Source organism: Phyllostomus hastatus, unplaced genomic scaffold (assembly GCF_019186645.2).
Source record: "Phyllostomus hastatus isolate PE091 unplaced genomic scaffold, TTU_PhHast_1.1 phas_scaffold_46, whole genome shotgun sequence".
Lineage (NCBI taxonomy): Eukaryota > Metazoa > Chordata > Mammalia > Chiroptera > Phyllostomidae > Phyllostomus > Phyllostomus hastatus.
In genome coordinates this window covers 37,553,044-37,674,051 of record NW_025334032.1, presented here as the reverse complement: position 1 = coordinate 37,674,051, position 121,008 = coordinate 37,553,044, and the positions used below count along the sequence as shown (strand labels likewise).

Sequence of the window (121,008 nt, the reverse complement as noted above, 5' to 3'; positions counted from 1 at the left end):
GAGGGCCGGGAACACGCCGTGGCCCGGTTGCTGGGAACGCCCACCTCGTGCACAGCGCAGCTGCGGCTGATAAACTCGTACTCCAGGTGGGAGAACGGCCAGCCGACTCCTCCGTCTCTAAGATAAATTCTCGTGTCAGATACCCACTCCGAGGGCTGCTCAGACCTGTGACTGGTCGCTCTGTCGCACAGGAAGGACAGCGCCTTGTTTGGCACTGACTAGGGAGCAAGCAGACGGGCAGGGAATGGAGATCGGCTGCAAAGGAAGCGTGTAGCAAGCAGTGCAGGCACAGCCACTCCAACCTGTGTTTCGATGGCAGGTAGAAAAGCGTGTTCTTTACTTTGGAAGAAGAAAGACAGCAAATCTATTAAATGTGCCATTAAAGCCAACATGCACTGCTTCATTGCATCACTGTGTGGACATCCTTAAAGAGAGGGCTCCGGACCCGGGCTGAGTGTCGGGAGAGAACACTCGTGACGGTGGACCTTCGGGTGGCGGAAGGAGAGTTACACGAGTGGTAGAGGACAAGAGCGAGGCACGCGGGCCTGTGGCGTGGAAAGGGATAAAACCTTAGATACTATAAAATCTTGTAATTGCTTGAGATATTGAAACGTGTTGCCGGAAGAGAGGAGAGGGCCTTCAGTAGAGATTTCCAAAGAAAACTGATTTTCAAGGATGGTTTAAATGTATACTTTTTAGGAGATTTAAGGGAGAAAAGCATAGGACCAGTTGAGGGAATGTCACAGAAAATCCTTTCGACATTTTCTTCCTTTTCTATAAGGACAGAATGAAGTTCAAGTAATGCAGACAAGCCAGAACACGAAACAAAGGCGAGGTCATTTTCTGCCCCGAGATACCTGGTAATAACTGGCTCCTCCTACACAGTGTCGGCGCCTCCCCAGCTAAGACGGGACCTCATGGAAACCCAAGGTCCTTCAGAAAGGACGGTTGTGGTTTTCAAAATAAAGCAACGGTAGCTCAGCATGTTTCCAGAGAAGATATTCAGGCATCTTTAAGACGTGTCCTTTTCCCTAGTTCTGTGTCACAGACGGCTGCCCCTGCCGTCGTACGCACATGAAGTCTGTTTTCCTGCCCTCTTCGGTGAAGCCATTACTACCAGGAAAACCTTCTGCTAACTTAGTTTTTAACCGTATTTAGTTCTGTATGGATTCCATGGAGATTTTTTTTTCACATTTTATCTTGCTTCGAAGTACATCTAGGTTTTTTAACATGGAGACAATGAAGCACAAAGAAGACGTCTAGCTTGAACTGATGGTCTTCTCAGGAATGTAGCCGTTGTTTCATTAACTCAAGTTAGTTAAGGGAAGATGTGGAGGGACACGGTTGTAAGCAACTTCTTAAACCCGCTGTTTTTAAAGTTGGTCATAAATCAGCCAGTTTAACTATTTATAACAATCTCTTTTGCGAATACAAGACATCCCAGGAGATCTAGCGCCGTCTTAGCTGTAACAACTTCAGAAGCATAAATGCTACACAAATTTATTTTAAAAATTACTTGTAAATTCCATCCAAAAACTTTTTGTGAATTTTAAATTTAAACATTTAAATAACAGGTTAAAATGACACAATTTATTTCATGTATAGAATATCTTACACATGGTAGCATTTATACTTCTGAAGCCCTTCAACCAAAGGTCACACCAGGTCTTTTGGGGCGCTGCATTTGAAGACGGGGAGCAGAGTACGGTGTGGTTTTCAGGGTCTGGTGCGGTCTAGGCCTGTCGGCAGGCGGAGGGAGGGCTGGGTTTCTGAGCGGTTGCCCGGCCGTTTGATCCTGTAGCTGCGTTTCAAGTTGTGAATTACAGACTACAAACCCAAGAGTGAAAGGTAATGTGTCATCGGTAAAAAACCCAAACTATGTAACTTGAGAGGTAGAAAATAAGCAGACATAGCTGTTGTAAAAATACACATTTTAAAGGTGTCAGGGTGGACGATCTTTGTTGAAATGCACGACGGTCTAAATTCTTTGACGAATAAGTAAAGAGTGAAGTTCATCTGCCAGAGCGGGGTTCAGACGACAGGCCTTAAAGAGCAAAGGCAAAGAGTCAGTTATTTAAATATATTTTGAATTGTGGGGTCTTCTTACCTTTTAATAATTTGTGGTTTGTGTTTAAGAATAGTAAATATAATGAATTTCAAGGGAGTTTTCTTAATTAAGATACACATCTATTCTGATTTTTTAATTAGAGAAGTTCAAATTAGCCTATGCAAAAAAGATCATAGTAGAAATATCCATGCTGTTATCAGTTGGAAGAGAAAATTTTATCAGTGTCACAAATAGAGGAAATGGAGGCACTGATGACAGCGTGCCTAGGACACGAATTATTAAAACAAATAATATGGAAAGCAGCAAATTTTGGCTTTAAACTTGTTATCTCATGTGAATAGCAGCATCTCATAATAATCTTACTTTGAAGGATATAATTTCATTGTGACTAAACAATGATACATAACAGTTCGTAACTTCACAGAATGTCAAGAACCACGCCCAACTTCTCTCCGCGCAGAAACTGTCCCTTCAGTGCCCATGACAGCTGGTCACTGGATATTTGCTCGGTCGCTTCTAGTGGCAAGAAGTCACCAGGTTACGGGAAAAGCTTTTCTTACCAAATATTTCCTGAACAGTTGTATTAGCAGATTCTTCTTCATATTAAGCTAAAAACTCTCTCCATGTCCTTCAGAATCATTAGAGGGTCCTAAGAGAACATCTAAAGCTGGTTTCCTAGAAACCCTGAGAGGCCAAGTCGTTGGCAGCCACCCAGCCAGATGGAGGCAGACTCTGGGCCCTGGTCTCTGCGCCATCCACCGCCTTCCCCTTTCCCATAATGCACCGCTGGTGACTCTTAATTCTGTCTCCCTCCCCCCCACAGTCCCTTTTCTATAGCACAGCTGTCCAGTCTGGTGAAGACCACTGTCAGGACCCCCTCACCTTCAGTTTCTCTTATTATGCCTTATGTCACAGGATTCACTGGCTTACAACATGTGGATTTTCTTAATTTTAAAAGCATCTCCCATAAAATACAATGGCCAAAACTGAGTAATGGGGCCCTTATCTCCAACCATATGGAAACTGTTCTAAGATTGAAAATTATTTTGCTGTTTTACTTAGGATGAACACATACCACAATCCAGGATATTTCTAACCCAGAGTTTTCCCTGCTTCTGCTTATTTAGAAAAGGTACTAAGGATAGGATGCAATCTGAACTTGGCTTGGTTTGGAAACTGGTATAATACACAGAACATTTAGGTTTTTAAAAAGTTAGAGACAACTATTAGTCGTACTAATAGAAAGGTACAGTGATATATAGCTGTACTTGTACACTGTGATTCTGTATAATTTAGGGTTCCCAAACTTGTCTGCCAAGATTCCCAACACATGGGGATCCCCAGGATTCAGTGAGTGTGCTTGCGTCTCAGTCCCCGAGACCGAGCCTGAACTGTGCCGACTCTCTGGGGGTTCTGAGAGATCCCCGAGTGACGCTAACACACAGACCACGCCGGGGACCACCGCAGTCACGGCAGACTCCGGCGAGGGGTCTCGGAAGTCTCCCCTTGACTTGTGCACCTGCTCGAGCTGACTGGTTCTCGTACACCACGAACTGCTTTATAAATCTCACGATGATGTCATTCTAACTGGGACGTCCTGGCTGTCACGGAACTAAGGTGTGCGCAGTATTTCTTGTGTTTCCTGTTTCTGAAGTAGTGCTCGCATGCAGTTACTCTTCACGGTGATCCCCCTCTCCCACCCCTCCCCGCTTTAAACAGTGGGTTTTCATTATATTGTTATTTATTAACTTTAGAGAGGGGGGGAGGCACACTGATTTGTTGTTCCACTTATCTGTGCATTCAGTGGTCAGTCCTATGTGCCCAGCTGGGGGTCAAGCCTGCAACCTCGGTGCATCTGGACGATGTTCTTGCCAACTGAGCCACCCAGCCAGGGCCACCAGTTGTTTGATTTTTAGATGTGAAATTTGTTTGGGGTTTTAATAAGTTAACCACGTGGGGTCGAACATGAACAGGCCTGTTCTAACTGGTTATCTCAAACTCATGAATATCCCTCCTCCGCGTGGTAGACGTCTTGCACACGAAACTTTTTAAAAGCTGCGTTTCATTAAGGTGCTGCAGTGAGGATACAGGCCCACACTTTCTCTGGGTGAAAGAAGGCATGAACACTCTGGCTTTCGGGTCTGGGGGCCGGGCCTGAGCCTGCAGGTAGCAGCAGAGAGAGAGCGAGAATAATGCAGGACTGTTAATTATGCTAATCAGAACCAGACAGCTGTCTGCAAAACAACCCGCATGTCTGACAGCCTCTCCGAAGGCAGCGGTTACCTGGCAGTAATTAAGGAGAAAAAGGCACGAATCCATAAAGACAGTTGAGTGCCAACGGAAAAAAGCCCAGAGATCTCTGAGCCAGTCGATGCTTGTTGCCAGCCCACTTACTTTGGAATAGTAGTGCTTCGCGGCCGCCTCGTCCTTTGAGATCCCCAGGCCGAGCTGGAGGCAGCGCGCGTGGTAGAAGGACGCCATGGCCATGCCCCTGCAGATGAACTCCGGCAGACAGTCCGTGACCTTGGCTATCATGGGGATGTCGTGAGCCTCGTCGTAGTCGGCGATCCTGGTGCAGTGGGGAATTGGGGAGTGAGGAGGGCACCGGTTATGGCTTTCGTTTTCACAGGGAACGTGTGCAGAAATTGTCCCGAGTGGCGCCCCGAGTGGTCCCCTCATCTCTGCCTGTGGGAGTGCTAGCAGAGCTGTGGGGTGAAGGGCGGGTGTGACAGAGCTAGTACTGGGCGGGGGGGCGGCTGCTCCATCGCTTCCCTGTGACTGTATGCGTCAGGCTTCACAGCCACTGGGAGGTAACGGAAAGGTGGTTTTCTTGCAGTATGAGTATTTTAACTTAATATCACTGCAGAGTTCAACAACGGGGAAAAAATGTTTTTTCTGTTTCCTTGGACTGTTTACTTAAACATCAACCTTAGGTTTGGATGTTAGTCACACGAGACCAAAAAACACATTTAACAACTTGCACATCTATCTTTGTTTAAACGTGGGCAATAAGAAGAGCTCATCCTGTATAACCCAGGCCCAAGCATGGAGAACTGTGGGAAAAGGAGACCTAGTCACATCCCGTTAACCCTAATGTTACGGGGAGTCGGAGTGTGGGCAACAATGGAACGTCTCAAAGGCTGTGAGAAATTTGAAAGTCTTAGCTTCAGTCAAATGGGCATTTGGGGCGTTGGAGGTGGCCCGCTGCCTGGAGGCCGGGACGCTGGGGAGGAGAGGGCAGAGGCAGCTGGTCTGTCCTCCAGGCCGCCTCCCAGGGCTGGGGTGGGGAGCCCGCAGGCTCTGTGGGAGGGAGGGCGCCACTGGCCGGGACATGCACAGCAGCCCAGGCTCGCGGCCGCCCGGACGGCCACGGTGGCCCTTCCCAGCATGTTGCTTCTGCACAGCGGGGGTAGGCAGATGCAGAAAGGCACATAGGCTCAGGGAAAAGGCATGTCCCTGTTGTATGAAAATTTCCAAATGTTTTATGAGATGTTGGTGTTGGAGTCTTTTAACCATCATTCTCATTTCACAGTTCTCATCAAGCTGTACTGAAATTATGTACTTAAAGGACCCGTGGCTAAGGATGCAGGAAGCAATGAATTTAATACTTAATACACATCTCTGATGTGCCCAGCTACGTTAAGTACTGTATATACACTATTTTTATAACCCTGCAGTAAAAGTATGTTCTTATTAATAAAGCAAGTCATGTCTCCCAACGTTAAAAAAAACTTCCTTAAGCTCACTCAGCGGGTACGCAGAAGGGACAGCACTGAAGACTAACGTTGCAGACTCGTAAGATCTGGTACGGTAGCCGCCAGCCAGCCGCACGTGGCTGCTGAAATTAATTGAAACCCAGACGTAAAGGCTCCGCCCCCAGGGGCACGGGCCACGTGTCGGGTGCAGGCGCTCACCAGCCCTCACGTGCAGTCTTGTTGCATCTTCTGTGAACGCACCCGGCACGGCACGTCCAGCGCCCGTTCCCGTAAGTACTTTCCTTCCGCCCACTCACCTCTTGGAGAAGGCCACGCACTTGGTGAAGAACTTCATGTTGTAGTAATACTCCACCAGGTGCCCCTGCGCGCACACGTTCCCACGCTCCGCCGCCTCCCGCAGGCAGTGCAGGGCAGCCTCGGTGTCCTGGCGGATGCCCTGTCCGTACAGGTACATGAGCCCCAGTGCCCCCTGGGACTCCAGGTTTCCGTTGCCGCAGGCTTCTGAATGCCAGTAGAACGCCTTCAATAAAGCACAGGTTCGTCTCGTTACAAGGTGGAACGACAAGAGATAGCAGAAAGAGAAAGAGTCTCTAATGATATGGTAGTATCGTTGATTCGGCTCTAGGAAATAGTTCTGGTCCCTTGAAGGTACTTCAGGCTTGGGTCCATGTCCCAGGCCTTAAGGAGAGAGTGTGAGGTGAGACCCCTGTTGTCTACCCCGCGGTGCCGGTGAGGTCACTGCCTAGAGTTCCGCTGTCTCTCTCAGCTTTCAGGACTTTCAGGTTTTCCACACCAACGACCCGCAAGGTGGGAAACAGGGACAAAGCTCTGCGTGGCTGTGGGCTGCCCCTGCTACCAGGCACGGCGCAGAGGGGAGGAAGCCCAGGGGAGGCGCAGCTCCAGGTGGGTCTCAGAGAGGGCGCTTTCAAGATCAAAGGCGAGCAAGGATAAAAGCCACCTGGAGGCCCAGGTGCATTCGCTTAATACTCAGCTACCTGAATGGGAATGAGCTCGGAAAGTTACTTCCAGGTGCAGTGCCCTTGTCCCAGGAGGGTCTTAAATTGTTAGGCGGCTCTTACAAGTAGAACTCAGCCCTGCAATGCCTCTCCCCGCTCAGATTTCTTGGAAAATAGTTCAGTCACTGATGATGAACGAGATTATAATTCTGTAAAACTCTTAAATGGATTTAATTTTCAGTTAGTGCTTGGTATATCTTACTTATTAGTGTCACAGAGACTTCATCAAACATGATACTGTATTCACACAGGATTTGGGCTTCATTTCAGGACTCTCCCTCCTAGAACGTTCATGGAATATATTTTGTATGGGTGACTTTTTTCCATACACAATGCTCTCACGGTCGTGGTCTCCTTTGGCAGATGCAAGGGAGGTAGCATTCATAGATGATTACAGGAGGAAACGGGCTCTGAGGTCTTAAAATTTTTACATTTTAAAGAAATAAAGACATTCAAAACCACTCACCCTCTCCTCATCACCCTTTTAAAAAGGGAACAGTGACACAAATAACCTAAATATAATGCTAACATAAAGAAACAGCTCGATGATACCTTTTCTAACTCTTTGGGCTCTTTCGTTGAGTAATACAGTCCGAGGATACTCTGGGCCTTCACACTGGCTTTTGGATTCCCATTGTCCGCAGCAAAAAGCCACAGCCTGAAAGAGAAAGACAGGGCAAGTTGCTATTTGTGTCCGCGTTTGATTAAAGCGAGAACTCATTCCCAGGTGAGGTTACCTTTCAGCTTCCTCATTGGATCGTTTCACACCTTTGCCTTCGTAATAAGCTCGTCCGAGGTTGTAAGCAGCTGCAAACTGTAGGTGTCTCGCTTTGGGACATGGAGAATCAATTATTTTGTTCATATATTCCACTCCTTTTTCCTTCCACAAGGAAAAGAACAAACAGAAAACCCTAGTTGTTAGTTTTACCCAAACTGATTTCTTTCTCCCCATAAGGTCGTAAAGCATTCCCCCGCGCCCACAGGATGCAATTCCTGCTCCATGCCCAAGCTGTCTGTTGTCCTGGGGGGGCATTCCTAGGAGCGCCCAGGCATGAGGCACGCCCCTCATTATACAGCTTCCCGAGTGGCATTGTAACATCTCCATGGAGTTTCCTTTTTCCCTCTCCTCCCCTCCAGCTCCTAGGCCCTATTCTGAATCAGCACAGTTCTTGGAATTGCTGGAAGTGCCAAAATAGCTGTGACTTCTTTCACATTTATAATTCTCGCAGTACATCTGTGAGCCCCAAACAAATGCTGTCTTCTCTCTTCAAGCCTGCTTCTCACCAAGTGTGCTCGGCAACAATGTGCACGCAGTGTGCTCATCTTCATCTGACATCTCCATGGTCACGGAGCGTGCCCAGAAGACGTGCTAACCACGCCCTCCAGAAACCCAGCAGACACAGCCCTGGAAACACTCCAAGGAAAATAACACTTAACAACCAAATGCAGGCGTGTGTGCTGCAACCCCCCCTCGCTGCCCCCCCGGAGTGCCGTTGTTGGCTACTTCCCACACTAACAGACAAGAAAATGAAGGCGGTTTACTTTTCATGAGCCCCAGGTTCCGTGGATTTATTTCTGTGAAGGTTACGTGGTAGGTGACAGCCAGTGTTCCCCCAACCGGCTGTCAGAACTTAGTGGTAGTCGTGCGGAGTGGTGTGTAAGCCCTCTTGCTGGTCGCCTCCTGGACATGGAGGCTCCTCCTTGATGCTCAGTTGCTAGTTCAAGTGCCAGGTACAAGGGTGGGGTCCCAGAGCCAGGCTGCAGACTCACGTTAGGGGCATGGCCAGCGACCAGGAGACGGATAGAACTAGGAAAGCAGCACCTTGGCATGAAGTTAAAAGTAGGGACTTGGTGCCCAGGGTGGGAAGCGAACCAGGGAAGGGAGGGATGCCGGCTCCACCTCTGAGCACTGTGGCATGTTGGGGTGTTGGAGGGGAAGCTCCCCCTCCCCCCCACCGTGGGGGCCTCAGCCGTGGGGGACTCTGCCAGCTGGACGGCAGCGGTGGGAGAGGGGGAGGAGCCACAAAGCAATGCGGCGTCCAGACGCCGTGAGAAGACAGATGGCCAGAGAGGCGCACATCTTGTGTGGTGGCCAGTGCGGAGCTGTGAAGCTTGGTGGGACCGGGTGAGGTCAAGGTTCAACATGGAATTCTGGTGTCAAGTTCAGACAGAGTCAAAGCGGTGTGGCCTTGGGACGCCTAGGGAAGCCCCACTGATGGCAACAGCCAGGCAGATAGCAACCTCGGGCCTGGGGGAGGCTCTGGAATGGCAGTTACTGGTTTGGAAACCAAAGACTTGGCCACGTGAATGGCCAGCTGGCTGGCCACCTGTGGGAGCAGTCCCAGTCACACCCCTGTCTTCTGATCTTCACCACGGAAGTCTTTGTAAAAGCTTTTAAAGATGGACGGGCCACGGTCCGATGAGAGTCTGGAAAAGATGGCTTCGGTGGCTGGCTGAGCGAATGAGGGGGGGCAGCAAAGTCAGAGGGTCACTGTGTCGTGGCCCAGCTCAGGGTGCTGCGGGCCTGGGGTGCGGCGGAGGGAAAGGGAAGAGAGGACTGGAGACAAACTTGGGTGAAATTCGGGAGACGCGAGAGCAGGTCGGTGGGAGCAGTGGGGAAACACTGTTTCTGCTCGTGCAAGGACAACCTTGAGCTGGCTCCGCCTCAAGTTTAAGGAAACACTTCCTAGTATGTTCTCTACTTCTTAAGATTTTTATTATGAATAAGTATTGAGTTGTATGAAGCTTTCAGCACATACTGAAACCACCATCTCGTTTCTCTTATTTGGGCTATCAAAGTGGTGGTATATTTTATTCATAGATTTCCTTGTGTTGAATTATTAAATTTCTGGGCTAAATCTTACTTGGTTACCATATTTTATTCCTTTAACGGGTTACTGGTTTTGTCTGTAATGAGGCCAAATGTTTTATTATCCTACCAGCTGCCGCCACAGTTTCTCTTAGAGGGATGTGACCTTTCTCCAGGAGAGGCATTGGACAAGCCCCTTGAGGAGATGCCCCGGTAACGGCATTGCCGGCCCCCGCTGCAGGCCCGCCGGGGGGCAGGCACTGTGCTGGGTTCCTGGGGGGTTGGGCAGGGAAGAAGCGAGTCAAAACCCGCTAATTTTGTGGAGCGTACATTCCAACTAGGGAGCAGCCACAAATATCTGAGACAGTCACTACGTCTGTGAAAGAGATAAAGGGGGCCGTTTGGGTACCACGGTCCTGGAACACCTTCCAGGGGAAAGTTGAGCTGGGGCCCGACAGGAAGGAGGGCAGATGAAGAGGCGACCGAACCACGTGGTGTGGGAAAACGGGATGAGTTTGTTTTTCTCAGTGGAGGGGAGGATACAGCGGCAAGACACAGAAAAGGGGAAGGGGTGGGGCAGGAAGAGGCCTGGGCACGTTTGTGACGAATCACGGGAGGCCGTGCCGCCGGTGAGAAGTCCTCACCAGAGGGCACCTGCAGTGGCGGATGATCAAGTTCAAGTTGTTCACCGCGTGGGATCCGGTTGGTCCTCTCTGAGACCCTTCCATTTTAGCAGAAGCCACGCTGCCAGCAAAATCCCTGCTTTATGAGATCAGGAAAGACAGCAGGCTGTGCCCTGTGCCAGGGCAGAGGGAGAAAGATACAGCCACAAAATGAAGAGTACAGAGAAAAAGGTGGCAAGAAGAAAAGCAGGGGTGGTTGGGAGAACATAAACCACCTGGATATTTTAATTTCAAAGCTCTATTTATTTTTTAAAAGATTTTATCTATTTTTAGAGAGAGGGGAAGGGAGGGAGAAAGAGGGAAAGGAACATCAACATGTGGTTGCCTCTTGTGCAACCCCTACTGGGGACCTGGCCCACAACCCAGCCCTGTGCCCTGACTGGGAATCGAACTAACAACCCTTTGGTTCACAGGCTGGCACTCAATCCACTGAGCCACACCAGCCAGGGCAAACTCTTTGACTGTTTATGTCTTAAGGAATGAATAGAGTTGTCACACAACTTATTTGGGGAGGGGAAGCATTTATTATAATTTTCTTTGTGCTCAAACATATACATCTAGTATATGCTCAATTTTGGTATCTCAACCAGGGAGACTTAAGATTTCATGTTGGGAATATTATTGTGTGGATGCTGCATAGTTTATTTAAACGTATCTACTATATACTGAATATTATCTATCATAGCCAGAAATTAAAATTAAATTGAACGTTTTATCAATTTATTTTTTTGCACATTTCCTTTATGTAGTTCGATGCTGTGATGTTGGCACATACAGGCTCTGTATTATGTTCTTCATATTAAACAGAGTTTTTTTACTGTAGAATTGTCATTTCTTCATGAAGTTTCACTGTGTTCCTATGCTTCTTTGAACATATTTGTTGATCCATTAAAAATTTTTACTTCATTTATTAAGTGCATATTTACTGTCTTTTAACAGGGTAATTTAGACAAATCACATTTGTCCAGTGGCTGCTTTAATTATTCTTTTGTGTTTTTTCTCTTCTCATAAAATGTTTCAAACATACAGGAAAGTAGAAAGACTATGCAATAAACATCTACATCACCATGTAAATTTTGTTTTGCTATATTCACCTCATCTGTTATTTCACTAACTTGTTTCCAGTCACTGGAGGATATGTAAAAACCAGCCCAGTTCGCAGACACATATCTGCGTGAGGGTCACAGGAGAGGTGGTTCTTCTGCACAGACACCGTGTTGCCATTTCAGTAAAGCTGTATGTATATAAGTTGTTTTTGCATGGGGCAGTGCATGGAAGAATATACTTTAAAATAACAACAATGTTCCTATTTGACAGAATTGGAACAATCCTATTTTTTGCTTATTTTCCAGCTTTTCTCCATGTTTGTGAAATTTCAGAACAACGTAGAAAAATACGGAAAAGCACATTAAAAAATTACATCTAATGGTAGCAAGGAGAAGGGGCAAAAAGAAATTTCATTGCTCACACAAATGTCCAAATGACTACGGCTATCCCTTGAATGCTCAAAGGTTAGAGACTGCTGAACCGTAAGGAGGGAGACATTACAATACAAGTAACGTGAATGTCTCGGCTAACCCATCAACAGGGAAATCTCAGGCGCCGCGGAGGCAAGAGTGACTCACAGCGTTCGCAGCTGTGCCCAGCCCGTCGTAGTACATCACTCCCAGCTGGTACATCGCTTGATGGTCCTTCTCCTTGATTTCTTCAAACTGCTCCAAGGCTTCTTCATACCATCCCTGCACGCTCCCAGGAAATACGGAATTACTGTTATTGTCTTAAAGCAATCCCGATTGTTTAACGCCCACCTACATCTAGCGAATAGCAGCATATGAGACAATAAAGGACGGTGACAAATGCACAGAATTTGCAAGTTAGTCATCGACAACAATCAACACACAACGAAGTCAATCAAATGGACACGAACTCTTGGCTCAAATCGCCAGTCCTCTCTCGGAATGAGAGCCCGGCCGTCTGCTCCATGTAGCCCGGCCCCTCGCCCGCCACTCCTGAGGTTTCAGAGGTTCCAGAGCTGTGACCGAAGCCTCCAAGAAATTGGGAACATCGGGACATTTGCTGCTATTAAATCCTGTCACCGAGGCTCACGCCATGGGTTCAAACCTCCTCAGCAGGGAGACCATCTGGTAACGAGTATGCTGAGGTGTGAGGGGCTGATGGTGTTACCTCCTAGTCCACCGTGCAAAGGCCTCCCGCCAAAGACGGGATCATTTGTAACAGTGGAGGGTGAGCCTCCTACCCAACTGGAAGGTCATTATTAGGAAGAGCAGGCCAGAGAAAAGCAGCTTTCGGAAAACACAAAAATGACTGAAATCCTCTTTTCATAAAATAATAATTAACAAATTAATAAAAATTAACAAAAACTCCCAGTCAGGTCACATGCCTGGGTTGCAGGCCATGGCCCCCAGCAACCGCACATTGATGTTTCTCTCTCTCTCTCTCTAAAAATAAATAAATTAAAATTTTTTTTTTTAAATTTAACAAAAACTGCAGCAACATCCCAACAAATACTTATTCAAAGAACACATCACCATGAGCAAATGCCTGCGTTGTTAAGGCTCATTTTCCTTTCTGGCTAATAATGTCTGGCTTCAATGTGTGGCTGGAAAAGTCAGAAAACACAGAGGAATAGTAAGAAAGTTCTTCTGGTTTTTGTGATTTTAACTACCATATACCTGCTGGGAGACCTCACATATAGCCCTTCAGCCCAAACTTCTCCTTGGAGAACATGTAAGTTTTTACTCTGGAACCTGTCTACTTGGGTGACTCATGGGCATCTCAGACATAACATGCCCCCAAACTGAACTCTTGCTCATCACCGCAAAACTCACTCTTCCCCCACGTCTCTGCTCTTCAGTCCAGGGGCCATTGTTTGTGTCTCCAAAACACCCAGCTCCACTGCTTCAGCTCTGGGCTGGGCCACCATCGTCTCCTGCCTGAGCTCATGTAATTTCACCCCAAAGTGGTCTTGGTTCTGTGCTTGCCTTCTAGTCCATTCATCACAGACTCAGACTTCAGCGGCCTCTTACTGCGTTTCAGAGCTCATCGAGAGCCATCCCCTGCCCTGCGTATCACCACGCGGGTCTCTTTTTAGGTCCCAGCGCTCACCACGCTCGTCCTCACCTCCGAGTCGGCCCCTCTGTCCTCCCCGCTACCTGGAATGCGCTTCCCCTTGGCTGCTTGCATCGCCTGTTCCCCTTTCTGCAAATCTCAGTTTCAGCAACATGTCTTTCCGCCCTGTCCCTAAGTTATTCTCCGTCATGGTGTGCCCTGAATTCCTTTCACAGCACTTTTTCTTATTTTTCATTATACGCATTTGAATCTATTTTCTGCCCTTACTCGACTGTAAACTTTATGAAATGGGGGGCCCTTCTGATTCCCTCTTCCCTGAATAGTTAGTGCCCAGCACAATAACCGTCAACAGTTACAAAGCACTTTTTAGGTAGGTGCCAGGCCCTATTTTACAGTGAATACATCCTCACATTAGCTCCATGAGACACACACTACCCCTCCCCTTTTACAGATGAGGAAACTGAGGCCCTGAGAGGCACAGTACGTGTGCCCAGGGATGAACAGTTAACAAGCAGCAGAACCATAGGTGCACCTATGCCCAAAGCTGAGCAGGGCACCTCAGTGTGATCGGGGTGGAGGCACGTCCCCTCCTTCCTCCACAGGGGAACACCTGGACTACCTTCAAGTACGAGATAAGAACCAGGGTCTCAACGACTATTAACAGGAAAATATTTTGAGTGACATCAACTATTTGGGGCAAAAATATAACAATTAGATTTTTAGTTTACAGTCTAAGAATGGGTTTTATACCCAAATGTCTCCTATAAATGACTTCCACTAGGATGACTTCTATGGAGAAAGGTCAGATGCCTCCTTAAGGTGATACCAATGTATCAGGCTTGAAGCTACAACCATGATCTACGGCACGGACAGAATCCCCCTGACATTACAATGCGAGGAACTGCAGGAGAAATTTTGCAGTGAGGGCCTCACAGCGTTGTGTGAAGTGAAAATGAATAGACAATGATACCTCTTCAAAATAGAGTTGGCCTCGTAGGAAATAGGCCACGGCATCGCCTCTTCTTATTCTTTCCTTCAAGAGCTGCAGTGCCTTATCCACCAAGTTTGCGTGGCTGTAGTGGTCTGGGGAAGACAAAGAAGTGCACGTTTAACCGCCCAACATGGAGCTGCTCTCCTCCAGGAACCCATTACTCACTGTGTGACACCGTGCATCCTAGTTTCCCTCCTAGTTCTCACTCCCGGCCTCCTCAGTACCACAGGACCCGACACCACGCCTTGTCTGATCCAGAAACATCTGTGAACTGGGTTTCAAAGTAACCTGGTTTGCTGCTAGGCAGGAGCTCTAGCAGTGCGGTCTATGTCCAATTCTTTAGGCAAAGCCATCCTATGTGTGAGTAAGATTTTATACACATATAATTGATTGGAGAGGGAGAGAGACATCGATTGGTTGTTCCACTTATTTATGCATTCACTGGTTGGTTCTTGTGCGTGCGCTGGCTGACCAGGAATCGAACCTGCAACTGTGGCATATCATCGGGAGGATGCTCCAACCGACTGAGCCACCTGGCCAGGGCCGAAATTCTTTGTTTGAGGCTTCATTAGAAATATTCTAACCAAATGGGCTAAGCATCCCCAATTTAAATTTTTTAAGACTAGAGAAGATAGTGGTAGCTTTAAGACTAGGGAAGATAATGGTAGCTGGAAAGGCCAATTTCAAGTCAAGTACGGCATTGTTCTCCTTAAGAGAAGAGACATCTGGCTTCCCTTTTCCAGAAGGGTGTCCTAACCCTTCTGTCGCGCATTCTTACAGGAAAGCTGGGAAGGGCTGGAGAGCAGGAGAGCTAGACTGCCACGTTAGCCACTTCCTCAACAGCAGTAGGACTCTCTTTTTCTCTGGTGTGAGGACTAACTGTGAGTGACAGTGTTACCGGGACTTGTACCGGACTTCTCCTTCCTCCCCTGGGAGAACGACTGGTTCTTGGCGGCATACTGGGACAGAGAGCTATAAACGGGGTCCTTGGGCAACTCCTCACTGGTCAGCTTCATCCTGTTTCCACAATGTGTGTTCTGTAAGCAAACACAAAGAGTAAGACAGACCCGTCTCCCTGCGAAAACAGACCCCATGCCCCCCGTGACTGCCCCCCGTTGTCCGGGGCCCGGGCGCCCAAGTGCCGGCTCCGGGTGGTGAATGTTTCTTCTTCGCAAACCAGGGCCACTTACAGCCACGAGAAGCAGCACAACCGTCTTCCTGTCCATCCCCACAGCCTGGGCTGAATGACCAGAGCTCTCTGCAAACCCTCTCGGTGGGTTCGCATGCTGCAAGGGGTCTCGTTACTCACAACAGCCGCTGCCACTGGTAGGGTGTGGGGACAGCACCCACAGACGTAGTTCTTATGCACTGGTACCTCCCCATGGCCCTCTCTCTGAATCTCATCCGACTAATCATCCATGTCGCATCAAAGCATTTGCCTCCTTTACCTGGGAATACACTTTATTTTAGCTGTGTTGTTCAGTTTCATCCTCCGGTCTGCACTGGATTGCCATGTTGTAAGATGGATCCCGGCGGAATGAAAAATCAGAGCCTTCATATACAATGTAGAGGCCACCTCATTGGAGATGAAGGAGTCCAGGTTGGCCTAGGTCGTGGGTCGGGAGACAGCAAGCTCAGCTGTTGCTATGCTTTTTTGTTTAGTGCTCCGCATTCCACTGTTGCAGCTAGCTCTCACCAATCAGGAACAAGCCTGCAGTAAAGGTTCCTGATTGGTGGGGGAGAGAGCAGCCCTTTGGTGTGATTGGAAAGCTCCATTGACACAATTATATGACACTATTTCGGATAATAAATTGCTTCGTTAAAGAGAATGAAGTGCCTAAAAGAGAGAGAATTCAGTATAATGGGGGGGCGGAATCAGTGAAGTGTCTATAATTTTGGAAGAGTCAATACTTTTAAGAGTCAATTTCCTCATCTGTACTTTGGATTGTAAGTATTTTGAACTAGAGAATTTCAAAACGTCTGTTCCTAGCTATGGAAGGTTCCTTGATTATATGATTTCCCAAACACTGTGGTTGCATTAGTGAGTGAAAAGTTTCCGATGAGCTTTAGGGTGAAGAAGCAGTGTCAGGTAAAGTGTTTAGGAGGAAAACAATCCAAAAATCGGTGATTGGAAGTTTTTACACTATCTCAGGGTGCTACTGCACCCCAAAATGAGACCCTTGGCACGCGCAGGAAGGTCACGGGAAATGAAATGAGTCAGACAGTGACGCCATATCTCCTCGGAACCCGGGGTGTCTTCTGCGGGAACAGTGCTGCACGTGGTTTGGTTGCTGGGGTTTACAAGGACAGTCGGAGGGCGTCTAGAAAGCATATACAAAGACTGACTGAGCTCTTCCTAAATGCCAGGTACTGTTCTTTGTTAAGCACTTTATAGGCACTAACTCGTACAAAACTTCACGAAATGGGCACTAGTAGGAGGCCCCTTTAACGTGTGTGGGGGCTGAGGCACAGTGAAGGAGCTAAGTAACTCGCCTCGGGTGCAGGGCTGGGACAGCTGGCATGTCCGGCACCTGTGCGCGGCGGCGTCATCACCGTCTCCTGTTCTCCGAAAGGCAAAGCTCCTGTGAGCTTTTAAAATGGCAGAACTCCTGCAAGGGGATGTGCCAAGATTTAGTACTTTTTAAGAAAAGGAGAACTAAGAGGTTTTTTAAAAGTAAGAGTATGTGTTTATTTCTGCCAAATCTTGGCATTAGATATAAAATCATCATTTTAAAACTCGACCACCGTTCGCATTGTATGCAGTCAATTTATAAAATTATGCACTATACATGGTAGACACGGATGATAAAAAACCTGCGATTTCAAAGGAAGGGGCAGGCGGAGTGGACACTGATGGAGCCGTCCCACATCCTCTGTCCGCCGCGGGCCCGTCCCCTGTGACTGGGAAATCGCACGGTGCTCAGCGACCACCGGTCTCTGATTCGGAACTTTCCGTCACTCTAAAAAGAGCCTTGTGGGCCTTCCCAGTCGCTCCCAGTCTGTCCCTCCCTTCAGCCCCCGGCAAGCACTGATCTGCTTTCTGTCTCTCTAGGTTTGCCTGTTCTGGGTGGCTCCTGTCAATGGGGTCACACAATGTGGGGTCTTTTGGGTCTGGCTCCTGTCACGTAGCATGCCGTTGACAAGGTTCACACGTGTTGTGGTGTGTTCCGGTACTTCATTTCCTTTTGTGGCCAAAAAGTATTTCATCATACGGATACCTCACGTTAAAAAAATCTGTTCATCATTTGATGAGCATGCGGGGTGTTTCCAGCTTCTGGCCATGATGAACAATGCCGGTGGTTTTCAGGTGCTCGAGTTTGTGTAGGTGTGAGGTTTCGTTCTCTCGGGTGTGTGCTTGGGAGCGAACTGCTGGGTTAGGTGGTGATTGTTTCCGATTTTGAGAGATTGCCGAATTGTTCTTCAAAGTGGCCACACATTGTACATTCCCACCAGCCATGTACTGGGGGTCTATCTCCTCAGGAACACCTGCACTGTTGTTCAGGTTTTTGAGAATAGCCACCCTAGTGGATGTGAAGTCGTATCTTGGGGTTTTGACATGCATTTCTTTAATGAGAAATGGTGTCGAGCATCTTTTCATGTACTTATTGTCCATTTTTAAGTTTTCTTTGGAGAAATGTCAATTCAAATCCTTTGCCCATTTGTAGTTGGGTTATTGGCCTTTTTGTCGTTGAGTTATAGGAGTTCTTTATATACTCCAGATGTTAGATTCTTATTAGATATATAATTTGCAAATAGTCTCTCCCATTCTATACAGTCTTTTCACTTTCTCGACAGTTTCTTTTGACCTCTCAATTTTTTTTATTTTGATGAAGTCCATTTAAAAATATTCTCAAGTGTTTTATTATAATTTAAAAAGCCCCACTTTATCACGGCGTGACTGACATATAGAAAAGCTGCACATACTTAAGGTGTACAAAGGGTTAAGCTGAAGATAAAGACACACCCACGAAACTGTCATCACAATCACCGCCTGAGTGTGGTCATCACCTGCAAAGGTCTCCTCCCACGTGTCTATCTCATCTGTAAGAACACCGAACATATAACCTACCCTCCTAGCGAATCTTTAAGTATACACTACAACAGTGTTAACTGCTGGTGCTATACTGTACAGTAGATCTCTGGGACTTACTCATCCTGCGTAACTGAAACTTCACACCTTCCGTCTGGCACCTCCCCAGCACCTCCCCATGTCCCCTCCCCCAGCCCCCGGTAACCACCACGCGACTCTCTTGCTCCTACGAGCTTGTCTATTTCAGATTCCTCGTTTACATGGGATCGTGTTATATTTGTTCTTCTGTGCCTGGCCTATTTCACTTAGCATAACGCCCTCCAGATTCGTTCACGTTACCGCAAATGGCAGGTCTGCCTTCCTTTGACAGCCTGAATGATATGCCGTTTGTGCAAACACCACAAGTTCTTTATGGATCCATCGATGAGCATCCAGGTTGCTCCCACGTCTGGGTGAAACTGAGAGAAAGGCCTAATGGGGCACAGCTTCCGGGAGAGGCCCCCTTCTTGCCTGAAGACGGGTGCTACTTGGACGTGCAAACGGAATCCCCTGGGCAGTTCCAGCGCAACCGTAGTGCAGGAGGAATTTGCCCCATCTCTCACAGTCAATGTACCCTCATCTGCTTTGAGAGCATTTTTCTGAGTGACTCGATGAGTGCGAAAGTGTTCGATTTCGTTTTCTTAAAAATTACAGCGGTCACTTCTCACTCATATTTCGCCAGTTACATAATGTTTAATTATATTACATATTATAATAACCCTTACAGGTGTGGAAAAAATTTAAACTGATGTAAGCCCAAGTCGCCGAGCATTCGAGAGAAGAGACCGAGGAGCCCTCCCAGTGATCGACGTGGTGGGAGGCATGTTTGTTTGCCAGGTGTGTGCCAGGGGGACTGTGGTTAATCAGACCCCCAAATTAGGTACAGACTGGTTGTGAGAGCTTTATGAGATGTTGCTCCCTGTCTGATTAAAACTAGCTTCACACGGGAAGCTTAGTTTTAGCTTCTGTCATTATTATTTTGGAAAGAGAGTTTACCTAAAAGTGAAACTAAACATCTGAACAAACAGAGACTTCTTTAGTAGCTATGGCCTACAGAAAGAAACATAATACATCATAATTTAAAGTGACCTCAAGTCTTTTTTAGAATAAACATTATGTTTTAGGATAACCGGAGATTGACGGAAAAGCTGAAAATAAAGCACAGTTTCCCCTTTTTGTCAATGTCATGTAATTATGGCACATTAATCACAGCTGAGAAACCAAAATGGGTACCTCGCTGTGACCTAAACCCTGCACTTCATTTGGAGTTCGAGAGTGTTTCCACCAATGTCCTCTTTTTGTTCCAGGATCCCATCCAAGTTTCCAGAATCACTTAGTCATCAGGTCTCCCAGCCTGTTCTCTGCTCTGTGACTGTTCCCCAGATTTTCCTGGTTTTTACAACATTGACTGTGTCGAGGAGTACTGGCCAGACGTCCTGTGAAATGTCCCCCCGTCTGGACTTATTTGCTATTTTACTCATGGGGACACCTGGTTATGGGCTTTAGGGAAGTGTAGCAAGAGGTGACGTGATCTTCTCACCATGTCACATCAGGGGTGCACGCTGTCGGCATGACTTATCACCGGTGATGTAAACAATGACCTGGCCAAGGCCAGGTGTCTCCACTCTAAAATCACTCCCCCCGCCCCAACCCTTCCCACACTCCACTCCTTGGAAGCCAGCGCCTGTGTGTTACCCACACTCAAGAGAACAGGGTTGGGGGAGGATTCGTCTCCATTTCCTGGAGCAGGGAGTATGTACCGGGGTGTCCAGGCTTTTGGCATCTCTGGGCCATGCTGGAAGAAGAAGAGTTGTCTTGGTCCACACATTAAATACATTGCAACATGTAGTCACAAAAAAATCTGATAAAGTTTTAAGCAAATGTACGATTTTGTGTTGGGCCCCATTCACAGCCATCCTGGGCTGCATGAGGCCCATGGGCTGCAGGTTGGACACCTGTGGATGTGACGTGTTTGGGATTCCTTTGTAAGGGATAATTGTCTTTTCTCTCTCATTTCTCCAGTCATTTGTATCAGCCTGTCCCTATGGACTTCTACTTCATGAATTACAACCCAGCAGTCCATCGTTGTGTCGTTCAAGTCGCTTTGGCCCTTGGGGGCTCTTCCAGGGTGACGTCTGTGTCTCTTTGGCGTTCCTGGACTACCTAGCAAACATTTGGTCTCTAAGACTCCGCCCACACCTCTTTCATTCACTTGGTCACTTAGTCATCATTCAACATAGTTTTGAACTCTCTAAATGGCATCCGTGCTCTGGGAGGATATTTGCCGGCAAGTAAAGTGGAACCACTGCTGCTTGAAGAGGGCCTGCTGAGTGTTCATCCGAGACCATCTTCCTCTGCAGAAAACCGGCCCCAGTGGCTACGTGTTTATAACAACTCCAGTTACTTGCCAACCACATAGTCTCCTCCAAATGTACTGGTTCTGTGTGTTTTTGTGTTCTGCCAGCTTGTTCAGTTTTTAGAAAGCTTTCAGGCCCATTACTAAGGGTAAGCCAGACTCCCAGATAAGACAAAGATTTCTCTTCAAACGGTGTGAGAAATGGACACGTACAGCGCGATTAAAGGGGGGAGGGGAGGCTTTAAAAACCACTCAGAAAACGCCCTTTCCTTGTGGGACTTCCATATGGAACAGGAAGTTAATAATTACCTGACTTAACGCATCCTAAGTAGAATCTTGTGTTAAAGGAAAAGGAGGCCACAGGGAGGCACCTTCGTCACACAAATATCCCATTACGTACGTTAACTACAGTGCACATGTTTAGGACTCTGAAGAACTTCTCTGAGAATGCCTTGCGTGAGTTAGGAGTTCCCGAAAATGAACATCTGTGCAACCCTTTAAAAAAATAGTGCTAACCTAATAGATCGACGTGGGAGAAGGCAGATTGGCAACATGGATACGGGTTCTCACGTAACAGCATTTTTGCAGTGCATTCTTTAAACATCATAAAAAAATATTGTGAGTCACTTACATATAAAAATACAGAACAAAAGCATGGTTCTATATTGGTGTCTGAACATAAATGTCCATATTTATGTTCAAGTATGCATATAAATAAAAATGTCTAAAACTACCCATGGGGTCAGTACCTCACTCTAGTAATATAAATTTATTATTGTAAAAATGTACGGCTCTCATTACAAAATAATGTACTGTAACCAGAATTACAACTCAAAGGTCACTTATCTTGACAGAACAACGAGCTTGTCCTGTAGAAGCATTGCAATGAACGTTTCTATTTTTCAGCCCTGCTCTCAAGGGGAGCCGCAGCTAGAAGGGACACACCCAAGGCTTTTTTAGGGAAAAGAAAAATATGGCTGGAGCTTTAGTGTTGAGCTAGGTTAATGTGAAAAAAAAAAAAGCGCTTAGAAAAGGATAGTCAAGAGATTACACATGTGTTCAGTGGCTACAATTGGAGGTTAGGAAGTCCGTTTCTCGAGCTTTAGGAAAAGGAATGATACAGCTCCACCGTGGAAAGAGCTCCAGGAGGGCCATTTCCCCTGAGCGGCTCCGAGGTGCGTCAGCGCTGCCTGTAGGGAAGAGCCCTCTGTCATAAACATAAACATCCAGGGCCCGGTCCCTTCGTTTATCCGTGAACTGTCCCCGAGTGTCAGGACAAACACGTTTCCCCCTTCCTTCTGTCCCCCATCCCCTCAACCTCGCCGGTCTCAGCAAGCTCAAGTTTAATGGATTGGACTCTCAACACTTCCCCAGGGACCAGGGCAGCGGCGCGCCTTAAGGGGTCTCCAGGAGGGGACATATTACAAGGGTGGGTTTATTTTACAGGAATTCCCAGTGTAGGCAAAAGGGTCAGGTTTGATAAATCACTTAATTTTGGGGGTGGGGTAGTCCTCTGGTAAGCCGACCCTCTTAGCTCACATTACGCCCCACCCCCTTTTCCTTCCAGCCTTGGGTGTTGGGGGACAGAGGCGAGCCTGGGGTGATTTGAACTTGAAGGCAGAAGACACTCTCATTCCTTCCTCCGGAGACGGGGGGTGGGGGACGCGGCGGCGGCACCACGTGGGGCGGCTTCCAAAAGTGGTCCCGCAGGGCTGCTTAAAGCTCCCTCGTTTCCTGGTTACGTGCGTGCTCGCAGAATCCGAAACCTCCTCCCGCGACTCCCCCTTCCCCACAGGGATTAAAGGGCTGGGAAGGCCAGTGAGACGTGCCAAACTCGGCGCGCTTTAGGGATGCCGCAGAAGCCGGACTGCGCAGACGCCGGCCCGTCCCTGCGCCCGCGCACTGGGGCTCCGTTGGGTGGCCTTGGGCCCCGCCCCTATGTGGGCGGGCCCGGCGCCTCCAGCTGCCCAATCGGCTGACCGGGCCGCACCACGTCCTCCTCCCTCCTTCCTGACAGCTGCACCGGGTTCTGGGTTACACGTGTCAGTGTTTGCGTACGTGCGGCAGCCGCGGGGCTGAGAAGGGTGGTTCAGCCAAGGGTTAGGCTGCTGGGGCGCGGCCAGAGCTGGGGCGCAGGGGTGACGGGCGGGCCCGGTAGCCCCGGCGGTCTTTAAATTCTGCAGCACTTGGGCGGCGGGTGCACTCTTACCTGCTAGTCTGCAGCGAGTGCCCCAACGCTCTGCACGCTCAAGGACTCCTGTCCTCCGCTTTAGGCGGGAAATGCTGTTGCTTGATGGCAACCTAGAGGTGAGACTCGGTCCCCTTTTGTCCCACAGGCTTAAGCTTCCAAAAGTTTGTCCTGTCGGAAGCGCTAGCGAAGGTGACAGTGGACTAACCACTGGGCGCTGCCGAGTCAAGCCTCTTCAGCGTTGGAAGGTTTTCAGCCCCAGGAGGGCTGGGGCTGCACGGAGGCAAGGGGATGCTGAAGCTTTTCTCTTCCCGCAGGTGGATAGTCTGAAGCATCTGCTGGAGGCCGGGGCCTCGGTGAACGCACCTCCGGATCCCTGCGAGCAGTCGCCTGTCCACTTGGCCGCAGGTGGCGGCCGTGCCTGCTTTCTTCTCTGGCAGCTGCAGACCGGCGCGGACCTTAACCAGCAGGTAACTAGGTAACTGTTACTGTGTACAACCCTCCTCTCCACCTCAAATCCGCATAAACATTTCTTAGACGCCAGAATATTCAGTTCAGTTGTTAGAAACGTGATAGCAGCGATGTCTAAGAGAAATGTGTGAGACACGCATGTAATGAAAGTTTTTGAAACATGAAATTAGTGAAGTAAAATGAAACATGAAATTTGTTTTATAATTTAAGCCAATTTGTCCAAAAATTGTCATTTCAATATGTGCTCAGTATAAAACATTACTGGTAGATATTTTACATTTCCTTTTTGTATGTTTTCTCAGTCCGGTGTGTATTTTATGTTTACAGCACATTTCAGTTCAGACTGGCCACATTTTAAGTGCTGGTGAGCCGTGTATGTGCCTGCTGGCTGCTACACTGGGCCGCACATACAGGTCTACAATTTCCAAAGGAACAATTACGTTATCAAATTAGAAGTCTAGTATGGCAATTAAAATATTTGTGAGGCATGCTCACAACCATTATTGTTTCCTAGAGCACTTTTTTTTTATGGAAGTCTGCATCTTCCATTGAATATTAAAGTATGGTGAATTTTAAATTGTGATTTTTTTTTACTTTCATAGAACTCTATTTTGCTTTTATTCACTTTAGTTTTAATGTATATATGACTGTGACTGCACGTTTTTGTTAATGAAAGCTTTGTATTTAATAACATACCAAGTGAATCTTATAAGGAAAAAAAAGAACAATCTTGAATTAAAAGTCAGCCCTGCCTTGGCTGATGTCATTTAGTTGGTTGGAGCATCGCCTGTAAACTGAAAGGTCCTGGGTTCAATTCCCAGTTGGAGCACATGCCTGGGTTGCTCGGGTTAGGTCCTGGGAGGCAACTGATTGATGTTTCTCTCCCTCCCTTCCCCTCACTCTAAAACCAATAAGCATATCCTAGGTGAGGATTAAAAAAAATTTTTCCGCCCAGTACAATGCAGGTCTAACTAGCTTCCTCAAACAATAGACTGCATGCACCAAGGGCCACGAGAAAGTGTTTTGGAGAGAGACTAAAATGTGTCTTATATTTAAGGATGTGTTTGGAGAAGCTCCAATCCACAAGGCAGCAAAAGTTGGAAGCCTGGAATGCCTTAGCCTGCTTGTGGCCAGTGATGCCCAAATTGAGTAAGTTTTAAACTCAGTGCCTTTAATTTGGATCATATTAATCAGACTCCCACAGCTTACTGTTTTTTTTTGTTTGTTTGTTTTTTGCCATGTATAGTGCGCTCCTGTGTATAGTGCGCGCCCACGTTTTTGGCCCAAACTTTCAGGAAAAAAAAGATTTCATTTTAATTTTTTGATTCAATTATTTATTTATATTTAGAAACAAAACCGATTATTGTATTTCAGGGTATTATTTTGCATACAGATATCATTATTGCTTTCTAGAGTTACACTTTTAATGCATAAGCATAAACAAAAGAATTAAAAGCATTTATATACATCCAGAATTAGTACTACCCATGTATAATGTGCATTCTTATTCCCCTCAAAAATTTGGGCAAAAAAGTGCACATTATACACAGCAAAATATGGTAATGGCATGTGCTTTTAAAAAGAATGCTTGCCCAAGACTATACTTTCAGGGAGCAGTTCTACAGTTCATTAAAAAGAAGGCTTGCCTAATTGATAATTTAGTGATATCATTTAAAGGTTAGGCTATTATATCTGATGTTATTCAAGTTGAGTAAGTAAATAAGCAGTGAGCAGTGAGGTGCAACTGTTCATCTATTATGGTGGTGTTATACCTTAGTTTCCGTTCAGGAGAATCCGTGCTGTAGTAGTTCTCGTTGACTTTCTTGGGTACTTATTTATTGCATTGAGTACGTTTATTCAGAACTGATATGCCCACTCTGGCTGGACTTTGCCAGCCACTGAGCAAACATGGAATTCTCTGCGCTTCCTTTCCCTCTTCTAGTCCGCAGCCACCTGTGCGAGCTCTAAGCTCTTTTGTTAGGGAGGTATATAAAGGCTAAACGATTGCCAATTTTTATTTAACTCGATTTTTATTTTAAATTCAGTTTATGTAATAAGAACGGGCAAACAGCTGAAGATCTGGCTTGGTCATATGGATTTCCAGAATGTGCCAAGTTTCTTACAGCAGTGAAATGCATGCAGACAAAAAAATCAGGCAAACCATCCAGCAGAGACCAGGGTGTTCCGACGCTCAGGCAGAAGCGGAGTTTTGGAAGCGCAGAAAACACAAGTGGCAAAAGGAAGTGCTGGTGGGTCAGAGTTTCTTCTTCCTCCCTCCCTCAAGCATCTCTTAGTTAGCACAGAATTTGTTGTTTTACTTAAATCTTGGCAGTCTTATTTCTAATATACCTTTTTGATTCTCATTAACAACATTTTAAGACTGGTTCTAGTAACTATTAGTAGATTCTAGAAACCAAAAATTGTCCTGCAGGGTGGAAGGTTGGGGAGATAACCTTTTAAAAATAGTTTTTAAAACTTTTACTGTTTTAAAAACATTAACTGTTGTTAATGTTCTTTAACAACAGACGCCTTGTTGGTTAAGAAGCGGTGTGAAGAGGCCTTCACTTCATGCAAACCTGCTGCTCAGCTACAGGCCGTGGCGTCTGGCTCACTGGGTGTGTCTAAACTCCTTCCAAGAAGGAGGAAACTTTCTTCTAAGAGAAGATAACATTTATGAATGCGTGCATTTATATGCCTGTAATATTTTGGTTGTGCCTGCTATGCCTTTTAAGTTATTAAAGGAATGTCTAAAGAATAAAGTCTTTTCTGTGTGTAGTATTTACACCTTTAGAAAAAATCAAGGTTAAACCATCAGACTACATCTAGGATTTAATTGGAAAATTAAACTTATTTTTTTATTAACACATTTATAATAAACTCTACTGCAGTCTTTGAGTCCAAGACATTTTAAATAACATTCGGTCGCTGAGGAAGACATAGATTATAGTAAGCATCCTTGTTCCAGAAGTCCGGGCCCTTCCATCCACACCAGCCCTAGATTTGGGGAAAGAGAAAGGAAAACATTTTACAAAGTCACAGGACGACAGGATCGGAATCGTAACATTTTACCATCCTGCTCTGTCCGCAGGATCTTGGAGTAAGATTCCAGTGGCATGGGACCGTTTAACTGGCTCTGTTTTTCTTGGTAAAACATAAAAGACTGACGCGTGTTCCAGGAAGAGGCATGTTTGCCATGTGGGAACACGGTCGTGAGAACCTGAGCTTGCCCCCCCGAGTGGCCTCCACGCCCTTCGCCCCCCTCAGGCTGCAGTCACCACCACCGCCCCCCCCCCCCCTTCACGCCAGTGTCCATCCTCTTCCCCAGCAGAGAAGGTCACTTCCAAACAAAACCTCACTGTGCACGTGAAAGTTTACACATGTCCTCCAGGGCCACCGATTCATTTTCTGAAGGCCCCGGCTAACAGCGGGCCTGTGTTGTGTGATTCCGAAATGAGACGCTCTGGGTGCTGCACCCGGCAGTGAGGGGGGTGGAGGAGGTGGCACTCTGCACCCCGACTGACCCCGACTGACTCGGGGCTGCGGGGCGTTGCCGGGGGCCTAGAGGCAGAGGTCAGAGTGCCTCCACAGGACAGCCTGTTAGCTCCAGTTTTGGGTGTGGGGGCTGGAGGGTTGAGTAGAGATGCTTTTAGTTTTTTCTTTCTCTCATTGCAAAAATAAGATACACATTGTAGAAGTTCAAATGAGATAAAAGTAATAAAGTAAGAAAACTACTGTTTTTACTGCCCCTGCTCCCAGCTGTTAAGGTAAATTTGGTTTGTGTTTGTATACACAAAGAAGCTTCTTTATATTATCTGCTATTTTCCGAAAAACTCTCTCTAAAAAGTTTAATGTCCTAAAATCCTTTTTTTAATGATGAATAGAAAAAAAGGCTTATACTATCTGTTTAATCTTTCTGTGATCCTTTTACACCTGTAGGCCCTCTCCAGCTAACCAGACTCAATCTTCTTTTTTAAGGACGCGGGTAGGGAGGGGCCCAGACCAGAAGCTGGTGGCAGCAGACAGGGAGACCGCGCTGCCTCCCTCGGAGGCGACTGGCCTGGGATGTCGGGCAGGACAGCCCCGCAGGACGGAGAGAGGCAGAGGCGGCCTGCCCTCGGGCCTCTGCTGGGCACTGAGTGTTTGTGTCCCTTCGAAGGCCAGAGGTTGAAACCTAATGCCCAGTGTGAGGGTGCCGGAGGTGGGGGCCTTTGGGAGGTGACCAGACTGTGGGGGGGGAGCCCTCCCGGATGGGAGCAGCGGCCTCATTAAGAGGCCGCAGCAAGGCCCCCCATCCCTCCTACCGCGTGAACACACGGCGCAGGGGAAAGGCGGCTGCCCAGGACCCAGGAAGTGGGCCTCCCCAGGGAGCGGGGCAGCCGGTGCCCCGGTCTGGGACTCCCGCCCCCAGAACTGAGAGCAATGAGTGTCTTGTTCATAAGTCGCCTGGTCTATGGCGTTGTTAGAGCAGCCTGAACTGATTAAAACAGCGCCTTAGCTTCCAGAGTCAAGTAAGAGTTAATAGTTCCTACTGATGGCCAGGCTTTTCATGGGGTCTTATACGCACTAATAGAGCAAATCTATTATTGTGTTCAAATCCTTTGTAGAATGAGATTGAGTGAATGTAAATAACTTACAAGTAGTCAAGCCTCCATAATGCCCAGCATACTGCTTAGGTATTTTTGGTTAATTCTAAAGTTATAAAGGCTATATACTCCACTCTCCTACTTCCAGGCATCGATAAACCTCAGTATACTTGTTTATGCAGAGCTGTAATCTCCAGAGAAATATATTTATGAGCTCTGTGCTCCATTATTAAGCTTAATAACTGAGAAAATCTTTATAAATCTACATTTTGTCTCTGGCGATTTACTGTATTTCCCTCCCATCCTCTGTCTAGAGCGAGACTGGACCCATCGCGGCCTCCGCTGCTGCCCTCAGCCTGTAATCCGTCCTGTTCACAGCCAGTTCACTACCCTCTGTTCTGGCTTCTTTGCATTCTATTGAAATTTGTGTGTTACCTTTTCCAAAATAACCTGCAGATCCTCAGCGCCTGTATAATGGGGATCTAAAATCAGAAATTTTATCTGCCCTGTATTCTCATTCCAGGCAACGCCCAGGATAGTGTGGGCCAGGACTCCGCCCCCTGGAGAAGACAAAATAGGGAATGTCAGAGGGCATGCGCTAATCTCCACCCCTATTCAGTTTCAGTTTAAAAAGGTTATTTGCCTACTAATTGCTCTAACAGCGTTAAAATGGACTAACCTACCTTGTAAAAGACCACAATGTCAAATGTACTCTAAAAAGATAAAATTGCATCTTAAAGACAGAAAAGATACAGTCCTGTCTCTAATCACATCGGTTTATGTTTCGTGGCCACATCCATGGAGTGACCTAACCTGGAGTTAGAAGGGGCCGCAGAGGGCCCGGCCCCTCCCACCAGAGCTCGGGTCACCACTGTGTCGCTCTCTCTGCCCTCGGCACCCCCCGGAGACAGCCCCACCTCGGTCCTTTCCTCCTGATACCCTGCCGAAATCTGCCTCCCTCCGTTCCTTACACACCCCGTTTCGCCTTCCCTGTGGCATCACAGGGTACGTCTTGCTCCTCATAGAGTCCCGAGTCTTTAGGTCAGCGAATCCAGTCCTTTTATTTTACACATAAAGCCGAGAGAGAGAGAGGGCGGCGTGCAGTGACGGAGCACCGCGGCCGCGTTCGTGCCAGAGCCCCGACTGCTGACGCTCGGGCGAGTGGCCGTCGCCCCCTCTCCATTCTGCCTCGGACTCTTTAAATACGTGTGCACAGTCATCATTTCTCCTCCTAGCCTTTCCTTCTGGTTGCTGTAATCTCTATAACTCTCCTTCTGCCTTGCACATTTGAAAACGAATACCCAGAGGTCAGTCTGTGTGGTGTAAAAGCCGATTTTAAAACGGCCGATCGCGTGTGGCATTAAGTGTTTACACGAACGGTGAGTTGCACACGCCCGCCACCCCCCCAGAGGGCCCGGACGCCCGGGAGCCGTACCGATCATCACGGGGGTGCCTTCACTCTCGAAGTGCCGAGCCAGCTCCCGTCCTTGGGCGGCCATGTCGGAGCCTTGGCTAGGAAGAGACCGCTTTCCATTAGAGGGATTACTTCCAACATGAAGGTCATATAAACGAGCTTAGGGACCAATGTGTTATACACTTCTTTTCCGTGTGGTTAAAAAGGAGAAACAATTTGGAAGGACACATAGACAGGACCAAAGGGGGGTAGGATCAGGGGTGGGAAGTGGGGATGGCGGGGGTTGCTGGGGGAGTGAAAACAAACAAACAAACAAACAATATGAATTTAAATACAATGAAGTGGTAGGGAACTGCCTGAGAGCAAGTTAAAGCAATGGAAACTTTCTAAACATTTAAGGCCACTGGAACTGCATGGAGAAAGTCTTGGATTTTTAACCCGAGGTTAAAAGCAGTCACCTTGCTATCCAGGGAGTCCTTGTGGACAGATTTAACTTCAGAAGAGCCCCTTTCCAGTCCTGCGTTCTTGTCTTCCTGCTGCCAGACCCTGAGTCCGTACTTCCTCACCTTTACACCGGGCCCCGCGGCCCCTGCCCTGTCTGCGCGACGGGGGAGCCCAGCACTAACACGGACGGCGTCTGTGAAGCCCATGGGAAAAGTACAAACTGCTTTCAACTGCACCATTACTTTTGGGGAAGGTTTCACTGTGCCGTGCAATTCCAACGGTTGAGGAGACAAAGGAAGATGGACAGATGGAGATGCTTTTCTAGAACGGAGGTGCCGGGTGGCGTTAAACCTTAGCTCGTGCACGGTAAGGAATGCACGGTGTTTTCATGCGCTGAAACTCTTTAGTCAGCACACACTTCACTGTTCGATCTGCCCTTCGTTCGCTGGCACTGATTCCCACGGCCCGTCCAGACTGCAGCGGTGAAACCAGGTGTATTGAAGTGCGTGGCCAAATAAGGGTGATGTTACTATGTTTATCGAGGTTGTCATAATAGAAGAAGTATTTAAAACATAAGTTCATAAAAGGAGGAAGCTAGTTATGATCCCAGAAATCAACCTTATTTAATTTAGATTTGCTCGTATCGTAATATTGGCATTATGGCTGAGCTATATTGGGAAAAATGAAATGAATATGCTATTTGGACACGTGATTAGTTCGTTAACATCTTAAGAAGAGACAGTGTAGGTGGTAAATGAAAAGGTCAGTCAGAAGCCAACATTTGATTTTCTCCTTTCAAGACTTTTTGAAGACTTAAGCATAAAAAACCTTGATTTTTCTTTACACCTGAAGTTGACATATTTCCAAGTTTTTCTCTTGGCTAAAAAGAGGCCTCAACCATATAAGTATGTATTACAGAGTTTACTCATAAACCCCAAAATCTTCTAACAATTAACTAAAAACAATTTAGGGTGAAAAAATGAGATTTATAAAGCACTGAGGCAACGAGGGAAGAAGAGAGGGCAGTGAAAACAAGTGTGGGGGAAGGATAGGATTTTTCTCCCATTTTAATCAAACGGGAGGCTCACTGTGAAGTGGCTTCCCCTCCCCCCAGTGTCCTCACCTGACGAACAGTATCTTGGAGGTCACACCCATGAGGTGGTTCAGGGCCAGCTGCACCTCGATGGAGCCAATCCACTGCCGAGACCCCACAAAGGTGGCTGGCTTATCCCCGGCGTCCACCAGAGCCTTTTTGTATGTAAAGTACAGACAAGCAAACAAATAAACAAACAACCCCATGCGGAAGACAGCTATTAAAAATGACACATGGGGCATTTTCCCTGATTATCAGAATATTTTTTTCCTTCAAATCAAGCAAGCCTGTACTATGAGGCAGTAATGATTATTAATAGCCTTGGTATACTGAGGTCGTAGTGTGAAGCGGCTTGCCCTGTACCTGCTGGATCTCTCTGTGCGTGGGGACGGGCTTTTCGGTGTAGCCCTGGTGTCTGAACCAGGAGCAGATGGTCTGCAGGGAGCGGTAGGCGCAGCCCCAGCCGCTGTCATCTGTGCGGTCCTGCATGTAATGGTGGTAGCCATACACGCCCTGGACCAGGTAAACCTGCAAAGAAGGAAGGAGTGCAGTCAGACATTGACCTAAGATAGAGGCACGCATTACACACATGTTCCTGCGTCAAGTTTCCTGTCCTCAGAACTAGACCGTTGCTTTGTTTCCTATAAAAGTGCCTGCACGGAGCTACAGCTGAATGTTAGACTCGCCTGGCTTTTTATGAACTGCCCGAAGTCCTCATCGAGGGCTGTAAGTTTGGCAAGTCCTGCCTGCTGCTTTCTCCCCAACTTGACCTCCTGCTGCTTTCCCCTGTGGCTCGCCCTGCTTCAAGTTCAGATAGGCCAGGGGCAGCCTGACATCAGAGCCTCATGGTTCTCTCTGCCCGGAATGCTCTTTTCCCAGATCATTTAGAGCTTGCACCTTTACCTCTCTCGGGTCTCCGTTCGGATGTCAGAGGCATCCCCAATCATCCAACCCTACAAATGGCAGGCTTGCTCCCTTGCCGCCCACCCTTGCTCTGGCGGCCACTCTCTGTCCTGCTTGATTCCTCTGTTGAGACAGCACTCCTTGACACACCACTCACTAGTTTTTTAAAAAGCTGCCTACCCGCACTAGTATTTGAGTTCAACAGGGGCATGCAGTGTGTCCTATTTACTTCTGAGCCCAAGATTCTACAATGAACTTGGCAAACAGTTAGCAAGTGCTTGTTGAATAAATGATGAAGGAAGGAAGGAAGGAATGATGAAGGGTCCATATAACAGGATCTAATAGGTGTTTCTGAAATTTTGTAAGCCTGCCCATGATTATAACCCAGGTATGCTATTTAAGGATCCTTAAATAAGGACCAATATCTTATAAATTCTTGTCATGTCATGCTAAAAATACACATATTTTTTGATAAACTGGCATTTTTAAAAAATTAGATAAGAAGAGTGATAGACAAATATAGAATCCTCACTGAATAATGAGCAGATATACATTCAGGCACATGTAGAAGATTTCTAACTAGACCATTGTGGTAGGCTGAAAAATGGTCCCCAAAAGATATCTATATCCTAATCCCTGGAACCTACAGATGCTATCTTAGTTTTTACAGATGTGATTACATATAAGGCTCTTAAGATGGGGAGATTTTCCAGGTGGGCCCTAAAGGCAACCATAAGCATCCTTGTGAGAGAGAGACAGAAGGAAATGCGACAGAGGAAAAGGCACCGAGACCACCGAGGCAGACATCAGAGTGATGCGGCCGCAGGCCAAGGGGAGCTGGCGGCCGCTAGACTCTGGAAGAGTCGAGGGGGTTCCCCTCGAGAACCTCTGGAAGAACCCTGATTTCGGCCCAGCGACACTGATGCTGACTTCTGGCCTCCAGAAATGAGAACGAACACACTTTTATAGTTTTAAGCCATCGAATTTGTGGTTGTTATAGCATCCATAGGAAATAAATGTAAGGATCAATATATTTTAGAGTCTGTATTGTGTAGAAATTATTTCTGACCAGTAGGCAAGTATCAGGAATCAGTAAAAATATCCATGTAACTAACTAAATAGATAAATAAATTCTGATAGATTTGGATGTTAAAAAACACTTCTAAATAACACATGGGTTAAAAAACCCATAAAGATACTTGCAAATGAATAAAACTAAAATATGGCAAATTAAAACCTGTGAAAGCAATGTTTACACTGAAATTTAAAACCTTAAATTAGAAAATAAGGAAGACTGACAATAAGCTAGGTGGCCAACTCAAGAATTTAGAAGAAGAAAAACAGCATTGATCAAAGAAAATAAAGGAAGAAGAAAATACACAGTGAAAATTAGTGAACTAGAATACAAAAATTGCAATAAAGGGGGTCAAAAAGCCAAAACTTTTTAAAAAAAGGCATAAAAATGAAATGATTGAAAAAGAAAACATTATGACTACAACAAAGACTAAAACTTAGGTAAATATAACTTACAAAAGTGAAAAAGCTCTATAACCATTAACAAAATTAAATGCTATTAAAATCTTCCCGCAGAAAAGCTCAGCCCAGATTGTTTTATAGGTGAGTTTTGCCAAATGATCAAGAGAAGATCATGCCAATCTTATATAAACTCCTCCAGAAAGTTAAAAAAAGAAAGAACACTCTGGCTGGCGTAGCTCAGTGGATTGAGCGCGGGCTGCGAACCAAAGTGTTACAGGTTCGATTCCCAGTCAGGGCACATGCCTGGGTTGCAGGCCATGACCCCCAGTAACTGCACATTGATGTTTCTCTCTCTCTCTCCCCCTCCCTTCCCTCTCTAAAAATAAATAAATAAAATCTTTAAAAAAAAAGAAAGAACACTACCCAACTCTTTCAATTTGCTGGTATATTGATAAAAAATATTAAGAACAGTATGAGAAAAAAATTAACAAGGGGGAACCCCCACAAAAAAAAATAGAATTATTTTCTGGAGGGTGGGCTGGCTGAGTGAGTATTCTGGGAACCCATCTGGATCAGTGTGCCAGCTGGTGTTGTTGTGAGAGGCTGCGTTTGGCTTCAGTAGCTTTGAAGACTCTTTCAATGTCTTTGCCCATTTCATGACAGGGTGGTTTATGAGCGCACACCCACACTGTGCTGAGTGCTCAGCAGTTTTTGACCAAAAATGACATGACCCCCAGGACCTACCTATTCCCCTAACCTTGCCCCAAGCAACTGTTTCTTTGTTTCCCCAAAAAGTCCTCAAAGGGAAACATTTTGCCGATGTGGAAGAGGTGAAATGAAAAATGGCAGAAGCACTAAAGGGCATCAAAATTGACAAGTTCAAAAACTGTTCTGAGCAGTGAAATAAAAACATCTCAAAAGGTATACGGCATCAAATGCGGAGTACTTTGAAAATGACTTAAGTTTAAACATGTAAGAATAAATAAATAATTTTTCATAAATAAAGTCTGTTGTTTTTGGATCCCCCCTCGTATAAGCCAGCATCATTCATGAACTTAGATGCAAACATCTTAACAAAACTATCAGCAAACTAAATCCAGCAGAAAATAAAAAATAATAATCATAAACAAACTAGGTTCATCCCATGGATGCAAATCTACTATTGTCTGGAGGTCTGTGCTGCAGTTCGTAGGGTAAATGGCAGGCTGTCTGCAATTTTCTTTGAAATGACTCAAGGGGAGAAAAAGAGAGAAATGAAGTAAGTTAAGTAAATGCTGACAATTATCGAACATATGTAACAAGAAACGTGACCAGGACCGACGGCAGCAGGGCTGTCCGAGCAGCGAACAGCCCGGGGAACATCGCACGGAGGCGCCCTGTGCAGCACTAAGGATGGCTGAGACCGACACACGGCCACGGGCACATCTGAGACACTGAGCGCGGAGTGAAAAAGCAGGCTGCAGAAGACCACAGACACAGTGGCGCTTTTAATAAGACCTCACCAGGAAGCAAAACGAAGAGCTACGTTGTTGAGGAAACACAGACGCATATGGCAGAACTGTTAGAAGAGAAGAAGGGGATGACTGATGGACACATAACTCGGCAGGACAGTTCCTCTGGGGGGCAGGGAAGGAGCACACAGACCGGTCACGTGCTGCTTCTGAAATCCCGTAGGGGGCGCTCCAGCGTTCATTTCCTCACTGCGCTTTACAACTTACACGTATGTTACAGACACATATCCAATGTTGTATCACACATATTTAAAAATAGACAAATGCTTCTTGTGTCTCTCTAATAGAAACAGTAAACCCATTTCACTGTAAAAAATCAATCAGCGTTTATCCAGTACCTTCTGAGTAGCTGGCACTTTATAAGAAACTATTAGGAATTAAATCAATATATGATAACAATATCTACCCTAGAGGAGTTCCGAATATAGCCTGAGAAAGCATTTGTGTAATGATCTGCTAGAAAACCATCAAGAGTTATACTGTTTGAGACTCTAACTTTTGTATTTCCTACTCCGGGATTCTGTGATTCTGTGACTGACAGCAAGATTTTCAGCCAGAAACACTGTGGGTCTCGCAAGCAAACGGACTGGAACCGTGTGGCATCACTGAAACACTGACCAAAGACGCACTTGCGCGCAGCAGCAACGCGAGTGTCCAGCCAGGTCTTCCTGCGGGGAGCCGCTCCGCCCAGACGGCCCTGCCGTCCGACGCCCTCTGGCAGCCAGGACCGCGTGGGCCTCTGACTCCCCTGGGCTACGCTCTGCATCATGTATTCATTTTTACTTAAGATTTCCTTACAAAGCACCCCGAGACCCAGCAGGCACTGAGCAACTGCCACGACAAGATGGCCAGTTGAGTTTGCGGCCCTGGGAGTTTGAGGGTGCAGACTGAGGGGCAGAAAGGGGCGGGGCGCGAGGCAGAAACAGCGAGGACACAGAAGCACGAGGCTGAGGAAAGACAGAGGGAAGGGAAGGAACGGGCCAGCCAGGATCGAAAGCAGACAGAGCAGCAGAAGGGCCGCCCAAGCGCCAACAAAGACCCGAGCCTGAGGCAGCCTGAGGCAGCGGCAGCTGCTTTGTTCTGGGGGCCCAGCTGTGCAAACACTCTTCTGATTCTCTCTTTGATGTCACATGATCCTTTCTCACTGGCCTGCACGGGTCCATCCCGGAGCCCTTCCCCATGCCCCTTAGTTCTTAGCAACTTGAGTGAAGATCACCCTTGCAACCAGGTATGTGCGGCGCAGAAAACACTCTGTAGTACCTTGTCAGACTCCTGCTACAGTGTGAGTGGGCAGAATATGCCCTTAATTAGCACGATTTCTCAGCTACAGAATGGAAGTAAAACGGGACACGCCTCTAGAGAGAACAGGGAATGGAATTTTAGCACGGCAAATGTGGTGCATACTATCTACAGGGACCTTTTTGGACCACCGTCAGTTACTGCTATCTTAGGCAACTGATTATTAAAAGAAATGGATGGTGAATTATGTTTTAGGGATGACATACATTATGAATCAACTCTTAACAAATCCCACTGGTGCAAACAAGAAACCGATGACGTTAATGATTAATCGACTCCCAGAAATAATGATTAAACTCACCATACCAGCCTCTAGGTTAGGTGGGTTGAGATACACGTGTGGATTTCTAATGTAACCGTCTTTGTGCGGCTCATCTGCAAAGCGGTGGGCATTAGGCCTTCTGAAATAAGGCCTGTCGTGCGGCAGGTTGAAGAGATCGTGTAGTTCCTAGATGAAGTCAGAATCGATAGGATAGAACAGGAAACAAATGAAATGATTTACATTTCTATCTAGTAAATAAACTCAAACTAAAGATATAAAACAGAAAATCAACTACGTATCGGTTATAAAAGTTATCAAACACACTTATGGTTTAATTCGCTCAAGTCAAAGAGGGCGAGCATAAACTAAAACCAAACAGATTTATTTTTGCTTATCTGTGTGTACGGGCAGAAACTGGAAGGGAACATGGAAAAATGAAAATAATTTGATAAGCGTGAGAGCACTAAGATAATTTAAAATAAAATTAATTACCTATTATAACACAGTCCGTGACAATATGCCCAGGATAACGACTGGTTTTGAAACAGCCCTGTAAATGAGTAAATTATGAATAACACTCACATAGTTATTTTAAAGTGTTTTGAAAAGCCATGCTCTCCCTGGCCGGGAAGCTCGGTTGCTTAGGGCGTCACTCCCGCTACGCCAAGCTTGTGGGTTTGACCCCCGGTCAGGGCGCAGACAAGCATCGACCAATGACGTGTGAACACGTGGAACAGCCGATCGATGTCTCTCTCTCCCCTCTCTCTAAAATCAAGTTAAAAACAATCATGCTTACAGTGCTTAACAAGTATAAGGGGCGGTGATTAAATTTCAGAGTAGAAATTGGTGTTGTACGGTGTTTCTCTTTCACTGACTGGCTTATTCCACTTAGCGTAACATTGTCCAGTTCCAGCCACGGTGCTGCAAAGAGCAGGAGTGCCATACGACCTCCCCTCTAAGAGGAGTCTCGTGAACAAAATAAACTAAAGAAGACAGAACCACAGGCACGGAAACATGGGGCAGACTGACAGTGACCAGAGGGGAGCAGAAAGGTGGGAAGAAGGGGGAGGGACTAGTCAAAGACCACGCATGAATCCCCCACGGACCTGGGCAACCGTGTGGGAACTGGCTGTGGGAGTGGGGGGTGGGATGGGCAGTGGAGGGTGGGATGGGCAGAGGGGGGCAAAGGCGGAAAAGATTGGGAAGAAAAAGAAGCTACGGAATGAAGCTGTACATGTGGTTGTATATTTGAGAGATTCTGGGAGTTTCTGAGCCCTTGTTTTCTCTCAGCAATCAGAGCTTTGTAAGCACACATTTTTTGGGCTATTTGTGAATTTACATAATCAACTACTAAAGCTATGGCCAGTCAGAATTTCTGCTCCCAATAAAAATGAGCCATTTTTGGGGGGAAAAAGACACTGGTATTATGACACCAATCAATATAGCACTGAAATAAACCCGTGTTGAAAATGTGTAAGTATTCCCAACTGTATAAAAATATGTAGGAGTTACTCTGAAAATTTTGAAATGTTCTTCTTCAAATCTCCTGTGTACTCTGGCAGTTGGAGGGGCCATCAGCTCGTGCAGCCGACGCCTGCACCTATCAGCTCGCCCAGCACAGAGCCGTGCAGGGGTCACAACGCCGCAGCTCTTCCCCGGTTCAGAGACCGAGGAGGTGCGCCCCTGGAACACCCTAAAGGGTGCCGGCTGAGGCCACATGTCCAAAATATGCTCCGAAACCGTCATTATGCCAGTGAGTCTCCTTTCTTTGAGTGTGATCACGCTTTCTTTAAATGCCTCTAATAAAACCCTGGGAAATGGGGGAGGGATGGGGTGTTATATAAATCCTAACTAGAATTAGCGTAAATTCTAATTTCCCCGTCCCTGACTGCAATCTTGTCTTTTTCACAAATCTGAAAAGTAGTGAAAGGGAAAAGAAATTGTGTTAACACTGATCAGCTTCTCTAGCTACGGAAGCACCTTTCAATTCTTTATGTTCTTACAGAGAAATAATAAATTTCACAGAACACACGAGCCACACTGAACATATAAAATTAAAATGTTACATATGGGTTTACGTGTTTTTTCATTCATAGAGAAATTAAGTAATACATAAAACAAATAGCCTGTTTCCACCCTGTAAAAGTAATTTCCACTTATTACAAATACACAATCCAATATAAAATGAGTGATGGTCGCACTTTTTCTGAGAAGAATGAACTGGCCTTACCCTTCTGTAGGCCTGCAGCTGCCCGTCTGGGACCCCTGATGGGTACGAAACTGTCACAAGGCTCCTTTCCCCTGGTAGTAAAAAGTGCAGTGGCTCAGGGACCACGATGGAGGTTCCTTTCATGTATTTCAGAATGCACTTTTCCATGTCGGTGAGCTGACTATGAATTGCATCAACTAGAAGCTTGCGAACTCTGTGGGGGGACACACACGAGTGCATTGACAACAGTGATAGTGCCTATGATAAATGATAAATGAAAACGTGTGCAGTTAACAGATCCCTAATGTAGTATTAAAAGAAACTTGATTGGACCAGGATTACTCAAGGAAGTCTAAATTATGAAAAGTTCAATAAACGCTGTGTTTCCTCTGTGTGGATAAAGGCGTTGCCCTACTTCCTCCAAATAAACATTTAATCACTAGATGACAGTGAAAAACAGGGAGTAAATCATACTAAAAACCACACCCACCGCCCTGGATGTGTCTCAGTGGTCCTTAAAGGTGGACTCCGGCTACTGGGGGGCAGGGCGCTCACGGAAGTGTGGTGGCCATGCGGTGCGTAAAGTACCTACTTTCCCCATTCTTCCTCGGGGGCCACCGACACGACCGCGTCCACGGGCAGCGTCATCGTGACGTAGTGGTGTCCTGCGCTCTCTCTTTCGATGACGGGGGTCACGGCTGCCAGAGAGGTTGACATTTCCAGCATAAGATCTATATTCACTATTTGATTCTACAAAGATAAACAGTCAACTTATAGCACATTGAATATGAAAGCGTTAGTCGAAGGACTTTTTAAGGGCCAAAGCTATATTACAGTAAATTGTTTAAAAGCCCAAATCTTATCTTATTTTTAACAAAAATCCCTCTCTGCTTCAGAATAGTCTGAGGAGAGGTGGGCAGTGAGTGGGGCAAGAAGATGAAATCAGGCTGACTGTGTATTGATAAACATTAGAGCTGGTTCACCAGGATTCATTATGCTGTTTTCTTGACTTTTGTATAGACTTAAATTTTTTTAAAAAAATCAAACAAACAAGATACAGTAAACAACACTAAAGGAACTTTTAAACTATATCTGTCAATACTGCAGCTGTAAAGACATAAAGAACTATAAACAAATATTGAATTTGATTAGTAAGGATTGATTTTGACAGTGGCGTGAAACAAGAATTCTGAAAACACTCTTTGTGTGTTGGACACATGTTGCGCGATCTGAGGACGCTGGAGGCAGGGTTTCCTGCCAGGAAAAGGGTAGGCAGTGTGTGAGGCCAAAATGGAGTGGGGGTATAAAGTGACTGCATAGGTAAGTGTGTGTGCGTGTGTGTATGTGTGTGAATAGTATGGATTCACTCATCCATGAGGATGCTCCTTGGAGAAACGGCTCACTCCTGTGTTGGAACAGGGACAGTACAGGAAGCGCCTGCCAGAGCTTGTGCAGGAAGCGAGGGAGTACTGGAAACACAGTGTTAGCAGAACACTGGAGCTAGCCTGCAGAAGCTTCCATGGGCCGAATCTCGGACAATGAGAGCCTCGGCATAACTAAGAATAGCAACAGATTATAACTCACTGCATAAAACAAGAATCCATGCTTCTGTGCAGAAACTACATAAACAAGGACAAGGAAGAGCTTTCAATGGTATCTAACGAATAAGGAAGGAAATGGTAGAAAAATCACCACTTTGCAACTGTCAGATTACTGTTGGATTCTGGCAAGAATTATCAATTGATGCTAAAAGTGGTATGTAAAAATTTGATGAGGAACAGAGTATACACGTAGTCTCGAAGTATCTTTCCATGAGACTCCTCCTGACCAAAGGGAAAGCACGGTACCCTCCCAGTGGAGAGAAGGGGCAGACACGCGAAGCGGTCGAAGTTACCGTCACCGGCCCTAGGAGCAAACCGGTGACATGCGTCTCTGTACCACGATGTGCTCGGGAGAACACAACCTGACCTCCGTGGTGTTCCCACCGACCATGCATGACCCGAGCCTGTTCACGAGGAAGAATAGCACAAACCCGCACCGAGGGACATTCTACAGAATAACTGGCCTGCGCTCCTTAGAATGCCAAGCTGCAAATATGGGCAATTCCCAAACAATGACTTACAGCTCGTAATCTCTGTGCGCACCCCAGACTGGTAAGACAGCTCATGTGGACACCTCACTGGTGTCTCAAACATAACCCGAGCCCAACCGACCCCCATGCCTCCCCCAACTTCCGTTTTCACTCCAGCAGGAAACTGGTCACCCCGCGTCCCACTGGTTTCCGGGCGCCATGCGTTGTGTCCCCTCAGGACCTCTTGTCTCCTTTCCCTCCTCTCTGTCCCCACAGCTGCTAGTTTAGTTCGGCTTCTCCTGACGTGTCCTCCCCGTTGTCCCCTCCCGGCCTGGAAATCCACTACTGTCACATTCCTTTTGTATCACTACCCGCCTCGAAGAAGTAGCCCCAGTTTTCCTCTCCAGTATTGGGCAGAGCCCGCAGCACATGGCAGGCAGGCTCTCAACAGTCCGGGTTTGAAAGTCAACAGAAGCCAGAACAGTGGGAAGAAAAGTAAATCATTTTTATTGACGATGTCACATAGCACAGTATGCACTGCATGTTTCAGAATGATTCCTATTTATTTAATTTTAAATAATTTGTAAATGTGTTCAAGCTGTTTTTGTGGGAATGAAGAAAGCGTTCAGAAATTTTTAAGCTACGTGTTATAATGGGACAGGAGTTTAGAAATGGAAAGAAATATGTAACTTCTGGAAAATCATTTATCTTTCTGGACCTCAATGATCTGATCTGTAAAAACTAAGAGAGGTGGATGAAATAATTTCTAAGATCTCAACTCCAAATTCAAGGATTTAAAATTTTTACCACTAAGAAGACAGGTGATTAGCTTACCATGTTGGATAACTTTTTGTCTTTCTTTTTCATGAATTTTCGTTTTGTATCTTCTTCCTGTTCAAATCTAAATGTTGAATACACAAAGATGTTTATCATATGCAATTACACATTGAAAACATTGATGGCGATCTTCAAAGGCACTCACTGGATAAAGCGCATGATGGTCTTACAAGCAGAACCATCAGTCAGTTCTCCTGGCACCGTGTTTTGGTCACTGTTCGGCCACACGTACACTGAGCTGTGGCGAACTCTGAGCACCAGTGCGTCCGAAGCAAGCCTGGTGGACAGGTCACTCAACACATGATTGAGTGCTTTCTTGATAAAAACTTCTAAATTAAAAGAATATAAATAGAATTAGAAAAATTTTAAACTTTTCAATACAAATGCTTCTAAATACCCAAAAGTAGGAGTAAAATTGGCTCCTAGATATCCATTCCCCAGATTCCATAATTATTAAAAATTTTTTGCCTTTCTTGTTTAAACATTGAGATACATTTCAGAGACCATAAAATTCATTCTTTTAACAAGTACAATTCAGTTGATTTTAGTGTATTCATGAGGCTGTACAATCATTACTCTCTAATTCCAGAACAGTTCCAACACCCCAAAAGACACCGTATCTATCAGTGGTCTTTCCCTATTCCCCCGACACTTACCAACAGCAACTGCTAATCTTTTTGTCTTGATAAATTTGTCTAATTGGGACATAGCTCCCATTCAGTTTCGTTTGCAGATTGGTGAGAATGTCAGTACAGTTCATTATGAATTTTATAATAAAGAGAGTTTTCTGGCAGACCTACCATTAGCAGCAGCCAGCTGGAAGGCTAGATCAAGGCCTCCCCTTATTCTGAAGAGTATATCCGTGGTGTCTGAAGTCACCTAAGACACATAAAACCAAAGTTCCACTGTGGAGCCAAACAAGCTCATCCTCATGTACATTACAGTCTACCCGAGTTTAGGCTACGGCATTAAGTTCAAGACAAATTTAGCTTCAACACTGTCCACTTACCATACTCTTGTTCATCATAGCAACCCCTCCCCCACAAAAAAACCACCTAAATAGCTACCACTAAGAGGTTGGTAAAACAGAGAACAATACTACCATACAATATAGTAGGCACCCATTTGAGTGGAAAACATTTGATGGCAATGAGAGATCCTGAAGAAGATACAAGTTAAAAAGACATGTCAAGAGCCTTGGTGACTTACTGTACGCTTTTGCACAATTTAACTAATGACTGAAGTCTCCTGTACTCTTCAGTAAAACTGGAAAAATGCACAACCTCATAGGATGGTTGTGCAGATTCCATAAAAGATCTCATGTAAAAGCACTAGGCGCCCCCTAGACTTGCCCAGCAGTAATAATATTTAAGCTGAGATCTGAGGGGTGGGCAGGCACAAGTACGACAATTCCAAAGGAAAGGTGGGGCTGGGTCCGTGCGAGCGCATTCCGGGCCCGCTGAAAGGACCACGGAAGAGCCTGCGCAGAAGGCTAGATGCTGGTGGCGAGCACTAGGATGGTAAGAGCACAGAGAGGGAGAATTTACGGCCACTTCGAAGTGGACGCTGCAGGACTTGATCACTGGTCAGATGCTCAGAAGCCGAGGAGACGAAGATGTCAAGGATGACACCCAGGGTTTTGATGCACAAGAGGGTGGATGCGGGCACGGTTAAGTGAGATGGGATCACTGGAGGAAGAGCAGGGGTGGGATGAGAGGAGGTGGAAATGATGAGTCGGTTTTGACCTTGCTGAGCCGGAAATACCCGTGAACGATCCCGCTGCAGGGACAGCCAGTGGATAGGCCGATCTGGGGCTCAAAACAGAGATCTGAGCTGGAGACACGAATTTGGGAGAAGGCACAAGGTGTAAAGAAAAGTGTCCCTGAAGAACACCACGGCGTGCAGGGTAGGGATTGGATGGAGGACCTGGCCCAGCAATTGCAAGGGAAACCGGAAGTGTGACATCAATGGAATTGAGGGAACAGAGTATTTGAAGGAAGTTATTCGCCTTTCCCAGGTCCAATACTTCTTCAAACCTTCAAAAGCACCGAGTGTTCCCTCGTCCTCAAAATGCATTCACGCGCAGGAGGAGGCGCGTGGCCAAATGCGGAGGAGCTGGGGATCAACGCGGTGCGGGGCAGTGTCCCCTCCGGCCCGAGCGGGGAGGCCGACCACAGGGCAGGCCAGGCCGTGGGGTTCGCGGCTGCCATCGGGGGCCCCGGGAGGACCAGCTCCTTTCAAGGGCTCTGGAGCCGTAGTCGTGGCGGTTACTGAAGTCCGCGGGGAAACGCAGGGGTCGGTGGCTAGCGCAGGTACTCACCATGCCTGCGACGTGGCGGTCACAGAGGCGCTGACGTCCGCCCCACCTGCTCGGGAGGCTGGTCTAGAAGTGTCGTCATCCGGGGGGCGGGGCCTGGGAAGGCCGACTACAACTCCCAGCATGCCCTGCAGTGACGCCACGGGAGTGCCACACTCCAGCTCTCCGCGGGTGAAGGGGCAGAAAGAAGTCTTGTAATTAACATAAAAATAAATTTCATTAAAATTTACAAGTAAATTTATTGGTGGAATCACTCGTATCCCGCTCCACTCATGTGGAGTCCACTCATGAGGACTCTGTGGTCCTCGTGGCGAGTTCGAAACCTCCATGGGCCCCCTGTAGCGTCCTTGGAATGGAGTCTCCCGTACCCGAGGCATCGGTCACAACAAACACCCGCGGAGCGGCGGAGGTGCGGTGGCCCATCCCGGCCGGTCCCTGCGCGGGAAGCGCTAGCGCAGGGCTTGCTCGCAGCCCTCTGCGCTCCCGCCGCTGAGTTAACCTGCCCCGGAGCTGAGACGACCTGAGATCGGTCGTCGGATTGAGTGCCCTTCTGGGAGGGGACTTGGTCCTCGTGGCCGCCAGGTGTTGTCCTTTGTATACACCTACCCACTCCGAGCTTCAGTTTTCCTAGTGGGAAATCGCTTTCCTCATCAGGTTAGCCAGGAGTTTTCTGCCGCTCGTGTGCCCTCCCCCCAACACCTGTTTTATCCCCGTCCCAGGAGTGTTATACTTAACTATGAACTTCTCTACTAGAGTGAGTATAAACTCTCTGAGGGCAACATCCATGCTTTTTAAAATCTCAGTTTTCTCAGCGAGCCTTACCCAGGGGAGGGGTTTGCAAAGATTCTGCTAAATACACGAATGAATGATTTTGTAGATGTTGCTCAAGTTGAGTTAAAGAGTGGGAAAACTTCCCACGCTCTGCTGCTGCGCCCGGTGCTGCGCAGACGCGGGGAGTATAGTGCGGAGAACCAGACTCAATCCTCGTTCCTGCCTTTGTGGAGCCAACAATTGAGTGTGTGTGTGTGGGCGGGGGGGGGGGGGGCGGGATGGGGCAGAGCTGTTAATGTGGATGTAAGATGATAACCCATAATCGTGAGGACACGGAAAGAGAAGCACGTGCGGCTGTGATAGAGGGAATTAAAGCAATGATGAATAAACCAAAGAATACGAAGGCTCAGTGTTCATTGAGGGAACGGAAGGGTGTGGCACAGTGAAGTCCTGCCTAAAGTGACAGAGAGTGTGTCCTGGTCCTGGGACAGGGGAGGGCTCAACCTGAGAGCTGAAGGAAGGCAAGTGCAGCAGCCCAGGGAGCAGGGTCCCCATGGCGACACATGAGGGTGATAGCGGCCTTGGGAGCCCCTGTAACAGCACAGGGAGCTTGGTGGGTGGGCAGTGGGCATGGAGCTTTGCTTTGAAATACCGCGCAAATCGAAGTAGTGCACTCCAGGGGGCTGACCACTAGCCTTTAAAAAAACGTATGAACTTCTCTACTACTTCCGACCAGAGGAAGAAGGAGGATGAGGGGAAGGGCTTGTATTTCCTTCGTTTTAGTTTAACTGGACTCTTCACGTGCCCCTTTGATATTACACATTAGCAGTGATTCATCCTGAGACGAGCCTCAGTTCCAAATAGACAAGTTTAGTGTCATTGACAACTTCCTGTATATTGAAGGCACAAGTCAGTGCTTGATTTTTTCACTAATGGATGCCCAGTGCCTAGATCACGTTGGTGCTTCAGAAACGCTATGTAAGAGGAAACGGAGGCAAGTATTCCTATCTCGTTGGTTCTCTTTTTTTAGAACAAGCCTAAGTAAAAAATTAATATCTAAGTAAATCGTTGCACATTCAATGCGATATTTCAAAAGGTAATCACAGTTACAGTCTACCCTTTTACAGATACTTTGAATTCATTGCAGATTTTTGTTGGTATTGTTCTTTGTTTTTATCTTGTCTAGACGATTGTTCTCTCTCCCCTTAAACTTGAAAAAACTCAAGAACTGTAGGGTTTTACCTGTATGTGTTGTGCATTCTGAAAAGCTAAGTTTAATTTTCAGTATGAGGGACAATGCAGTATGTTGAAGTCATTTGCTCTAAACTGAAAATGCCTGCCTTAGTTCATTATGACTTTTAATTCTAAGTGGAACTCAAAGGGTGCTGTTTGCACAGTCTCTGTGCCTCAGTCAACAGTAATAACCTTATCATTTACAACAGTTGGACGGCAGTGCGACAATGCTGTCACACACACTTAGTAATTTCTGGATATTTTACCTGGAAAGCGAAGAGGAGGGCTCATGGTGATAATTTTGAATCTCATTATTCCCCCCTCAGCCCCCAGAGTAGAGTCTTTCCCCACATAGTTTGGGACTATTGCTTTTTAGAGAATGTTAACTTTTCAGACGAAAAGTGATTTAGGCTGAAATTTATTAATCACCATCTTTCTAAACGTTCTTTCTGTGCTTTTCCTTGTAAGGTAGATTGGGGCTGTAGCAGAAGTAGCCCGAAGGGACCCTTTGCAGGTGTGGACGTAGAGAGCACGGGCCCGGGAAGCAGCCATGCCTGCGGAAGGAGGGAAGACGGACATGGAGAGGATCGGCCTCTTCAGTGAGATGAGCTATGTCACCGTCGGCGACAAATACGAGTCTCCATTTAATCGTAAGTGTGGTTTTCTTTGCAGCCCAGTAGTAGACATTTCCTGTATGAAAGTTTGCGTTCAATATTTAAGTTAAATGATAATTTTAATGGTCCATATTTTAAAGTATTAGTACTGTAGTGGAATAAAGCTGTGTAATTTCCATAGCATTAAGAGACTATCATTTCCTAAGAGCAGGAAGCTCATTTCATTGGGCTACCCTACCCTTATAACTCTACTTATGGGTAATTTTACTGCTTTCCAAGGTTTCATGGCAGTTTTCTCCCAGAATACTCTTTTTTAGCTTCTTTTCTCTTAAATGGCACACTTTAGTAGGCAAATAGCCTTTATATTTGCACCTGAAAAGGCCATCCACCATCCCTTCTTGAAAAATGAAAAATGCTAAATGAATAGCTGAGGAATTTTTAGGAGAGTCAGAAATAGTAAAAGCTAAAGTCAACAAACCTTTCCAAAGTCTTAGTTAAATTTTTGGCTATTCGATGACTTCTATTTAACAGTAAGAAAGAATATACTGATACCAAATACCTCCAAGATATGTTATTAAAAAAATTAAGTTGCAGAATGGTATATATAGTATGCTGAGCATTAAAAATAGAGAAGAATATGAAAATATTTATTGGAACATGCCTCAACATTCTTTGGGAAACAAGTTAATACCATGATTGCCTATTTTACAATAAACATTTTATTGTAAAAATGTTTATACTGTTGCATTCTGAACCATGTGAATGTATTACTTTTAAAACATCTAAGTGAAAAAATCAATTATACAACTTCTCACTTAAATAGCCAGTTGATTGAAAGATTGTTTGCACTTCAAAAAATGATTTACATTACTGAGGACTTGCCAAACTGATCCAAATTATAAAAGAAGTTCTAAATATTCATGGAAACAGACTTTAAACATTTTTAGGGCTACTATTATTAGATTGGCCAAAAAGCCCATTTAGTTTTTTTCATAAAATGAAGGATACACTTTTCATTTTCACCAATATCTTTATTGATTTGGGCATTTTGAGTATGTCAGCTATCTCCTGATATTGGCTTCTAGTGGGTAGAGGCCAGGGGTGCTGCTAAATATCTTCCAATGCATCAGACAGCCCCACAGCAGAGAATTATTTGGGTAAAAGAGCAATAGTACCAAGGAACTTTGCAAACCACTTTTGACATGTTTGATCAGTTACAGCATCTTCTCCATACACTGCACAAAACTTTCTTTTTGCATTTCAGTTGCATTTTCACCTTTCCTGAAATAGTAAGGTATAATACGCCAAAAATATTGAATGTTTTCTTCTATCTTCAATATTAAAATGGCTGCACAAAAATTCACCAATTTTGATTTTTTTAAATGCACACTGATGTGACGGCTGTCGCAACCCAAGCCAATAGCATGGTTTCGAATGAAGTTGAAGACAACTGAGCGCTACTAGAGCCATCGTGTGGAAAAAAGTAAACGAACTTTTTGGCCATGGCCAATCCAATATTTCATTGTATACATATACCACAATTTATTTATCTGTTCTCCTGATGATGGGCATTTGAACTGTTTCTTGTTTTTGGTGATAAGGAATAACCTTACTATGAACATTCTTATTCATGTCTTTTAGTGGACAGTGGCACTCATGTGTATGTATATATATACCCGGGAGGGAAACCGTTTCAGTCTGAGTGTGGAACACCCTCTCTTCAGCCTGTACACACACACACACACACACACACACACACACACACACCTCTCACACAAACAGTGTTTCCCAGTATGCAAGATGGACAAGCATTGGATTAGGTAACCTCTAAGGTCTCTTCCACCTCTGAAATTCACAGTCTACAACCAGGACCTTAATCTAATTATTCATATCTTTTAATGCAACCCTCTTAGGTCTTATTGTCAACCCGGCCTTTCATGCAGAGCGTTCAAGTGAACATTTTGAAACAGGTTTTAGGTCCCAAAACTCAGTGGCCCACGTCCTATTTTGAAACTTTTCTAAGTTATTTTTCATGTTCTTTAATTACTGGTGAGCTCAGAATTCTGACATTCCTAACTTGTCTTTAAAGGACCCTTCAATGAAGCTGCCAGCAGGAAAAGGCAGATGCTGCCCGGGGGGTCGAAAGTAATGTCCAGTCTCCAGGCTGGCTATTTTGATCCCCATTTTGTGAGGGTTTTTGAGGGTGAAGGCTACGTCAGTCTGAATCAAGTGCGGAGACGGAACATGATGGAAGAAGCCAAAAAAAATCTAGGCAAAGCCTTCCTGCCTAGTAACGGAGATAAGAAACCGTGAGTGTCGGGGAGGAAAGTCTCACCCCTGCAGCTGTTTCGCCTCTAGCCTAATTAAAGTGTTTTTCCACGGGACTCAATTATATAGGATTTACATCTTTTAAAGTGTGATCCTTTGGTTATTTTGTCTTAGTTGGGGACAATTATATTGAAAGATTTAGGCTGACAGGTAATTTTGATTAAATTGATTCTCCTTATCACATTAAATTTTGGTTTATCTATGTCACGGTTCTCTATTAGTTTATATAATAAAGGCTGACTGAATAATGAATATAAATTCAGCCAATAACCTGGCAGTAGTCAGGATGGGGAAAATATCCTTGGGTCATCATATCTGTGCCCTGGACTGTTTTGTCTGCTTTAAAAAAATCTTACATGAGGCATTAATAAAAACATGAAATTAGGAAAAGCCTTCTTTTTTGAGAAAGGAGATAATTTACCAAAGATACGTTATGTAAAGATCATCGTGCACGTACATGCATGGGGTTTAACAACATTTTAGTTGTGACAGTTGTCACGAGGAAGGTTCATTTTTTCCCAGCAGAAACCACGCTTTCTACTTCATTGCAATGTTCGGGTTTCTGGCGCCTCACCTCCCCACCCCTACTTGGGGGCAAGACTCAGTTTTTTTCCTTTACTTCAGATCATTAAACAAAACAATCATATAGCTTACACTATATCATACTATGTAGCTGAGTTTTATAATATGTTAATTTACACTCAATAATGTTACTCAATGTATAATTTATGATAGACGAGGATTGGTTGAAGGCTAATTTTGTGCTTATTTGTGGTATTTGCTTGAGATTAGTAAAGCTTCAGTCTTTTAAGTCAAAATGACTAAGTTTTTATTAAGACTGGGGAATTTTTTTTCCCTGTTATTATAGTTCAATCTTTTTTCTTCCTTTTCACACTTTGGATAGGTGGTTTGAAATATTTATTTTTACTATTGTTACTTTTTCTTTGTCTTCTTCATTTTCTCCTTGGATACTGCATTTTTTCAGTTACTACTTCGTTTCTTTTGCATGTAACCTAGGTATTTTACCCTTTGAATAACCTTTTCTTATTTTCCAGTATCTCCCATGAACTTTGACCCCATGTGGTAATAATTGGGAATTGCCGTCTTGATACATTAGATCATAATAGCGGTTTTCAACCTTTTTCATCTCGTGGCACACATCAACTAATGCTAAAATTCTGTGGCACACCAAAAAATGTAGTTTTTTGCCAATCTGACAAAAAATAGGTATAATTTCAATTTATTCACATTAAACAGTTATTACTGTGTTGGCTGTTTTCCTTCTTTTTGACAACCTAAGGAAAAAGGGGTCAATGCCCCTGACTAAGATAGTTAGGTAGGTATTGGATGTTTTAAAAATTTTTGTGGCACACTGGTTGAAAATCACTAATTATAATCTACTTTTAGGTTCATTTGTCAGCCAGAAATAATAACAGTTTTGTAGTTAGACTAATTTTCCTTTCTCTATAAATCTCGCAAATATGTGAAAAAATCTGTAATTTAGTAGGATACAGAAAGTATTTCGAAAAAGAGAGATTGATAGTAGAAGTAAGAAGCCTTCTATACTGGTGCTTATTTACCACCTAATTATGGAACCATAGATACTTAGTACATTTTAAATGTACCAATATTTATTGCTTGTGTTAAATTACATTCTTCTTAGGTTATGCCTGTGCGTAACTGACCTTTTATCTGTGATGTCATTGCTTTATCTCCTTATTATATTTTATTTTATGGCTTATATTCATAAATAGCAATGAATGAAAATGAGTATCTTCTCCTAATGGAACCTTATTTAAAGTTATTTAAAGGGTAAAATACCTATTTGTAGGCCAGAGGTAAGAAATAATCGATGTCGATGTCTGCCTAGTTTTTAAACATTTTAATTCAAATGTATAAACAGTGTCAAGCTTCGATGATAATAAGGTTTCATGGGTCTTGGATGCCATTTTCTGATTATTAAAATTTACTTTATTGATTACTTGGAAATTGGAGACTATGACTGTTACTAACATTAGCTACCCTTTTTATTATGAATTTCAAAGATAAAATTTGCTAAAATAAAGTGCTAGGTGGTAAATGGTTTAATGATTCAATATGTATACTGTGGGCCCAGAAAATTTAACATTAAAATAAAAAATATTTGGTTAATTTTTTTCTACAGTAGTAAGTATAAACCACAAAGGAGAAAAATCAGCAAAATTCCATGAGATTCGTTTTGCCATCAGCAGTAGAAAAAATATTTATATGTTTTAAAAGTGTAATTTCTAATGAGTGGATGGTCAGAAGTAATTAGCCATTTATTAGCTAATTTTCCATAAAGTATCTGGATATTTATCTAAAAAAACCACAAAAGGGTCTGTTTATTGTCATAGTTAACTGAATTAATGGGAGCAATTTAACTTCCTAGAGATTACAAAGTTTTGTTCATACAAACATTTAAAATAAGCATAAAAAATTAAAAACTCACCTCAAAATTTGTCTTTGAAACATGGGGAAAATTGAATTAAAAACTAACAAAAATGATTTTTTTCTTACCAAAACTGAGCAAGTCCATGCCATTGCCTATATTCTTCTCTTTTTTCAATCATTTTTAGATAAATTGTGGTAAAATGTATGTAACACAGAAGTGGCCACTTTAACCTGCTCTTTTTGATTTGTCTGAACGGTAAGATGTGGCGTGGGGAGCTACTACGGAACCATAGGGGGTCCGGTCCCCTTCTTCAGCGCGCAGGCCAGGCCCAGAGAGAAGTACGAGGTGCCCGGGAAGAATCTATACACAAACCCGGGGAAGAAAGGCACCGGATATGGGTAGGATATGTTTACCGCTTTTACATCGTTTGTTTTGAACGGAAAACAATGAAATCTAACGTTTCTGAACCCCAAAGTCACCATCACTTATTCTCTTTCCTTAGCTATGCCAATGTCACGATAGGGAAACAGCCCTCACACTCGGCTGATTTCTACGATGCAGCAAAACAAAATTTTAAGGTAAAAGTATGTTTTAACTTTTTTCAACTTTTCTCATTTAGTTAGAGAATTCACTCGTGATCATGTTTTGCTTTAATCAGGCGATGCTTTGTTTTGCTTTACATATTTGTATTTCTAGGTGAGTGGCAGCCCAATGTTTGTGAATTGTGGTAATTTTATATATTTCTTTGATATTAGAGCTACACATCTTGCTATAGATCTTCTCAGCTCTTCCCAGGATGAGCTTCTATGTGGTGCTGTGGTTTACTGCATCTGGCTTTCATCTGTCTAAACTGGCTGCCATTAACTCGGCCTGATCTACTACCCTTTACTTTGAGTACAAGAGTAGAAGAGTCATATCCTAACACTTGGTCATGTAATCCCAACACCCTAATACCTTGTGCCTAGCAAAGCAGGGGGAGTACTGTGGAGCGGACCAAGCCATTATAATGTGTGAATGGCGTGCAGGAGGGATGGGGAAAAGCGAGAAAGTAGAAACAGAATGGATGAATGCCCACAGAGGAGAGAGGGAAAGGATGGAAAACTGCTCGCTCACTTCACTAAGTGGCAGGATTAAGAACTGACACGTACCCGCGTAGGCCTTTTACTCTTTGCATTGCTGGTAGTTTTTAGTTGGATGTTGGGCCTTGCCAATTTTACCTTATTGGTTGCTAAACATTTTTGTATTCTTATACGTATTCTTGAGCTTTGCTCTGGGGTGCAGTTAAATTAGGTGTAAACAGTTGGATTTTTTTCAGGTCTTCTTTTAAGATTCTTTTGGTGGGATGGAAGGAGTGCTAGGTCTAGGGCTATTCTTCCTTATTTCGGAAGCAAGACCTTTCTGTGTGCCCCACTCCCGGCCCTGGGAGTCGTGGTTTCTAGCACAGTGGGTGCGTCAGGGCCGGGTGCTGTTACCTCTGATCCTTTCAGGTGGCACCTTTGGCCTTGAGCAGTTTTCTTGAAGATATGTGCATACCGATCAGCACTCAACTGGATACTCAAGGGCAGGGGTCGGTGAAACCGATAAGACATTCAGATCCTTAAAGCATTGCCTTATGGATACCCTGTGTCAGAATCGCTGGGGTGGCTGTTAACACTGCAGGTTAATGGGCCCTGCAGTAGAGCAATCAGAAGTCAAAATTAGATAAACACTTCCCAAAAGGAAAAGTGGAACGGTTAGTTTATCAGTGCCATTGTGGCGTGGGAGAGAGGAGAGATCGCCAAGAAGGGGTAAAATTCCTACAGGCAGGAGAGAGGGTAAGGACAAGCAAAAGCAAGAGAAAAATCCAAGAAGAGCAAAAAATTCTGATGGTGTTACAGCGTTGTTCTTAGGAATGAAAACCTGGATTAACTTGTCTTCCCTGGATTAATGGTTTTAGATTCCAGTTACCAAATGTTTTCAGTTTTCTGTTGAATGATGAAATACCAAATGTCACATTGGAAAAAACTGAGAAAATTCTATCAATATTCACTTGACAGTTTTCTTTTTGAGTCTATATTTTGTATCATGAAATTTTTTTTTTCTACTTTATTAACAGCAATTTTTGCCCTTAGTGTTGTCCCACAGAGGAGATTGCAGTGCAGGAGGGAAACAATGGACTCTTGTATTGCTCGAGTACTAGGTAGCTAAAAATACTGCCATACAAAAATGGTAGGGAGTAAAAAGCGGGTACTCCTCCTTCTCAGAAGTAAAAACTGACGTTTATGACAGGCCTACCACGTGTCAAGTACTTTACACACAGGATCGGGACGCTGGGGTGCAGACCAATCTCCTTCCAGGTCTGAGAGCACGTGACACCGCACGCCCGGGTCCCCGGAAGTGCCGAAAGGCAGGGGAGTGTGAGGGTTTCAGCTAAAGGCACATCTTTCTTTTCTTTCTCCTTTTTCTTTTTTTCCCCTACGTTATATTACCGAGATAGTTAATATAGATTTGTCCAGGTGATAAATCGATTTCTGTACTGCAAATAAATTTATATCCAAAATTAACGATCATAGTTGTGCTTGTTCAGAAGTAAGCATATCTTTGTAGCATGAAAACAGAACACAGCAAAGGCATGTTTTAAAAATCTGTGAACCTGGCAGTATATATTTAACAACCTATGTGCTTATATTAAAATTTAAAAGAGCCCTGGATGGGTGGCTTGGTTGGAGCGTCATTCTGTTGCTGGTTCGGTCCTTGCTCAGGGCACATACCTGGGTTGCAGGTTCGGTCCCCAGTTGGGGCGTGCACAGGAGCCAGCTGATCAGTGTTTCTCAGTCTTTTTCTCCCCCATCACCGCCTCCCTGCACTTCCTCTTTCTCTACAATAAATGAATATATCTTCAGGTGAGGAGTTAAAAGTAAGTAAGTAAGTAAATAAGTAAATGAAAGGGAAAAGAAGATTCGACTCAGCACTATTATTAATTTGAGTAACTCATGCAATATAATTGCAAACTCTACAGAAACAGAATGAAGAGCATCATCATCTACTTAAAGGGGCGCCTTTCAAGCTGAATCTTTACCCGAGAGAATATTTTGATACCAATCCTTACTTTTTGGAGAAGCCTCTGCCACCGATTAAGAAGGCAGAGACGAAAGCAGCACCCGGGGGCCCTTTTAAACCCCCTTCTCCTGGTAAAAAGGTAAGTTAAACATTTGAGAATGAAAAAATATTAAGCATTTTAAAGAAATGGTGCCTCTTGCTGTCAAATTATTTTGTTGCCCGTGTAAATAAACTTTTGCCCATATTCACGTCAAGAATCGCGAAACCAGTTTTTATAAAATTATGAAAAGGCCCAAAGTATGGCTAGCGTATGGGAATAAGGAAACTCTTATGAAGTAATTATTAATCAGTTCAAATATATTTGAATTTGCGATAGATTTTTCTAAGTGCCTCTCTATCTTAGGTATAGTTTTTCTCAAAACCATAAAGAGCCAGACCGTCTTTTAGTTTTTGAAATGATTAAAATAAACTGTCTCACTTTGCTGAAGTTTACAAGTTTGAATAAAAATGAAAATGCTTCTCATAGTTTACAAACCTTGGTTTATCTATATATTTTCTTCTGTAATTGCCTGTTTATTTTCCCTGCAGATTTTCTGTTAGGATATTTGTATTTTTTCATATTGATTTATAAGATCTTTTTATATGTTAAGGATATTGTTCTTTTGTCATCTTTGTGGAAAATAATTCTTTTAGTCTGTTAATTCTGACTTTATGGAATTTTGTGCTGTTCAGAAATTTAGTGATTTGATGTAGTCCAATTTATCCTTTGCACTGAGTTTTATGATATCATAACCTCGCCATCAATATTAGAATAATATACATTCTTGATTTCTTCTATTAGTCGTCTTCTTTTGCATGGAAATCTTCATCTGAAATAGACAGGGGTGGGCAAAAGTTGGTTGACAGGCGTTCATATGGAAAATAATACAGTGAACAATCAATAATAGTACAGGAGAGTAAACTCTGTGTTTCACGTGCTCACAGCTGTACACCTACTTTTGCTTACTCCAGTAACCGACGCGAAGAGTGCGGTAAGGACCCAGCTTCCATCTTTTTCAAAATCCAGTTTCTGGGGCAGAAGGAAACTCTGGGGGAGGGCACGTTCTGTACCTCGACTGCGCTTGTGGTCTGAAGGGTGTGTGTCTGCACAGCTCAGAGCGCTGCAGACTTCCAGTGGGCGCAGTGTGTTGTGTGTGAATTAGATTTCGGTAAAACTGCTATTTTTTAAAAGCCAATTTGAAAAATATTACTGGTTCCCAATATTACTGGTAGAATAATTTTTTAAAAAATTTATTTATTTTGCAATAGGGAGAGGGGAAGGGAGGAACAAAGAGAGGGAGACAAACATTAATGTGTGGTTGCCTCTCACGCACCCTCTATGGGGACCTGGCCTGAAACCCAGGCATGTGCCCTGACTGGGAATCGAACCAGTGACCCTTGGTGCACAGGTGGGCACTCAGTCCACTGAGCTACACTAGCTAGGGCTAGCAGAATAATTTTTAGTACCACTCCTTTGGAATACCACTCATCAAATCAAAATTCCCATTTTTTTGAGGATTTTGTTTTCTAAATGGAATATCCATTCTATTTGATATTTGTTTATGTCTACCAGTTCCAACCTGCTTTTCATTATTACTATTACATTTCAGTTTGGGGTAGTCTGTTCTCTCCTTGTTTTTCTTTAAAAAAGTTATGTTGGCTGCTGCCCTCTACATATTCTCTGGAACTTTGGAATTACTTTGTAAAGTTCTGGAGGAAAAAGACCTTTGGTATTTTGCTATAAAGTTAAATCTTTAGATTTTAAGATTTATTTGGATATTCATGACTGGAGTCTTCTGACCCAGAAATAAACAAAATAAAAACCTTCATTTCCCTGGCAGCATATTATATTTTACTTCACATAGGCTTACATATCTCAGATTTATTCTCATGTATTTCAAGGCCAGGGTCAGTAGTTTTTTCTTCCCATCACATTTCTCCTCATGTTATTTGTCCTTGTAAAACATTTGATTTAAAAAATATTCCTGGCTGCTTCATTACACTTCCTTATATTCTAACGGGTACTGTGTTGATTCTTTGTGGAGTTTCAGTTATATGATGGTATTATCTGCGTAATAACTTTGCTCCCTGCTTCCCAGTACCTACCTCTCTCATGTCATGCCCTCGTCCAGCTGCTTAGGCCACAATAGTGGCTGTCCTCGCCCGAATCATGAGTTGAATGAGGGTACCTCTGGTGTTTCATCTTTAGAGATGCCGACGATAGGGATGAATCGGGAATGTATGGAGAATTATGTGACCGCTTTGGTGTAATCTATTTGTACCGTCTCTTTTCCTCCCTCTGACTTGTTATTAGATGAATGACAACAAATTTCTGGAAGTGAATCCTACTCGGCTGTGCTGTGTTATTCTTTAAGTGTTATACTTTTTCATTTGTGAATATTTTATTAAGTATCTTTGCATCAGTGATTTTAAGTGTGACTGTCCTTTTTTTTTGTATACCTTGTTCTATTTTGGGATAAGTAGATGCTAGCATCTTAAAATAATCAGGGAGACTTCCTCCTTTATGTTCTATACCAATTTAAACAGCACCAGAAATACCTGTTCTTGCAAGCTTGAAGGAATTATCATAGGAAGTGTTGTGGCCTTAATTTTTTGCGTGGTGCCCGTCTGTTTTCTATAGGTTTTCTATCTCTATTTAAGTCAATTTTGACACTTACATTTTCTTTGAAAATCACTTTTTTCATTCAGGTTTTCAAGTTGATTAACGTAGAGGTTTACTGAAACAGTATTTCAGTATTCTGTATATGTGTGGGTTTGCTCCACTCCTTAATTTCAATATGGATTTATCTATTTAATTTACTTTCAAATGCTTCATTTGGTAGGTTGGTATGTTTACCATATACCAATTTATACCAATCTATACCAATCTATATTTTATTATTTTTAATCTATCCACTTACTTTTATATTTTTTGAATCTATTTTACATTTCGTAAGTTTTCTTATTATTTTTTGCTATTCAAGGTAATCTGTTTTTAATCTAGAAAATTTGAAAATTACAACCATGTCTTTCAAATGAATTAAATTTTCACATATATTTATTTGGCTTAGATACTATAAGAGAAAAAATGCCTAAATAAGTGGGTTATTATGATTCTATAGCATTTTCTTAGTAACTATATATAATATAAGGATTAAAGTCATGGTAAATCAGTTTAAAAAGCTGAAGCAAATATTTATCTGTTTCATGTGTAGATGAAAAATATTTTTATGGACCTCCCTTAATAGATTATAAATAAATATAAAATAGATTATGTTTTCTTCTCAACTTCTATTTCTATGCGCTATTCCCTTTTTTAAAAAAAATTATCTTTCTCACCCTGGCCGGCGTAGCTCAGTGGATTGAGCACAGGCTGCAAAGCAGGCATCACAGGTTCGATTTCCTGTCAGGACACATGCCTAGGTTGCAGGCCACAGCCCCCAGCAACTGCACATTGATGTTTCTCTCTCTCTCTCTTTCTCCTTCCCTTCCCTCTCTAAAAATAAATAAAAAAATAAAATAAATAAAAATTATCTTTCTCGTCATTGACTGATGTTTAGTAAACTCATGTTCTGCCAGGCCTCCTGTTGGGTGAACCTTGCCCTTGGCCTCTTCCCCCCCACTTCGCTTCTAAGTCCCAACTTCTTTCTTGTCAAAATATATGTGACCCAGGTCTCATTCCCTCAGTGGTGGGCTGACCCCCTAACTACATGATAGCCTGGTGTGATAAACTCTCACTCAAATTTTAATGCTTGGCAGTAATTTAGACTATTATTTTCCCGTGAACATTTGTATTTTAATAGAGACTTTTAGAATGACAGTGTCTTAACCCCATAAAATTGATGGTAGGGAGACTCTTTGCTGGTACTTGAATTAAACAGAATAGATACCTTTCTTTAAATGTAAAACCAACTCCACAGACAGTACACGAATGTGTATGAACTTTTTCAAAATCTAATTTTTTAGAAGCATTTTATAAAACCCCATACGATTGTGTGATTTTCACTTGTAGGCTGGTGGAATGAAGGCAGGCACATTTGACCCTTACCCTTCACATTCTGCTGACCCTTACGCGGCTAAGCTGACAAAGCAGACTTTGGGCCAAGGCGCTAAGATTTTCCACCCACCGGGTGGACCAAAGAGCAGGCCGATTCAAAGCATAATGACTTTGAATGTCAAAAAGTAAGTAATATGTTTCATGTAGTTCCTATACTGAGAGAAATTGTTTTAGACTTTTAGATTCCTTCAAAATGATGTTTTTTTATTTGTGCATGCTTGTTTAAGCAACAAATTGGGGTGATTTGAGAAACCCTTCCGTATACCTGCTCTCCCTTGTCGGAGCTCTTTCCCATCTTCTGAAATTTGCAATTGGAAAAAGCCTAATTGATCTGTACGAAACTCTTCTGTCCATAATTTTTAAAGCAAACCTGTGGCGTCTCCTGAGTCGTTGGAGACTCATCGGATGTTCCTAGTTCAGCTAGCTGGGCACGCTGACGAGACACGTGAGGCTCTGCTCTTAGCTTTGAAACGGCCTTGTGTGTAAACAGGACATACTCTTGTTCATTAAAATGCTGTTAACGTCACTTTGTAATACTTCGAGGAGAAGTATGTATTAAAGTATCTTAACACTTCAATTTTACCCAGCTTTTGAGTACTCTTAAAACTGAGAAGGTCTCAGGAGCTCAGAACATAAATTAGAGAAGGACAATCTATCATTTCGTGTCTGTGTGTGCAAGATCAGAAATCAGTGAGAGAACGCATTTCTATCTAGTCATTGAAAACATTTTAATGTCAATTAAACTGATGAACCTATTTATAACTTCAGTGTAATCCTACAATGGATTACATAAAGGACACCAAATTCACATTTTCTTTTATAAAAACACTAGTGCAGCCTATCACTGGTCGATAGTGATTATAACACCAGCATTATCATTACATCACAAAATAAGACTGCCCTTCAATATTATGTAATTCAACTGTTGTCTGCAGGAATAATATTCTGGGGCAGTTTTCTGTGAGGTTTTTTTTCTATCCAGAGAACAGAAAGCTCTGTGGTGCCCTAGTGTATGTGTTTGGACAGAAAAGAGTAACTGATTATTTAAAACTGGTCCCGTAAACCAATTTTTCATTCTTAAATTACATCCTTAAAATATATCTGATTTATATAAAGTGAAGCTTTTTAGTTTGGTGAGGAAATTGGTTTGGGATTGTTAATTTTTTATTGCAAAACATTTTTATAAGAACTTGTAGATATATTAGCTACACCTATAAAATTAAATGGACATTTATTTTCTAATTTTAGGGCACTAAATATGAAGAACTACAAGACTGCTTCAGTTCAGTCCTATTAGCATCTGGAAGACAAAGAGCTTTCTAGATCCTGACTACCAGTAACTCTTTATCAAGTGCTAACTATTTGGAAAAAATATAAGATGTTGCGGGACAGAGAGCTCAAGCATTTATGACAAATTTAATCCTCCTACTCGAATACTCTTCTTTTAGTACTACTGAATAAATAGTATTTGCTAAGGATTTAATGTGTGATTGCTGATCTGTGTTAAGAGCTGTGTTTCTGAGAATATGATGTTTAGAAGTTCTATAAAATCTCGCCTTGCCGTATCTTGATTGAGAGCATGGACTCCCAATGTTAAAAAGCTGCAGGGCTGTAGAGCAGAGGTGGATACGAGGGCTGGAGGGGCGGAGCGTACAGAGTCAACCCTTAACTTGCTGTTTCTTCTCGGAGTTGAATATTGGATGGCTCGCCCCCGCCCCCGCCCCCCCCCCCAGGGTCATAGCCTCTGTGGTCAGTCAAGTGTCTCACTTTCTGAGGTCCCATGCCTTCACTGACGGCCTCTGTAAAGCGCCAAGTCCGGCAGTGCAGCCCCAGGACAAGTGGGGGGAAGGGAGAATGGGGGATGCACTTTTACCTCATTATCTTACAGAAACTCACAGAGTTACCAGGCGGGTGAACTTGTCTTTGCTGTCCCCCTGGCCCTCTGTGGCTGTCCAAAGCTGCCTCTCACAGACCATCCCCTAGGCCTCCCCTTCTGGTTCCCAGGTTCTCTTTGCTTCACTCGCCCTCCCACTTATAAAACTATCTGCTGTGCCCTGGCTGGCATAGCTCAGTGGATTGAGCTCAGCCTACGAACCAAAGCATTGCAGGTTCGATTCCCAGTCAGGGCACATGCCTGTGTTGCAGGCCACGGCCCCCAGCAACCGTACATTGATGTTTCTCTCTCTTCCTCCCTTCCCTCTCTAAAAATAAATAAAATCTTAAAAAAAACTATCTGCTGTTGAAAGATACAATTTAAATGCATTGCTATAATTCATGAGGAGGTCTGTATCAATAGTCCTCATTCATTCGAGGGTGGTGGTGGTGTTTGTATTGAAAAGACATTTACAGTGTCTATTAATATAGTGTCATGGGGAAGGTATTGTTGACTCATGGTGCTGCCCTAGGACTTGCCGCTCCACCACCCTGGGCGTCTCCGAGCTGGGAGTCAGACTGCACCCATGCTGCAGCTCTCCTCCTCCGGCCCCGTTTTCCCCGACGGGGCGGGGACCTGTGCCAGCCCAGATACACATCTGGCTTTTAAAGAGATTGCAGGCGGCACAGTGAATTTTTACTATTGTCAAATACATATATTTTATTCCATGCCTCATAACTATTTACTTTCTTCTGAAAGTGTTTAAAATTCTTATTTCCCATGCAAAGGATCATGTGGAGTGAACATCTTAAAGGCTTTATCAAGGATCTAATGTGACTCAAAGGCGAACTCATGTGTCTTCAGGAGTGGCTTGACCAGGTGCACGTAACAGCATAAAATTCAGATAGTCACACGTCGATGTTACCAAACGGCTTTGCATACACATTCCTTTGAGATGAGAGGCTTAGAATTTCAGATTTCATCAAGATCTCAGTGCTTGTTTTTCCCACTGCCTTTTGTGAGCCGTAGTTTTTATGAATGCGCCTCTCCCAGCGATGCGCCCCCCAGGTGACGTTCGTAGGGGGTAGTGTGCTCTAATGCTGGACCGAAGGGTGCAAGCAGTGCTGTGACGGTTGGGGCTTACCCACAGTTTGCATCCACGTGTCCCGTCGGTTTACGGGAAAGGGAACGCAGAAACCAGCAACGGGGACAGGGGAGCATGTGGAAAAGGAGCGATCGCTTCCAAATGATAGAGGGACACACACACACGTACACTTTGATTTGAGGGGTGCCGTATTTATGGTGACCGTTCATTTTTTAAATCATCATCGACTCTTTCTTTAAGTTTGAAAATACAGCACAACATTGGGTGGTTTCCTGTGGAACGACTTTTCCCCCTGAACTCGGACGTGAGGAGTGGAGGGTTAGTGGACACTGGCCTCCCATCTTGTGACAGCTCTGGCATCTAGGTGTCTCCTGTCCCCTGACGGTGCCTGGATGACTCGAGTGGTTTCCTGCATCCGCTGTGAGCGGACGCTGGAAGAAATAAGCTAGCTCAGCGGCCACTAGTGTCTGCTGGGAGTCATCTAGCCACACCTCTGTAAGGCCCCACATGGAAACAAAGGCTGGGGGTGCTGGCCTGCTCAGGGAGGGAAGGCTGAACTTCGAGAGAGACCTGGACCAACAGGAAGCTCTCACCAGGACCGGAGGGGAAGTTCAGCAGCAGCATATCATCTGTGTTAGGGGTCTCTCCTTGCTGCTGTAGGGGCTGATTTTTGAACAAAGCAATACCAGTGATTCAACCCTACCAAGACTGATAAAAAGGAGAAACCCCAATGGACCGATGGCCAAAATCAATGATGGGGCGTCATCACAGGTCCTCTGGATATTACGAAGATAGCAAGGAGCATCATGGACAACTTCCTGCCAATGCACTCGAGAACTTACACAAAGTGTACACATTTCTCAGAACGTGCAGATGATCACAACGGACTCAAGAATGGATAGAAAATCTGGTGACCACATCTACTCATGAAATGGATGTTGCAGTGCAAAACCTTCCCATCTGGAAGACTCTAGGCCATTGGTGAATTCTATTATGTATTTAAGGAAGAGCTCATGATAATGCCAATCCTTTTGTGCATCCTTCCAGAAAACAGAGGGTGAGGAAACACTTCCCCACACAATTTATGAGGCCAGATTTTCCCGGTGCCAAAACCAAACGAAGACATTGAGAGAAAATAATATTGAGACCAATATCTTTCTGAACATAGAAGAAACCCTTAACCAAACATTATCAAATTGAACCCAGGAGTGTATATTGAGAGGGTACTACACGACCTTTTGGAATTTATTCCAGCAATGCAAGGCTGGTACAATGTTTCAAAATTAATCATTGTGATGACCAAAGTAACAGACGAAAGGGGAAAGCACATCTCAGTAAATGCAGAGAAAGCCTTTGGTATACAGCTCAACAAGTTTGTACAGTACGCAGCCTTGGAAGCCAGAGCTAGCGTCTCCTCCGGAGCAAGGGCGGACGTGCTGACGTCCTCTGTGCCCAAGGGAATGCTGCCACCTGGAGCCACAGCAGGCGTGCTCACTCACGGTTGGACAGACTGGGGCTCCCCAGCCTCAGAGCTCTCTCCTGTGGCATCACTGACTGTGGCCCTTTGCATGTTGTCTACAGGAATGGGGGCTGGGAGAGCCAATGCAAAAAAAAAAAAAGCTAATATTCTGGCCACTGCTGTGGCCATAACAGACCATCCTTTGCCTCTGACCCTGATATCTCCTGCCTTCCATTGGAACTCATACAACTGGCTAACGTACGCAGTAGCTTACGAGTGTGGTGAGATCTCACACTGCTGACAGTTCTTGATTATATACATTAGTTTTTTAATTACAGTTCTTGACTATATATAGTCAAGACCATATATATATACACATATAAAATAAGTTTTTTAGTTAGAAATTGGAATTAAGTATACATACCTAATCTCTAAATTAAAAAACTAATCTATTCTGTTACAGAGTAATTGTAATCATATGTAAAGGCAAACTTCAAATTATTTTGTAGGAAAAAAAGTCCTTGGACAAAGGAGTTTGAAACATTGATTTTAGAAATTTATTTACACATCTTGGATGGAAGCAATTGATACAGTTTACTTGGGATGCCTGGGGAAAGAGAAAGAATTTGTTGTAAGGTGGGAGTGTCGAGCATACTTCAGAAAAATAGTAATTAACCCCCCCCCGCTCGCTCCCCAAGTTGCTTTGTGCATATTCAATGTACAGAAGTAATTATCAAGAAAATAACATGAATTCTATTAAAAGAGCAAAACCTCTAAATCTACTACAAAATAAACTGGATGCAAATCTTGCAAAATGTATTGTATCCATCTTAAAAGTTCCCATCTTATTACTGTTCTCTGACTAGTGCCCAGCAGGCTAAAGAGAGCTCACAAACTTGCTATCAACCCACCCAGAGTGTACATACCTTTCCCATCAGCAGCTGAAGGCCTGTACCTGGGCCTAGAGGTGTCTTCGTAAGTGTCGTAGCTGTCGAAATGGAATTTCTCTCTTCTTGAAATGCGACCCATTTCCGACAGGTCCCCACGCTGGCCACAGATTTTCTCACTGAGGTTCAAGTATTCTCTTCGAAGATTGCGCATCTCAAATTCCAAGGTATCTCGTTCGTTCTCTATGCTTCTCACGTAGTTCTCCAAGAGGATTTTGTCTTCCGTGAGCCTACTGATGCTGTTTTCAAAGTTCGCGTTTTCCTGGCTGTGTTTTTTCAGTTCTTCCTTTAGAATCTGATTATCTGCTTTAATTTCCATGACCATTTTTGACAACATTTCACATTCATTGCTCATGTCTGATAGACTGTTCTTATAGATACTTGCTTCGGACTTGGCGTTTTTTATTTCATTCAGAAAATTCTCTTCTGCCGTAGATCGGTACGTTTGAATGTTCTCGATTTCTCTTTCCATCATTTGTCTCGCAGCGGTAGATTCTTGTAATGTTGTTTCAAGATCAAGTTTATCGTTTTTAACCGTTTCTATTATTTGGAGAAGCGTCTCTTGTTCGGTTTTCGCCAGTCTTTCTTTCTCCTTTAGCTGCATTATCTCGAGCTGGTTTTCTTTGAGTTCATTTTCAAGGGAGCTTTTTTCCTTGACGAGCTCATATGTTTTCTTCTCTAGCACGTCCTTTTCATCTTGTATCACTAGAATATTTGTTTTCATTGCTTCCATTTCTAGGCTCATCCGCTTATTTTCATTACGGACAACGGCCATATCATTTTGAGTTTTCTGTTCTTTACTTTTCAGCTGATCTAATGTTTCAATCATTTGCTGCTTCTCCAGAGAAAGTTGGCCATTTTTTTCCTCTAGAGTTTTATTTTGTTCTTCGAGAACATTGTATTTACTGATTATTTTTTTCAGTTCTTTAAGACATTCTTTGCCATCTTCCTCTGTTTTAATTAATTTGGATTGAAGGGTGTTCTTTTCGTGAAAGAAATTCTTCAGTTGCTTTTCGTATATTTCAATTTTCTGTATCAGAGACTGTGTGGTGAAGACAAGAGATTTCATTTTGGTCTTCAGGGTTAGATTTTCATTGTCTAGTTCTGTTACTTTTTTCTGTATCTGCATAGATTCTTTTAGGTAATTCTGTAAGTACTGAATTTTTGCAACACACTGCTCTGTCACAGAGTGGACTTTGGATGTTTTCTCATTTTCAAATAATGAGCCTCGTTTTGCTGCAAATGGTTGGCTCTCTTTGTCTTTCATTTCATACTTCGTTGGGTCAAAGAACGACAGTGTGTGTTTTGGAAGTCTGGAGTGGAATTTTAAATCCATAGTATTCTTGCTAGCGATAGGAATTTCTTTATTGTTTTTCTCACTCCTTTTTCCCCTGTGTATTTCACTCTTAGATAATTTTTTACATTTCCTACAAAAAGTCAAATGCAGTTTTGACACTGTTCCCCTGAGCGGGAGTAATTTGTTTACTAATGCCTCTAATTCTAAAATTCTCTTTGATTTCATATCTTCATTTAAGTTACTTTTTGTATTTTCTTCCTTAATAAAGTTACTATTTTCCTTGTGAATGGGGGACAGGTCACATGTCGTATTACCTTGAAAATTTGTATCCATTTTTAAAGTTTGAATTTCATTTGTAAGTGCCAGTTCCTTGTCCTGTGACTGCTGAAGCTCTTCCTTCATTTGCTTGATGGAATGGCAAATATCGTCTAAATTTTCACAAAATCCATGCTTGAGGAAAGGCACAGTAATTTTGGACTTATCCAGAATTACTGTATCAGCTTGAGACACGACATTTTGAGGCGCATTAGGTAGAAAACTATAAAGGTTATTATAATTCTTGAACACATCAGAATTTTCTGAAGAGCTCATAGTTACGTTTGAAGCTGAATTATCTGTTGAAGTTCTCAGAGTTAGTATGTCCTTGGAATGTATCTGGGGCGGGAGATGTAGACCCTGAGAGAGACCGTTCGCACTATTGCTGCTGAATTTTTCTTCCACTGAATGAAGAGTCCTCGAATCCTCAAAATGATGAATTTTCTCCATGGAAAGGATTTCTTCTTGATTCTCTGTAGGCTAGTAACAATAAAAAGCACACGATAAATGTATTGTCATTTGCCACATGACCAAACACAGATAATGTTTTGTGGAGAATTTATATTTGCAAGCAAACAAACAAACAAACAAGTGAACGAACATTTAATCATTTCTACAGCAAAGAAGCCTAACAGGTGTGATCGATTTTCTCCGGGCAATCGAACAACAGTTGAGATCTACAACTCTGGTCTTAGCAATATGCTTAGAAGTTGTACTTATTTCCTTAGCAGGTGAGATCCATGGATCAACCCCTCAATTTCAGAAATAGACGTTTGGCATCTCTCAGGAGACCATCCTTGATAGACTGGAAAGATAGGAGCCATAGGACAAATGGAAATTTAAGGAGAATGAATATTTCCGCCACTGGGCTATCCGTGCGCCTTGGCTTGCGGTCCGAGTTTCAGATGATTCGAGGGTTGTGACTGTCCTGGAGAATGTGGGTTCTAATCATACAGACACGGGGACGGTGGTTTGGGCCTGCCCCAAGGAATCACTCTGGGTCTGGGTTGGTCCTAAAGTAGAAAAACTCAATCAAAAGTGGACAGATGGGCTATTAAACGGCCTCGTGTTTCAGTTATATGGGGATCTGTTGGTGTCTGGACTGAGTTAAATACTCCTTCTACATTTTCCTGAGGGCAATGGGGTGCCGCAGAAGTGTGGGGGTAAATGCACGTCTTTTAGGGTTTTCAAGGACAGGAATTTCCCTATTTTCATCTCTGGAGGCAAGGGAAAATGTAAAGTTGAAGGTAAACTGGTGGCAGTAACATTTTTGAAATTCCTAAATATAGAATGATTTTGTATAGAATAACGTACCTTTTCAATGTGTGTGTTGAATATTAGATTTCTTTCAGAGCTAAACTGTGGGTTTTCTACTTCAATAATACTTTTGTTCAATATTTCACTGATTTCAGACTGTACCTTTAAAAGATAAATTGAGAATGTTAGGATTTAATTTCAAGTTTATAAACATGTATGAAGGTACAGGAGTAATAGATATTATATTAAAAGATACCTTTTAATTTCCTGCACATAAAAATTCTTTCCCATCCCATATCATATAAAATAAATTTAATTTATTATAATCTCTATAATTAAAGATATCAAATTGTACCTTCATGATGTGATTATAAAATTAGAAAGACTCAACTTAGGAAAACAATAAAATCTCCAGCAATTCAGATAATTCTATATGCTTGATTTTTACATTGTTGAACCAATCAGAGACCTTTGATCTGTGATATCAGAATGGAACCCACTCTGTCACCCTCAGGAATGTATCTTCTTTCCCCATTCCCCTGCAATTGCTTTAAATGCAAGAATATTGGGGGGAAGCTTACATGGGGTCTTCAGTGAATACGTGCTGGGTTCTGCACCCCCAGTGTTCATGCCCTAACCTTCTCTTAACAACACCCAGTATTTCTTCTGGAGAAAGTCCCTGTGCCTGGGGTGGTGCTGATCCCACTCCCATCTCCAGCGTGGTGGGTGGCTCCGTGCCAGCCGGGCCCAGCGGTGGCCCCCTTCGCACAGGGACTGATCCAGGCATCCTGTAGGACCCGGTCTGGGCAACCAGAAGCAGGCCAAGAAACTCAGTGTAAACTGGTGAGAGAGACAAGCACGGCCCTTCTGTCTGCCCAGAATCTGGAGGGATGTAGGCAAAGCAAGTCAGGGTGTGGCTGTTTCCTTGATGACATGAGTCCCAATCACATGGATGCAGCCATCCCCATGTGAAAATCCCTAGGATTTTCAGTTACCTGAGCTAATGCACGTTTTCCCTTGGTTTGGGTTAGATTTTAGGTCACTTTTAACCAGAGTCCCTACTGGCAGTCCCTACTGGTAGTCCCTATTGGTAGCACTTTTAAACATGTTTTTAAAAATCCGCGAGTGCTGCTTCTTTTTGTCTTAAATCCAAATGTAACAGAATATTGCTTTCTCCAGATTTTGAGCCTAGAAAATGTTGCGACCCCTGTCCAGTAATCAGTGGGTCGGTGAGAAATGTGGGTGGTGTCTTAGGTTTGGGTATCTCCTGCGTGCGGGTTAGCTGAAACATACCATGCTGACGTTCTGCAGAGTCTGTATCCGGAGAGCCTGAAACGATTCCAGTTGATGCTGAAGGGCCTTTAACGAGATGAAACGGGGCGTGAGACAGTGCTTTTGCGTAAGTGAACACGTACTTGAACTGTTACATACTTTTTTATATCCCAGAGTTGCCATTTGCCAGAAAGGACCACGTGAGGGTCAGGTGACTCCCATTCTTGGTCGTTCTTGCTAACTCTCCAAGGCATTTTCATGAAGGTTTTTTTTTTTTTATTTTGGTGGATAACCCAAATGCATTTAGGAAGTATTTACTCTGAAAAACATCAGCCTTGACACAAATATTTGGAGAAAATAAAATGAAATATACTCACTTTTAATGCTGATTGTGGTTGAAGTTGATTTTCTGATTCTGATACGCAGCCAAATTCTAAAGAGAACATTTCGACAACCAGGTGATTTAATTCCGAAGTTTGGTTTTTAAACAACTGCCATGGAAAGTGGTCTCCTAACTTTTGGGGACGGCGGGGAGAAGAGCTGATGAGAATCCGAGGTTCCCTTTAGGAAGAACCTGATGCTACTCACATGATACGTTTAAGAAACAATTATTTTCACTCAAAATATCTAGTTGAGGTTGTCATAGTGGTTTTATCTTTAGAACTGTGAACTTGTAACACCAAACCTGAAACTCTCAACAATTCAAATATCTCTGTTTGTTTCTGGGATACAGACTTTTTTTTTTTTTGTAAAACTACCGCTAATCCTTGTGCCGTGGAGACCCTGGGCAAACTACTGTATAGGTCGTCGTGTCTATGAAACGACCAGGTCGTGTTTTTTCTCCTTACCCTGAAAACAAGTTGGATCGACGGAGCACCATTTCTCTCGTGCTCTTAAAGTGGTACACACACCCACCCATGCACGTGGTCCCCCCTAGGCAGTCGACTGCAGACCTCCATGGGGAGAGGCGACAGCAATTGGTGGACTCACAGCCCTCCCTGTTCAAACGTGTGGCTGCTTGCTTTGTGAACTTTTATTCAAGAATTTAAAAAAAAATAGCATGCAGCGTCCTGAAGGAAATGGAGGTTAGGGTAGAATGTGTCCCTGGGCTGACTACTTCCGCCCTGAGCGGAGGTTTTGAAGTCGGTCGGCGCGTCGTCTTCTTCGTCTTCTTCGGGATGGCGGTCTGCCAGATCTTACAGACGACAACGGAGGCAAAGAATGACACGCCCCGCCCACCTCCCCACCCACCTCCCCTCCCTGCCCTCTGGCCCGGCCCGCACCACCCAGAGGCCAACTCCAGTTCAGGGCCTGGGGCCGTGGAGCCCGTTGGAGGACCCCACCTCCGTCGGAGGGCAGGGAGGGACAGCCCGGGCACTTGGGTGTTGCTCAGCTTCGCCCCTCCCCGGGGAAAAACGGGCGTCTGAAGCGTCTATGCCAGAGGGAGCGAGGGGAACCCCCGTGAGCTCAAAGCTGGGCAGACTGTAAACGACCTCTGCTGATGAACTCCCACAGCTCAAAATGCAAATCAGAACGAGCGGGTCATCCCACGGCCCAGAACGAACTGTTGTTCGTTTCCAGTCCGCGCCCTCCCCGTGCGCAAATGTGGGGAAAACAGAATGATTTTGGAACAGTGGGGTCATATCACTCACGCTGCTTTTAAACAAATTCGATGTACTCAATAGAATAAATGCTGCAAATTCATGCTGTATTCAGATTTGTTTCCTCTACATGAGAGATTACTTCCTGTGAGGTCACTCTAAACTAATGGAAATATATCATGAACAGGATTACGAGGCTGGAATTTTAACGTTTTTTAGTAACAGACATTTCTGTCGCAGCCAGTGTGGTTCTGCTCGCTGCCGAGCAAGGGAGCGAGTTAGGAGAGGTCAGCACCCCACTGCCTCCACAGCGCCTTTCCCCGCTCGCTCTTCAGGATACTTGCTAGTTTTACACTGTTTTCACGCTGCGAGGTTTTGTGATGTCCAATTTTCTTCTGTCACCGTAACTCCCACAAAGCTATGTTAACACCGCGATGGGCCATTGTCACCGTAAACAGTTGCAGCCCCACTCTGCTCCGAACCGATCTGCTGTCCAGAATCCCGGCTCCTCCCTGCACCTGCAGCCTCAGCCTCCCGTCTCCGCGTCTCCTCACGGACCTCCTGGCTCCTCAGGAGGACTTGCAAGTAAGTTCAAGGCTCAAAGCAGGGTTTCTTTTGCGGAAAACCAAAGTAAGAAATACGGGGCCAAAAGAAATGCAGAGACGCAGTCAGCGAATACAGGAGAGGACAGACTGTGAAGGCAGAAGAGGGAGTTTTCATCCTGGCTTAGGTTTCCTGTGGCTTGTACCCCAGACCCTCCCCCTGCCCCCCCTTTCTCGACCTCCAGGGGCTGTTTGCACAGTTACCGGGCTGCTGCCGTCACAGGGCTCGTGGCCGCCCGAGCGCCTGAGCTCAGCGTGTCTGTCATCTTGTCGTCCTCCCCGAGTCCCTCTGGTCTCAGGAGCCACTGTGCTTTCCTTTGGGTTTTTCTGTGGCCTCACTGGTGGGTGGGGGCACCTGGGGGGAGGGGAGATGCTCTGGAGGCTGTGACGTCTTCGTGGGAGGACGTGACCTCTGTGGTCCTGGGGTGGTTCCCCCAGACTTTGGTTAGAAATCTAGTGGGCGGTGTATCCTGTTTCCATGGGGACGCGCTCTGTTGATGGGGATCCGTACAGTTCGCGGAGTCCGCGGCCGGGGTTGCCCCGCGCGGTTGTACAGGTTGTTCACGGCACCTGGCGCCCGGCCAGGAGGGCGGGCGAGGGCTGGGTTCACCCCGTGCTCCGCTCTGACGGGCTAACCGCACCTGCGAGGGTTTACCACCAGCGGGAGGAGGGTGCGCCTTTCCCCGCACCCCACAGCGGCCCCTCCACGGGCTGGTGGGGGCCTCTCCAGAGCGTTTCCTCCCCTCCCAGCCAACTGAGCGCCCGTGGATGAGCCTCTAGCTGTTCCCATCCGCTCCAGCAGCAGCTCCTCTCCACCACCCAAACGCCGGTGCGCAGAAACACGGCACTTCCCCCTCCTTCTGTATGCACGTCGGCAGGGGTGCGGCGGGGGGGGAGGGGGGCACTCGTGAGTATTTCACTTGCTTGGTTGCTCCTGAAGGTCAAGGCGGAGGGAGGGGCCAGGCTGTAGTTTGCTCAGCCACGATCTTCTGTTCTGATCTCCGGCTTCCACTTTCTAATGGTACGTCCCGGGCAGGTGCCCCTTCCTTCTCAGTTGCTGCTGGTGATGTTTTTATGAGTTTTCCAGCTTTTTAAAAAAAATTTGTTTGGTGGTTGTTCATTTCATTTCGGTTCTAGGGGAGGGAGGCCCGGGATCTTGCGTGGCTCTAGAATCTCTACGTGAAAGCGTAGAAAAATGTTTATGAGTTCATGACTTAGCCTGAAGTCATGTTTCACGTTTGAGTGGTTTTGTGTGGTTCTAAAAGTCTCATCGTGAAAGCGCAGGGACGTTTTTAGGAGTTGACGGTTTAGCCTTAAGTCGGCTTTCCCGTTTCAGTGGGCCACTCCCTCACACTCGGGTGCCCGCTCTGCCGGGGGCCCTGCTGTGGGTCTGCAGGCAGGCAGGGCACGCGAGAGCACGGCCCCTGCGCTCACGGTGCCCCCGTTCTGGCGGAGCAGACGGGGAAAACGCAGACAAAGAAGCGAACCTGATAACCCGATACTTGCCAACAGCGGTAAGTGACACAGGGAAAACGAGCTAATGGGACCGTGAGTGAGGCTGGTTAGGCAAGGCCTGTCTGCTCATCCGACTCCTGCGTCCTAAGGAGGGACCAGCTGTGCGAACAGCTGTGGGCAAAGACTGGGAGCAGAGGGAGCGGCCAGGTCCTGAAGCAGAACAGGCTTCTGTTTGCAGAGCAGAAGGAGAGCCCACCGGCGCCACTTACCCAGCAGATGGGAGCTCGGTGAGGTCAGAGGTCAGGGAGAGCTGGCCCAGGTCACGTGGGGCCTCAAGGGCCAGCTGGAGGGGTCTGGCTTTGATTTTCAGGGGAGGGGAAGCATCGGGTGTCTCAGCCACGAGGATGATTTGATCTGACGCTCTGGGCGTGGTGGTAACGGGTGGTGAGGTGGCTGCTGTAGGGCCACTGCGAAGATCCAAGTGAGAGACAGGGTGGCTGGGGCTAGAACGGGCTGGGGGAGGAGGGGAAAACAGGCGGATTCATACTGTGCTTTGGGGATGCAAGCAGCGGCATTGCTGGAGGGTTAGACGTGGCCAGGGGACTGGAATGAAGGAGGACCCTCCGGGTTCTGGTGAGAGCAGGTGGATGGATGATGACGTCATTTGCCGACGAGAGAGAACGGAGTAAGGACGTGGGTTAGGGAAGACACTTTTAGAGACACTGAGGTTAGTTTTTCTGTGAGATACCCGAGTGGCGATGCCAACAGGCCATGGGCTGTTCCGGTCCCTGGTTCTGGCGAGTGGCTTGAACACCGTATTGGGCAGCAGAGACATCCCTGCTGGCCCGGGCCAGGGCAGTTCCTGTGTGGCGACAGGGACAGAGCCCAGATGAGGTGTCTTGAGAGGAGACTGCACCGTGATGGTTGGTTCGGCATCGGCACAGGCAACTCTGTCAGTTTTACTGTGGAAGGTGATACGGTGCCTAATGGGACAGGGGACGTGCTGGGCGAGGTGTAAGATGGAGAAGGGCCTTCCAACCGTGGGAGACTCCAGCATGCCTGCTTGCTGCTGGAATCCTATGGTGGAACGGAGGAGGAGGAGAAGCATTCTGGAGAAGGAGGGAGGCGAATCGCAGAAGCCGAGGACTTGAGAGTGCCAAGAGAGATGGGATCTGGATGCAGTGACCTTGGAGGTCGCAGTGACCTTGGAGGTGGGCGCCCGGGTCGGCGGGAGAGCTGGAACAGCAGGTGTGAAGGCAGAGAGAGGGTGAGGGGGTTTGGGTCGGCGGCTTCTATTTTTTTTTCCTGTGGTAGGAGATCAGGTCACATGTTGAGAGGCAGAGGCAAGAGGTGTCGACACGAGAAGAGTGAAATAGTATCTTGGAGAGGGTTTGGAGAAGCATTTTCTGGGAAATAAAGTAAGTTTTCCAGCTAGCACTGAGATCCATGGCGTGACTCAGAAGGGCGTGCTTCTCCCGGCAATGTTCAGATGATTCAGGGAAGACACGGAGTGGGCAGAGAGGCGGACTTTTCTACTTTTAAAAGCTACTAAAATCATATTTTGTTTTTCTTAAGAGTTTCCTATGACTGCTGCTGATGCTGAAAGGAACGACGATTTTAAGATTTAGCAATACTTACTTAAGAAACCATGCAGAGTCATGGGACTCCCGAACAGGAAGAGAGATGGTCAGAGAATCATGGGGGAGAGAACACAGCCACTGCGGCCATTCGCTATGACCCTGGTCCGTGGACAGTGCTGGGGGCGCTACAGACTCAGGAGAAGATTAGGTCCCAGCCCTGGAGAAGCTTATACTCTTGGGAAGGCAAGAAATACTATTCATGTCACATGAGTCTTCACTTCTCTGTTTCACACTGAAGTGTCAGAAGTGAAAAACAAAATAATCGCCACGGGAGTGACTTCTGAGTCAGGTAAGTGAAGGTATGGGGGGATTCATTCGGAAGCTGACAGGAGGTTATGGCGTATTCGGGGTACACAGAAGCCATCAAGTGCGTACATGTAGCTAACGGATGGGTTTTATACGCGCTGAAGACGCCCTGTAGCCAAAGTCTTGTCATTCTTGGGTTCAGATACCGAGTTTTGCTGTGACAACTCTGATGCATTCCTAGAAGGAGCTGTTCTGCAAAGCCTTGGGCGGTGGGGTGGCACCTGCCCCAGGCCTTGCTGTGGGAGCCTCGGGCTGGAATCACACGTGCCGTGAGGGGCAGTTCTAGGCAGTGTCCAGTCTGCAGGTACGCCCCTGGGCACGGTGCTTGGTGCACAGTCCATGCTCAAACAACGTTTCACCATCACTCAGAGGCAAGCGCGTTATCAGTACGATGATGATTCCCTACATTTACAATTTCCACTCGTGATGGAGAAGGGGATGGCTGCTCAGAGCTCTCAGAGGCACCCCGTTTTGGTCCGAATAAAACCCCAAATCCTCACGTGGAACCGCCGAGCCCCTCCCCAAGAGTTTGCTCTCTGAACTCTCCTCCTGCCCCCTCCTGTCTGCTCTGCTCTGGACCCTTGGCTGTTCCCAGATGAGCCGGGCAGGCCGCTGCCCCAGGGCCTTCGCAGCTGCCTCCTTCTGCCTGGAATGCCCTCACCCGGGACATCTGCCTTGAATCCTCCTTCCTCTCTTCGCCTCTCGGCTCAGAAGTCCCCTGTTCAGTGAGGTCTGCCCCTGCCCTACTTGAAATAGAATTGCATACTCCCCACCCACCTCTGGGTCCCCTACCCCCCTCCTTGCCTTCCTTTCCTGGTAGGATTTACTTCCATCTCACACATAATACCCTTTGTCACCCCCACGAGGAGGCACGCTTCAAGTGCCCGGGGATCGTGTGTGTGTGTTCTGTTCACTGTTGGATCTCCAGCACCTAGGACAGCGCCTGCTCACAAATACGTGTTGGCTGAAGGAATGACCGACCGCCCAGAGGGGCGCAGGGTGCTCGGAACCACGCACGGGGCACCCTGGAGTTTGGAAGTCTCTCTCACATCCCCATCCAATACATCGAGGCTGATTCCTCGATGAACCAGGCTAATTCCTGGTTCTTCCACTTTTATTTATTTATTTTTATGATGCAGGTTTTATTTATTTTTTGTCCTTTTAAAATCAAAGAGACTTAGCCCTGGCTGGTGTAGCTCAGTGGATTGAGCACAGGCTGTGAGCCAGGCATCGCAGGTTCGATTCCCAGTGAGGGCACATGCCTGGGTTGCAGGCCATGACCCCCAGCAACTGCATGTTGATGTTTCTCTCTCTCTCTTTCTCCCTCCCTTCCCTCTTTAAAAGTAAATAAATAAATAAAATCTTAGAAAGAAGAGTCCTTTTCTTAAAAAAAAATCAAAGAGACTTCAGAAATACTACACGAGCTCTTGTAACTCAGCTTTATGTATGCAAACCAGGCCAGTAGTCTGTAGTACTCAGGACATGGATCCTTGGTGACAGTGAAGCATAAATAGAAAAACAGATTGGGGAGGGACAAAGTCTCCCCTGCTGATCTGGTCCTTAGGGCACTGGCATCCTGAATCCCCATGCCTCAGTCTTCCCTGGCACATCTCACTGAGCACCGGGCGCTTCTGAGAGCTGTGCAGCCCGCGGCTTCTGTCCGCAAGGGGAGACTCTGAGGTTCTCAGTTCCCCTGGCTGGGTCTGTACACTCACTTTATCCATGGTTCACGTGCGGCTCGAAAAACTGGAGCTTTTTGGTCATTTCCAACACCCTCCCCACTGAACACCCTGTAGTCCACACTGTTTACTATAGAAAGCATTAACTTTTGGAAAAAGTATATTATCTTTGTAGTGTCTTGAAAAAGTCAACAGCTCTTACTTGGTATTGAGAGACCCAGTGTCATCCAGGGTGTTGTTGAATACCTACCCCGCTGAATACCAGGCTCTCTCACTTGCTGCCTGTGTGACCTTGGGGAGTTCGTTAACCTCTCTGTGCCTCAGTTTCCTCACTTGTAATATGGGGATAATGGTAGTAACTACTTCATAGCGTTGCTGTGAGATTAAATGAGTTGGTACATTTAAATGCGTTGAGTGATATCCGACATCAAGCAATGTGCCGTTTTTGCTATGATTAGTACCATATAATTGTGACCTGAAGTGTGTATGTGTTGGAAGGACCCCAGTCGGGCGAGTGGATTGTGGCATTTACCCGATGCCTGCAGTGAAAGGGCGGACCGTTTCTCACCGCCCTCGGAGCTTTGGTCCTGGAGCTCTTACCTGTTTCACTGCCACCGCTTTCCTTTATGCACTCAGAGGAATTGAGGATCTTGGATGCGGAAAGGAGGACGCAGTCAACTTCATCCTTGTCCTGATGATGCTTTTCTGTAACGGAACCAGACACAGCTTTTGGTTTTGTTGGGAGAAGGGAGGCGAGGCGTGAGGATTCGGGACGCCGACGCCCCAAGCGGCCACGGGAGGGCGCGCTGGGGCCACGCAGCGGCGGCTGGACCCGGTGACTGGTGGCTGGGAGCTACCGCAGGGCGCAGGGCTGGAGGCGGCACTTTTCTCGGGGTGAGTCAAGAAAATCACACTCCAGACTGGACCCGTTTAGGGGATGTAGGGGCCAGTCCGGAGGAGGCGGCACCCTCCGCCACTCGTCCACCGTCCACGGGTCCCCATCAGGGGCCGGCACCCTGTCCCGGCTCTTACCGGGGCTCATTGCTGCTGCTCAAGCTCTCTTTTCGTCCCAACTGCCTCCCCCCACACATTCCGCTCAGTTGCTTCGCGCTGGGGCAGCCCGTTGCCTGGTAACGGGGTGGCCTGGATGCACGCGCGCACACGGGCACGAGCCTGGGTGGGGGTAGGGGGAGGAGGAAGGTGCGCGCTTGGATGGGGGTCCTGCGTCTGGGATGCCCCGCCGGAGCCGCTTCGGGCACAGCTGCATGGTGAGAAGGTCCCAGCGTTTGCCGTGCTCTCCAGAACCCAGGGACAATCTCACTGGGGCGCATTCCTACTCACCACGCCCTCCCTGCTGACCCACAACTTGTAGGACCAACGCTGTGTCGGGAAGGGACTGTTTGGAGACAACCGAACACCTGGGAACTTTTTGCCTTCTTTCTTATCACAACTTCATGGTTTGTTTCACCGTTTCCGCCCTCCAATTTCAAACCACCCATCAGAGCAGTAAAGGACTTCTGTTTGCCATGGTGAAAAGAAGACCCCATTACCAGTAATGAACTTAAAATCACAATGTATTAACATACGCACGTGACAGCTGCCCCAGAGGCGCCGGCCCTCCTCTGTCCAAGCGCCCTGATTCGCCGGTACCTGGGGAAACCCCTCGCTGAAGAGGGATGTCGGCGTTGGTGTTGGCGTTGGCGTTGGCGTTGGCGCTGGCGCTGGCGCTGGGTCCGCTAAGGCCTGGTCGGTGGCAGCGCGTCTGTGCCGCTGAGAAAATGGTGCTCTTCAAGGAAACATTTGAAATGAGTAAATATTCATTTTGTAATAACAACCACTACAGATTTCGAAGGGAAAATGTAGACAAAACAAAACAGAACTGCTACACAGTGTCTCATTGCTCCTGGATACACATTAAGGTGTCTTTTATAAAAAGACACTCTTCGGCATGGGCAGGACACCGCCATTAATATTTGGAGATTAGCACTGATACAGTAATCCCATCTAACCCTCAGACCCCACTGAAGCTTCCCCCGTCCTCCCAGTGATGTCCTTTGTTAACACAAAAGGATCCAGCCCAGAATCCCGCACGCGTGTGGCTGTTGTGCCGGGTCTCTTCGCTCAGCTCGTGGGCTCAGCACTTCCTGTCTTACTCAGTGGGTCAGAGTGGGTGATCTTCTGTCGTGGACGTGATTTCTGTGGCCGCCCACATCCCCCTAACTGGGGCCGTGGGGTTCCTTGAGCTGGCTTCTGTGTGCTTTCGACACCTGGCCTTTGCTGCCGGAGCACGTGTTCCGTTCCTTGGCGTGCCCAGCCGCCCCAGGCCCCTCCCGCACTCTGCCAGCCCCAGCCTGCACACTGGCCGTTTCTCCAAGGAGCCTGTGTTTGTTTCAGGGGAGGAGGGCTTGTAGCAGCCAGGGTGTGAGTGCCAGGCGTGCCTGTTGCCCTCCGGGTGTAGCTGCCCTCAGACCACCTCAGCGGGGAGCTGGGGAATGTCTGTGTGTGTGTGTCTGCGTGTGTGTGTGTGTGTACATCACACACACAGGCACACATGCGCACCCTTATTATTTCTGTATCTGTTTATCTACGTTGAGTGCCATGAGTTCGCGATGCCTCCAGTTCCCATCTGACATCACCGCGTTGTTTCCCGTCTGATCGTCCCCGTGGGTGTGGTTTCCCCTGCCAACGGTGAGAAAGTTGACTCTCATTGTCCTTTATCTATTTACTTACGTGGGCAATGCCAGGCCCTCACCCTAGATCCACGAGGAGCCCCGGGCCCTCCCCTTTAGGTTCCAGTACCCTGCACACTCCCTCCCCCGCCTTCAGACTCTGGACCCCGTGTTGGGCCTCCCCTCCTCCCAGACACACTCCCCACCCCCCTTGAGCTCTGTCACCCGCTGTGGGCCTCCTCTCTGCGGAGAAGACCCGCACGTCCTCCCTGGGCTCTGAAACCACACAGCAGCCAGCGCCCCGCAGGGCCTCGCTCCACACCCCGCTCTGCTCTGCCCTCTGGTTTCCGCGCTCCCCACCCGTGGGCGCTCTCCTTTCCCTCCCTGGGACTGGACACCAACGTCTGTCCTTGCGAGGCCAGGAGATGGTTCTCCCGTGCTTTATTATAAGCGCTGAATTGTTTCACCATCATGTCTAGATTCACTGTTCATCCGGAGTTGATTTTCATAGAGCCTGAGGCGGGTGTCAGTGTCCATTTTTTATGGGTATCCTCTTGACCCCCCATTTATTGTGAAGGACATAGTTTCCCACACCAGCTGTCTACTTGAAGACGTTGTAAGATATGTTGTTCTTACGGGTGCCCTCCTTCTACCTCCTTGACCCTGAAGTTCCTCATTGCCAAGTTGCTCAAGTCGAGGAAGATGATTATTTGCTTGCTAAGAACATACATTAGAATTAGACAAAGGGAGGAATGTAGGGAAAGTTTCTTCAGATTCCAGGATGGAGAAAACTGCATTCTCCCGAGTGAGACCGCGGGGCAGCCCGGGGCCTCTGCGACCCTCCCAGGCTCTTTGCCTGCCGTGGGGCACTCGGCATCTTCGACAGCACGCAGGTGTTTGACGCATGGAAAGGACGGGTCGCTGGTGTTCAGAGAAGTCTGGCAAAATGTGCACTGCGCTTGCTGGGGCCGCCTGTGCCTGCTCCCGCTCCCACTTCAAACCAGTAGACAAAGTTTAGAATCCAGGCGCTCTCTCTGGGGGATGTTAAATTTCCTCCACTTCTGCCGTAATTAGGATCCCAGTGTTTGAGCTTTTGGTGAAATATTCTTGCTTACATTGCCCAGAGTTGCGTTGGGGAAAACCGCCGCGTGGGAAGGTTGGGAACTTTCCAAACCCTCCGTAAACTGGGCAGTGCTGGCTTCCTGATTCTGAGACCCTGGTTCTGCCCAGACCAGTTTGTTTTAATGCCCCCCCCCCCCGCCCCCGCAATGAATTACAGTTTTAGGTGATAGGACAGCATTTCATCTAAGTTTTACAAGAGTAAGGAGGTAAACACAATGAATGCTAGAGCTGAAAGTTCCTGTTTCCCGATGTGACCTCACGCTTGGCCAGCACGGCGTTCTCAGCGCGGAGCGGCTGCTGCCCGTCCGCTCGGCCTCGGAGCAGACGGACCGTCGTGGGCTGCGCCTTGGCCGGCCACATGCGTCAGCCGTCCCACCGCTGCCCTGACAGTGTCTCAGTTTTCCTTGATTGTGAAGTTCATTGCTAAAGGACAGAATTTAATGAAGGCTGTGCTGCCCGTGAAAAAACATCTCTGAGTCACGCGGTGTCCGAATCTTCGAACGGTAGCTGCTCGCGGAGAATGCGTCTTCACCTGCTGACCGACAGCTGCGGGGCCGAGGCTCTGCACGCGGTGCGTGAGCCCTGCACCCAAACAAGCTGGGCGAGGCTATTCTTAGCCGCGTGTCGGCCGACTAGAATGCTTCTGGGTTTTTTAGCTGCAGAAGGTCTTGAATCCTGAGATGGCAAGGCTCTCCTTAATCACAGCTGAGATCTGTAGTATATGCAAAAATAACCAAACCACTCCTGGGATGTAACAAATTGGGGCATTTGTCCTAAGGCTAGCGCTTTGGTTGCGGGGGCGGGGGCGAGGGGGGAGCCGTATGTGCTGGCGACAGAAAGTCTTGGGTGGGTCGTGGGCCACCGGCTGCTCAAGGACCTGACCTCCACACCCAGCCTTCTGTAAGTGTCCTCTAGGGGTCGCTGTCACCCGCTCATGTCTGTGCAGGGGAATCCGCCCACCGCTCACCAAGGGCAGCCAGCAGCTTTGGCCCTCAAGGCGCTGAATGCCACTGTAAGAAGGCTTATTAATAGCAGCGTGGTGGGGATACTGAGAGAGTCGAGCTGGTCTAACTCTTAAGTCCTTGGGTGTGCTGAAGGGATCACCATAGAGAAATAGGAGGGAGCCTGAGCAGGCACAGGTGTTCGAGGGAGAGATATTCTTAGCACGGTTAGAGTTTCTGAGCATGTCTGCACGCTGAGGGGAGGGAGTCAGAGAGAGAGAGAGGCTGAGTGGGAAAAACAAGCTGGGAAGGGGACGTGAAGAGCAGGGCAGTGGGCACGGCTCGGCCCAGGCCGCCAGGGGATTAACAGTCTCCCCGACTTGCGGAGGTTTGGCATCCTGCGCAGACGACCCAGAGCCGCCCTTGGCCGCGACAGACCGAAGCCCTGGGGATGCCCTTGCTCCCGAACGAGGCGCTGGGGTCAGACGAGGGCTCTGTTTGTGCCGCTGACTGACGGGGAGCAGCTGAAGGCTGTGGTCAACCCGAGTCTTTCATTCTTCCTTAGCGTGCAACCCCTTTTCAGTGGGGTGCACGTGCTCCCCACTGGGCCTGCGGCCGCCCGTGTCAGGGGGGCTGGGGTAACCTCTGCGGACACTATGGCACAGACTTCCGCTGGGACGCGCCCTGGGGTGTGTGACAGTGTGTGACAGCCCGGGGTTAGGTGCCCCCACACAGCTTTTACAGTCGCCTCGTAGTAGCAACGCCACCTTTACCTTCCAGCCCGCCAATCCCCACGCCTTTTCACGATTCTGGAGGGGGAACTGGGTTGCTTTTCAGTTTTCTCCACTGCTGCTTTGGATGGTAACTTTCTCAGGTTTTCTGGGTCAGTTATCATGCTGTCTAGCTTCCAAATTTTTAAGTTTGTGTCTTTCCCACATCAAAATACTTTAAAATAGCATCTGAGCCAAACATGTAATGTATTGTAGACCCATTCATGTCTTTGACCTCCAAATTTCTTATTTCTGTAGCTCTGTTAGTGAATTTCTGTTTTGGGTGCATGGGTTCCGACTGCGAACTCAAAGGCCTGCAGCTGCCAGGTGGGTGTTCTGGCCCCTCCCACTGGGTCAAAACCTGGGAAGGGTCAGGGTCAGGGTCAGGGATATTGGTGGCGTTTGGGAGAATCCCAGAGCAGTACCACTCGTGCCCTATCTCTCACCTCGGACGACAGGAGAAAACTTGCTCCAGACCCACGGACAGCATCTGCAGAAGGCTGGAGGCGACTTCGTGACGAGGTCACGAGGCAAGGGAGCAAGAGACGGTTTCCACCTCCCCACTCTGCTGGCTCCCCATGTTCCTCCTGGGAGGGGACAGTTGCAGACGTTCCCGTGTGTCCCCAGTGAGGAGCGTGGGAAACAGACAAGACGTGCCAGGGGCATTGTCACAGCCCTGCCGTAGGACAGGCCAGAACTTTCCAGGAGGTCGAGCCTGACGCCAGGGAAGGCTGAGCCTCTGCTTTTGGAGGTGTTGGTAGGGGTGTGGTTATTGCCTGGTCCCAACTATGCCCAGAAAACAGACTGGTGTAGGGAACCTTGGACCCCAGGGGACCAGAAGCCCCTCCCTCCTTCAGGAGGCCCCCTAAACTGTCTCCTCTTGGGGGTCCTAACTTGGGGAGGAGGAGGTGGTGGCGAACAACCTCCGAGTACAAAGAAACAGCCCTCATGGAGTCTGACCCTTGAATCTGACTATTTATCTGAAAGAGACATTTAAAATGAAAGAGACTATTTCAAAGCAAAAGAAACTGTTTTAATCTGAAAGAGACCGCATTACCTTCAGCTAGCAAACTTAAATGCCCCTCCTATCATCAGGAGCTGTGGGCACCTAAGAAAGAGTAAATGAGTATTACAAGCCAAGGAAGCCACATTTTCTTAAAATACCCGAGCCGGTACATACGAATGGGTCCTCTCACTGGAATGTTGGTTTCGGCTGAATTCGTGGAGTGGCACTGCGTTAGGTATTTTTAAAACGTTTTATGTGTTTCTTGTGCATGTTGCATCCAGTGGTACAATTGTTGCAGATGAAACTAGAGAAGTCCGGGGAATTTCTCCCTGACATGCACTTTCATGGTTAAAGCAGGTAACAAGACAGCTGCAGGTTGCCTCAGAATACAAGACGTCGTTGGGTATTGACTACAATCGCTAAATCAACTTCTTAGGGAAAGACAGACTCCCCGAAATAGCGTGATGTTTACGTGTTTGATGGCCATCGTATAAACCTTAAATTGTGAAACACGACATACAAAAAAACATGATCGGTTTAAATGTCATTCGGTTATCGCTCGCCCCGAAGAGGAAAAGAGCTGCAAAACGGAGCTGAAAGCATGTTTGTGCTGTAGCAAGCATCGGCCTCCCACGCAATAAGATAAACACCTAAGAGCCTCGGTTTTAGGTTTGGCCTCCGCAGTGTGCTCTACTTCTGCCCGAAGTCATTACTGCCTTCCCGTATCAGTGCGCGTGCGTGCGTGCGTGCGTGGGGGGGTGCGTGGGGGGGTACGTGGGGCTCCGGTCTGCCCGGGACTTAAGCTTTGGGGTAGAGAGTGACTGTGTCGTAGCCCTCTGGGGGCCTCGTGCGCGCCCTGGCGTGCGCTTCGCAGTACAGCTCGCCCTCCACGAAGAAGTAGCCCTTCTGCTTGAGGTTGAGGCCGCAGTCTGCACACACGAAGCAGTGCGGGTGCCGGTACTTGTCCCGCGCCTTCACGACTGCCCCGCTGCGGAGAAACAGGAGATCCGGTCAAAACTGCAGAGCCCCAACCCCGGCACAAAGGTGACACCTGCCGATCGGGCAGGTGGTTGTCTGTTTCCCATTCAGGAAACCGGGGCCTCCAGCGGTATAATTTGGGCCACAGCGGTGACACTGATGCAGTTGTCAGGGAGACGCAAGTCAGCCAGACTGAACCAGTCGTCCCACCTCTCTCTCTGATGTGAATGTTTTTCAGACTTTTCAGACAAGTCGCTGACATGAAAATTATATGCTCTTCCTTCATGATCTCTCCCCACTGTTTCTCTGAAAGAGGGAGCCGTGACTCTGCAGAGGGTTCTGATTCTCACCAAGGATGTTGTCTTCCCCAGCGGTCCCCAGCCTTTTTTGGCACCAGGGACTGGTTTCGTGGGAGACCATTTTTCCATGGACTGGGGATGGGGGATGGTTTAGGGATGATTCAAGCACATGACATTCAAGCTCTCCTCCTGCTGGGTGGGGCTGTTCCTAGCTGGCCTGGACCGGTACTGGTCCACACAACTGAAAGTCCCTCTGATCCTCTGTGCACTGGTGGCCCAGCCTCCGCTCTGTGCAGCAGGGAAAAACCAGACCAGAGCGCAGAGGGGGCATTCTCGTAGCAGGGGTGGGGCGGGAACGTGCCCCTACTGTCACAGCAGTTTGGCACCACTTAGGAGTGAGAGTTGCTTTGTGCTGACCTCACAAACTGTCCTGTTTTAGGAGGCCCTCTCACCTCCTGAGCTGCCTGTCCAGTCCGTTTCTCTCTGCCCCACACCCTCCCCTCTGCTGTGACCCACTGCCCTCCGGGGTGGACCCTGGATACCGGGACGGCTGCTGCCTCCGTGGGGGAGCTCAGGGCAGCAGGGCGGCACGAAGGGACGGGAGAAGTGGCCACGTGGGGCACTTGCGCGGAGAGCTGGGGATGACTGGGGTCACGTGAACTAGCAGGAGTGGGCATTCCAACGTAGGGACCCTCAAAACGGGAGCTGACTGCGTTTTTAGAAATTATGTGGGAATATTTGTGCAGCTTAAACTCCAGAGCCCCAACTGGAAAAGATCATGTGTCTCATTAACATCCTGACGGCTGCTGTGTTTGTTTCCCTGGGTTTATACACAAAAGGAACTACTCAAAGCCTCTGTGCCTTAGGGGGTGCTTCTTGAAGGGAAGGTTTGATTTCTTGGACATGATTTTACTCTGGGCGTGTCCTCTGGGCAATTTTTTCCCCATGAGAATAGTCTGAAATTACAAGTCAAGATTGCTGACTTACATTATGTGTCCATTTTAGGGTATATCTAAGGAATTCTGGTCAAAATATGATATGTGGTGGATGTTGGGTTTCAAGTCAATGAATAGAAATAGAGAGCTGTTACCAAGGTTTGTAGGGAATTCCTGGGTTAAAAGTGAAACTTAGTCCTGGCTGGTGGGGCTCAATCGGTTGGGTGTCGTCCCGCAAAGTGAAAGGTCACCAGTTCAGTTCCCAGCCAGGGGACATGCCTGGGTTGCCGGCCAGGTCCCCAGTTGGGGGTGCATGAGAAGCAACCACACACTGATGCTTCTCTCCCTCTCTCTCTCCCTCCCTCCCTTCCCCTCTCTAAAAATTAAACACATAACATCTTTAGAGAAAGAGACACTTACACAATGCCACTCCCACACTTGTCACAGAGTGGCATCTTCTGCGTGCTGCCAGCGCCACCGTGGACTTTGGTAACTGGAGCTCTCACACTCCGAGTCCCCGCAGGGCGGTCATCTGAAAAACAAAGTGTTTCCATTTACGGCAGAGGAACAGCTGGCTCCAGCTTGCACGTCGCTTCTATTTTGGGCTGTGCCCTTTCACCCAAGGAACTCTTAAGCTGCCGCCCAGTCTCGTGTCAAAAGGAGTAGGAGCCGCTCACGCATGCCTGGTTCTGAAGTAGGGCCCTGCAAAACAGAATTCGGCCACAGCTTCTGTTGTCACGGAGAGCTGTTACAACATGTTTAAAGGAGCAGAGAACATTGGCATTTTTTTTATTGTGGTAGAATATACATAATATAAAACTGACCAGCTTAATCATTGTGAGGGTATAGTTCAGTGGCATTAAGTGTGCTCACAATGTCATAAAACTATTGCTTATATCCATTTTTAGAATATTGTATCATCTCAAACAGAAACTCTGTATGCATTGAATAAAAGCTCCCTGTCCCCCCCTCCTCCTAGACCATGGCAACCTCCGTGGCACTTTTGGTCTCTGCGACTTGTCTGCTCTAGGAACCTCACACTCGTGTAAGTGGAATCACACAGCATTTGTCCGTCTGTGTCTGGCTCATGTCGCTTAGAAAGTTTTAAAGGTTCATCCATGTTGCGGCGTGGGTCAGAGTTTCATTCCCTTTTTAAGGCTGCATAATACTCCACCACGTGCATCTTGTTTATCCATTCATCTATCAACTGACATTTGGGTTGTCGCCACCTTCCTGCTGTGGTGAATAATGCTGCTACAGGCGTCGGTGTGCACGGGTCTGACTCCCCACCTTCAGTTCTCTTGGGTGTGCCCTGGAGGGGGATTGCTGGGTCGTGGGGTGACTCTGTGTTTAACTTTTTGAGGAACCACCACGCAGTGGCTGCCCCATTTTACCTTCCCATCAGCAGCGTACAAGGGTTCTCATTTCTCCACATCCTCCCACCACTTGTTATTTTGCCTTTCTTTCTGAGGATAGCCATCCTAAGGGGGCATGTTGCATTTTTGTGCACCTTTGGAAGGACAGTGCATATCTCTTGGGGGTGGAAAAACATGGATAAGAGTGTGAGCCCTGTAGACAGTAGGAGGAGGCTGCAGACCCAGTTTTGCTTCTTAGTGGCTGTGTGACTTCGCACAAGACCGCCCTCTCTGTGCCTCAGTTTCTCATTTGTTAAACAGGGAGAATAATAGCTCCTACTTCAGGGCTTTTGTGAGGGTTAAATGATAATGCATGCAAGGGATGTAGCACAGAATTTGGAACCTACCGAGGGCTCGTTACGTTATTTTTAAATTCTGATGATGAAGCTCTGGAGTATGGGAAAGCTGAGAAATTCTGCAGTGTCCACTGAAAACTCTGTTTAAAATGTGCAAGTTCAGATAGCCCTCGACCACTGCAGATGGAGTTTGTGTTGGGTGCCTTCCTGCCCATTTGCTGGCCACTTGGTCATGCTCTGGAAGCTCCTTTCCTAAACCAGGCATGCCCCCAAGTCCTTTGGGGCAAAGATGCCTTTGGCCTCTGGATAAAATCCGTGTTGAGGCTTCCTTCTCCAGTCTGCCTGCCGCCCTCCACTCCCCGCGGCCTGCCAGCGGGCTCTGGCCGCACAGCAGACGCTCCGGGCCACTCACCGGGGCCGTCGTCCACCAGCTCCTGGAGCACCCGGAAGGAGCCGGACTGGCGGGGCTGGGCGGGTCCGTCCGGGCTGTCGTGGAGCATGCGGTACACGTCCGACTGCGGGGGCACCGAGGCTGTGGGTTCGCTGAAACGCAACGTGGCAGCGGGGCAGCGTCAGGAGCGTGCGAGGCAGCACGCGCGCAAGAAGCCACAAGACATCAGCGGACAGTGATCCCTGTGTTTGCAGCGACTCCTGCGCGGAGACGCGGTATTGCCGCGTTCATCCCTGTCCTGGCCGACAAATAACGCTGACTCCTATGGGCTGCCTTAGAAATGTCACTAGTTAACCGCGGGGCTCAGCACTTCTCCATCTGGCCAAATACTTCGGAAGGCAACTAAAATATTAGGTAATAGTAATTAAAAAAAAAAAGACTTGTGGCTGATGGGTGTATAATTATAAATAGGAACACAATCAACCTTTTCTCAGAAAAAAGACGGGAGAGAAAGTGCAGGAGTGAGCCCCGCTCAGTTATTGGCATAAAATTGTCCTTAAATTCAGATTCCTTTCTGATACTACACGGAAAGTGTATGGATTAATTTTGCTTTTAAGATTAACTTGCTGTGTTAACTCCTGGAAACAAAGGTATCACTTTGCTTGTAAATTGAAGAAATTCAAATTGCCAGTGTTTGCAAGCATATAATATAGAAACTTACACATACATGTGAGTTATTTTGACTACACTACATCTCCTAAACAGCCACATTATAATTCACTTACAACAATAATAGAAGCTTTATTTTAATAAACTGTCTACAGATATATTCATGATGGGCAATTAAACATGCCACAGTAAAACTACATGTCAGGCACAAAATGCTTTATTATTTTATGTCATTTAATTGCATTATCTAGAAAAGGTAGTTGCTATCCACACATAATTTTATTACCTATATCATATGTGGAAATAATTATTTAATATCTGAATTTCCTTGCAAAATGGCCTTGAGCTACAGTATGCTATTATTATCTCATTGTATTCATCCCAAGAGATAGCTTTGGGATATTGTTACAGAGCACTCTTAACCATTATACTACTATAATTTATAACAAGTGGTTCTGTAATATTGAAAAAAGTAATATGAGTTTCTCATACCTTTTTATAATTGGAGAAAACTTGATGGCAAAAGTACTTTGAACACATATTTATACTAAAGAACAAATTAGTCAAAATAGAGACCTTTGGAAACTAAATATCTACATTAATAGCTTGAGATAATCACTTATAAACCCTTATTCATGGCAGGCATTTTAAATGGAAAAATAATTCCCTCTCCACAAGATGCCATTAGAAGAGTATCATCTCTTTTAAAACTCCTCTGGACCTCCCACCCCTTCTCAATTTTGGACCCCCAAAGAGGAGAAACATAGAGTATACTAGATTATTAATCCCTTTTGAGAAGTATTATACCAGACATTTGCCAACTACATTGTAACTTTTCACAACACGCATATAGTACATTTGGTCCTTCCGTGATTTCAGTTTGTTATGATCGGTCCCATAAAGCTCTAGGTTAATTCTTCAAATCATCTTCATCATGAGGCCTAGATATTTGCAAAAAAATATTTACTGTCCTTCCTTTAAAGCTCTTCCCGCAGCTTTCATGTGAGACAATGCAAGAAGACACCCATAACGCTGGCACTGCCTGTGTGTGGTTAGCATGCCCGTGATCGGAAAAGACCTGCATTACCTCATCGGGGGGGCTTCCCCTAGCGCGGTCGAAACCTGACCCTGCAGTGTCTCCATAATATTGTCCTCTGAGTACAACTGCATGGGTGTGTTAAACTGGGCGTGCACAATCTTCACACCAGGAAGCTCCATTTCCAAAGGAATGTTAGGGGCCATCTTAGCGGCCACTTTCAAGTCGCCCGGGCAAATACTGCTAATGGTGCTGACAGAAGAAGGGGTGCTCCGTCCGCTGCTGCCGTCGATGCCGGACGGCGTGCTGCATGCACTGTGTCGGTGCCCGCGTCAGACCGAGACGGCGCAGGGAGTGCAGAAACCAGACGGGGGTGGGGGTAGGGGTGGGGGTACAGAGAACAAGTGCGGAGAGGTTAAAAGGGGTGGAAGACGGGAAGTAAGAAGTGAGTGGAACCAAAATAAAACGACATGCAGACTTCTGGCTGCCATTTCTTTTCAAGAAGGAGGGCATTTCAACATTCAGGATGGGAAGAAGCGTCGCCCAATGATTAAAGGTACAGGTGATGTCGCATTTTTGGCTCTGTTCTACCATGTGATATGTAAGTTGAAGGTTACAGGTAAACAAGTTGTCTATCAAGTAGAAAAGATGTGGCCATATTCACTTTTTAAAAATAGGCCAGATAATTTTAAACTTGACAATTGTCACAGACTAATGGGACAGGGAAATTACATTGGCCAGGCATCCTTTTACGTTTCTGAGGTGCAGTACCTAAAATTAAAAGATTAATGAATGATCTATACAAAGAGTAAACTGGATATGCCATGTGAAGATCCCATTAAATAGTTAGGCTCAACATTTCAAAATAACTATGTTTCAGAAATGCAGTTTAGTTTAGTTGAACAGTAATTAGAAACACGTAGGTCATATGATTAAGATTATGTTTTAAGGCGATAGACTTGTAAACGTTTTGACTGTGTTAACTTTTCCTACTTTCATTCTTTAATTTTGTGAGGAATATGCTTTTAAGAATCGTTCACTGGTTTCATACAGGTTCCAGAACAGCCAACACATGCTTGTCACCTTGACATTCGTGATGAGCAAACAAGGTGGTCTCAGACTCTTGGAACGCCACCCAGGGCTGAGATATATTTCTCCCATGCATGGCCATTTCATGTAAACTTTCCAAAACACTCATATACTCATGCACAGGTGCCATTTCCTTCTACAGTCAGGCTGAGGGGGCTTGTTACTAAACCATCAGACAGACCAGCCATGCAGCCTTCGGAACAGCCAGGGAGGTCTCTCCTTCTCCCTGAAGCTGCATCGGAGGCAGATCGCCACTGCCATGCTGAGGACTGGAAAGTCCTTTTTCCACGTGCATTTTCCGTGCAGCATGAGAAAGGCACTTGGCAAGAAAATGAAATATACTGAGATTTTTTTTTAAAGCAGCACAGCCATTGAAGACAAAGCCAGAAGAAATGTTAGTGTTAAAGCAAACTCTGTCAGGCCCGCAGGTTAGTGTTGCTGTGAACGCAAGACAGACCACAATGTCTATGGTGTGTTTCTGTCGACGTCAGGATTCTCTTTGTGCTCAAGCGTGACCGCACCTGCACTGACCGCTGTTAGGGCTGCTGGTCTGACGCTGGCCCCTGCAGGCGGGACGGGCCACAAGGGTGAGTGGGGCCACTGGCTCTGCCGGCTCCCTCAGTGTCACAGCCTGATCCGTCCGGACAGCCCTGGTCACTACATGGACTACATTTTTGGACTACATTATTTTGGGTCTCGTTGTACTCAAGTCAACCACCTGTAGAGCCTAAAGCAGGCAGGTAAATATGGACTCACTCCTTCCCTCCAGGGCTTGAGACCCCGTTAAAAATCTGTGAATTTCTGGATCGTGCACCGCACGCCCAGGGCCTTGTGCTCCGTCTCCGCAGGCTCGGTGCTGCTCTGGCGCCTGAAATCGCCTTCAGCTGGGAAAGGACGGAAGTCAGATTTTGGTTGTAACGCAGTTTGGTCAGGATCTTCTTGATTGGATCTAAGTGTCATGAAGCATATCAAATGGTCATTTGGGGATCTGAAACGAGTGAAGTCCTGGCAGACTTGGGCTGAAAATAATGAACCCTTTCAATAAGCATTTAGAACTACTCCAACCTTCCCATGCGTCAGGCAAAGTGCTAGGCAGTGGGTAAACTGGGGTCAGCTCGGAACTTAGAGATAGTCCTTTTTATAGTTGTAATCAGTCACCTTTTTCTGTCGTTAGTGTTCTTTATACAGGCACGTTTGTGTATGTGACTTTATTTCAGCAAAGATTGTGTTCTAGTTCCTAATGTCTTTCTCATGCTATTTAGGGGCCCCTGTTTATTAAGTAGATAGGAAATAAACTCTAAGCTAGCAAGAATTAGTTTTTTATAAACTTCTGGGGCAATTTTAAAAGGTCTTTTGGACTAATGCTTGCAAAAAACTTTTCATGGGCTTCAGTCACTGTGAACCTCATCTTGGGTCACCGTGACCTACTTCTGTGACTTGGAACAGTAGGTGCTAATGAGATTTCTTGACATTGACTTACTGACTGGGCAAGGCCACCTGCGAAGTTGATGCTACACTCCATCACTTCACTGCTGGATAGACCATTAAAGAGAGAACTGATTTCTCTGGCCTGTGCACAGACTTTCGGGGGCCTGCTTCTGGAAGCGACTTGTCCAAAACCACTCACAGGAACTGTATTTTATCATTTGCACCTATAAAATCCCTTGTGTATATTTTTGATGGTAGCTGTGGCTTTAAAAATTTACATGTTTGCGTATGAAAATACCGGCTTTTTCATATGCTTCAATGATGATGAAATAATTAAAAGAACCGTAACCAGTAGTAAGATGCTAGGGAGATTAACATACAATTTAGTCTTTCCAATGTACTTCTGATCAGAAAGGTGGTCATTAATGGTATAGTTCTAGCTTGGTATATAGCCACCCAAAATCCCATCCTGATGAAGAATCACTTAGTGAGAATGGGACACGCAGGAGCTGGGGCAAACGGAGGGGACACAAGAAGGTAGGAGGGATAGTGGAGGCCTTTTTACAATTCTTTAAGGTTTGCATCCTGGTACCTGTTTTTCAAGCAAACCTTTCATCCCTGTTTCTCCTCTCTCCACTTCCAAATGCAGCTATACTGAAAGGTGCCTTACAGTGACAAAATTATGGGTGGTCTTGTTATCATCGCCATAGTTGAATTAAAATGAAAGTACGTTTTACTCTCATGTAGCAAAAGTAGGCTACAGTTGTTCATAAGGAAAATAACACAATAATTAATAAATAATAATACAAGAATGAACTCTGTGTTTCACGTGCTCAAAACTGTAAATCTACTTTTACTCCACCCTACGTATGAAAGAAGGGTGTCTGTCCCATACCTGCATCTCCCTGACCTGCTTCTCCCTGAAGTTTTATAAAATTAAAGGTGACTGGTCTTTAGCAAAGGCAAGAGGTATGCTACTCCGGTGCGTCCTTCTATTGAAGCCCCTGGCAGTCCTGCAGCTCCCTAGCGCACGCGGTTGTGCCGGCCTCAGAAGAATGCAGGGCTGTGTGGTTAACTGTGCTTCTTCAGGGAGATGTTTGTGTATGTATTCAATAGTAAAATAACATTCAACTTTTAATGGAGCGTTGTTACCTTGTCGGGAATGGGCTTGGGAAGCCGTTGAATACGGAGAAACGGGGAAAAGCCGCAGAAGAAATGGAATGGGGACGGACAAAGAGAAGGACAGGAGGACTGGGCGGGGCTGCAGGTGGGGGGGGAGGATCAGAGCTGCTGGTCCTCCGCGCCACTCGGGACATCTCGGGCCCTCTTCGAGTTCGGTTCCTGCAGCTGATGAGCACTCGGGCGTTTCCTGTGCCAGCTGCATTTGTAGGTGGTGGGGATCTAGCAGTGTGCTCCCTTTCTGGGCGGGGGGCAGATGTATTTTGTAATAATTGCCCTCTTAGCATCTTTCTGCTGCTCTTTCCGAGTCAGGTCACAAAATCGCCTGGCTTATTTTGAGGTAATCTGCTTCTGACTCTAGCTTCTGGAAAGACCTGCATGTGGACATCTCATGTAAGTAACGACTGACCAACCTCAGCAGGCCGCATAAACGCATGTGTCCCCAGGGGCCAGCAGGGCCCCACGTACATGAAAACGGGCCAGGAATCATACACTGGGAGGGATGGGCATGTATCTGGACAGGCTGGAGTGTACATGTTCCATCTTAAAGGCACTAGGACCTAAGTTCATTGAGACGATCAAAGGGTTAAACAAGTCAGTGTCTGTGAACGAATCCACCTACAGCCCCCCAGTTTGGGAAGCCTGACACAGGCCATCACTCTGTGTTCCCAACCTGTTAGGACAGCGCAGCGGAACCGCCCCCGCCCCTCCCCTGGGCTGCCTGATGCGGCCGAGGGGCAGAGGGGTGGGCGGGAGGTGCCTGAAGCCGCCGTTTCCTGGTGCCGTAAAACAGGGCACCGATTTCCTCCCTCGGAGGTTGGAGTCAGTTCAGAGAGAAGGTGTCTGAATGGGAGCCTCTGAAGATGGTCTGTTTCTCTGACTGGTGGGCGGCAGGGAGGCTTGCTGATTGTTCCAGCGTGTGTACAGTTTTCCAAGGGGGCAACCAGTCTGTATCCCTCCCTCCCAGCTCTGTCTGGGAGGTAGTACCTATCTTCCCCCAGTTGGAGAATTTCCTTTTGGAGGAGCCTCTCTTCCTTTGCAAGTACCCATGAGAGTTGATTTTTACGTAGTGGCTGTAATGAAGGGGACCGCCCGGTGGGCTCCGATGGTGGAATGAGGGGCAGGTGGAGGTGGGATGATGCGCGTCTGTCTAACTTATAAAGTTGCACCAGCATCCCCACCTGTGCCCCACCTGCTTCTTTGCTTCCCATGCGAGGGCTGGTTTCCAGTTCTGTTCCTGCTGGCCGGGGCCTTCCTGAGCTGGGATGGTGTGCGCCTGCCTGCCTCAAAGGTCGCTGCATTCTGGACGGGATCCTCAGGGGTACTAGTTATAAATAACATGGTGACCGGACTACACTTCAAACCCTCTGAGCTTGTCAGTGTTTACTCTCGGAAATGGCGGTTAGTTGGCGCTGTACTCTGCTACCTGAGTTTGTTACTCTTGCTTTCGAAATAAGCTTCAAGATGAAAAAAAAAAAGTCACTCCAAACACCTACGCGTTACTTTCCTTGGTGATTAGTAGGGTTTACTCAAGAAGCATGCACCCCACACTGCACAGTCTCAAAGCTTATGACCTGCTCCGGCCTGGAATTACGAAAGGTTTGGGCCGAATGTTGTGCTTGTGCTCGAAGTAGTTCACGTCCTGTGAAGACAAAGGGTTAAAAAGCCCCTCAGTGGACGGCCAGCCTCCGCTTGCAGCTGCAGCCGGATGCACGGTGACCGCACGGAGCGGATCGTTTACCACCAGACATCGACATGACTAAGGAGGAGGGCTGCGATGTGGAACCGGGAACCGGCGTTTTGGAACCGTGCTCTAGGGCTTGCCTTTCAAATAAAAACCTGATCGCGCCTTCAGGAAAGTAAAAGCAAAACAGCAAGAGCTGGACTGCTGAAAGGACAAGAACCCGGCTATCACGGCGCAGCGCGGCGGCCGGAGGCGGAGTCCGATACTTACGGTTGCGGCGAGCTAGGAAGGAGGCCCCGCAGCTGTCCGTGCAGCGCGTCGCGAATATTGCTAGTTGAATAGAGCCCAATGGGCGAGTTATAGGAGGCGCTCACTACCTGTCTTTTGTCATCAAGGTTTGCAGCTGCAACAAAAGGCTGGGCCCTCCTGTTGTGCCCGGTACCAATGGGTCTGAACTCCTGTACAATGGCAGACAAGATACACAGGGCCACAGAGTGCAGAACAGAGCCGTTAGTGAGCAGGCCGACAGCATCCCGCGGTTCATTACGTCTTCTTTCCCCACCAACAGATTCGCGGCAGCGTTCCAGGAGGGGTTAGTTACAGACCTTCCGGCATTGTCCGCGACATTTACGTGTGCTGTGTTCATCGACCCAATGTTCAGGTGCAAAGGAATTGACCTTATTTAAAATATTACAAAATAATTCAGTACCCACATCTTTTAGAAAGTTCTCATGACTCATTGGAGTAGAGAAGTTTCGGGTCAGAAATGGGGTTTTTCAGCTTCGAAAAACTGTTCCACTTAACATTTTCTCAAGTAGAACTCACATTTGCTTTATCTCCTATTAATATTTTAATAAGATTCTCTCCCATTTTAGGGAATGGAGGAATAAAACAGCCAGAAGGGGAGCATTTATTTGTAACTATATTGAATCATATTAACTAATCCAAGGTAAAAGTTGTTTTTTCTTAATACCCACAACAACAACAAACCCCCAAAATTCTTTATGTGGATTAAGTTATAACTTAACTTTAGAAAAAATAAGAATTAAAAAACTCTTTGTACTTATGAAATTGGCAATAACATTTATAGAAACCTCCTTTTTTTATTGTGATGATTTCATTGTTCTGTGTTTAAAGAACTCTTCTTGTTTAGGCCCAGAAAGGCTAAAGTCGGGAACACAAAGGCAGCTAATGTGAATGATTCACAAAAGGACTTTCACTTTATTGTTTGGTGAAAAGGGTCGAAAATCAGAGTCCTGAACTTTGAACTTGAAATATGCCTGAATGATCTGAAACTCCATAGTATTACTTTAATGTAGGGATCATGTTTTCTCATTTTTATACAGATTTGTAATTTCATAAAGTTACTAAGTTTTTTCCTAAGCAACAGAAGAAAACCAAAAGTGAACGCTACAAGACACATGAGCCAGTTCTGTCTCCAAATCTGTTCACTGGGCAGGCTCAGTAGGATAATTCTTTGCAGCCGTATTTTCACTCCCACACTCACACCAACTCCATTTACCTTCGTGAATGTGTCACCAGCATTTCACACGCATCTCAAATAGTGAAAACATTTATGGTTACTTGGAATGTTACTGGAAAGACAATTTTTATTTTATTTATTTTTTAAAAAGATTTTATTTATTTATTTATTTTTAGAGAGAGGGGAAGGGAAGGAGAAAGAGAGGGAGAGAAACATCAGTTGGTTGCCTCTCACACACCCAACCAGGGACCTAGCCCACAACCCAGGCCCAGGTGTGTGCCCTGACTGGGAATTGGACAGGTGACCCTGTTGTTTCCAGGCCTGTGCTCAATCCACTGAGCCACACCAGCCAGGGCGAGACTTTTTATTAAATAAAAAATAAAAAGATCTTGTACTATGCTTGTTCATGTCATTTTTCCCCTTCTTGTCATTACAGATGAGTAAATTGTGGAAGGGTGCTTAATTTTGTTAGGAAAGAGACTATCTCCCTTTTTAGGGGCGGGACCAGGGTTTTGCACAGAGATACCTGTGCCCGAGGACACCAGCGACTTCCTGTCGGGACGCAAGGAGCATAATGCTTTCTGTTGGTTTTCTCGCGCAGGCAGTCATCACACACACTCAGGCCTAGTGGCAGGACCCACTTGAAAAGCCAGTTACGACACGCAAATGGGGTGTGGCGTCAAAGGAGCCTCTGACTACGGCTGCCCCAAATCTCACTGTGCCTAAAATCCGTGATGTGGTCAAGAGCAGCTTCTCTCTCATCAGCTTTGGACAGCATATTTTAACAGCCTCCTGACGTTGACAAAAGGTCTGAGTTGAATACATGATTCCACAGAGTGATGGACTTGACCGCTAGCTTATTGACTTGATTCTTTTTCTTCCAGAACAATGGCTCACTGCCTGGGAGTTAGTGGCTCTGTTAGAGAGCAGAATGACTGAAAACAACCTAATGTGGTTTTAGAAAAATGCTGAATCCCAGAACATGTGAAAATGTGTGTGGTCAAACATTTATATGGTGGTATATAATCTGACTGTGTTGTCTGATTTAAGCATGAAGCAGGATTGGCTGAGTTTTATGATGAACCATTATGATTAGCCATTGTTGTGGCATGAAACTGTGAACTGGAAATAATTTTAAGTAATGACAATGGCCATGACTCAGCCTCTGTTACTCTTTTTAATATGAAAGAAGACAGAAGGCTAATTGCCTAATTGCATAACTTAGTTTTGGTGGATTATAAATCTCTCAGGCTAATTAAAAGAATGAATCAGGCAGGACTGAAGGGCTCAAGCTATTTGTAAATTAGCTTTTTCTTTTTTTTAAACAAAGTATGCTACACTGTAAAGATCTTGGTGAACAGAATTGAACTTACAAAAATTATTTAACATCGTGTGATGGCTTTATGGGAAACATCACTGCCCTTATTTTACTTTATTAGTGTTAAAACGGTAAATAAACATGGATGGTGGTTGTCCTATAAGTGAGGGAACTTTTCTGAAAACATTTATGCACAAATCATGTCTAGTGGTGCTTCCAAACAGCAGCACATGCGTGCATCAGCTCCTAGCTTTGTCTGTGCCATTTTCAGCTTTGGTTGTATATCGCGAAGGTTGCAAATGTATAATGTGTTAAGGGAAAAGTAGCCCCTGTGTTTTCCAGGAAGATCCTAAAAGGAGGTTTTTCTAACACAGGCTGTAAACGTTCATACTTAGGCTCTGCAAAGCATTAGTTTTAGGGACACCCCGACAAGACCCAGGAAGCGCGTACACTGAAGGTGAGCACAACATTTAAGATGACGCCAAGAAGCAACATTCTACCTGGGTCTCACATCATCGCCGATGGCCAGCCCAATGGAGGGACAAAACCAATGTGAAGTTTGCTCTTCCACTTTCATTTCTTTTTATTTTGTAGTGGAAAGTCATTAGTCATGGGGAGCACCAGTGAAAAATACTTGAGATAGCAGTTAATAGAGTCCAGCTCTTGTGTTTGTTTACTCCACCCCCCCCCAAAAGCAGCCACACGATTCTTCTCTCTTAGGCATTCAATAAATAACCCTTGCAATTCATTAATTTTCGATGTTATTTTTAAACGTTAGGAGGTTATATTAAAGGACACTATTTTGAGTTAATGAAATTCGAGGGCTGCCGGAGGAAAGCAGAGATCCGCTGACATCGGGGGGAAGCAGCCCTGGACAGCCACCTCCCAAGCCCTGGCGTGACCCGGGCAAGGACGGCAAAGAGAGTTCGCCTTTCCGTTCCTCTTGGGGAGAGGTTGCCACAGGTGAAGACTGGGTCTGAGAACTGAGGCGATTGTCAGCTCCAACAAACAATGCTTGATCATATACACACATATTTATTTGTAAGAAGAAATGGTGGGGAAATGAAGGAAACACTAAGTCAAGTGGTCAAATATTTGATCAAGCCACATGGACTAAATGGTATTTTATACTGTTCGGACTTTATGAGCGATCACCTCGCCCCGGCCTCATCCTCACCCCAAGAATGAAAAATGACGTCACCCTGTGATTACTTTCTCAGTGATCTGTTGAGTTTTTCCCATCTCTCACGGGAAGAATTGGGAGAAATGGGGATTGGGAACACTTGCTCTGTGCAGGCGGCTGCCCAGTTATCAAAACATTATAGAACAAGGGCATCTGATGAGAAAAGGAAGAACTTCAACCCTTACGCTGTTTGACTGTACACGTAGTATGTCCTCATTGTCCAGTCATCCAGGACAAGGAGTCAGTCCTCTATACGGAAGTGCCAACAGCTATCTTCTCACTTAGAAAGGAACCTTTTGCTTTTCGTTTCAGAAAAGCGTCTTTCCTGCCTTGTGATAGCTACATGTAATTTTGAGTGGTTCAGCTAACCTTAACCAGAGATGAGGTCAATGCTTTATTTGAGAAGGTAGGCTTTGTGGAAGGACAGGGGCTCGCACGTGACCTCAGTCTAGAGGGGTGCCGTGTAGAGAAAAATGTGGGTGCGCTCCCTGGGCAGGGTCAGAACCTGAACACTGCATTTGTATAGTCAGTGGCTGGGGTTGCTCTAGTTACCCTCTCCATTTCGAGTCTAAATTCATAAAAACCAAATTTAACTTCTAATAATGGCATGGAAAATCTTTAAACAACTAGATATTAAAATTTTTGTATTAATTATTGCTATAGCTGTGTAAGAAAAAGTCTCTAAAGGCTTTTCCCCCTATACACAGGGGAAAAGACTATAAATAAATATACTGATGTTTTATTATTTGTGGCTGCACTTGGGTGGTCGGACATACAGTAGTGTTTTTTTTTCCCCAACAAAGGTATACTATTTTTTAAGTGAAAAAGAATATTTTATTCCAGCAGCTAAAGTCACATAATTTACCATAAAGGTTTAATTTGGGCTGAGGAACAAGAACCCAGATTGTGCATTGCTCAATGGCATTTTACTGCTCCTTTGCACGGGCATCTCCAAGCTGGGTTTAGTGGTGGCATTTGTTCCTGAGGCTGACACCCCTTTGTTGTCCAGAAGCTTGCAGAGCTCTCATGTGGGGGGAAAAAGGCATCTCTCTGCATAGCTTTGTGTTAGTTACAAAAAATAAAAGGAGACCACTCAACACCCCAGTTTAGCTTTTCTCCCATCTCCTTCTACAAGCGAGGTTCCTGCTTGGTTTGCACCACGGCAGTTCGTCCTAGCTCACGCTGTGGGACGGCAGACAGCGGGGGCTGTGCTGGGAGCGGAGCTGCCTTGTGTAGGGGGTGTCTGTCCTGAAGTGGCGGCTTCTGCGAACTGATCGTGCAGAAACCTGGCCCGGGCAGTGAGGAGCAGAAATTCTCTGGTCCCTGAGGAAGAGAACTGAAACGGCTCTTATCTCTGAGGGTGTCAGTAAGAACTACTCATGACTCAAACTAAAGGAATGTTCTGACTGGCTTCTGTGGGCCTTAACCGGATCTTCACCTTTAATTAAAAAAAAAACAAAACCAAACCTGTTTCTTGCGCTATCTTTTCCCCCAGGTGTAGTATCTTTTCTTCTATCAAAGACAGAAGATTAGAGGTATTGTTACTCACCAACCCCGCTGGGAGGCCAGGGCACACCGCGGGCCACGTTTATTACCTGTCTTATCCACTTTATCTTTTGCTCGCTTGTCTGGAAGAGCAGAACCCTTGTCGGACCTACCTACCCCACTCACCTAGCACCGCCACTGTTACCCGCAGCAGCTGGGGGTGGTGGCAGGGCAGTATTCTGAGGATGGGTGCCCAGGACGGGTCCTGGGCCAAGTCAGAAAAGGCAGTCTCTCTGTAGCCCCTCCCACGCCTTTCCTGTTTAATCCAAAGTAATTTGTAATGACCCTGGGGACAGCGATGAGGAAGGCATTCCTGGTCTCTAGGAAGCCCTGACACAGGGCAGCTTTCCTCCCTCATTGTTGGGGGGACTTCTGGTGGCACCCCGGTGCGGGGTGGGGGAGGGTGTTGCTCCACCAATAATTATGAGAGCTCCCACTTAATTCAATGCCTCTGTGAACAATCTGAGGTGCCCAGTTGTTTACCTTCCCGTCTGAGAAGCCCTCCCTGTGAGAGACCCGTGCAAAGGCCCGCTCCGTCACGTGCCTTACGGGGAAGGCACGGGGGCTCGTGGAGACCAGTGGGAGAGCTGAAGGGGCAACACAGAGGCCGACCAGCCCCGGAGGGAGACGCTGCTGGGCCGTCAGGTACAAGTCCGCTTGCGGCCCGTTTTCACTAGATACCTGGAAAAACCCCGCCTCGGGAACCTCTACTCAGCGTAGTAGGAATGCTCCTTTTAAAAGAGGTATTTGATTTATAAGGCTGTCTCTCTAAACTTGGGGAGCTTCTAAGTAGAGGCTCTAAAACCATTTTCTTAATTACGTTTCCCATACAGCTCACTCGAGGGTTGGTTTCATTTCGGATTTTTGGAGCTTGTGAGAAGAGACCTAGTCAGATAAATAGCAGATTATTCAATGAGTTTAGCTCAGTAGATCGCGTTGCTGCAAGGGAAAGCCCTTTATCGTTGTAATTTAACTGCACGAGCAGAATGTCATCTTGATTACAGAGTGCAAGACTTTCCGTAGAATACACTTGACTACAGAATGCCTGAACCGAGAGTCAAGGAACTGATGAAAAGTAAGGTCTGGGCAAAGACCTGGGAAGGCTGAGGTTCCAGTAACAGCTTGGAGACACCTGTTTCCAATGGTTGTCTGCCCCTCCCTGTTGTTTTAACGTCTTAATGTTCTTGGATCACCTCACGGTCATTTGGCAGAAGTCCATCATAAAAGACAATGAAAAATTAAGTAGACTCTACGTAGGTAGATATAGCCAAGTTTTTCCTGATGAGAACGTGTTTGCATTTGAACAAGATGTTCAGCTAGGCATCCCTCTCTGTTTTATTGATGTAAGAAAATGTGGGGAATCTAAATTAATCTCAGATAATAAAGATTTACTCCAGTTTTTTATATTTGCCACTTCTCCTCCCTCTTGGAAGTCGCCCACAACATTTAAAGGGAAATGTAACATGAATATCATCATTATTCCAAATAATAAATATCGTTATTCCAAAATTCATACCTGGGGTTCTGATTCCAAGTTGATCTTGAAAGGATGTGCCTTCCCGTCTTCAGATACCTGAGGAGACCACAGGCGAGTTTCCGCCCTGGAAATACAGTACAGTTCGTTAACTCCAAAGTCTAAAGATACTTCCAGTCCTAGTATGCTTCGGTTTCCTGTAACGTTGGTGGGGATACCGTTAACCCTTGATAACCGAAGCAAAAGCGATGTCCCTTGCTCATAGTCTGTGCTCTCCCATCTCATTGGCCTTCCATAGTTAGTGTGCTTTCGGGGAAACGTGGAAGCACCCCGTGGGCCGCTGTGGATGAGTATTTGTGTCCCCCTCACATTCACATGGTGAAACCCCAGTCCCCTGCCCATGACCCCAGGCCAAGGTCCCTGGGTCTCCGCTACTTCCCTCCTAGCCTGCCCAGGGCACAAAGGGATGGTGAGGGATTGGCCAGGCGGGTCTGCTGTTGGCATCAAGGACTGCGCTTTGTCCAACCCCCCTTACGTATCTGGGACGCTGTGCTGTGCTTGGCAGGGGCACAGGCTGTACACAGACAGGGAAGGAGTCCGTTCCGCCCCGGCAGGGGGCAGGTCGCTGCCTGCCCCCCGGGCCAGCAGGGAGAACCGTGCCCACTGTAGCATCAAGATAAGCACACTAACCACCACTGGGACAAAACCTGTCTTCACAATCGGTTCGTATCGGGCTCTGAGGGCAAAAGATCAGGTTCAATTCCCTACTATTGTTTTTGGTCAGAAATGTCTCATGACCTAACACACTCCTGGGTACACACATCCTCACACCTCATGAGATTCTTCAGGGCCGAATTCTGTACAAAACAGCCAATGGCATACAGCACATTAGCAACCGATTTTTAACAAGGCCACATTTTGTGAGGTCGAGAGGTTCTTTCAGGAGAATCTCTGAGTCCCGTTTTCTACCACGTCTAGTGCAGCGGGACGGCTAGCTGTGCCCTGCCGTGTTCCTGTGGCCAGTACCTTCAGCGGTTCTGTTTTCATAGTCATTTAACTGGATTGGTACAAGGAAAAAAATGCCCTTCGCCTCTGTCATTATTCTGACATCCCAGAGAATTCCTTGTAGAAACAGTTTGCTAACGACTGTTTAGGAGGCCTGACTTCAGGGCAGAGCAGACTGGACTGGAGTGGCTGCTGTGGAAAGCAGCCGGTGGACATTCTAGTTTCTGTGCCCCACTCCTCCCTGGGGGCACGAAACCACTTGTAGTTTCGGTTCAAGTTCTCCTGGCACCCAGACCCCGTGTCAGCGCCGCGGGTTAAGGAGCACCTGTCGATCTTGAGGCACAGCTGGTGTGCTGCTGCTTTGATCCGGTCCTGGGCGTCGGCGTGAGTCATGGACTCCGTCCCGAAGCCATCAATAGCCAGGATGACATCGCCCGGGCACAGGTTGGCCGCCGCCGCCTTGCTGCCTGGGGTAATCTGGAAGAAATCATGGCGCCTGGTCAGTGTCACCGTCTTGCAATGAACAGCTTGAGTTTCATGCCTGAGATTCGTATTTCAGCTTGGCGACATGGAACATGTTTTATGGGGCAGGAAATCCTAAATTTAACTTAAGCTAACTCTTAGTGGATCAATTGTGTTAGCTCTATTTCCCTTGCAATTTTGTTTCTTATGAACTACGTTTCCTTTATCATGTTGTCTCGCATTCTTTTTACAACACCTCCCTAACCTCCCTGTTTGAATCACCTTTTCCTTGCTTTAAGCAAAATAACTTGATTTTTAGTTTTTTGGTTACCCTCCAACTTGCTATTAGGGAATCAAGCTTCACTAAATTTAGGAAGATTTCATATTGGAATTGAAACTGCTTTAGTATCTCTATAAATTAGGATTCACATGAATGGGTACTTGGGATAGAGAGAGCTTGAAGGAGAATCCCCCCTGAGTTAATAAGAAGAAGCCACATGATCAATAAAATAGTCACTTTTCATGAACTCTTCAGATAGCTGAAGTTGCAGGGCAACCGACCAGCCCGGAATTTAAGGAAAGACAGACAGGTGCCCGCAAGGAAGGACAGGATGTAAGCCCGGGCTCGCCTGAATCCGAGCAAGGAGGAAGGCGGGGCCCCCGGACTCGCTGTTAGAAGAATTCAGTTAAAATTGTGGGCAAATTGTTCAAGGTCGAGTGTGAGTTAGTATTTGGAGTCTAGAACCCCGGGGAGCCACGGACACAAGAAAGTTTATACCCACGCAGCCTCTTCTCTGTGCGTGCGTGGGGGACAGACGGAACGAATAGAAAACAAGACGCAACATTTTAATTAAACTCTGTCAGTACCACATTAAATATAAATGGTCTAAACACACCACACTTCTTTTTTTAACAGAGATTGTCAAACTAGGTCAAAGAGCAAGTTCCATTTTTATGCTGACTACCAGAAATCCATGGTGGAGTTTTTCTTTGGGGGTGGGAGGTGGTGAAACGAAAGGAATACTTAAAGACATGGGGAAAATATGGTGGTTACATGTTTAGTTGAAAAGATAACACAGTTGAAATTATTATCGTGTGGAATGGTCAGTGATTGTTTGATTGCTGTGCCTGCTCGCAGTCTTTCTGGGTGGGTCCCAGCTCTCTGCCCCTGCCTGAGCGTCCTCGCTGGTCGTCCCCGCCTGCTTCTCCAGCATCACCATGCCACTGCCGCCCCTCCCCCCACTACTGCACGGGGCTATTCTGATTTTCTGCTAGCTCTCAGTGAGGCCAGCCCCGCGCCCTCTTTGTGTTTCACACGCACTGCTAGTTTTGCCAGGGATGCTTCCCCTACTCTCCATCCAGTTGTCCCTTCTCCTCCCTTTGGTCTAGGCTCAGAAGTCACCTTTTCAGAGAGACGCCCCCGAACATCTGAAGTCGTTTCTCCAGCTCCCACCCCATCCTTCTCCACCGTTCCGCCCTGTTCGTCTCCTCCGTGAAGACAGTGTGCACTTTTACGCCTGGGTATGTACCTGTGCGTCATCTGTCTCCCTAACCAGACGGGCAGTCTGGGGGCTGGAAGTTATATCATGTCTCTTCCTAATGCTTCACAGTGTATATTCCGGTGTTGGGAATGAAAGAATGCTTGAAAAATGAATGGAGAGGCCATTTAACTTAGAGTTTGTGAGAGGAAAAGAGCTAGTCAGCCGGACATGAAGACTCCACCGCATCCCGGATCTTGGGGTCATGACCCAGAGGCTCCGGCAGAGGAGCCAGGGAATCCGTGTTTGTAACGAGCGCCTCAGATTTTCATCATTCACATCAGCCTATTAATGGGGGCTGTTTGGGAAAAAATAATTTAAAACATAGAAGAAGGATCTATAATGTTCTGTTTACTCTGGGAAACACAAGGCAAGTCCAAGAAGTGGCCCTTAGGAGATTTTTATGTCATGAATGAAAATGATCGGGGCAGCCCTGGAGGGAGACAAGTCTATACGGAAGGGCATTGCCGGGGCATGTGGGTCAAAGTGCTGAGAAACCGCATTGTTGGATTGTTCGCCATTGTCTACCAATAAACTCCCGTGCCTCCCCTGGAATTCCAGCCTCCTAGCACCTGCATCTACATCTCCAGAGCCGTGCCCACACCGGTTACACCAGACTCTCTGTAGGTAGTCCCTGCGCATGGGTTTATCTCGGTGAGTCTTGTGTACAGCCAGGGGCGAGCACTCTTCCAGTATTATCCTTGCTATTATTGGTATTGTCTCGTTATCAAGAACTAGGATCTCAATACTCAAGACACTGTTGTAACACGAGAAAACTGACGCTCAGAAAGTATGAGAAACCTGCTTAGGGCCCCGCACCCAGTGAAGATCTGTATTTCCCATGGGGGTGTGTCACTTGACCGCTGAAGCTCCTCCACCATCCCACCAGCCCACTCCTGCAGGTGGTCCCTCCCCCAGCTTCTCCTGTCTCCTCGTCACACTTCTTTCCGTGGAATCCCCGACGGTGGTACCACTGTGGTTCATGTTCACGTCTTTCCCTTCTACCGATCCATGAGCTTCTCAGGGTGTAGAAACCAATTACGTTATAACGGTATCCCCCGCAGTGCCTCCCGCAGACAATACATTCTGCACTGAACAGCTACTTGTGGGCTGTGTGAGTACCATTCACGCAGAAACCAGCTCGTCCGTGCAGTCACGTCTTTGGTCGAACAAGATTATATAGGTTTTTATTCACGTCAACCTTCCTCCTACCTTTGACACCTGGGAGAGGATTGCACTCCGCTATAAACATTTTTTTTCCTAAAAGTTCAAATTTCAACTATAGTTTATGTTAAAGTAATATACATTTCTATGTTAGAGGCTGCAACATTCAGGAATACACTAACATTTTTCTATGTTGGTACCCAAGTCCAAATGGCATTCTCGGTTCCAGTGATCTTGAACCTGGGTGTGCTCTGAACAGGAAGGAGGGGGGAGGGAGGTGGGGGAAGAGGAGCTGAGTGGGAAAGGACACGCTGGCATCAGATGTATACAATAATCCTACATCATGTGCATAAGAGAAGCTTGTGCTTTATTCCAAACTGGACCGTTTGTGAAAACAAATGATTTGTAACTTGGCATTGATAGTATGTTGTCCTTCTGGGTGGTCCGAACACTTCAGAAAGAAGGACTCCTTAGAACCTTCTTGCCAGAAAAAAAAAAAGCTGCTCACTTAGAGATGTGAGCCCTAAGCTTCACTCTGTGCAATACTTAGGCCAGTTACGTGTGGGGTTTGCAGAAACCCCCCGCTGCCCTGAAATGAACCCCACAACAGAAGTTTTATTGCGTAAGGCCGAAAAATTGCTTTCCTAAAAACTGTGTGTATCACAACCAATTGCTCAATTTTTTGAGAATGTCTGGTATTTGGTTTACCATACTTCTGATGTTTTTAATGATGCAGAGATTAACCCAGCTGATTAACTGGATTGTAAGCAATTATGGGGTGCCATTTCAATGGATGGGGAGAGCTACATGTATAAGCCCCTGCCCTGGCTCAGGGGGAGTGGAGGCCCACTCTCCAGGAGCGCTGCTGTGGTCTGGATTTGGACGGTGTGGGGTGGGTGGGTGGGGGGGGAAGGGGATGGCTTGTAGGAGAACCAGAATGGATTTAATTTATTTCAGAAATTCATCTTATTTATGGGACTTTCTGTGGTATTGAGTGTAGGCACTGGTGTTTTGATTCTTTATGTACTTAAGAACTTATCTAAAATACATCAATTAACAAAATAATTGTCATTCATCTTTATCATGGAATATGTTTGAGGACACAATCTACTTATTTGTGATAGTTACATAAAAAGTGAGCACTTTAGTCATTCACGTGTGTCATATTTATTCTGTAAGGCATGTGATGTACAAGACACTATGCTGGGCACTGAGTACCCCCTCATTTGAAAGTTCCTGTCCTTGGGGAGCATGTGATTTGTGGGGTACAGATGGATACAACCACCTGTGGTGGGAAGAGGAGAGGTCATAGGTCAGAAGCTATGGTCATCAAAGGGGTCAAATGCCATTTGACTGGGTTTCCACTGGTACAGTGGACAGTGGGGTGGGGCCAAGAATTCTGGAGAAAACGGATGGGGAGTGAAACTAGGTGAGGAATCGTGAGTGGTCCTGAGTCGCGGCCCCACCGCCTGTGCATGGAGTTGGGGGAGGGGAGGGAGCGAGAAGGGCCAGAGCAGGAGGAAGTGGAGTCGGAAACACGGGTTGGGAGAGAGGGCGGAAGCCGTGAGCGCGCAAAGACCACACATTTTAGCCGCTATAATCTGGGATGCTATCGAAGGGTGTCGAAGAATGGGGAAGACAGGAGCGAGCTTGCATCTCCCGTGATGGATGCAAGGAATATGCAGGGTGAATTGGAGAGGGAGACAAAGAGCTCAGTGGGACGTTAGGAAATCTTGAAAAGGGACAGTGGTGGAAACAGAAGTGGTAAATCTTAACCACAGAGAATCAGGAGAACCACGTGATGAATTGGATGGCACAGAACACCTAGCTGGAAATATCTGTACGATAAGCAGAATCCTTCAACCCATGTGAAGACTTTGGAGGCGGGTAGACCTGGCGTCAAATTCTGTCCCACCACCTGCGGTCATCAGCAGGGTCGTGAGTCTCTTGAGCCTCCCCCTCCTTGTCCGTAAAAAGGGATAATAGGCTGCCGCTCTAACTGGACTATTGTGAGGTTTAAGTGAGTCCCTGCATACAACAGGCTTAGAAGGGAGCATGGCAGTCAACCCTTGTCACTCCCTTTTCACATAATAGAAACATTATCAAAGTAATGGAATCATCCTACTATCTACTTACAACACTGACAATTATTTTTGGGCACTACCTTTTGGTCTTTTTCTAAATGATTTTTAGTATTCTTATAGTTTAAGTGGAAAGCAGTCTCAACTAGGTGATCACGATGGCAACAAAGTTCAAGCAAGCGTGTTTTCATTTATCCAGCAGGAGTCTACCATGGCCCTGGTTTGGGGGACACCTGAAGAACACAGCCACTTATTTTTGCCTGTTCTCCTTGAATTAAATTAACTGGAGAGAAGAGGCACGGCCAAGTGAAATAATCATATGTGGCCGCGCACTGTTATTGAATCAAGTGTCAGCATGAGTGATGGGAATTAGTAATGAGTTAAAAGTTAAAACAAGAACTGGCTTCCCAAGCGGTAATTGTCATCGTATCAGATACATTTCCAAAGAGCGCCTGCAGTGCAATTCCAAAACGTAAGCACAGCTTTAGATAAATGTTTCAAATGTCAACAACTCAAATTTCAAACACGAGATGAAGCATACTGACATGTTACGTAGTAAAAGCAAGATATTTCCTTTGTAAATCACTTAATTGTTTCTTTAGGACTTTATATAAATACGATTCACCTTTGGTTAGAATTCAAACGCTTATTTCCTATGGTATGAACAAGTGAAAAGTACACTTCAGAAACTTTAAAAATATTTCTTAGTAGAGATAATGGAAACTGTTTTCTCTGGTAAAGCCATAAAAGGCATTGCTTGGCCCTGATCACCGAACCGTTTTCTGCTTAATTTACTTAGCAACATTTTTTGGGGTATGTTAAGTTTTCACGTCTCATACAAAAACACATGTCAGATGTGTTTATATGTTTTTGAAAACTGTAAGCCAAAGACTGAAGTGTTCCAGGGTATGCGTCTGTGTGATACACGTTCGGTGGTATTTTTGTGAGACATGGGTTTCCAAATCTCCTAGAGGTATAAATAGTATATGGAATGTAAAAGGTATTACCTTGCTCAAAAATCTCTGTGAACCAATCAGATTGTAAGATACAGGGTAAGCAGTGAGGAAGAAAAGAAAATAAAGCATTAAAAAACTAGGTTTAATATGCTTTATGGGTGATAACTGAAGCAATGATTTTCTTTTAAGACAAATACTTGTGTTAGAAAGAAATCGAGTAGAGCCACCAGGGGTTTACTGACAGGACAGAGATTGCGAGGTTTCCTTTTCCTTTCTCCCTCATTAGCCAATACTTAGAAGGCTGTTAAGGAGAGCTTGACTTTGGTAGTGGGGCATCATTCTCGGAGTTGTTAGGCCTATTGCTGACTTTCCATGGAGGAAACTAAAAACAATCTGACCCGTTTTCTTTGCAGTTTGAGTTGTAGGTGATAATGCCTCAGCCAAGTTCCTGGCTTTGGAAAACATGTATTCCAAAAGCCTGGACACCGAGGGACACAGATTAGTAATCCTTTCCCTGTCTGAGCCGATAGGAGCGGTTCCCGCTGGGCCGGCCCAGGTCGTGGGCCCCGTGAACAGCGCCCTGCTGAAGTTTCCCCCCCAGGCAGGAACAGCGCTTACTGGTGCGCCTGGCTCCGGGGAGCGGGGAGCGGGCACCGGGGACCGTCCTTTCTCTTTTCCCCTCTCCTGGTGCCCATCTCCTTCTCCCGTGTCCTCATCTCCCTTGTTACTGAAAAGGGCACCCGGCCCTCGAAGTCTAGGCACAGCCCAGAGACATCACGCCGCCGCTCCGCTCCCGGAAAGTTGCTGGAGACCTGGGGGATGCAGGCGCGGCTAGCTGTCCTAAGGTGCTCTGCATCCTCCAAACCTCACTTTGTGCAGCCGCCGCCGCCCCTCCAGGGGTGAGCCCCAACTCCGGGACCTCCCCAGCGCACCCGGGCTCACTAGCCACTCTCCACTCCAGGGGGACCGGCCGCAAGCCAGAGCCCCCGACTTGTAGGAAAAGAACGGAAAAGCACCTACCCTGGTGATGATCAAGGGCTGGTTGAAGTCTATGCCCCCCGAGAGCCTGAAGCCCCAGGGCGCAGGGCCAGGGAGGACCACGTTCTGGGGCATGGTGCCTCCTGGCGCGGCCTTCCTCGGGTGGGGGGGCGCAGCAAGGGGCAGCCCTGCGCGCGGCGAGCGGTCCTGAGCTGGGTCGCCCCCTATGCTCCCCGGGCACTGTCCTCGCTGGGACTGAGGCCTGAGAGCTTTATCCCCGCTCCCCAGTGACGTCACCAGCCCGCTCTCCTCCCCGCCCCTTCCCACCAAGGAGAGCTCCAACTTTGGAAGAAAGAGCCGCGCCAGACCCAAGGGAGTTTACAGCCGGGCACTGGCTGGGTGCAGCCCGCAGCCCTCTGGGCGTGGGGGAGGAGAGGCGGCGGCCGAGGCTTCGGGTTACAGCTCCCACCGCTCTCTTTAACACCTGTCCTCCTGTTTATTTTCTGCTTGGGGCTCAGCCGTGCGCCTCGTTCTAAGTTAAAAGCAGTTAAACCACAGCCTCTGAGCTTTCAATGAAAATAAAACACGAGCATCATCAAAACAATGGGTTATTTAGCAATGTTGAGTACGATAATATTTACCTGCTGGCTGTGTGACCTTGGCTAAGTTACTGAAGGTCCTCAAGCCTCAGTTTGCTCATCTGTAAAATAGGGGTAATAACTGTACTTACATCAATAGGGTTACTGTGAAAATTGTTCCTTTGCCCAGTGAGATAGCATAAAACTATGAGCTACTTCTGCAGAGTGCCCGGCACAGGGTAAGTGCTGAATTAAATGTAAATACATACAGCCATGTAGTATGTATTATGGGTGTACACAATACACTTAGCATGTATGCAAATATGGTCAACATTTATTTTTTATAATGAAATCCGAAAGTGGCCATGTCTTGCAGACATGTACCCAGTCCAGCAGACCTTCCGTAAGTACATATGAGTGGATGATCAATCAATAAACTTGAAATAGATTTTCGTTTTGATTGGGGCAATTGTCACCCCCTTCAAAAGTAGTCCCTAAACTCATGGTTTTGGCACTTGGGAAGTGAGCATGACGGGAACCTAGGAGTTGAGACTGTCCCGCGTGGCCACCGCAGCCAGGGTGAGGCTGGGGGTGGGGAGGGGAGGACGGGGAGGGGCCGGGCGCTCCTTGAGCGCCTTGCTCCAGTGCCGTAGTGGTTGCCTCGTGTGTGCGTCTGTCCTTCATCCTCACACATCCATGGGATTGCTGCTATTATTCCAATTTCCTTGTTCTGATAAGGACATCATTTCACTCCCTGGACGTTGAGTGCCTCGCATGAGATCACGCAGCGAGTAAGCGGCGGAACTGGGATCACCCACCTGGGTCGGACCCCAGTGGCCACCCGGAGCAGGAGCAAAGCCAGGAGAGTCCCGGGAGGGGCCTGCCCTAGTCTCAGTCCAGGTGGAGCCTTTCCGTGTTTGCTGTGCCCCAGATGTTCCGTGTCGCATGGAGAGGAGGAAGGAGGAGGGGAGAAGTATGGAATGCTTTAAGCACCCAAGAAGGAGCGTCTTGTACTTCACGTCCAGTATGATAGGGCCTTATCAGTCCAGGAGAGCAGGGCTGCAACATACTTTTGATAGGGCAGTCTGTTGGAAATGGTTCGAAGACTCGTGGAGGAAAGAGAAAGGAGATTTAGGAAGCTGTAAGGAAGCGGACCAGCCTGGGGACTGTGTAAATCACAAAACCAGGGCTGCTGCTACTTCGCCCATGGCGGGGTGCATAAAGGTTCCAGGGGAAAGATGTTTTTTGGTCCCCACCTATGTTGGGTTATCAGGGGCATAATTATAATATATTTGGGCTGGCTATGTTCTTTTTTTTTAAAAAGATTTATTTATTTATTTTTAGAGAGGGAAGGGAGAGAGAAACATCAATGTGCGGTTGCTGGGGGCTGTGGCCTGCAACCCAGGCATGTGCCCTGGCTGGGAATATAACCTGCGATACTTTGGTTCACAGCCCACGCTCAATCCACTGAGCTACGCCAGCCAGGGCTTTGGCTATGTTCTTGTAAAGCACATTTTCTCTGTTAGTCACTAGCTGTATTGGCTTGGTACACACATATACACACATGCACACACACGATCAACTCAGAAAAAAAATCAGACAAGTTATTTGGTATAGTGTAATTATAACTGCTTACACCTTACCTGATGAGCTGGCTTACAGAGCCAATCAGTTACATGTTTTTGTTTCTCTGCCTTTTTAGCAGTCCTTTTTGGAGCCATCTGGAGGTGAGCATTATCTGTGTAACATCAGCACAATAGCTGATGAGTTCTTAGGGCTTCGCAGAGAGCATGGGAGGCCAGTGTAACAGAAGCCTAGGCGCTGAGACCGTCCTGTGTGGGCGCTGCAGCCAGGGTGGGGGAGCTGCTTTTGGTTTGGGTATTGTCCTAGAAGTACTTTTTGCATGAGTCTTCCATTTCTTTTTATGCTTCCCTTTTGAGAGGGTCATGCTAAACTCTTCATGATTCCATTAAGTATTACTTTTGTAGTTATTATTTTAAACCATGTTTAGAAAGTTCTTGAATTTTTTCCTTTTAGAAGAGGGTCAACTGTTCATACTACTCTATATAACTGGAAAACTTTTTTGTTGGTTAAAACAATTACTTCTTCAATTTTAATTCTGAAATCTGTAATTTTAACCTTGAATTCTCAGCTGTTTTCTGACCCTGCTCTTCTAATTGCCTATTGGTGCAAATGGGATTCAACTGGCACAAAACTGAACCCATCATTGTTGTTACTCACGCTAAACTGATTTTTTGGTTTCTGTGTTTTTCAATTTCCTTATTTCTGTTCATTCATCTACTACTGTTCCAGGTTTCTAGGGTTGCAAACTTTCTCCCTACTTTACTTCCTGTATAGCAAATGTCATCATATATTGTGGTTTCTTTCATTCATTCATTTTTTTCTTTCATTCATTCGATAAGCCTTTGTTGAGCATCTATAACATGCCAGGCACTGGAAATGCAAAGATGGCTAGGACCCACTTTCTGTCCTCCGGGAGCCAGCAATAAAGTAAGGGAGATGGAGGTGTAAAATGTGTTCACGAGATGTGAGGGGCACTGGGACAGCACTTTGTACGGTGATGGAACTTCCTTTTTTTTTTTTTAAGATTTTTTTATTTATTCACTTTTAGAGAGGGAAGGGAGGGAGAGAGAGAGAGAGAGAGAGAGAGAGAGAGAGAGAGAGAAACATCAATGTGCGGTTGCTGGGGGTTATGGCCTGCACCCCAAGCATGTACCCTGGCTGGGAATCGAACCTGCGACACTTTGGTTCGCAGCCCGTGCTCGATCTACTGAGCTATGCCAGCCAGGGCCGGAACTTATTCTTAAATGAAGTACGTAATCAACTCTCCTTGGGGCAGGTGTCAGGGAGGGCTTCCAGGGGAAGGGATGTTAGAGCTGGATCTCAGAGAGTAAGTTTTCCAGGTGGCTGGGAATTGAAAGGGGAACAGGAAGCAGGACGTTCAAGGCAGAAAGAGCTGTGTAGAATGCGCAGTGGCAGGGAGGCAAGGCGCGTTGGGTAGGGACAGGAGACAACGGTCATAGCATGCAGGAGCCGTATCACAGGGGCTGTTGTATGTCACACCGACACTTTGACTTGATCCTGTCGGGAGCCTTGGAAGAGTTTTAAGCAACATGTATGATGACCAAATTTGCCTTTTATAGGCTGCATTCTGGGAGGCGGAGGATGAGCCACAGCTGGAGGAGAGAGGAGGCGGGCAGCCCTGGGAACATGTTCTGCAGTGATCAGGGGGTGGGGCTGATGAGGGGAGTGGGCATGGAGACCTGCCAGAGTCATGAGGAAGGCTGACTGACACAGTCTGGGGGCCATTCTTGCTGGGGGGATAAGGGAGAGGTTAGGGGACTTGGAAGGCGCCCAGAAGTCTTCCCTGGATATTAGTGAATGGAGAAACTATTAACAAGGAGAAAATATATAGGAAGTACAGAAAGGCATCTTTGTTTTAATGAGGGAATGGTAGAGTAAAGCACAGTCTGGCCATGCTGGATTTGAAATACTAGTACTAATATCATAGCAAAAGATTAACGCACTTAGCTTGTGCCAGACACAGTTCTAAGAATTTTGTATTAACTCACTCATATAAACCTCACGATAATTCTAAGGGGTAAGTAATATTATTTTCATCATTTTAACAAAGATGTTAAGTAACTTGTCTAAGATCGCAGAGCAAATACAACGGAGCTAGGAAAGCACTCGGACACCTGGCTCCATATTGTAGTCTTTCGACGAGAGCCCTCTACGGCCAGAAACACTTCAAACCTTAGGATGAGTTGTTGCACAGCCGTAGTCACGGAAATGAGAAGAAATCGCAGAAGGAAATGACACAGGCGAGGCGGCAAGAAGGGGGTCAGTGCTGGAGCTCTGAGAAACAGCGGCACTCCGGGGGCAGGAGAACAAGAAGCCCATAGAAGAAAGTGGGTTTCCTCTCGCAAAATGTTTAAAGGAAACCATGAAAGTGGGGGGCACAGAAGATGAGGGAGGAGAAAGTTCAGGGCGAGAAGGCAGGGACCACAGGGAAGTGAGGTGAAAGTCGAGATGGTAAGTGCCTGTCAGATACAGGCCTTAGAAAGCAGTGCCCAAGGCCCGGTGAGGACAGAAGGGGACCGCCATGCTTCAATGCATACAGCAAGCAGAGGTGAGTGTAGGTGATCTTTCCGAGGAAGGTGTTGATGAAAGGGAAGCGGGGACTGAGGGTGGCCAGCCGGGGGCGATGCAGGGAGTCCAGTTACAGACGGCGTCTGCCCTCGGGGGGCTGGCAGGAGAGGTGGAGGTGTGGGTGGGCAGGAGGACAGAGACCCCCTCCTGAGGGTGGACGGAGTTCCCAGAAACTGCGATGTGTTATCAGTCAAGCAGACTCTCTGGTTCTCTCCCTTTAAAATTCCACCTGCCTGTTTCAGGAACGCAGTGACTTCATCTCTTGAGGGTGGCGAGTCCTGAGATTGCCCCCTTGCCCCAAACCTCTCCCGTTCCTTGTGCTGCACAGACTATTGATGGAAATGCCGGCACTCTCTGGGTTAGGAGCCCACAGTAGCGCCTCACTGTCCCCAGAGTAGAGCCGAACTCTGCTGATGAGAGGCTCCGGTGGCCTCTTATCATCTGATGTGTGCCGTGGGCTTGGTCTCTCCAGCGCACGACTGTCACTGCAGAGCTGGCTGTGACAACTGTCACTGCAGAGCTGGCTGTGACAACTGTCACTGTAGAGCTGGCCGTGACTCCGCTTTCCAAGTTGTTTGCTATGCTCAAAAAGGTTTATTTTTTCTTTTCCTCCCTCCCTCCCTCCATTCCTTCCCTACATGTTTTTCTTTCTGTCTGTCTTTGAGGAAAGACTACATCTTTGTTTGAGTCCGAGAGGACCTTAACCAGTGGTTCTGGGCTGTGATGGGCACTGAGAGAGCCTGGGTGCTCATTAGAAGTGCAAACTCCCGGGCTGCACTCTCGAGAGATTTGAGTTCAGTCGCTGGGGCCAGAATCCACTGTGGGTGGTCTGTGGACCACCCATTAAGAAATGGTAATTCGAATCAACACGTGGGATTATAATTTCTTTTTTTTTTCTTTTTTTTTTTAAAGATTTTATTTATTTATTTTTAGAGAGGGAAGGGAGGGAGAAAGAGAGAGAGAGAGAGAAACATCAATGTGCGGTTGCTGGGGGTCATGGCCTGCAACCCAGGCATGTGCCCTGACTGGGAATCGAACCTGCGACACTTTTGGTTCACAGCCCGTGGGATTATAATTTCTTGTATCAGGTCTTTGTATGTACTGTGCCTCTTTTCCGGTATGTTCTCTTTTCTCCATCACCTCCAGCTTCCTTTCCACATTTTCCCAGAAGACATGGTTGACCACCTGTGTCTGCGTCTCACGTTCTCTTTACTGAACGCTTCTTTCTAGTCTGCATATGATGAGTTTGAACCCAGCTCTTCTCTGGTTTAACCAAGGGCTTGGCAGCGTGCTGGGTGCTGGGGCGAGACCAGGGCACAAGGCGTGGGTCTGCGGTCTGAGAGTCACATCACTTTACACGGCTCACTGTCTCACGAGAGCTATTTCTGCATCCCCATCCAGACCGGTGGCTCCTCCAGGATGAGGACGGTGCGCCTTCGGCATCTGTCACAGCCGCCATCTGGTGCTTGCCCTGAGGACGTGGTCAGTAATTATTGAAAAGTGGAAATAGGTTTTGGTCTTGAGACTCATTGGGTTGGGGAAGCTAATTGTCCTTCTCAAGTCTTCCTTCCCCAACAGTTGTTCCAAGAAGCACCTCCCCTGACAGTCGCCCTTGGGCCCGCCGCTATAGCTCCATCTCCCCGGCTTTACCCTGCTGTAGCTGTGTCCCCGTGTGCTTGCTGGTCTGGCTGTGCAGACCAGCTTCCCTGAGGGCCCGGGCAGCCAGCCAGCACCCCCAAGCCTTTCCTCGCATTGTGTCTGACTTCCTCTGGGGTGGGAGCCCGTGCGATTTTCACGCTCTGGAGGATTTGGGCCCTTGTGAAATCTCTTGGAACTAGCCATACCGAATTCCACACTCTGTGTCTGCCCTCTGTGCTGGCAGGGACCTCTATTGTCTTGTTCCCATGTCATCACACTCCTTGGGACAGTGTGACGGTTCAGCTCAAGTTCATTTGGTATTCCCCTCCCAAATGTTACTGAGTTTTCCCACTGTTTGTACTGAATTACCTAATAGTAGTCAAGGGAGTCATTAGCATGCTGGAAACAGGAACTGAGGCATTGTGGGCCGAGCGGCACATAGGGGCGTCTCCTAGGAGCTTCTGTCACTGCTGGTGGCTGCCATGTTGGTGCTGGTGTCTTTGCAAATAGAGACACAGCACTAGGGCCTTTGCAGATAGAGATGTGGTGGGGAGAGGGAGGAAGAGGAAGGAGGGGGAGGAGAAGGAGAAGAAGAAAGGGGAGAGGACAGGAGAAGAAAGGAGGAGAGAGAACAGGAGAGGAGAAGAGTGGAGAAGAGAGGAGGGGGTGGGGAAGGGGAGGGGGAGGAGAGAGAGTTGGTCGGGAAGGGCAGATTGCAACAAGTTTTCCCACTGAAGCAACTCACCCGGACCATTTCCGTCCTGACTGGTTGTCTCCTGGGTGGACTGCAGGCGGCATGCAGGCATCCTGGTGTCCGCCACTGGCATGCTGAGAAAGAGGCTCCTTTCTCCGTGGGCTAACGACCCGTTTCTGGCTCTGTGCAGGGGGACTTGATTAGAAGATCTGCCATGACAGGGCTGACATTGTGCTAAGCACTTAACGTGCTGATTGTTTCTAGATCTTACACCAGTCCGGTCAAGTAAATATTAACATCCTGGGCTGCAGGGGCTGTCAGGGGGTGAGGAATTTCTCTGAGATCTTCCGTCTGGTGAGTGGCAGAGCTGGATTCAAGCCTAGATCTGTCCCTTCCTGTCACGTCCTGGTTCTTCTGCCACTCCACGGTGCCTCTCACTGCCCATTTGCTAGGGTTCATTGACCCCAGAGTGCTCTGAACAACCTCTGCAGACTGGTCAGTGCGAGGGTTTGCAGCCTGTTCAAGCTGAAGTCGATCTCTCCCTGGGGGCTAAGGTGGGGTCCCTAGCCGCTGTGGAAAAGGGCTCCTCGGACACCGAAGTCAGCCTCACTCCTTGCAGCCTGCTAGTGCCGAGGTCGGGGCCCCGGAAACTCCTGCCCGAATGTGTCTCCGGAAACCCGAGACCCCATCTGCAGTCCTGTGGGATTTTGCCTGCTCCGGGTAACTAACTGCCCTCCGGTTCTCCCTCGTCGTATTCAGTACCTCCTCATTTTTAAAGACACGGGGGAGCCGGCAGAAGAGCCAGGACCCGTGGTTATAACAGAAGAAACACATCTGAACCCCTGCTATAGCAACGGAGACCATGTGTTTCGGGGCTTTTTTGTTTGGAGTTCGTTTATCATAGCTGTAAAAACATGTCAAACGAGGCGGGAGTGCAGGAAACCCCGGGGAAGCCCGCAGAGAGCGCTCCATGCAGGTGGCCGGGCGCCGGGCCTGGGTGGAGTCGCCCAGGGGGTCCCGGCCGAGGCACAGGGGCTGGAACTTAATCCATCACAGACGCCTGGGCCGCGTCCCTGAGCGGTCCCACCGCCAGGGCCCACGGCCGGTCTCCCAGCACCTAGAAGGTGTGTGTTCTGTACTCCATGTGTCAGTCACGGCGAGCGAGGACTGGGTTCCATGTATAGTCATCATAGTGGCGTCTAGTTTTCTTTTTTAAAAAATCCTTTAACTTAAGATGAAAAAGGTGGATGATAACTAATGCCTAATCGCTTTATGCAGTCCATACCTACGACATCATACGGAAAATGTCGTTCCCGTTCGAGAACAATGGACTCAGCCTCCTCTGATGTGGGAGACACATTCCGGAGCGAAGGGAAAAAGTCTCCTGCTCGGTTTTCCCAGTTTTCTGGTGACGCTGGGCAGGACACGAACATGTTAGTGGCCAGGTGGTAGTGGTCGGAGAGCGAGTCTCCTCTCTACAGGAAAGGGCGTCTGCAAACAAAAGAAGCTTGCTGCCCCCACCCCCACCCCCACCGCCCCCCGCCCCAGAGTAACGCGATCACTGCGCTTTACACGGAGACCTGGGTGGCCACACGGTACAAACGGAAACCAGACTCAGCGAAGGCTCTGGGCTCAGGCTTTCAGTTAAAAACCTCCATCCCTTGGGTCCTGTCATACCAGAACCTTCTGGGTTTTCTCTGACAAATGTCCCTGCGTGTCCCTCGTAGCTGCTTCAGCAGCCCCTTCTGTCATCGCCTCGTAAATGTCAGCGGTCCCCACACTCACCTCGGGATTTGGGATATCGCTGGGGGTTTCATGAAAACCCATGGAGTTTTCTGCTTGCAAATTAAAACCTGCCTCCCCCATTCAAATCTGTGTTCCATGACTACTTTCTTTTTTTTTTTGATGGATGCAAGCTCCATATATTCAAGTATCTCTTCACCTTTTTCTGTCAGAGGAACTCAAACTTAACTGGTCCAAAATCCAAATCTTTCGCTTTGCTTCCCTCCACTCCCCTGCGCTCAGTGGAAGAGCCAGAACAACGACCACGTCTCTTATTCAAGGCTCAGGCCTGACCCTTGCTCGCCACTCCTGCCCTCCACCACCCCGACGTGTGCCCGCTCGCACAGTCCCATAGATGACAACAGGACCTCACTGGCTTCGGTCCCTGCCCACTCCTGCAGTCCTGGCCCCTGTGGGTCCTTCCCAGGAGGCCTGGCATGTCGTCCTCACTGTTCTCCTGGCCTCTGCTTCCCCACCTCCAGTTCTGTCTGCACGCTGCTGCCAGAGCGGTCTTTTCTAAAACAGAAGTGTAATGATGTACCTTATCTGTTTAAAACTCCTCACAGGCGCCTCGGTTGCATTCAGGATAAATCTCCAACTCCTTAGCTGAGCCTACAAAGCCTCTATGCTCTGCCTTACACCAGATCTGGAGCCTCAAGGTCCATACTCCTGACAAGACGCCCATATAGCACTCCTTGAGGCTCCAGAACTCTCTGACCTGACCAGTGTGTGCGTCTTTATGACCACAGTGCCTCTTCGGCCTGGAATTCATTCACTCATTCATTTATTACATAATTTGTTCAACAAATGTTTGTCGAGTGTTAATTCTGTACCAAGCGATGTTCTAGTTACTGGGAACACGGCAGCGAGCATGAACATGGCAGACGAGGGTTGTGCTCTCGGGAACTCACATTCTGGTGGGAAAAGACAGCGCAAAGCAGACGATGAATGGAAGACACGTAGTTCTGAAAGTCAGGAGGCCAGTGAACCAGGGTGATGAGATAGCGAGTCCTAAAAGACGAACACGAGTGTGTGCGGACCTCTGTGAACAGGGTTCTCCGGGAAGGCTCTCCGAGGAGGGCTGTTTGAGCAGAGATCCTTGCTGGGAGGGAGCGGGGGCCAGGCCTGCAGAACAGCAGGGTGCACGCCCGGAGTTGAAGTTGCCCTTTTCGTTTTCAGGGCAGAGTGAGAAGGCCGGTGTGGCCATAGTCCAGGGCCTGGGGGGCTCAGTGCGGGAGGTGGGGGAGAGGAGGCAGGCAGGCAGCAGGCAGTGTCGCACTTTGCGGGCCAAGGCAGACAGTCTAGTTTTTATTTCTCACGGGACAGCGGTCTGATCAGATCTGCGTTGGCAGGATGCAAGGAAACCGGAAGCCTCGTGCACTCCTGTTGGGAATGCAAAATTGTGCAACTGCTGAGGAAACCAGCTTGACGGTTTCTCAGGAAGTTACCTCACACGGTGAGCATATGATCTGGCAGTTTCAATCCTAGGTATATACCCCAAGTGACTGGAGACAGATGCTCAGCCTGGCTGGTGTGGCTCAGTGGATTGACTGCTGCCAGTCTGTGAACCAAAGGGTTGCCAGTTTGATTCCCAGGTGGGGGCACATGCCTGGGGTGTGGGCCAGGTCCCCAGTATGGGGCACACGGGAGGCAACCACACACTGCTGTTTCTCTCCCTCTCTCTCTCCTTCCCTTCCCCTCTAAAACAAATAAATAATAAGTAAATAAAATCTTAAGGACAAAGGAAGTATTATGCGAAGTGAAAGCGCCATATGCAGAAGGGCACGGGCTGTACGACACAATCTGTGCGAGCACCCAGGGTGGGCAAGCCCGTGGGAACAGAAAGCAGGCTGGCTGTCGCCAGTGCCTGGGAGAAGTGAGAAATGGGGAGTGACTACTTAAATAGTATGGACATTCCTGAAAAGGTTAGGAGAACTGACATATAACCCAGCAATCCTCTTTCTGGGTGTCGATCCCAAATTATTGAAATCTGGACCACAAAGAGATATATGCCTGCCCATGTTCACGACTGCATTATTCACCCAAGCTAACGGAAACAACGAAATGCCCATGGACAGATGAATGGGTAAAGAGATTGTGGTGTATAATGCAATGGAATGTTGTCCAGCCTTTAAAAAGAAGGAAATCCTGCCGTGTGTGACAACACGGATGAACTTGGAGGACATCACGCTAAGTGAAAGGAGCCAGTCACGGAAGGGCAGACACAGCATAATTCCACTTACGTGAGGGATCTAAACTAGTCCAGCTCACAGCAGCAGAGAGCAGAGCGGGTATGGCCGGAGCTGCGGGGAGGAGGAAGTCAGCAGCTGCTGCTGAGTGGGTGTAAAGGTCCGTCATGCAAGAAGGACACGTTCTGGAGAGTGGCTGTACAACACCGCACCTGTGACTAGCAATGGGCTATCGCACACTTCAGATTTTGTGAAGAAGGTAGATCTCCTATGATGTGCTCTTAGCACAATAAAAAAATGTTGACTCTTGGAAAGACTGGATCCTTAATTCAAATGTAATTAATTCAACTTACAGAGGATGTCCAGTGAGGCAACTGGACTTCTTTCTTGTTTTGATAAACTCACGACTCTGACACTCCGCTGGAGTTTGTGGTCTTCTCGGAAGGTTTCCTGACCTCCCGCAGTCACTGAGTGATGTTTTTCTTGGAGCTGATAGTCTGAAAGGCAGTCAAGCACATCAAGTTCACGTGAGCTTTCAGTCCTTGGGAGGGTGAAAGACAGCGATGTTCCTGTGGCCATCTCTACTCCCAGAAAACAGGAAAAGGTATATATTATTATAATACAAAAATGAATGCGTTTCGGGGAGTTTTTTTTTTAACCAATGGTTATGGATTTCTGCTGTTCTGTACATATGTTCTCAGCTAGTTTCCTTGTAAGTAGGGACCTCGCTACTTTTGGAGGTTGGCCGTGCTCGCGGCTGTGGTCTGATGGTGTGAAATGGACTGAAGCCAGCTCGTTAATATGGCGATTGAAGTCTTTGACTCATATTTCTTTAATTTCCTTTCTCCAGCTAGCAGAATGACCTGCCACAGATTGCAACATTTCTAACACTCAAACTGTCAGTGATATTTTCATTGAAAAGATATTTTGAGATGTTTCGAGTCTCTTGAACAATATTAGTTGTTTGTGTACTTTATAAGACACTGTGATTCCTAAAAGCATGATAGCAAAATAGTTTGACCATTACACTAGGCTGCAGTGAAATATAAACGACGAATTGTGCATTCACCTGGCTGCATGATATTTAAGAGAAGCCAAGAGTGAAAAGAAAAATTTGCATCTATGGTTGTCAAAGACAAGCTGCTTTAAAGACTGCCTGCCATTCATGTGCTACAAGTTAATATATTTAGTGGAGTTATCCCACTAATTGCTCTGTGTTGTGTCTCTCTCATGGGTTAAATTTATGTACCCCCTGGCTTATAATGTACTTTCCAATAATCCAGGGACTCAGTAGAAGCAAGATATCTTGCTAGCTACTGCATTTTTCTGTGCATAACGCACACCGCACACCAATATATTTGTGCGCATTATACATGGGATTATTATACCCACGGCATGCAATCGCTATACCCATCTATAATGCACATCCTTACTTTTCCCTAAAAAATGTGGGCAAAAGGTGTGCATTTTACATGGCACAATACGGGTAAATATTTTTTGAAGGTGCATGGGATGGTGACGGACTGAAGAGGTTGGTGGGAGGCTGGGCAGGCATCCCTGGAATGGCAGGCATGTTCGACTGTATTTGACAAAGCACTTTAAAATAGAAAACACAGAGTCAGTGTGGCTCGGAGCTTTGACATTGCCTGGCCATCCAGCTGTGCTGGGGAGGCGGGGCAGCG

General features: G+C 46.6%; 6 protein-coding genes across 18 annotated transcripts; 2 read left to right on the top strand and 4 right to left on the bottom strand.

The window, feature by feature from the left end:
* Positions 1-1,978: 1,978 nt before the first annotated feature.
* Positions 1,979-15,404, bottom strand: LOC123807667 (LRP2 binding protein). 2 transcript variants are annotated; one of them, XM_045821712.1, is made up of 8 exons: positions 15,284-15,404; positions 14,353-14,465; positions 11,918-12,031; positions 7,538-7,680; positions 7,353-7,458; positions 6,081-6,304; positions 4,463-4,637; positions 1,979-2,044 (listed from the first exon to the last, which is right to left on the bottom strand). In XM_045821712.1, the coding sequence occupies exons 1-8, from the start codon at positions 15,387-15,389 to the stop codon at positions 1,979-1,981; spliced, it is 1,047 nt and encodes a 348-aa protein (XP_045677668.1). In that variant the 5' UTR covers positions 15,390-15,404. The 2 variants fall into 2 exon arrangements, with proteins under 2 accessions (XP_045677668.1, XP_045677667.1); XM_045821711.1 differs by having other exon boundaries at positions 11,921-12,031; positions 15,284-15,389.
* A 7,455-nt stretch (positions 15,405-22,859) lies between these two features.
* On the top strand, positions 22,860-26,144 carry ANKRD37 (ankyrin repeat domain 37). 2 transcript variants are annotated; one of them, XM_045821716.1, is made up of 5 exons: positions 22,860-23,105; positions 23,304-23,456; positions 24,515-24,606; positions 25,503-25,706; positions 25,983-26,144. In XM_045821716.1, coding segments are annotated over exons 1-5 (477 nt in total). In that variant the 5' UTR covers positions 22,860-23,078; the 3' UTR covers positions 25,984-26,144. The 2 variants fall into 2 exon arrangements, with proteins under 2 accessions (XP_045677672.1, XP_045677671.1); XM_045821715.1 differs by having other exon boundaries at positions 25,503-26,144.
* Positions 26,145-26,285: 141 nt separating this feature from the next.
* UFSP2 (UFM1 specific peptidase 2) lies at positions 26,286-44,001 on the bottom strand. Its single transcript, XM_045821714.1, is given in 13 exon segments — positions 26,286-26,451; positions 28,476-28,600; positions 29,476-29,552; positions 31,022-31,146; positions 31,355-31,519; positions 36,482-36,628; positions 38,673-38,865; positions 39,244-39,401; positions 41,557-41,623; positions 41,705-41,888; positions 42,360-42,438; positions 43,880-43,924; positions 43,927-44,001. Coding segments are annotated over 13 exon segments (1,527 nt in total). The 3' UTR covers positions 26,286-26,364.
* A 267-nt stretch (positions 44,002-44,268) lies between these two features.
* CUNH4orf47 (chromosome unknown C4orf47 homolog) lies at positions 44,269-59,836 on the top strand. Of its 9 annotated transcripts, none has more exons than XM_045821300.1 (9): positions 44,269-44,458; positions 45,474-45,641; positions 46,353-46,530; positions 48,584-48,803; positions 51,496-51,633; positions 51,738-51,813; positions 54,234-54,413; positions 58,326-58,495; positions 59,619-59,836. In XM_045821300.1, exons 3-9 carry the CDS (start codon positions 46,431-46,433, stop codon positions 59,665-59,667), a joined length of 933 nt encoding a protein of 310 aa, XP_045677256.1. In that variant the 5' UTR covers positions 44,269-44,458; positions 45,474-45,641; positions 46,353-46,430; the 3' UTR covers positions 59,668-59,836. The 9 variants fall into 9 exon arrangements, with proteins under 9 accessions (XP_045677256.1, XP_045677254.1, XP_045677252.1 ...); XM_045821298.1 differs by having other exon boundaries at positions 44,269-44,530; positions 45,551-45,641; XM_045821296.1 differs by having other exon boundaries at positions 44,269-44,530.
* A 3,859-nt stretch (positions 59,837-63,695) lies between these two features.
* CCDC110 (coiled-coil domain containing 110) lies at positions 63,696-76,220 on the bottom strand. The gene is made up of 6 exons (XM_045821252.1): positions 76,211-76,220; positions 75,779-75,883; positions 68,273-68,328; positions 67,917-67,982; positions 66,681-66,785; positions 63,696-65,846 (listed from the first exon to the last, which is right to left on the bottom strand). The coding sequence occupies exons 1-6, from the start codon at positions 76,218-76,220 to the stop codon at positions 63,696-63,698; spliced, it is 2,493 nt and encodes an 830-aa protein (XP_045677208.1).
* A 5,471-nt stretch (positions 76,221-81,691) lies between these two features.
* PDLIM3 (PDZ and LIM domain 3) lies at positions 81,692-108,538 on the bottom strand. Of its 3 annotated transcripts, XM_045821288.1 has the most exons (8): positions 108,315-108,536; positions 101,419-101,570; positions 100,131-100,215; positions 92,976-93,043; positions 87,757-88,020; positions 86,022-86,152; positions 84,319-84,430; positions 81,692-82,674 (listed from the first exon to the last, which is right to left on the bottom strand). In XM_045821288.1, the coding sequence occupies exons 1-8, from the start codon at positions 108,405-108,407 to the stop codon at positions 82,485-82,487; spliced, it is 1,095 nt and encodes a 364-aa protein (XP_045677244.1). In that variant the 5' UTR covers positions 108,408-108,536; the 3' UTR covers positions 81,692-82,484. The 3 variants fall into 3 exon arrangements, with proteins under 3 accessions (XP_045677244.1, XP_045677245.1, XP_045677246.1); XM_045821289.1 differs by lacking the exons at positions 87,757-88,020; positions 92,976-93,043 and adding an exon at positions 93,356-93,543 and having other exon boundaries at positions 108,315-108,538; XM_045821290.1 differs by lacking the exon at positions 87,757-88,020 and having other exon boundaries at positions 108,315-108,537.
* Between the last annotated feature and the right edge of the window lie 12,470 nt (positions 108,539-121,008).

What these genes read in the sequence shown, in the direction of transcription:
- LOC123807667 (XM_045821712.1), bottom strand. Translation starts at nt 15,389, where the DNA reads ATGAAGCTGACCAGTGAGGAGTTGCCCAAGGACCCCGTTTATAGCTCT. An exon ending in TGGGCACAGCTGCGAACGCT is followed by an intron (nt 7,681 to 11,917) that starts GTGAGTCACTCT and finishes TCCTTGTGGAAG; the next exon opens with GAAAAAGGAGTGGAATATAT. An exon ending in AGCCCAAAGAGTTAGAAAAG is followed by an intron (nt 6,305 to 7,352) that starts GTATCATCGAGC and finishes GCTTTATTGAAG; the next exon opens with GCGTTCTACTGGCATTCAGA.
- ANKRD37 (XM_045821715.1), top strand. Translation starts at nt 23,079, where the DNA reads ATGCTGTTGCTTGATGGCAACCTAGAG. An exon ending in GCGCGGACCTTAACCAGCAG is followed by an intron (nt 23,457 to 24,514) that starts GTAACTAGGTAA and finishes CTTATATTTAAG; the next exon opens with GATGTGTTTGGAGAAGCTCC. An exon ending in GCCAGTGATGCCCAAATTGA is followed by an intron (nt 24,607 to 25,502) that starts GTAAGTTTTAAA and finishes TTTTAAATTCAG; the next exon opens with TTTATGTAATAAGAACGGGC.
- CUNH4orf47 (XM_045821299.1), top strand. Translation starts at nt 46,431, where the DNA reads ATGCCTGCGGAAGGAGGGAAGACGGACATGGAGAGGATCGGCCTCTTC. An exon ending in ATACGAGTCTCCATTTAATC is followed by an intron (nt 46,531 to 48,583) that starts GTAAGTGTGGTT and finishes TTGTCTTTAAAG; the next exon opens with GACCCTTCAATGAAGCTGCC. An exon ending in AGTAACGGAGATAAGAAACC is followed by an intron (nt 48,804 to 51,495) that starts GTGAGTGTCGGG and finishes CTGAACGGTAAG; the next exon opens with ATGTGGCGTGGGGAGCTACT.
- CCDC110 (XM_045821252.1), bottom strand. An exon ending in AACCACAATCAGCATTAAAA is followed by an intron (nt 67,983 to 68,272) that starts GTGAGTATATTT and finishes ATCTCGTTAAAG; the next exon opens with GCCCTTCAGCATCAACTGGA. An exon ending in CTCTGCAGAACGTCAGCATG is followed by an intron (nt 66,786 to 67,916) that starts GTATGTTTCAGC and finishes TATCTTTTAAAG; the next exon opens with GTACAGTCTGAAATCAGTGA.
- PDLIM3 (XM_045821288.1), bottom strand. Translation starts at nt 108,407, where the DNA reads ATGCCCCAGAACGTGGTCCTCCCTGGCCCTGCGCCCTGGGGCTTCAGG. An exon ending in AGCCCTTGATCATCACCAGG is followed by an intron (nt 101,571 to 108,314) that starts GTAGGTGCTTTT and finishes GATTTCTTCCAG; the next exon opens with ATTACCCCAGGCAGCAAGGC. An exon ending in GGGGAAGCCCCCCCGATGAG is followed by an intron (nt 86,153 to 87,756) that starts GTAATGCAGGTC and finishes GTTGCGTTTCAG; the next exon opens with CGAACCCACAGCCTCGGTGC.